This window comes from Hyla sarda, chromosome 2, assembly GCF_029499605.1.
Source record: "Hyla sarda isolate aHylSar1 chromosome 2, aHylSar1.hap1, whole genome shotgun sequence".
NCBI classification, from domain to species: Eukaryota; Metazoa; Chordata; class Amphibia; order Anura; family Hylidae; genus Hyla; species Hyla sarda.
This window is the reverse complement of record NC_079190.1, coordinates 72,416,829-72,561,007: the sequence shown is the minus strand read 5'-3', so window position 1 is coordinate 72,561,007 and position 144,179 is coordinate 72,416,829. Positions and strand designations below refer to the sequence as shown.

At 42.7% G+C, this 144,179-nt stretch overlaps 3 protein-coding genes and 1 long non-coding RNA gene across 5 annotated transcripts in view; 2 read left to right on the top strand and 2 right to left on the bottom strand.

The window, feature by feature from the left end:
- Window positions 1–33,049, top strand: part of SETDB2 (SET domain bifurcated histone lysine methyltransferase 2) — a 228,918-nt gene extending 195,869 nt beyond the window's left edge. The window contains exons 29-34 of the mRNA XM_056560069.1: window positions 5,892–5,929; window positions 8,099–8,162; window positions 16,427–16,488; window positions 19,861–19,906; window positions 24,272–24,386; window positions 28,059–33,049. Of these exons, the coding sequence (XP_056416044.1) occupies window positions 5,892–5,929; window positions 8,099–8,162; window positions 16,427–16,488; window positions 19,861–19,906; window positions 24,272–24,386; window positions 28,059–28,494 (761 nt within the window). The 3' untranslated portion in view covers window positions 28,495–33,049. The remainder of the gene's footprint in view (window positions 1–5,891; window positions 5,930–8,098; window positions 8,163–16,426; window positions 16,489–19,860; window positions 19,907–24,271; window positions 24,387–28,058) is intronic.
- An 18,426-nt stretch (window positions 33,050–51,475) lies between these two features.
- On the bottom strand, window positions 51,476–83,479 carry RCBTB1 (RCC1 and BTB domain containing protein 1). The gene is made up of 12 exons (XM_056562059.1): window positions 83,279–83,479; window positions 78,604–78,771; window positions 77,023–77,173; window positions 74,111–74,277; window positions 71,685–71,843; window positions 63,372–63,479; window positions 61,652–61,791; window positions 58,236–58,426; window positions 57,989–58,115; window positions 56,575–56,726; window positions 55,667–55,797; window positions 51,476–51,645 (listed from the first exon to the last, which is right to left on the bottom strand). The coding sequence occupies exons 1-12, from the start codon at window positions 83,444–83,446 to the stop codon at window positions 51,505–51,507; spliced, it is 1,803 nt and encodes a 600-aa protein (XP_056418034.1). The 5' UTR covers window positions 83,447–83,479; the 3' UTR covers window positions 51,476–51,504.
- LOC130358600 (uncharacterized) lies at window positions 83,475–139,861 on the top strand. Of its 2 annotated transcripts, XR_008889583.1 has the most exons (7): window positions 83,475–83,604; window positions 108,032–108,077; window positions 113,529–113,643; window positions 117,050–117,121; window positions 119,296–119,413; window positions 124,118–124,214; window positions 138,628–139,861. It is a non-coding gene; the product is annotated as an uncharacterized LOC130358600 (long non-coding RNA). The 2 variants fall into 2 exon arrangements; XR_008889584.1 differs by lacking the exon at window positions 113,529–113,643.
- Window positions 114,525–123,199, bottom strand: ARL11 (ADP ribosylation factor like GTPase 11). Its single transcript, XM_056562062.1, has 2 exons — window positions 123,063–123,199; window positions 114,525–116,338 (listed from the first exon to the last, which is right to left on the bottom strand). Exon 2 carries the CDS (start codon window positions 116,327–116,329, stop codon window positions 115,787–115,789), a length of 543 nt encoding a protein of 180 aa, XP_056418037.1. The 5' UTR covers window positions 116,330–116,338; window positions 123,063–123,199; the 3' UTR covers window positions 114,525–115,786.
- Window positions 139,862–144,179: the final 4,318 nt, after the last annotated feature.

The following is a 144,179-nucleotide window of genomic DNA, read 5'->3' as shown; positions in this document are numbered from 1 at the left end:
CCTTAAGGGTACCACTCTGTGGGTCGGATGCTGAGCACCCGGTCCACAGAGTGTAAGGAGGTGAGGAGTGATGTACAGCATCACTACTCACCTCCCCCTGCTATAGTAAACAGGGGGCATAGTGTACCCGTGTATACTATACAGGAGCCGGGAATCCTGTCACCAGACTGACAGGACTCCCTGCTCCTATAGCCCCTTTGGGCGGTATACAGAATATACAGCTATCTATAGATAGCTGTATATAGTGTATACCGAACAGGAGGTCCACTTACCTCCCTCATTTCAGTCACCGCCAGTCCGTGTAGCTCCGCTCCTGTCTGGGCATGCTGGGAGTTGTAGTTTTGCACCAATTAGAGGCTCACTGTTTAGGTAAACATTGCATTATGGGCACTCTCCCCTCCAGAGAGCGCAAAAAATGTCCTAACCAAATTTTTTGTGTGTTTTTTTTCTTCTCGTTTCAGATCCGTGTATACAGAGGATTAAGACGGATTCGATGGATGAACTTGATTTTTTTTATTTTAATAAAATGGTTAACGGAGGGCTGTGGGGGAGTGTTTTTTAAAATAAAATCATTTTTCCAATGTGTTGTGTCTTTTTTTAATTGAATATTCAGGCTTAGTAATGGAGGCTGTCTAATAGACGGAATCCATTACTAAGCTGGGGGTTAGTGTTAGCTTCAAAAACAGCTGCCGCTAACCCCCAATTATTACGCCGGTACCCACCGCCACAGGGGTGTCGGGAAGAGCCGGTACCAACAGACCCGGAGCGCCAAAAATGGCACTTCTGGGCCTAGGTGGTAACAGGCTGGTGTTATTTAGGCTGGGAAGGGCCAGTAACAATGGTCCTTGCCCACCATGGTACCGTCAGACTGTTGCTGCTTTGTTGGTATCTGGCTGATACTGAATATACAGGGAACCCTATGCGTTTTTGTTTTTTTTCATAAATAAATTTTTTTTTTTTTTAAACACATAGGGTTGTTACTGGCCCTCCCCAGCCTAAATAACACCAGCCTGTTACCGCCTAGGCCCAGGAGCGCCATTTTTGACGCTCCGGGCCTGTTGGTACCGGCTCTTCCCGACACCCCTGTGGCGGTGGGTACCGGGGTAATAATTGGGGGTTAGCGCCAGCTGTTTTTGGGGCTAACGCTAAGCCCCGGCTTAGTAATTGATTTCGTCTATTAGACAGCCTCCATTACTAAGCCTGAATATTCAATTAAAAAAAGACAAAACACATTGGAAAAAACTATATTATTTAAAAAAAACACTCCCCCACAGCCCTCGTTAACCATTTTATTAAAATAAAAAAAATCAAGTTCATCCGTCGTAATCCATCGAATCCGTCTTAATCCTCTGCATACATGGATCTGAAACGAGAAGGGAAAAAAAAAAAAACACAAAAAAGATGGGTTAGGACATTTTTTGCGCTCTCTGCAGGGGAGAGTGCCCATAATGCAATGTCTACCTAAACAGTGAGCCTCCAATTGGTGCAAAACTACAACTCCCAGCATGCCCAGACAGCCTTTGGCTGTCTGGGCATGCTGGGAGTTGTAGTTTAGCAACAGCTGGAGTCTCCCTGTCTGGGTAGACACTGGCAGAAGGGTCTGTTCCCATTATCCAAAACGGACAATGTGAACAGAGCTTCAGACTTACTAGGCTGAATCCCGTCTGTAGCTCCGCCCTCTAATTACGTCATCACTAGGGGGTGGAGGTACACTGACCCGCGGGACTTCTTTGTCTTCTGTATACACTATATACAGCTATCTATAGATAGCTGTATATATTCTGTACTGTCCAAAGGGTTAACCTACACTGTCCAGCAGTGTAAGATAACTCTTTCCTTGCCGGGCTGGCTTAGCGCACAGCTCACTGTAAGTTCTTGCTGGGCAGTATATATACAATGTATATATACTGCTTAGCATCAGCTATTCTCCTGGCTCTGTAGCCTTGAGAACAGCTGATCCCCACAGTCACTTCAGGACGATCGCAGCGGGTGTCAGGAGAAGTGACATCCGCTGTGATCTGTCCCTTACTGCAGGTACTACTACTCCCAACATGGAGCACACTATGCTCCATGCTGGGAGCAGTAGTACCTGCATTAATAGACAGAAGTTGCACTCGCTGCGATCTGACGTATATATACACCTGTTCCTATTTCCCACAGAGTTGTGATTGGCTGGAACCATCTGGCCAATCGCAGCTCTCTGCGGGAAATATGAATAGGTGTATATATACAGCAGTGCAGGGGACCATAGAAGAGCGGCTGCCGCATCTATACATTATACAGGAAGATCGCAAGGGACCCCGGCAATCTTTCAATTAGTACAGGTAACTACTACTCCCATCATGGAACAGTGTGTTCTATGCTGGGAGTAGTAGTACTACCTAAAAAATGTTTTAAAAAAAAAGTAAAAACACACACACACACTACATTTTTATTATTGTCGGCTACATTTTTAGTGCCCTAGCCGCCCACATAAATTGATCCCTGTTTAAAAATTCATTAAAATTTTGTTATAAAAAAGATACATTTCGTTAAATGCAATTTTTTCCATCACTACTGTATCTTTTTTATTATCATTTTTTAATGGTACCCTACGAAATTTTAATAAAAAAGGTATTTCCATCACTTTTTTGGATCGCTAAGGTCCAAAAGAGAATAAAAACCGCCTGAAAAAAAGTCAAAAGTTAAAACCCACATGGCGTTTTTCTTGGTTTTTTTTCCAAGATTTTCCTGAAAAAACACCAGAGTCTTGACAAGAGGACGTTTTTTAAAAACTGCCAAGGAGCACACAAAAAAAGGATTAAAAAAACACCAAACTGAAAAACGCCAAGTGAATCTGGCATTTTGCAGTTCCCTATTGACTTGCAGCTAACATCTGGCCGCAGCGTTTTTTCACAAAAAAAAGTGGAAACCTAGCCTTAAAGGGTACCTCTCATCAAATAACCTTTTAATATATTTTAGATTAATGAATGTTGAATAACTTTCCAATAGCATGTTAATGAAAAATATGCTTCTTTCTATTGTATTTTTCCCGATCAGTCCTGTCAGCAAGCATTTCTGACTCATGCTGTAGTCTTAAACACTCAGAGCTGCCAGCCTGCTTTGTTCACAGCCAAACAGGCTGTGAACAAAGCATGCTGGCAACTCTGAGTGTTCTCCTTTGTGAACAAAGCAGACTGGCAGCTCATAGTGTTTAGGACTCCAGCATGAGTCTGAAATGCTTGCTGCCAGGACTGGTAGGGAGACCCCTAGTGGTCATTTCTTCAAAGTGGAAAATTAAATAGAAAGAAGCATATTTTTTAATAACATGCAATTGTAAAGTTATTCTGCATACATTAATCTATAATATATCAAAAGTTTTTTTGATGAGAGGTACCCTTTAAAAAAAAAAAAAAAAAAAAACTCACTTTCCTTCTGTGCACCAGTGGTGGCTTCGGTGGTCCCAAACTGTGCCCCTCTTCCGCTCAGAAATTGTGACACCCTGGCCCAGAGTGATGTCAGAATGTGGAGTGTCACACTGCCCCTCAGCCAATCACTGACCAAGGCAGGACATCCTTAAAAATAAAGACTCCCACTGGGTAACCCCTTTAAGTCTGGGAAATGTTTATTCCCCTATTAAAGTACAAGGGGGATATTTATCAAAACCCGTGCAAAAGAAAAGTTCCCCATAGCAACCAATCCAATAGCTTCTTTCATTTTGCAGACACTTTAAGAATAAAAGAGGCGATATGATTGGTTGCTATGGGCAACTGGGCATCTTTTTCTCTTGACAGGTTTTCATAAATCTCCCTCAGAGTCTGAACATACAGATGTGTAATATAGATATGTAATATTTAAAATCCATATTTTGTCTGTATTTGATACATATTTGTATCTGTTATATGGGAGAAAAGTTTGCTCACAATATTGATAATAATGTGCTCAGCCTATAGGAAAACATAAAAAGCCTACTACCGTATATACTCGAGTATAAGCCGACCCGAGTATAAGCCGAGACCCCTAATTTCAACCCAAAATCCCAGGAAAAGTTATTGACTCGAGTATAAGCCTAGGGTGGGAAATACATCATCCCCCCCTGTCATCATCCAGACCAGTCATTAACATCCTCATCATCATCCCCTTTTCATCATCCCACACATCCCCCCTTCATCATCCCCTAATCCCACACATCCCCCCTTCATCATCCCCTTATCATCCCACACATCCCCCCTTCATCATCCCCTTGTCATCATCCCACACATCCCCCCTTCATCATCCCCTTGTCATCATCCCACACATCCCCCCCTTCATCATCCCCTTGTCATCATCCCAAACATCCCCCCCTTCATCATCCCCTTGTCATCATCCCACACATCCCCCCTTCATCATCCCCTTGTCATCATCCCACACATCCCCCCTTCATCATCCTCTTGTCATCATCCCACCCCCCCCCTTCATCATCCTCTTCTCATCATTCGCCCTCAGTGGTCTTCAACCTGCGGACCTCCAGAGGTTTCAAAACTACAACTCCCAGCAAGCCCGGGCAGCCATCGGCTGTCCGGGCTTGCTGGGAGTTGTAGTTTTGAAACCTCCGGAGGTCCGCAGGTTGAAAACCACTGCGGCCTTCGACATCATCCAGCCCCCTCTCACCCCCCTTTAGTTCTGAGTACTCACCTCCGCTCGGCGCTGGTCCGGTCCTGCAGGACTGTCCGGTGAGGAGGTGGTCCGGTGGGATAGTGGTTCCGGGCTGCTATCTTCACCGGGGGCGCCTCTTCTCCGCGCTTCCGGCCCAGAATAGTCACGTTGCCTTGACAATGACGCAGAAGTACGTTGGCAATGAACGCACCTCTGCGTCGTTGTCAAGGCAACGTGACTATTCTGAGGCCGGGCCCGAAGCGCTTAGAAGAGGCCTCCCCGGTGAAGATAGCAGCCCGGAACCACTATCCCACCGGACCACCTCCTCTCCGGACAGCCCTGCAGGACCGGACCAGCGCCGAGCGGAGGTGAGTACTCAGAACTAAAGGGGGGTGAGAGGGGGCTGGATGATGTCGAAGGCCGCAGTGGTCTTCAACCTGCGGACCTCCGGAGGTTTCAAAACTACAACTCCCAGCAAGCCCGGACAGCCGATGGCTGCCCGGGCTTGCTGGGAGTTGTAGTTTTGAAACCTCTGGAGGTCCCCAGGTTGAAGACCACTGCGGGTGGGGGAGTTCACTCGAGTATAAGCCAAGGGGGGTGTTTTCAGCACAAAAAATCGTGCTGAAAAACTCGGCTTATACTCGAGTATATACGGTATATCAACCTTTTTCGCTTCCCCCACCGCCGCCGTTCCTCCAGAGCTGGTCCTGTTGTATAGCACTTCTTCTGTTTGGGGTTGGTGGGTGGACTGTCCCAGGCAATACCAGTGCCGAAGCCAAACAAAAGAAAAGCTGTGCAACATGCTCTCTGGGAGAAAATGGCGTCAGGGAGATCGAAGAAAGAATATCTTTTTTTTATGTACTGTAGCAGCTATTTAATGTGAACTCAAATAGAAAAAAAGACATGGTCGCACATCTACATATTGCATTTTGATCTAATTGCTTCTCAGCATAAATTCCAAAACTAACAGGTTGTTAGTATACATTTTGATCAAAAGGTACAAGCCCACTCGCCACTTCACGGCCACTGGTTGCGCAGAATGTATCATAAGTATGGCACTTCTGCCAAGTTGCTGTTTGGGTTCTCATTTTTCTATGCAGGTAAAGTTCTTGATTTCTTTATTCTACCAACCACTGCACATAGCGAGATGGAAATGTATTAATATTTTGTTTAAATGCTTTGTACAGTTGTTTTGTAAGTGCATATATGTTTGTCATTTTATAAAAATTGTAAATACTTTCAAATTTAATAATTTTTTTTATTTGCTTTTATTTCAGGGAATCTTGCTAAACAGTTGAAAAGTATTGTTCCACAGGTAACTTTTACACTGTTAGGGTATGTTCACATGGGATATAAAGAACCTGTGCATAAACCATCTGAAAAAGCCTCCAAATCAGCTTGAGATTCAGCATGGTTGTAACAGGCAGTTTATAAAAGTACAGGAATTTTTGGTAACTTTTAAAGTTTTTTTTTTTTTCAAGTTCCGATTGACTTCAATGGGAGTTTTCAAGTGGAACAGCTGTAAAAAAAAAGTTACATCACTCTTTTTTTAGCTCTGGTTTTCAGCTTCATTTTCAGGCTGTTAAGAATACTCCCCATTAATGTCAATGGGAGTGGAAAACCACACAATATTTTAAGAATAGCTCATCTGTATTTAGATGTGATAAGGTGCCAGCGCCAAAGACACCAACTGATGAATAAAGAGATGTAAAGAGATTTATGTATTGAATGAATCAACCCCCACCGATCAAACATTGATCAAAGTTGGTGGGGGAGAGATGGACCCCACTGATTAATACTGATGCCTTATCCTTGGGATAAGACATTAATATTTCAATGGGCACTGTCATCTCCCAGCCTGCCAACGGGATTCCTAAGATATTTGTAAATTACTTTATTCATCAAAAAGGAATCTTATCAGAGAAAAACTGATCAAAAGTCTTTGCCACTAGGTGTCCTACTTCTCTACAATTTGTTGTCCACTGCCTACCTTTAGGGGAAATCTGTCTCTGGTGCGAGCTAGAGCAGGACAAATTACAGGAAGTGGGTGGGGCTTAGCATATGCTTTGCAGAAGAGAGCCAGAGAAAGTATTGGCTGTGTACCTGCAAGCTGAGCCAGTCTGCCTGCTGAGGATGATCCACACATTCCTCAATGGTAAATAAAGGCTTAATTCTCGTCCCTCACCACCCATAAAGCTCTGGACAGCCGTTCCTTGTGTAAATACCAATGTATCTACTGTTGTATGTCCAAAGTCCTGCATTGTGATCTCCTCCCTTGAGCTTGTCAGCAGCAACAATAGCAGCTCAGTACTTAGTGTAACCCTTTTCTTGCTGTGATCCTGCTGCTCTCTTTCCTTTCTTCTCACATAGCAGCTTGCAAACCCAGTGCATATATATATATATAGTACTGTACTATGTAAATCATAGCACAGCCTGTTTAGCATACATTAACCAGCACTGTGTCATAGAATAGCATAATAGAATAAATACAGAGCTGTTATTGGCCCCAGTAAGGGATAGGAATTAACTGTATGAGTACTACTGGCAAAACATCACAGCTTTGGTGTTGCCCCCTAAAATGTAAAGAATGAAAAATAGATGTGCACCATAGAGGGAACTCTCAGGGGTTCTATAACTGCATAAAACTCCAAGAAGAAAGTGGCACTACAAAAGATTCCAAAAATGGTGTCTTTATTAACCCAGCAGGTACAAAGCAACATTTCAGCCTTACCATGAGGCCTTTCTCAGGGTTTTTGAGTTGAAACCGATTGGAGCTGAGCACTCACCTGTGACTACAAGTCATTTCCCACAGTGCCAGCTTTCACCCTCTCTTTTTTTCATATATATATATATATATATATATATATATATATATATATATATGTATATAACCAAATCATGCAGGTTTAAAAAAAAATAATAATAATCTTTCGAAAGGTTGGGTATGCTTTAAAGTCTCAGAAATTCACTTAAAAGCTCAGGTCACATGACTTAAGTTGTTCAGCCTGGGGTGTCCCATCTCAGCTGCCGACAGACTGAGCGGACATGTAGCACTAGCTAAGCTCCACCCCCACAACCCTGTGTTCCATCCAGTTCTAGCTGTTTCTAGAGATAGACTTACCCTAACAATAGGCAGTGGACAGCAGATTGCAGGAAAAGTAGACTCCTAAATCACCATTTAAACAAAGTGATTTACAAATATGTTAGAAATCACATAGGCTATCACATGGAGGAAAGTTGTTTAAAACGACAGTGCCTATTAATATAATGTGCTTGCAGCCTGAAACTTAGTGCAACTTTTTTAACTGAAGGTAACAACTGACATTGTAAAATCATTGTTTCCTTGACAGAGTTATCCATAGCCTTTAAGTTCTATCACTCTTTTCTTCATAGCGGTTATGTGCAGTTAATCTAATGTACATTGCTGGAATTTCTGTTTATGTATTTATTCATATTTAACTAATACCAGTGTTTCATCTTGTAGATACAAAGTACAATTGGTTCTCAAAAAAGAAACATGACCAAGGATGCAGAACAAAGAAGACATGGTAAATAATTTTGAGGTCAATTCCAAAAATAGAATTTCTATGACATTCTCTCAAAATAATCATGTAGCTTTATTACAGTATTTATATTGTTGATTTTTATGGTTTTGGACGATAATGTAAAATAGAATGTATAACACAGAGGCTTCGCTGAAGTTGTCTTGTCCAAGGCCTGCAGCAGGTCGCTGTAGATCTAGCCTCTGTCAAACAGCTTTCTCTAGCCAGACATTTCTTTTGTAGCAGAAATACAGTATAAGGCTAGGACTCCACTGAGATTTTTGCCCTGCGATTTTTGTGACATAAAAACGCCAGAAAAAACGCCACAGTTTTTCCCTGCATTTTGGCGTTTTTTTCTGGCGTTTTTACCTTTGTGTGGAATTTGCCGTTTTTGGCCCCTTTTGCGTTTTTTTTTTACAAAATATTTGGGTACCAAAAAAAAAAAAGACGCAGTAGGGATGTAAAAATGTATTTAACTAAATGTTTATTTTTTATAACAAAATTTAAATAATTTTTTTTATAAAGTGTGTGTGTTTAACTTTTTTTTCTCTTTTTTGTTCACATTTTTTATGTAGTACTACTACTCCCAGCATGGAACAAGACTGTTCCATGATGGGAGTAGTAGTACCTGTACTATAGACATATCACCTCGGGTGTCAGTCTGACACCCGATGCGATCGTCCATAATATAGCAGTGATGTGGCTCTATACAGCGCTCACATCTCTGCTCTATTCACATCACTCATTCATATTTTCCACCCAGAGCTGTGATTGGCCGGAATGTTTCAGCCAATCACAGCTCTGAGGAAAAGATGAATGAATGAGTGGCCGGCCCGGAGTACAGTGCAGAGCAGGGATGTGAGCGATGTATACAGCCGCTCTGCATCTCTGCTATAGAAAGGACGATCACATCGGGTGTCAGTAGTGACACCCGCTGTGATGTGTCCTTTAGCAGGCACTACTACTCCCAACATGGAGCACACTCTGCTCCATGCTGGGAGCTGTAGTACCTGCATTAATAGACAGATCGCAGCGAGTGTAATTTCTGACACTCGCTGCGATCTGTCTATTAATGCAGGTACTACAGCTCCCAGCGTGGGGCAGAGTGTAGTCCATGTTGGGAGTAGTAGTACTTGTAGTTAAGGAAAGATCACTGCGGGTATCACTCCTGACACCCGCTGTGATCCTCCTGTATAATGTATAGATGCAGCGGCCGGCGCTCTCCTATGGTCCCCTGCATGCCGTATATATACACATTCTGATTTCTCACAGAGAGTTGTGATTGGTTGGAACCATCTGGCCAATCACAGCTCTCTGCGGGAAATATGAATATGTGTATATATACGGCAGGGGACCATAGAAGAGCAGCCGCCGCATCTATACATTATACAGGAGGATCGCAATGGGCGATCTGTCAATAGGTACAGGTAACTACTACTCCCATCGTGGAACAGTGTGTTCCATGCTGGGAGTAGTAGTACTACCTAAAAAAAAGTGAAAAACACACACAAACACACTACATTTTTATTATTGTCGGCTACATTTTTAGCGCTTTACCCGCTCACATAAATTGATCCCTGTTTAAAAATGAATAAACATTTCGTAATAAAAAAGATACATTTCGCTAGGTACAATTTTTTCCATCACTACTGTATCTTTTTTATTAATTTTTTTTATGGTACCCTACAAAATTTTTATATAAAAGGTATCTCCATAATTTTTTGGGATCGCTAAAGTCCAAAAAAGAATAAAAACCGCCTCCAAAGACGCAAAATTTAAAACCAACATGGCGTTTTTCTTGGCGTTTTTGCTCTCCCATAGATTTCTATGGGATGTAAACACTACGATTTCAGGGCAAAAAATGCCAAACTAGGTTTTGGCAGGCGTTTTGAAAATCCAGCCTCTGAGCCCGAAATTGCTGAAAAATGCCAAAAGGATTAAAAAAACGCCAAACTGAAAAACGCCAAGTGAATCTGGCATTTTGCAGTTTACCATTGACATGCAGCTAACATCTGGACGTGGCGTTTTTTTCACTGAAAAAACGCAGTGCGGGAAAATTGGCGTTTATGACAGCGTTTTTGTAAAAAAAAACCTCAGTGGAGTTCCAGCCTAAGGGTACGTTCACACGGGCGGATTTATTTGCTGGTTTCTTGCTGCATATTTGAAAGGGGGTGGGCACTTTTCCACGGCGGAATTTCCGCTGCAGAAAATCCGCCGCAGACCCTACTAACTTCAATAGGGCTTGCAGTGGATTTTCCGCAGCGTAAATTCTGCAGCGGACAGCCAAGGAGAGCCGGCACCCTTTCATTTGCAAAAAAAAGAGTCCAAAAAAAGGGGGATCACCCTGTGATCAGGTGTAATACATTTGAGGTCCATGCCTTGTACAGTCAGGGGTCCCTTGGGAGACCCCAGGGCTTCCTGACTATGTTCCCTGTTAGGCTGTACTATTGGTACATAGGCTAATAATAAAATAAATAAATAATTAATGATAATAATAATAAAAACATAGCTTGTATTCATTAAGCTATATGGTGTCCCAGTACAGGATATGGTCCTTCTGTACCGTAAGGGTGAGAAGTGTGTCATGCCAAGGGACCCCAGTAGCCAAGGCATTGGGCAGAAAGCCTCCGGCAACCCAATCCGCCAGTGTTATGTCTTAGTCATATGTATAAAGTGTTACATGTATAGTCATAGTCAAATGTCATAATATGCATAGTCCTATTCATTGTCAAATAGAAGGTTAATAGGTCATGTTCCTAACATAGTCCTAAGTATGTTACTAAGTGTACTTATCCTTATTCACCAGTAATCCTATGGTTGCTCAGTTATACAATTTGTCAGAGCACGTATGGACATTGATAGAGATTCTCTTGCATTCTCAGCCTGGATATGGACGTTAATTGCAATGCCCCAGGAGTGCATGCAGCCCCATGTCCATTTCGCTCCCCAGCCTTCCAGGACAGATTTAGAGGGTGACTTTACTCAAGTGGGGGGGGGGGGGTTGTGGTGTCCCAGTACGGGATATGGACCTCTCACAATATTGAGAAAGGAAGAGAAATTGAAGCACCAATCTTAATTTGCAAAAAAAGAGTCCAAAAAAGGGGGATCACCCTGTGATTAGGTGTAATACATTTGAGGTCCATGCCTTGTACAGTCCAGGGTCCTTTGGGAGACCCCAGGGCTTCCTGACTATGTTCATTGTTAATCTGTACTATTGGTACTCAGGCTAATAATAAAAAATAATAATAATGAAAACATAGCTTGTACTCATTAAGCTATGTGGTCTCCCAGTACAGGATATGGTCCTTCTGTCCCATCAGGTCGAGTCCCTGTCTGTCCCCGGGGCTCTCCTGTAGTGTCTCCCCCGTGTGTATATAAGTTTCACATAATGAGTAAAGGACCTTTATTGTTTGTCACATGATTATATTTGTACCACATGACTGTGTTTAAGTCACATGATTATTACCCAGGGAACCCAATGACCAGGTGACTTCCCAAGTAACCTATGGGCTCCTTGCACAGCCCCCCTATGTAAGATAGGGAGGAGCTGCAATCGCTCTCTTTCATCTCTCTTGTTCCTGAGGTCCAGCACAGTCAAGACGTCTTACAGAGTGTGTCCAGCACTTCTGGAGGCCTCAACCTAAATTGCAGCTACAAGTCAGTAAGTCGTCTATCATCTGTCATCATCCTCAGTCAATTCAGGTCAATTGTAGTCAGCGTTGGCTGCACTTATAGTCTGTCAAATCACTGCAAGTCCCAGCAAGCTGCAAGGTTCCCCGTGTTTTGTCTAACAAAAAAGGATATGACCACTGAGATGCAAAGAGGAAAAACTTAAAGAATGAATCCTGTCTCTGAAAGGTTAAAAGAAGCACTCAGGAAATTCTCTGCTTAAACAGTCCAGCTTAGGCTATAATTAGAGAATAACGAAGAGGTTCTTGCATATGACAATTGTCATTCTGCCTACATTTCCCATGAATCCTTTAGCTTTGCAAAGAGAGGAGGTGGTTCAATTGGCCAAATAAGACCAACTTAATCACCCGGCTAGACTCCAGCAACCAGAAGTCTATAGCGGAGATGCATAAGGTGGTTGGTGTCGGTCCACACCATGTGCAGTTTTGGTGCGTTTTGCATCGCATTATGGCAGTTTCTGCTGTGATTTTTCAAAATCGCTGTGAAAACAGACTGGTGACCACATGACCAAATCAGAGTCATTAAACACATAGATGCAGCTGCACTGGAATAAAGCAAATGGCGATGTATGACTAGTGATTGTGAGTGTGTAGGATATGGGCAAAATAGAAAATACCTGGAGGGCTTTGTTATACTATGCGTATATGATTCTTCCAAAATTCGATCAGTGATCCCTCTATGTGCAAATGTAAGTACTCACACAAATCACTCCAACTCCACAGATTCACTCCGCACAGCAGATATCTCCAAGGTAATATTTCCTGAAATATTACCTGTACAACAAGCCACACCAGAGAGGCAGCGGGATATTAGGGAGGTAAACAAGTGGCTCAGAAGCTGGTGTAGGAAGGAGGGGTTTGGGTTCATGGAGAACTGGACCAACATCTTTGTCAGATACCGGCTCTACAGTAGGGGTGGGCTGCACCTCATTGGGGAGGGTGCAGCTGTGCTTGGGGTGAAGATGGCTAGAAGGGTAGAGGAGTGTTTAAACTAGGGACTGGGGGGAGGGAACCTACAACATAGAGGGGAAAGATAGTGTAGATAGAGAGGGGGACTTATTAATGTACCTGGGGTGGAGCGGAGTGAGGGGTTAGAATTGTTAATAGGAATAGGCTTCGTAGGAAAAAACAAACATACACCATTGAATTGCATGTTGACTAATGCCAGAAGTCTGACCCATAAAACTGACGAACTGGAGTTGATAATGTCTGAGGAGAATTATGACATAGTGGGTATAACAGAGACTTGGTTGGACGATAGCTGTGACTGGGCGGTCAACATACAGTGTTATAGTCTATTCAGGAAGGATCGGACAAAACAGAAAGGGGGGGGGGGAGTTTGTCTTTATGTAAAGGCGTCTGAAGGCCGCTCTGCGGGAGGATATATGGGAGGGAAATGATAATATGGAGTCATTATGGGTAGAAATATATGGAGATAAAAATAAAAAAATTCTAATAGGGGTTTGCTATAATGCACCAAACATAATGGAAGAGGAAGAAGATCAATTACTGAGGCAAATAAACAAGGCAGCAAATCAGAATGAGGTGATAATAATGGGGGACTTTATCCTGATATAAACTGGGAGACCGACCTGTGAATCTCATAAAGGAAACAGGTTTCTGACTATAGCTAAAGACAATTATCTGTCCCAAATGGTGCAGGGCCCGACCAGAGGGGGCGCCCTACTGGACTTAATATTAACAAACAGACCTGACAGAGTAACTAATGTGCAGGTAGAAGGACACCTAGGAAATAGTGATCATAATATAATACATTATAACTTGTTCTGCAATAAAGGAACCTCGCGATGGGCCACAAAAACAATGAACTTTAGGAAGGCAAAATTTGACCAATTTAGAGAAGCCCTTAAAATGGAATAATGTCATCAAAAACAAGAATACTGACACTAAATGGGAGAGTGAAGAATATTTTAAATTCTCACTGTAAGATGTATATATGCCTCATGGGAATAAAATGGTCAGAAATAAAAGTAAACCAATATGGATGAATAAAAATGTTAAGGGGGCAATAAATGACAAAAATAAAGCATTTAAACTACTAAAACAGGACGGCAGTGAAGAAGCATTAAAAAGCTATAGAGAAAAATGTAAATTATGTAAAAAAAACAAAAAACTGATAAAAGCCGCAAAAATAGAGACAGAAAGACTCATTGCCAAAGAGTAAAACTAACCCCAAAATGTTCTTTAACTATATAAATAGCAAAAAGGTCAAAAATGAAAGTGTAGGCCTTTTAAAAAATGATGAGGAAGAAATTAGAGACAGGGATCAGGAAAAAGCAAATATATTATTTTGGAGTATCTTGACAAAAATAATGTATGACTCCATATCAGCATGGCTTTATGGAGGGATCGGTCCTGTCAAACTAACCTGATCAGTTTTTATGAGGAGGTGAGCTCCAGACTGGACCAGGGGCAATCGCTGGATGTCATATATCTGGATTTTTCCAATCTATTTGATACAGCGCCACATAAAAGATAGGTGCCTAAAATGAGAAGGATTGGGCTGGGGAAGAATGTGTGTAAGTGGGTAAGTAACTGGCTCAGTGATAGGAAACAGAGGGTGGTTATTTATGGTACTTATTCTGATTGGGTGACTGTTACTAGTGGGATACCACAGGGGTCAGTCTTGGGTCCTATTCTATTTAATACATTCATTAACCCCTTAAGGACTGAGCATTTTTCCACTTTTGTTTTTTGTGCGACAAAATTGAAGAAAAAATACAATTTTGTAATTTTTGGTGGCTTCCGTTTTTATGCAGTACAGTTTTCGGTAAAAGTGACACCTTTATTCTGTAGGTCCATACGATTGAAATGATACCCTACTTATAAAGGTTTGATTTTGTAAAATCATAACTACATGCACGAAAATTAATACGTTTAAAATTGTCCTCTTCTGACCCCTATAACTTATTTTTCCTCGTACGGGGCGGTATTTGGGCTCATGTTTTGCGCCGTGATCTGAAGTTTTTAGCAGTACCATTTTTGTATTGATCGGACTTTTTAAATTGCTTGTTATTCGTTTTTTCATGATATAAAAAGTGACCTTTTGGAATTTTTTTGCGCGTACGCAATTGATCGTGCAGTTTAACAATATATTTTCATAGTTCGGACATTTACGCACATGGCAATACCAGATGTTTGTTTTTATTATGGGTACATATTTTTTATATGGAATTTAGGAAAAGGGGGGTGATTTAAACTTTTAATAAAAGAACAGGGATAATGGATGTTTTTTTTTACTTTTTATTCAACTTTTTATATATATATATATTTTTTTTTTAACACTTTTAGTCCCCTTAGGGGACTTTTAGGAGGAATCATTAGATTCCTCATACAGATCAATGTGGTTTCATAGAACCACATTGATCTGTTCACACTGCGCTCAATTGATAAAGCCTGGTCCTGTCAGGCTTTATCATTCTCAGAGCCATAGCAACCACAGGAGGAGAGGTAATCCCTGAAGGGTTAGCAGCCGGCCGTGGCATGTCAGCTATTAACGCAGGCCCCCAGCTACAGGAATCAGCTGGGGACTAGCCGGTATGACGCGGGCTCGAGTCAGGAGCCCGTGCCATACAACGGTTGCAGTCTCACCAGTTGGTACTTAGACCTTGTAGAGGGGTTGAATAGTAAAGTAGCAATCTTTGCAGATGATACTAAATTCTGTAAAGTGATCAACACAATAGAGGACAGTGCACTGTTAAAAATGGATCTTGATAGGTTGCAGGTTTGGGCTGGGAAGTGGCAGATGAGGTTCAACACTGATAAATGTACGGTAATGCACATGGGGAAGAAAAATCCAGGCTGGGATTATGTATTAAAATGGGAGCACACTTTGAACGACTGACGTGGAAAAGGACTTAGGAGTCTTAGTTAACAGTAAATTTAGCTGTAGTGACCAGTGTCGGGCAGCTGCTGCCAAGGCAAATAAAATCATGGGGTGCATCAATAGGGGCCCACGACAAGGAAATAATTCTACCGCTGTACAAATCACTAGTCATACCACACATAGAATACGGTGTACAGTACTGGGCACCAGTGTACAAGAAAGATATAGTGGAGCTGGAGAGGGTTCAAAGACGGGCAACCAGGGTAATACGGGGAATGGGAGGACTACAATACCCAGGACTGTATCTATAACAATGGTGCATCCTCTACGTCTTGAGGAAAGAAGGTTTCTACACCAGCACAGATGGGGGTTCTTTACTGTAAGAGCAGTGAGACTATGGAACTCTCTGCCAGTGGAGGTGGTCATGGTGAACTCTGTAAAAGAGTTCAAAAGGGGCCTGGATACATTTTTGGAGAATAACAACATTACAGGTTATTGATTCTAGATCTATAGGGACAGAAAGTTGATCCAGGAATTTATTCTGATATTTGGAGTCGGGAAGGAATTTTTACCTCTAGTATGAGTGTTTTTTGCCTTCCTCTGAATCAACTCAGTAGGGACTCATTAGTGATATAGGTTGAACTTGATGGACTCTGGTCTTTTTTCAACCTTATGAACTATTACTATATTACCATTGCTTATACTAATGGATAATATATTTTTTACATTTACAGGTCACAGCATCTCTGAAGGATCACCTAACTCCAGTACTAATAACAAACCAGAAACCACAAATGTATGTTTGTTTGTGTTTTTTATGTAAATAGGAAGTAGTAACCACTATTGTGTATTATTAGCAGCTCTAATATATATTTATCATTGTACCGTGTTTCCCCGAAAATACACCCTACCCCGAAAATAAGCCCTAGCTGGAGCCGGCCGGCTTCTTACATGATAGTGGGCTCAGCCCATCATCGGCAGAGGCGGGACATCGCTGCTGCCGGTGATTGGCTGAAGGCTCTGTGACGTTCCCATCCCCAGGAAGCAGCAAGAACAGCGGAGGGACCATAAGGTCGGTTCCTTAGCAATGGGGGAACGGAGAACGAAGGTAAGTTAAAGTTTGTTTTTTAATATTTGCAGTTCGGGCACAGGAATACAAAGTACAGCGCAGCGGCTGATAATTATTTGGCGGGGGGGGGGGGGGGGAGAGAAGCAGCACTCGCGGGTGACATACGGTACGATTAGTCCCCCGATGTGGGGTGCAGCGCTGGGCTGATAAACCGGTGGGGGGGGACATTGGGGGGCAATGGATGTTGTTCAATGTACACTGTAAATAAATAAACCCTACCCTGAAAATAAGCCCTAGTGTGTTTTTTGTGACTAAAATTAATATAAGACCCAGTCTTATTTTTGGAGAAACACGGAAGGTGTAAGCATTTTTCTACACTTTTTTTGTGTGCTGGTAATGTGTAGGAGCACCAAATTGATTAAATGGTCACAGAGCATTTGATAAATTTTGTGCAGGTCACATTTTCTGAAATTTCTCTCTTCACATACACCAAAAAGCTAAGCTAAGTCTGGGCTGACTTTCCAGTGGCTTTGCTTCTTTTCACAAAAAGGCGCAGTTCATAAAACCCTTCCATATCATGTGTATTGTCAAAATCAGTGGATTGCAACTCAAAATCAGCAGAAATGTGTAAGCCAAAAGGTGCTTTAAAAAAAAAAAAAAAAAAAAAAAAAAAAAAGGCACAAACCCTGCTTGCGCCTTTTCTAGACAAAAAAAAAAAAACAGTCTAAAGACAATGATAAATGTCGGCGTGTGTGTGTGTGTGTGTGTGCACTAGCTGAGTATCCGGCGTTGCCCGGTTTTTCCTTCCTAATCCTTGATGGGGAGGAAAATAAACAAAGGGGGAAGCTTTTGACTTCATATGCCGTCCTCATATACTGTTGTCATATCCCGACCTCCTATCCCGACCCGTAATATGTGTACCAAGTATTGAAATATCTCCAGCCATACGGAAGTTATGTGGGAACAAACATTTCCCATAGATTTGCATGGGACTTTAAACAAAAAACCCGACCCTCACAAATGGGGGTAGTTAAGGGTTAAATTAACTATCCTATATTTTAAGTGGACATATAAGTATCATGTGACCAAGTATTATCGAAATATCTCCAGCCATTTGGAAGTTATGCAGTAACATATATTTCCCATTGACTTGTATGAAACTTTAAACATAAACCCCGCCCCTGGCAAATGGGGGTGAGTAAGGGTTAAATCACCTATCCTATGTTTGTTGTTGACATATAAGTAACATGTATGCCAAGTTTCATGTTAATATCTTTAGCCGTTTGGACGTGATGCTGGAACATACACACACACACGTTGAGTTATATATATAATATATATATATATATATATAATATATATAATATATATAATATATATAATATATATAATATAATATATATAATATATATAATATATATAAATATAAATATATATATATATATAAATATAAATATATATATATATATAAATATAAATATATATATATATATAAATATAAATATATATATATATATAAATATATATATATATATATATATATAAATATATATATATATATATATATATATATATATATATATATATATATATATATATATATATATATATATATATATATATATTAGCTGAATACCCGGTGTTGCCCGGTTTTTCCTTCCTAATCCTTGTTGGGGAGGAAAATAAACAGAGGAGGAAGCTTTTGACTTCATATCCCGTCCTCATATATTGTTGTCATATCCAAACCCCATATCCCGTCCTCATATCCCGACCTCCTATCCCATCATCATATCTCAACCTCATATCCCATCCTCATATCCCGACCTCCTATCCCATCATCATATCTCAACCTCATATCCCATCCTCACATCTCGTCCTCATATTCCAATCTCCTATCCCGTCCTCATATCTCGTCATCCTATCCCGACCTCCTCTCTCGACCTCCTATCTCGACCTCCTATCCCGTCCTCATATCTCGACCTCTTATCCAGACCTCCTATCTCGACCTGCAAATCTATGGAAATGTATGTTCCCACATAACTTCCATACGGCTGGAGATATTTCAGTAATACCTGGTACACATCATTTTACTTATATGTCAAATAAAAATATATGATCGTTAAATTAACCCTTACCTACACCCTTATATAAAAGATGGGTTTTTGTTTCAAGTCCCATGCAAGTATATGGGACTTCCAGTACCTTACTCCACAAACTCCGCATCGCCTGGTGAATGTGCCAGTCCGGCTTGCAAGCCACACCCCATCTCACAAAGACACGTCCACTGTTTAGGCCCCACCCTTTTATTATCTACCCTTTTTGTGCATCGGTCTGGCTTGCAAATTACGCCCAGTCCCACAAAGCCACATCCCCTTCTATTTTCAGCTTACAATATCTTCATCACAAATCAGTCCCACCTGAGGACAGGATATGAGGATGGGACATAAGGATGGGATATCAGGACAGCATATGAGGTTGGGACATGAGGACGGCATGTGAGGTCTGGATATGGGGTCTGACTATGAGGACAGGATATGAGGTCAGGACAGGATGCCGGGATAGGAGTACAGGATGAGGTCGAGAAAGGAGGTCGGGATATGAGGACGGGATATGATGACAATATATGAGGATGGATATGAAGTCAAAAGCTTCCTCTGTTGATTTTGTTCCCCAACAAGGATTAGGAAGGAAAAACTGGGCAACGCTGGGTACTCAGCTAGTGTGTATATATATATATATGTCCAAAAAGAGCAGTACTATTGCATAAGTACCAGTAGGGCTAGTGGTGCATGCTGACATACGGGCTTCGGTCACAAGCTCCAAGAACATCCACAGTAGAAAAGTCTGCAGCACACAAAATGCATTAAAAAAAAGTGTTTATTCCATCTCCAGCATAGTTACAGAGTGCTACGTTTCAGCGGTCTCACACCACCTTTCTCAAGCATTATATATATATATATATATATATATATATATACACACATACATACACACATATATATATATATATATATATATATATATATATATAAAAAAGGTATAGAATATGAACATCAACAAGCAGATTTACTTACTAACTCTCGTATTCTATACTTTCAGCCTGCAAATTATCTGCCTAAACCTCTGAAGAATCAGGAAATATCAGGTATTTCTTGTCGTGGATACTTTTGTCTAGCAATTTCTTCCTACATTTTCTGCTTTTGCTAAGTTCTTTTGTCATTCTCACACTGAATTAGTTCTACTTGTGATATCATAATGGCTTACGGTACATGAAACTTGTAATGGTACAGCAGTGTACCTCACAGAAAAACAGTTATGATGTCACAGCATCCTATCTGACTAAAACCAACTTGTGATGTCACCATAGCAGCCCATATGACAAACAGATTTTGTGATGTCACAACAGTTACCTGATTGAAAACTACTTGTGGTGTCACTGTTTATCACCCGACAGTAAATCAGGGCCAATGTTTCTAAGAGTGGAGTGTTGTTTTCTTTGTGGGTTTTAATTTCCAACAAGTATTTTTCCACAGTATTTACTAAGGTTTTCCTACGTTTTGCATTTTTTCCCTACATTTTGCTTTTATTTATTTTATTTTTTTTTTTACACATGCTCTGAGCTGTGAGGTTTTCCAGATCTCGAATCCAGCAAATATTCTGTGGAAACCTTAGTAAATATGTTGGGATTTCTTGAAAATGTCAGGAACATGCCACTTTTTTTGGTAACCACGCCCCCTTTCCATTGCATTTTACCAGGGTTTTCTGAGTAAAATGGAAAGTTGGCCAGGTTTTTTAATTATTTTGGTGCAAATTCTGGCACGCAACCTGACAAAACAGGTTGGGTTTACAATAGTAAATCAGGGCCATTGTGTAAAGTCCCAGTAAGTTAGAATATATAAATGATCTCGGCACACAGATCCCAACAATGATAACATCTGATATGTCTCTATGATATGCCCTCAATTGCTTGAGTTATGAGCTATACTTTAAGTTCATTCTGCTTAAAGTGTACCTGTCCTTGCGGCATGTCAGGTTGTGATTGGCAGGGGTCTGAGTTACCTATGTTTCATACACAGTATGTAGAACACCTGATTGAAAAGGATACCAATTATGCAAATTTTCAGTGAAAGATGGGACTCTGGGATAGGGCTTATGCCTAAAGAGTACCTATCATGATCTAAACTCTCCCTAATCCCCTAACCCCCCAAACCCCCCCCCCATCTGTCCCTGACTGTCACTGTCACTATCCCTGTGTTTCTTTTCTTTCAAAACCCCCTCTTTCTACCTGATTTATTGTCTTCTTGGCTGCTCATTCAGCCATCCTAGTGTGAGGGAGGAAGAAGGCGTGGCCCAGCATAGAGGCTGTGAACACTGCAACCAGCAGCTCTGAATCTTCTCTCTGTTTACAACTGCATGTGCAGAGAGAAGACAGATCGGAGCTCAGATAGTAAAATGAATTAGGGCATGCAGTAAGGCATGCAGTAAGGAATTAGGGCATGCAGAGTCAGGAGTATGCTCTGCTGTGCTATGAGCACAGTCCTGGCTCCTGCCTGTCTGAAAGGCAGGGAGCAGTGATGAGCTTGTCTGTGTCCCGGCCAAAGTCTGAGATTTAGGACTCCAGCACGAGTCTGAAAGCTATAAAAAAAAAAAAAGGGTTTGCGTCCAGTACTGGTAGGAAGACCCCTAGTGGGGATTTTTTCAAAGTGGAAAATTAAATAGAAAGAAGCATTTTTTAATAACATGCAATTGGAAAGTTACTTTGCATACATTAATCTATAATATATCAAAAGTTTTTTTGATGAAAAGGTACCCTTTAATATTGGGTAAATCTGTGATGCTGCAGCACTGATATTTCACACTTCACTTCTATCTATAGTACCTATTTCCACCACGTGTCTCCCTATAGAACATTCCACTGTTTACATACTGCTGTTAAAATTGCATACAAAGTACCTCCCTGACTTTTTGCCGGTCAGAATCGGCTTTGTCAAGGGTTGTGGTGCACCTTTTAACACAGTATTTTATGTCTAAAAGATAGGGAAATTTTAATTGTAAATAAAAAAAATTTGTTTTATTTTGGGGGGGTCCCTAAGTTTCAAAACGGAACCAGTCACCTAGTGGGCTAAGTCCATGAGGAGTTTTGTGATTGGTGAACAATAACCCTGGGATCTCTAGAAAAAACTTTTTGGTTCAGACATAATCGAGACACTCCATAGACTTACATTAAAGGGGTTATCCACCATAAGGGGATTTTAGTATGTACCTGGCAGGCAGTAATGGACATGCATAGGAAGGATCTGTGCTTGTCTTGGGCTAAATGGCTATGCTGTGAGATTACCATAACACTGTGGCTAGCTTTCTGTGAAATTGTATTTCCTGTTTTCAGTTTGCCTACAAATCCCATGATACCATGTTCCTCCTTCCCACACATCAGCTACCCCACCCATTGAAACATAAATGAGCTGCAGACCTGTGGTCTTCAATCCGGGTGCCTACAGCTGTTGCATTAGTTGCAGATTGCTCTCTCCACCCATTGAAGCAGACAGGCTCCCTGTCATCAGCTGACTAGTGAGTCAGGTCTCGACCGCATTGCAAGCTGGGAAAAACCAGAGACAGCAGTCATTTTGTATGCTGTTATTGGTGGGGGTCTGAACACTCAGACCTCCACAAATCGCTGGAACGTGTCAAAAGTTTTTACAAGTGACAGTTCTGATTTAAAAAAGTCAATTTTGAGAAGAAATTTTATGATTTTTCTATAAATACATATCATAAGCAAATTATTTTCCCCAGTATTACAAGGAAACCATTTTTACTTTAATTTTAGCAGCGACAGATCAAAATCTGGTGATCCCCTTCTGCTCTGGAAGGTACCAACGGGGGGAAACTGATTCTATACAGCATTTTGGCGTCTTGTGCTTAGATCTTGCCAGGATTCAGAATCAGCAAATCAATTTGCCTGTTTTATATGTTTTCCAGTCGCTGGTACATAGAATACAATGGAAGAATTGCCAATGACCAAAAGTAAATCACAACCCTGGTGAATTAATTTACCAATGGATGCCAAGGGCAGTGAAATAAAATAAAAAAATATTTCCTTACCTCCCACCTGGAACCTGTACATTATTTCATACAGAATATTATTCATCAGCCACGTAATAGGATTTTCATGTGTATTGTGCAGCTCAGCTAAATGACAAGGACACAGCTGCTTGTAAAGTGTTAATCTGATATAGACATTACTTTTGAAGAGATCATCTTCTTAAAGGAGAACTCCAGCAAAAATTAACCCAACCGCTGGGACCCCTCACGATCTCCAGAATGGGACCTAGCATCCATTCACTTCTTTGGGAGTGCCGCCATCAGCGCCACCATATAAATGAATGGAGCATGTGCCGCCTACCGGTAGACAACATGTGCTCCTCACTGAGAGAGCCGGGGTTCTGTCCCAGGTTTGCGGGAGGTCCCAGCGATCCTGTGGCTAGGGGATAAATTAATTTTTTGCTGGAGTTATCCATCCAGTTAATTTGCTAGAAGATAACACAGCAGTCTTGTAAGAGGTTAAGCTGCTAAAGGGAGACACTGCTGCTTGTAAAGGTTTAGGGGGAGATTTATCAAAACCTGTCCAGAGGAAAAGATTCCCAGTTGCCCATAGCAACCAATCAGCTCGCTTCTTTCATTTTTAACAAGGCCTCCTTAAAATGAAAGAAGCAATCTGATTGGTTGCTATTGGCAAAAGGGCAACTTTTCCTTTGCATGGGTTTTGATAAATCTCCCCCTTAATATAAGTCTCTCACTACATACATACAGCCAGTCTGCAGCGTTCACAGTACACTGAAAGCTGTGGCAGGTTTTAACAACGTTTCTGCTGCTTCTGATCTTCTCTTCCTGCTCCATACATTGTTGAGTACATAAGAACATTAGGAATATAGCAGCATAGATCCCCATCTGTTCACAAGCAGTTAACAAGTAACCTTGGCACTGCTCACTTAGTATATACAGACAATAAATGCAGCTCCAGTAGCTTGTCTTTTGACCTTATCGGTGCTCATAATATAGACATCAGTTATGATCCAACAGAGAAAAACAGAATGGAGCACTCACCCAGTCAGTAGCTTACAACAACTTCCTTATTTCAGAGGTATAACTCTCTCCTGCATGTTTGTTATACCGCTGAAGTTAACATACAGACCCCGCTACCCACAGTAGACTCTTCCAGTATAGAAGAGGTCTCCTAGAGCCATTAAAATAGTGAGACCTCACTGCTGCCAACTCCAGCACAATGCCAGTCTCTTTGTTGCAGCTCTTTATTCCTAAATTGGAGAGGAAATGCTTTTTATCTTCCCTATATGTACTATGCTCAGTCTAGCCCCTGCAGTGAGGTAAGATGGTGTAGAGAATACATAGAGTAGACTCAGGATCTGAGCCCACTCCATATTTACTGTGTTTTACAGCTGACACTATGCTACAATGGTTGGAATAAGAGATAATATTGGATTTAATATTTTGACAGGTGAGCCAATTGAAAAGGATAATCTGATGTGTCAGAAAAGTAGTGAATCCAATACCTTAAAGAGAAAACTAACCCAGGATTTTGAGGAGCTCCTGCCACACAAGAAACGCTATCAGTAAGTATGACTTATATACCATTTGTCCTCTGTGACAGCACAACTAGGAAGATTTCCCCTTAACCCTTATAAGAACAAAAAAGAGAACCCTGTGACTGGTGACAAGAACCAGGTCTCTACATGGCTCTAGACTATAGTTCAGTCGCATCCCAGGAGGATCATACACAGACTATTGTACATTCATTTAGACACCAATGGCGATGTCTCTTCTGGGGACACAGCTAAATGAAGTTGATATGACCCTTCTCCACAGTATTAGGGTGATAAGGAGACAATTCAGTAGTCCAGATTTGATTTGAAGAGTGTTTAGGCTTTAGGGTAGGGTCACACACAGCATATTTCACATTGTGCAGCACGAAATGTACTTTGTAATCTCCTATGAGCTGACACAAAGGGCTTTACGGTGGTAGCCCTCTGTGCACACAGAGATGCCGCGGGGAAACCCTGTGTGTCTGCTCATAGGAGAATATGCAGTGTATTTCCCGCTGTGCAGCGTGAAATATGCTGCAAATACGCTTTGTGTGACCCTACCATTAAAAGGGCATTTCGGCACATGGATAAAAATTATGTAGGGAAGGCAAGTTTGCCATTTTTTCCTATTTGTATTCAGAGCCTCTGCCCTAGTCATGCCACACCTTTGTGCTGCAATTCATATATGTTGTTTTAGAGGATGTTTTACACAGTACAATACTTTAGAAGGAAAGTGGGATACTGATCGACTAGGTTTGGAATGTGCTATGTGAGCAGGAATTAAAGAGCAGCTGCACAGCAAGTTAGCACTGAACTGTTGCTGGAGCCAACGCTGCAGATTAAAAGGACAGGGAGATTAGCAGCAACACATCAAGGAAAGGGTTACACTCAGCACCGAAACTACAACTGCTGAGATGAGAAGAAAGCCTTGATATACATTCAGTGGCAGCGCTGTAGAATGGACACAGCTTGCAGGCATACAGCCTCTCATCCAGTTTTTTTTTGTTGGCAACCCAATATAATTTTTGCTTTTTTCATATCTTTAAAAGCAAAACAGAAGTGAAAGAAGAGTAAAAACAGAATGTTAGACATCTTTTCTAATTAAAAAATAAAATATTGCATTGAAATAAGTATTTAGGCCTTTTATCGGACCAGAGAATTTCTCAAAGACTGAGTCCTTAAGTTGCTTTTTTTTTTTTTTTTTTTTTTTTTTTTTGAAAACTCTAGGTGGACTTTCATGTGTCTTTTCCTGAGAAGAGGCTTCTTTATGGTCACTCTACCATGAAGCCCAGACTGGTGGAGTGCTGCAGTCATGATTTACCTTATGGAAGTTTCTCCTATAAGCAAACAGGCTCTTTGGAGCTCAGCCAGAGTAACCATTAACCCCTTCCCTCTTTGGCTATTTTTCATTTTTGCAATTTTTTTTTTTTCCTCTTCACCTTCTAAAAATCATAACACTTCATTTTCCACCTACAGACCCAAATGATGGCTTGTTCTTTGCACCAACAATTTTACTTTGTAATACCATTAATAATTTAACCACAATCTATGGCCAGACCAGAAAAAAAAAATTTTTGTGGGGCAAAATTGAAGAAAAAAACAAAACGACATTTTGATTTTTTTTTTGCAGCTTTCCTTTCTACGCAGTGCAGTTTTCAGTAAAATTGACACCTTATTTGTATTCTGGAGGTCCATACAGTCGCAAGGATACCCAATTTATATAGGTTTGATTTTATTTTACTGCAAAAAAAATAAAAATAAATTACAATTACATACACCAAAATTTGTATGTTCAAAATGGTCATCTTCTGACTCCCTATAACTTTATTTTTCTGCATACGGGGCGGTTTGAGGGAACATTTTTGTTTTGATCGGACTTTTTGATTGTTTTATACATTTATTTAGGGTATACAAAATGACCAAAAATATGCAATTTTGGACTTTGGAATTTTTTTTTTTTTTTTTGCATATACGCCATTGACTGTGTGGTTTAATTAACGTTATATTTTTATAGTTCGGACACTTACGCATGCGAGAATACCACGTGTTTGTTTATTTTTGTTTACATTTTTTTTAAATGGGAAAAGGGGGGTGATTCAAACTTTTATTAGGGAAGGGGTTAAATCACATTAACTTTTTTATTTTTTACTTTTTTTTGCAATGTTATAGCCCCCTTAGGTGACTATAACATGCAATACTTTGATTGCAGACACTTATCAATGCTATGCCAAAGCATAGCATTGATCAGTGTTCTCGTCGCTCCACTGCTCCTGCTTACCTTTCAGGCATGGAGCAATAGAGCGATGATCGGACTGCGAGGAAGAAGGTTAGAGACCTTCCCCCCCCGTCCTCTCAGCTGATCGGGATGCCGCGGTTTAGCCGCAGCAGTCCATATTAGCCCACTGAGCTAACTGGCAAGGGAATTAACCGCTTTTAGAAGCCGCAATCAACTTTGATTGCGGCGTCTAAAGGGTTAATGCCCGATCGGCAATGTCCCGCATTAGCCGTGGGTCCCTGTTACCTGTCGTTAACAAAAACTTTTTATATAATGTAGATAATTCCATTATATTTGATTGCAGCGTCTAAAGAGTTAATGCTGGACATCAGCCCGATCGGCGATGTCCGGCAATAGCCGTGGGTCCCTGTTGCTGATAGCCACCGGGTATGATGCGCGCTCACCTGCTGAGCGCGCGTCATACCTCGGGAGCCCGCAGTGGATGTACATTTACATCCATTTGCGGCAAGGGGTTAAAGTGTACCTGTCGTTAACAAAAACTTTTTCTATAATGTAGATAATGCCATTATTATATATATGTATATTTGTAATATACATTGGTTAAAAAATGTGTATATTTTTGGGTGAAAAAAATGCTTTCCTACAGGTATTGCATGTGTGTCTCTGAGGAGTCTAAATACAGGAAGTGAAGGCAGGGCTCTGTGCAGGCTCCTGGCTTGTCAATCAGCCTGCTGTGTGAGCCAGGGGAATGTCACAGAGCCTTAGTGCACAGAGCCCCGCTTGTCCTCGCACAATTTCTATATTTGGACTCCTCATAGAGACATACAGACAATAGCTGCAGGGGCAAAAATATACACATTTTTTACCCAATGTGTATTACGATTATACATATAAAAGTATTATCTACATTATATAAAAGGTTTTTGTTGATGACAGGTACACTTTAAGTACTTGGTCTTGGCCCTTCTCCCCCAATTATTTAGTTGGTGTCCTGGTTATTCCAAACTCCTTTCATTTATGGAGGTTACTGTGCTCTTGGGGACATCATTCATTTTTGTACCTTTCTACAGGTTTGTGTTTCTACACAATCCTGACTGAGTTCTACAGCCAGTTCTTTCCTGCTCATGGCTTGGTTTTTGCTCTGATATGCATTGATATGCTCTGATATGCATGAGACCTTATATAGATAGGGCTGTCTCCACATCATGTCTAATCGGCTGAATTTACTACAGATGACTCCAATCAAGATGTGGAAACATCTCAAAAGATGGTCAAGAAAAATGGGAGGCCTTACAGTTATGTAAGATAAGACTTATGATACATTAGCTCTTGTGCATGAGTAGAATTTGGAAGCCATTCTAGGTAGAAAGGAGGGACATGGCAACGTAAACATTTTTACATTGGACTCCAAACTGAATTACTTGAAATAACTCATTCTTTTTTTTTTTTTTTTTTTTAACCATTAGACCTGAAGAAAATTTATCTGAACAGCTGGAGATCTCTGAGGAACAAAATAAAAATAATTTCGGAGAACTTGCAACATCAGAATCAGTAGAGTCAGAATGTGCATCAGAACACCTGTCTGGGCCTTCAAGTATGACCACACCATTTAAAAGACAGTTTGGATCCCACCGCAGAAGTAAAAAACGGTCAGGTTACCAACATGGAAGATTTAAGGATCTGGATGATATTGATGGATTTGGCCATGCCGTTGCAGGCCAGTGTCGGAAACTGCCACATGACAGACAAGCCAGATATATGTCATATGTCTTCGCTTCTGCAGAATTTTTTCGTAAATGCCCAAACCTGCCTGAACTCACAGTTTTAATAACCAGCCTCCAGATTGCTTTGGAGACTTCTCAGACTTCAACAATATATAATCCTTCTGGTTCATCAGTTTAAAGAGTACCTGTCATCAAACCATATTTTCTAAACTAACTCAGATTATATTCCCTAACTACTCCTACTACCCTCCGGCCCTTAAATTTTTTTCCCAAGCTTTAAAAAGCTCTGTATCACACCTTTCCCCTTGCTCACATTGTGTGAGCTCCCGGCAGGAGAAAGTGGGCATTCCCAGCAGATGCGAATCACTGAAGGCTGCAAGAGCTGTGCCTCCCCATGCCCCGCACGCATTTCCTTTTTAAAAAAAAACATTTTTATAAATTTTCAATGCAATGAAACAACAAACAAATAAACAGTTCCGGTAGACCCCCCCACACCCCAATACATTAATTCCAAAGGGACTGAAGTACATGTTGTGAAATGAGCATAAGTGCGCAAGGGAAGGGCAGGCCCACCCAGAACACCACCACATGAAGACCACATAACAGACAAGACCATTCACACACACGCATCCACACATACCTTAGAAGCTCCCAAAGTCCAACAGACCACCTCAAGACTGAGAGGCACCCCGAACTGGAGGATCAGTAGAAACATCCAGCATTAACCATGGCACCCAAACCTTATCACATTTTTTCGGGCATTTTCGACTGACATAAAGGGCATGATATAAAGGCACATACTTATTCACTAAGGCTATCCACCGGGAAAGAGGGGGGGGGAGGACACATCCTTCCAGGCCATCACTATAATCTTACATGCACAGAACAAAAGAAAGCAGACCAAAATGCGTTTGTAAGAGCCTGTCTCTAACCCATTAATAACGGCTAGCAAACACACCTCTGGCGTCAAAACAAAGGGGAAGTCTAAGTGATCTGATAGGAATGTCATTACCCCTCTCCAAAAGGGAACCACACATGAGCAAGTCCAAACCGCATGCAAAAAGGTGCCCCGGTCCTTCCCACATCTAAAACAGACCTCTGATTCCGAGACCCCCATCCGATGAAGTCTAACAGGAGTATAATAGAGACGAAGGGCAAACCTAGATTGAATGAGCATATCCCAAACACTAACTACCGTAGGGTAATACGTCTTATCAACCTCTTTCCACATATCCTCAGTAAGACTGGGAATATCCTCAACCCACTTCAGCTGCACCACCGTAAACGGGTCAGGACCCATTGATTGTAGTAGAGCATAACTCTGGGTGAGGGGCCTAGTCAGGTCCGCGGTCCCCAGGAGCAACTCCAGCTCATTAAAAACAGGGGTGACCTCCAGGGAACCAAACTGCACAGAGACCACATGTCACAACTGGAGATACCGGAAGTGGGCATCCTGAGGGACATGAAACAGTTCTCTAACCTCAGCAAATGAAGGAAAGACAGTCATCTCCAAACAGGTGCATGGCAAATTTGATTCTCTGGGAGCTCCTGAATCCGGCTGCCTCCAACCCCAGGTGTTCCAAATGTGGATTACCCCACAGGGGTGCCCTCAGAGAGACCACCAGTTGAGGGAAGCACCCAGAGACCACTGACCAGACCGCGGCCACAGTCTTAAGCGGGGTCAGTAAAGAGACAGAGGGAACATACCTGTATAATGTATTAGTCAGTGTCTCATAGGAACCCAGGAGAGCCCCTGCCAGGGCCGTGCAGGCATTGGACAGGTCCAGGTCAATCCACCAGGCTGTGTACACCAGCTGTTAGACTAGAAAATAGTTATGCATGTTAGGGGCGACTAATCTCCCCCACCCCCGCTGCTTCGGTGCCTGTAGCAGAGCCTGTCCCAACCTCGGAGGTTTGTTCTGCCAGTAGAAGGATCTGAGAGCCTTGGGAGGAATAATAGGTGACAAATGGAAAAGGTACAGGATCTTGGGGAGAAAGATCATTTTGAAAATGTTAACCCGACCCACCAAGGACAGGGGCAAGGAGTCCCACGCCTGCAATCGCGTAAGCGTAGTATTAAGTAGCCGCACGCATTTCCTGAGTTTGGTCTCCTGCCATGCCGGGAGGAGACCAAACTAACTTTGACTTGCGCAGGGATCAAAACAGAGCAACCTAGTGGCCGTTTTTTCAATCACATTAAAAACATATAAAGGTTGAGAATTTTAACAGCAAGTAAATAGCAAAGTGTCTTATAAATACATAAGGGAAAATATATTAAAAGTTTTGTTTGGTGACAGGTACTCTTTAATTCATCTGTAAATATAAAAATGTACATGACTTTTACAGCATAAACTATAACAAGTAATCATTCAAAAACCAATAACATGTAAAACAGTACCTGATGTGCAAGTGAGTATATCAGTTATAATAAAGTGTAGGCCAGTTTCCTTAACCATTAGCTTAGGAGCAACAGATAACTATGTGGCCCTCTGCATTCGGCATTCCAATATTTTTTTTCTTATCCATCAAATACAAACAGATCACATGCCTGAACAGTACAATAAAAATCACATGCATACATTATAGCACAGTAAAAGCATGGACATTACAATATACATTACACACTGCACCACACCAACTTCTACCATGCAAAAATCTATTTTTGCCCCCATTGACTTCCTTGCCACCTTTTCAGCTTTCTTAAACACCATAAAACTGATGAACTATTAAAGTGTACCTGTTGTAAACAAAAACTTTATATAATGTAGATAACATATGTATATTTGTAATATACATTGATTAAAAAATGTGTATATTTTTGGGTAAAAAAAAATGCTGTCTCTGTGCATGTTTGTCTCTGTGAGGAGTCCAAATACAGGAAGTGAGGGCAGGACAAGCAGGGCTCTGTGTAGACTCCTGGCTTGTCAATCATCCTCATGTGTGAGCCTATAGCATGTCACAAAACCTCAACCGCCCTGCTTGTCCTCAGTGTACAGAGCCCTGCTTGTCCACTCTCCCTTCCTGTATTTGGACTCCTCATAGAGACACACAGGCAAAAGCTGCAGGGACAAAAATATAAAAAAAATTTAACCAATGTATATTACAAAATGTGCATATAATGGTATCGCTTCTTTGCGAGTGTAGTATCTGTTCTTATCAGTTTCATGCCCGTGGAGAGTCACACCGGTGTGGGGCTGTTGGGGATGGGTGCTGCATGGAGGGAGCAGGTGTACCGGGGCGTTTAGGGGCTGGTGCCACGTAACCAGCTCAATGGCTGCCCTGATGTGACCTGTTGCCTCCAGGTCTCGCCATGAGGTTGGGCGGTGTGGAGCCGAGGTACTTCTGTGCCTCGGGGAGTGGTGACCCTGAGGTGTCGAAACTCACTGGGTGTTAAAGTTCACTGAGTGAACGCACTGCACCATACTCTTCACCTTTGGCACTCACCCTTGGTATCCCGGCCTTCTAGCTAGGCTCAAGGAAATTTTTATAGATCCGGACGGATGACCGGGCAGTATATCTGCACTCATTCACTTATTTTTGTATGTCACTGTGCCAGTTTGCGTGTTTTTGTTTGTACACAAGATTGTCAGGATGCGGTAGCCCTTCTGGGTGTCCCTTCTGGCGGTCTAGGGGAGGTGTGTGTGGCCATTAGGTTCCTCATCTCCCTACAACCCCTGGGCATCTTTGCTTTGGTCAAGATGCCATCAGTATACAGCTCCTCGGCTGATACCTTAGTTAACGCCTAGGTTGAAGTCAGGAGCATTTTCGGCCCCTTAGTAGCTTCGGCGAAAAGGGGCATCGAACCTGGATCCTTGCAGGAGCATTTTGGCCCGGAGGTGAATGGTAGGTTTGTTGGGGGGGGGCTCTCTCCTGTTGGAGAAGGGCTTAGCAATAGACCGCATCATTTGTGCACTTTTTTTAGTGTGACAAGTTTTCACTTTTTCTTGCACTTTGGGTGATAGAGAGCACTTGCCTCGGCTCTTAAAAAATATAATGGTATTATCTACATTATATAAAAAGTTTTTGTTGATGACAGGTACACTTTAAATTCATTTATTTTGACAAGGTCAGATATTTCAGATAGCTGTCAGCTGAACACTTGGTTCTACCAAACATGCAAGTATTCTTAATAGGTAGAAATGGAAAAAGACCCTGCCAGACACCTAAAGGTAAATTATTAGTGAGAGAAGAAAAGCTTTAGGAAAAGAAGAAATTGTAGTCCAGCGCAGCAGCTTATCTGCTGCGCTGGACTACCATTCCTTCTTTTCCTTATCATATCGTGGGGGTCCACACCTGTCCTTAATGTGGCTGGCCACACCGGGTGAGCTGACTTCTCCCTTTTCCTCATGCAAGAAAAGCTTAAGGCATGTTGATGTCTAATAAACCCGATCATTCTCTCCCCCAACATCTGCCATTAGAAGACGTTGGAAGTTTCCCGTACATATTAGTTGGTCATCCAACACTGCCAGAATCTGCAGGCTCCGCTGACAGTCTCAAGGTCAACCAGCCATATAACTTTTATTTTGCCACTGCCTATTAGAGAAAAGTATTGATTCCTATATGTATATTTTGCTATTGGTTAAAAAAATTAATAAATTATAAGCATTGCATGACACTATTACACAATTATTTTGCACAGTATTGCATAGCATTATGTATGTTTAATATTTTGCCTTTTTTGCCTTTTTTATAAAATGTGGTTGGTTTAATTCTGCTTCCTATAAATATATATTTTTAGAAAGAAATACTAATGTGTATTATTGGATAAGTGGTCTGCATGACTGTCCTTAACCCCTTGCCACAAATGGACCTTCATTAACATCCATCTTCGGCTCCTGAGTTATGACCCGTGCTCAGCAGGTGAGCGCGCATCATACCCGGTGGGTCCCGGTTGCTCGCCGCGCCTAAAACTAAAGTAAACATTGCCAGTTAGTTCAGTGGTGCTGTTCGGGACCGCCACGGTGAAATCACGGCGTCCCGAACAGCTTGCAGGACCCAAGGAGGATCCCTACCTGCTTCCTCGCTGTCCGAGCGCCAAATGACTGCTCCGTGCCCGAGATCCAGGCAGGAGCAATCAAACGGCAGAAACACTGATCTATGCTATGGCATAGCATTGAACAGTATGAGAGATCAATGTAATCCATGTTATAGTAACATAGTTCATGAGGTTGAAAAAAGACCAGAGTTGATCCAGAGGAAGGCAAAAAAAAAAAAAAACTCATACTAGAGGAAAAGATTCCTTCCCGACTCCAAATATGGCAGTCAGAATAAATCCCTGGATCAACGTTCTGTCTAGAGATGAGCGAACTTACAGTAAATTCGATTCGTCACAAACTTCTCGGCTCGGCAGTTGATGACTTATCCTGCGTAAATTAGTTCAGCCTTCAGGTGCTCCAGTGGGCTGGAAAAGGTGGATACATTCCTAGGAAAGAGTCTCCTAGGACTGTATCCACCTTTTCCAGCCCACCGGAGCACCTGAAAGCTGAACTAATTTATGCAGGAAAAGCATCAACTGCCGAGCCGAGAAGTTTGTGACGAATCAAATTTACTATAAGTTCGCTCATCTCTAGTTCTGTCCCTATAAATCTAGTATACATAACCATCTATGTTATTACTCTCCAAAAATGCATCCAGACCCGTTTTGAACTCTTTTACAGAGTTCACCATGACCACTTCCTCCGGGAGAGAATTCCACAGTCTCACTGCTCTTACAGTAAAGAACCCCCATCTGTGCTGGTGTAGAAACCTTCTTTCCTCTAAACGTAGAGAATATATAGTCCCCTATGGTAAATAAAAAGTAAATAAAGATCACTTAACCCCTCCTCCTAATAAAAGTTTAAATCACCCCCCATTTTCACATAAAAAAAAGTGTAAATAAAAATAAACATATGTGGTATCGCCGTGTACGTAAATGTCCAAACAATAAAAAAATATATATATATAGTTAAAGCGCACAATCAATGGCGTATGAGCAATAGAATTCCAAAGTTCAAAATAGTGTATTTTGGTCACTTATAAAAAAATTAAAAAAATGAAAAAGCATTCTAAAAGTCCGATCAATACAAAAAATGGTACCGCTAAAAACTTCAGATCACGGCGCAAATGAGCCCTCATACCACCCTATACGCAGAAAAATAAAAAAGTTATAGTGGTCAGAAGATGACAATTTTAAACAAATGTTTGTGCATGTAGTTATGATTTTTTCCAGAAGTAATACAAAATCAAACCTATACAAGTAGGGTATCATTTTAATCTTATGGACCTACAGAATAAAGATAAGGTGTCATTTTTACCGAAAAAAGTATTGCGTAAATCGGAAGCCCCCAAAAATTAAAGTGGCGTTTTTTCTTCAATTTTGTCGCGTAGTGATTCTTTTTCCCGTTTCTCCGTAGATTTTTGGGTAAAATGACTGATGTAATTACAAAATAGAATTGGTGGTGCAAAAAAAAATAAAAAAATAAGCCATCATATGGATTTTTAGCTGCAAAATTGAAAGGGTTATAATTTTTAAAAATGTAAGGAGGAAAAAACGAAAGTGCAAAAACGAAAAACGCTTGGTCCTTAAGGGGTTAAAAAACATGCCCATCCTAACCATATTGAAAAATGGTTTTAAAATTAAAAACGTAAGTTTTTTTTTTTTAGTTATTTTTATAGGAAATAAAATATGTATTTCAAAATAACAAGGTGATCTGCTTATATTAATGAGTAATTTCAACTAATTTTAGGAGTGTGTTTTCTATGCCACTTTTTTTTCACAGAGGTGATGTGCGCCTTTTTTAAAGGGTTTGCGCCAAAGTCGCATTTTCATAAATTCCTGACCACTGCAAAATATTTATATATATATATATATATATATATATATATATATATATATATATATATATATATATATATTTATTACAATAAAAATACATAATTGTACTGGATCCTTGAAGTAAAAAGGACAGTAAATCCAGTACCTGTACCTGGATATATAGGGATTGGATAGTGGATACATATTATCAGTGGATAGTGGTTGCGTTTTTAGCAAGTTAATAAAAGTTAAGTTTTATGGTGGAGGCAATAAGAGGTTGCGAGTGCCTGGTGGGAACAATTGTTATTGTTCCTAAAGCAATAGGCTCTCTGAAGGGTTCTCTCCATGCGGCAATCTATTGCTATGTCCACCTTGCATGGCTCCACCCACAAAGTTGAATCATTTTCAGAAATAGTATAGAGCATTCAAAATCTTTTAGCCAAAGGTTTCTCAGGGTTCTTAAGCCCTTAAGGACTCAGCTCATTTGGGCCTTAAGGACTCAGACAATTTTATTTTTACGTTCTCGTTTTTTCCTCCTCGCCTTTAAAAAGTCATAACTTTTATATTTTCATCCACAGACTAGTATGAGGGCTTGTTTTTTGCGCGACCAGTTGTCCATTGTAATGCCATCACTCACTTTACCAAAAAATGTATGGCGCAAACAAAAAAAAAATACTACTTTTGTGGGAAAATTAAAAAGAAAACCGCAATTTTGCAAATTTTGGAAGTTTTCGTTTTCATGCCGTACAATTTATGGTAAAAAATTAGATGTGTTCTTTATTCTTTGGGTCAATATGATTAAAATTATACCCATGATAACATACTTTTCTATTACTGTTGCGCTTAAAAATAAATCTCAAACTGTTTAACCAAAATTAGTACGTTTAAAATCCCCCTATTTTGAAGACCTATAACTTTTTCATTTTTCCGTATAAGCGGCGGTATGAGGGCTCATTTTTTGTGCCATGATCTGTACTTTTTATTGATACCATATTTGCTTATATAAAACTTAACTTTTTTAATAAATTTTTTTAGGAGTAAAATGTTCTAAAAAAAAGCAGCTATTTTAGCCTTTTTTTTACGTTCACCGTACGGTATCATTAACATTTTATTTTAATAGTGGGGATATTTACGCACACGGCGATACCAAATATGTATATATAAATATATATATTATATATATATATATATTTTTTTTTTTTTTTTTTTTTTTTTTTTCTTAATATTTTTACACTTTTTGGGGGTGAAACAGGGAAAATGGGACAGTTTACGTTTTTATTGGGGAGGGGGTTTTTCTAATATTTTTTTTTACTTTTATTTTTACACTTTAACCCCTTCATGACCCAGCCCATTTTCACCTTCATGACCTGGGCATTTTTTGAAAATCTGACCACTGTCACTTTAAACATTAATAACTTTGGAATGCTTTTACTTATTCTGATTCCGAGATTGTTTTTTCGTGACATATTCTACTTTATGTTATTGGTAAAATTTCACTGATATTTGCATCCTTTCTTGGTAAAAAATCTAAAAATTTCATGAAAATTTTGAAAATTTAGCATTTTTCTAACTTTGAAAGTCTCTGCTTGAAAGGAAAATGGATATTCCAAATAAATGACATATTGATTCACATATACAATATGTCTACTTTGTGTTTGCATAAAAAAATTGACAAGTTTTTACATTTGGAAGACACCAGAGGGCTTCAAAGTTCCGCAGCAATTTTTCAATTTTTCTCAAGATTTTAAAAATCTGAATTTTTCAGGGCCCAGTTCAGGTTGGAAGTGGATTTTAAGGGTCTTCATATCAGAAATACCCCATAAATGACCCCATTATAAAAACTGCACCCCCCAAAGTATTCAAAATGACATTAAGTGTTTTAACCCTTTAGGTGTTTCACAGGAATAGCAGCAAAGTGAAGGAGAAAATTCTAAATCTTCATTTTTTACACTCGCATTTTCTTGTAGACCCAATTTTTGAATTTTTACAAGGGGTAAAAGGAGAGAAATCACCCTAAAATTTGTAACCCAATTTCTCTCGGGTAAGGAAATACCTCATATGCGTATGTAAAGTGTTCGGCGGGCGCAGTAGAGGGCTCAGAAGGGAAGGAGCGACAATGGGATTTTGGAGAGTGAGTTTTTCTGAAAGGGTTTTTGGGGGGCATGTCCCATTTAGTAAGCCCCTATGGTGCCAGAACAGTGGACCCCCCCCACATGTGACCCCATTTTGGAAACTATACCCCTCATGGAATTTAATAAGGGGTGCAGTGAGCATTTACACCCCACTGGCATTTGACAGATATTTGAAACAGTGGACTGTGCAAATCAAAAAATTTTATTTTTTATTTTCACAGACCACTGTTCCAAAAATCTGTCATACACCAGTGGGGTGTAAATGCTCACTGCACCCCTTATTACATTCCGTGAGGGGTGTAGTTTCCAAAATGGGGTCACATATGGATATTTATTGTTTTGCGTTTGTCAGAACTGCTGTAACAATCAGCCACCCCTGTGCAAATCGCCTCAAATGTACATGGTGCACTCTCCCTTCTGGGCCTTGTTGTGCGCCCCCAGAGCACTTTGCGCCCACATATGGGGTATCTCCGTACTCACGAGAAATTGCGTTACAAATTTAGAGGGTCTTTTTTCCCTTTTACCTCTTGTGAAAATGAAAAGTATAGGGCAACACCAGCATGTCAGTGTAAAAAATTTCTTTTTTTACACTAACATGCTGGTGTAGACTCCAACTTCACCTTTTCATAAGGGGTTAAAGAAGAAAAAGCCCCCCAAAATTTGTAAGGCAATTTCTCCCGAGTACGGCGATACCCCATATGTGTCCCAAAACTGTTGCCCTGAAATACGACAGGGCTCCAAAGTGAGAGAGCGCGATGCGCATTTGAGGCCTGAATTAGGGATTTGCATAGGGGTGGACATAGGGGTATTCTATGCCAATGATTCCCAAACAGGGTGCCTCCAGCTGTTGCACAACTCCCAGCATGCCTGGACAGTCAATGGCTGTCCGGCAATACTGGGAGTTATTTTGCAACAGCTGGAGGCTCCGTTTTGGAAACAGTAGCGTACCAGACGTTTTTCATTTTTTTTGGGGAGGGGGGCTGTGTAGGGGTATGTGTATATGTAGTGTTTTTTACTTTTTATTTTAGGTTAGTGTTAGTGTAGTGTAGTGTAGTGTTTTTAGGGTACAGTCACATGGGCAGAGGTTCACAGCAAGTTTGCCGCTGGAAGTTTGAGCTGCAGCGCAAAATTTGCGCCATCTCAAACTTGCAGCACTCACTGTAAACCTCCGCCCATGTGAGTGTACCCTGTACATTCACATTGGGGGGAGGGGGCAAACATCCAGCTGTTGCAAACTCCGAGCATGCCCTTTGGCTGTCCGTGCATGCTGGGAGTTGTAGTTTTGCAACAGCTGGAGGAACACTGGTTTGTAAACACTAAGTTAAGTAATAAACTTTCAAGTGTTTTGCAACCAAACTTAGTGTTTCCAAACCAGTGTGCCTCCAGCTGTTGCAAAACTACAACTCCCAGCATGCATGGTCTGTCAGTGCATGCTGGGAGTTATAGTTTTGCAACAATTGCAACAGCTGGAGGCACTGAGGTAGGAAACGGACAATGTTTCCCTACTAGTGTGCCTCCAGTTGTTGCAAAACTACAACTCCCAGCATGCCCAGACTGCCCAGGCATGCTGGAAGTTGTAGTTCGGCAATATCTTAAGGATCAGATGTTGCCGAACTACAACTTCCAGTATGCTTGGGCAGTCTGGGCATGCTGGGAGTTGTAGTTTTGCAACATCTGAAGGTCCACAGTTTGGAGACCACTGTATAATGGTCTCCAATCTGTGCTCTTCCAGATGTTAGAGAACTACAACTCCCAGCATGCCTGGACAGACTGAGCATGCTGAGATTTGTAGTTTTGCAACATCTGGAAGAGCACAGATTGGAGACCATTATACAGTGGTCTCCAAACTGAGGACCTCCAGATGTTACAAAACTACAACTCCCAGCATGCCCAGAAAGCCAAAGGCTGTCTGGGCATGCTGGGAGTTGCAGTTTTGAAACTCTCAGAGGCAGCAGTGAGATCGCTTTACGGCGATCTCACTGCTGCCAATGAAGATGCCGCACTGCTGCTGCAAACTCACCGCCGGGACGCAGCACAGCCGGGACCGCATGGAGGACGCCGTGACCGCCGGGACCGGGACACTGCATGGCCGGGTAAGTGACGCCGGGGGACGGGTCAGGGACACTTAGCAGAGCGGCGTGTGTCCCGATCCCCGTGATCGGGACTCACACACCGCGCTGCTAAGTATTTTCATAGCGAAACGCTTTGACCAGCTGATAGCAGCAATCGCTGGGGAGGGGGGGGGGGGGTGTGTTAGATGAAACCCCCCATGGTCGCATGGTAAGATGGCTGGCTATCAGTGATAGCCACCATCTTTACGGGCGCTGCGGGATGCCGCGAGTAGCGGCAGTAATGTTCATGACGTACCTGTATGTCATGGGTCGGGAACACCTTGCCACCCATGACGTACAGGTATGTCATAGGTCGGGAAGGGGTTAATTGCAATCATTCGATTGCTAATACTGTTCAGTGCTATGCATAGGACATAGCACTGATCAGTATTATCGGTGATCTTCTGCTCTGGTCTGCTCAATCTCAGACCAGACCAGACGACCCTGGGAGACAGCCGGAGCCAGGTGAGGGGACCTCCGTCTGCCATGCTGGATGATTGGATCGCTGCGGGCGATCCAATCATCCATTCAAAGTACCGCACTGCCGCAATCTGTATTGATCACGGCATCTGAGGGGTTAATGGCAGACATCCGCACGATCGCGAATGTCCGCGGTTATGCATAGGATGTAAATGTACTTCCTGGTGCGTTAAGTACCAGCTCACCAGGACGTACATTTACGTCCTGAAGGGGTTAAAGAGGTTATCCAGCAAACGTAAAACAGACCTAATTTATTTAAAAGAAAACGCTCCCTGTCTGTCTCCAGGTTGGGCGTGGTTCTGCAGCTCAGCTCCACTGAAATGAATGGAGGTAATACCACACAAAACCTGGAGACCGACAGGGAGCAGTCCTTGAAAGAAATTAGGTGTGTTTTTTGATTCCTTGGATAACCCCTGTAAATTCTCTATCCATTAGAGATTTCTTGGTGTCATCCACTGAGAAAGCCCTGGGCCCCTTAACCTGTTTAGGAAAAAAAAATGCTTGCGGCGTACCACCACTGTAGGTGTCCGCAGCACCTTTAGCTGCGTGACCCGGGCCCTACAGGGTCACTGTGGTCTGCCCCCAGCCTTTTTTGGGGCACAGATTTTTTTTTTGGGCCAACTGTGTGGCCGGACCCTCTTCCGTATAAAACAGCGGCTGGCCACCATTAGCTAATCGCCCACCCACCGCTGATCAGTTTCGTAATACTGATCACTGTTTTTTTGTGGTGCAGGTGATTTTTAGGGGTTATAGCGGCTATTTTCTTTTTTGCACCTATAGGTGGGTCCATGTCACCAGCAGCAGGCCAGTGCTGTGCGGATGGACCATACCTGTGTGTGCGTCCATCCCTGATCACTGACCGTGATTTATCACTGATCAGCGTTTTTCTGTTAGGTGGTGGGTTAGGGTAGAGTAGGTAGTCAAGCACTACACCCCACACAGCACATAGACCGATTAGAGTAGGGAAATTGCCTGCAGGGTGTTATAAGCACAGGAGGACCCCACATTTTTATTATCTTCCTCCCCTCCTCATCTAGTTCTGATGATGGGCATCCAAGGTGTGCGGACAGAAAAAGGAAGAAACCAATGTGGTACTCAGCAGAAGTGACCAAAATCATTTAAAAAACTAAAGCTAGCATTTACCGTATTTTTTGCCATATAAGACGCTCCGGCATATAAGACGCACCCAATTTTAAAGGAGGAAAATCTAGAAAAAAAAGATTCTGAACCAAATACTGTAGTAAAATATTTTATATCAGTATAGTTCCCTCACAATAGTTGGCAGTTCAGTTCCCCCACAATAGTTGGCAGTTCAGTTCCCCCACAATGGTAGGCAGCTCCTCCTCCCCCCCACAATGGTTGGCAGTATAGTTCCCCCACAATGGTAGGCAGCTCCTCCTCCCCCCCACAATGGTTGGCAGTATAGTTCCCCCACAATAGTTGGCAGTATAGTTCCCCCACAATGGTTGGCAGTATAGTTCCCCCACAATGGTTGGCAGTATAGTTCCCCCACAATGGTTGGCAGTATAGTTCCCCCACAATGGTAGGCACTGGCAGCTCCCCCACAATAGTTGGCAGTATAGTTCCCCCACAATGGTAGGCAGCTCCCCTGCCTCCACAATGGTTGGCAGTATAGTTCCCCCACAATGGTAGGCAGCCCCCCCCCCCCCCACAGACATACAGCTTCCAGCCATATACAGTGTATGGCTGGAGGCTGTATGTCTGTACTGCTGCCCCCACAGTGTTCCGGTCACCGCTCCTCTGGCCCGGTGTCACAATCTACTGCTATGGCCTATGGACCATAGCAGTAGGTTCCGGGACCGGAGGAGCGGTGACCGGAACGGTGAAGATAACACACCGCCGGTCACTCACCAGGCCCCGGTCGGCGCGCGTCTTCCTCCGGTCCTCCTGCGCCTCTTTGGTTGTACGCACGGGACGTCACTGAGGTCCCGTGCGTACAACCATAGAGAGGCGGAGGATCGCAGGAAGACTGCAGGAGGGCACGCATCGGCCGGGGAATGGTTAGTGACCCGCGGACATCCTTATGTCCCGAAAAGATTTTTCGGGACATAGGGATGTCCGGCATAGGAAAACCTATGATTTTTTCTGCCTGGGCCGGCTCCTGTGTGCGGCTGCAGGCGGGGGCCGGCCAGAGCATGTAAAGACTAATACTGTATACTAAAAACCAGGGGGCCTCCAGCTGTTGTGAAACTACAACTACCAGCATGCCCAGACAGCCTTTGAGGCACCCTGGTTTTTAGTATACAGTTATTAGTAATTCACCTGCCCGGCGCCCGGAACTGTATGTTCCAGGCGTAGGGCAATAAACATAGCCGGTGTGAGGTGAAAAATTCACCGGCGGTCATGAGGCTGCTGCGAGTGGGGAGCGGGTAGTCAGCGCTGTACCGCACCGCCGCAGCCTCTGTACTTACCGCTGACTTCCCGCTCTCGGCCGCAGCAGCCTCGGGCGTATATTCGCCGTATAAGACGCACCAACTTTTCCCCCCACGTTTTGGGGAAGAAAAAGTGCGTCTTATACGGCGAAAAATACGGTAGTAACTATTCAAAAAAACAGAGCAATGAAGATTGGGAAATCTACAAGATTAGGTAGAAAGAGGACAAGCAAGTTATAAGAACTTCTAAAGCGCAGGCAGAAAGGCAGAATAAAAACTAGCTCAGTCTGAAAAAAGGGATAAGACAGATATATAAATGAAAAAAGGAAATTAACACAAGGAATACCTAAATTAAAAACAAAGGAAGGAAGGTATGTAGAAGAGAATAAAGGGCTAGCCGACTGCCTTAATGAATGTTCAGTTTTTACAGAAGGAAAAGGACCTCAATTAGGGAGGAAGACTAATGAATCATGTGTCTTTTCAGAGAAAGAGGTTCTACGTTTGCGGTCTAAAGTTAAGACATAAGTCACAGGGGCCTGAAGGGATACAGCCAAAATTATTAAAAAAGAGCTTAGCGTGAACTAGTAAAACAGTTAACAGATTTATGTAACCAATCTCTGGCAACAGGAGTCGTCCCGGAAGATTGTAAATTAGCATATATCGTGCCCATTCAAAAGAAAGGTAGTAGGGAGGAATCAAGCAACTATAGGCCAGTAAGTCTGACATGAATACTGGGGAAATTTAATGGAAACCCTACTAAAGTATAGGATTGTGGAACATCTAAAATCCCATGGATTGCAAGATGAAAAACAACATGGGTTTACTTCAGGGAGATCATGTCAAACAAATCTTATTGATTTTTTTTGATTGGGTGACTAAAATAATAGATGGCGGAGGGGCAGTAGACATCACATATCTAGATTTTAAGTAAGGCTTTTGACATTGTCCCAAGCAGTGTGCACAGAAGAAAAAAATAAAAATAAAAACTTCCAAGCTAAAATTTGACATCAGTCACGGTTCCAGGCTTTTTACAGGCCACAGGCATACAGCTGCCTACGGTTTATACAAGTTTAGTAATTGCAAGACTCATTGCTCAGTCACAGATTTGAACTGTATACACATTTATTTTTATAACAGATTAACCCTCTGTTATCCCACTAGGGGGCTGTTCACATCACCATTTAAACTTGCGCTTAGAATATATAAAAAGAGTTGCCAACACATACTGCAGTGTACTGGCAGTGGTCTAGTTCACTTTAATGGCCTAAACGTAGTCAACTAGTTACTAAGTTTTAGTCCATTCCCTGCATATATATGTTTACTTTGCAGTACTGTAAAGCACAGCAGACCACACTTTTTAGTCACACTAAGTAAACATATACATGCAGAAAATGAACTAGACACTAGCCCTTGACTATGTTTAACCTGTGTAGAAGTACCCTAAAAAAAGGAGGAGGGAGGAGAGTAATATTGACCCCACTGTTAAGGGGGGGGGGTGGAGTCAGAGACCCTATAAAATGGCCGCACACCTTGAGCATATGTCAAATACGCATATAACCTCATGCAGAGGCAAGATGGAAGTGGATCCCTTGCAAGCCCAGAGGTCCCAGGAAGTATCCAATGGAAATCCATTGAATGAACAGTGAATAAATTGACCTTTGGAATAGGTGCCCAGGAAGGAAATCTCACAACCAAGTCAGGGATGTGAATTAAAATTAGCTTGTCTATTAAATAGCAACCCCTTCTTCAGATTACTAAAGTGCTTTTCTATTATTGTACTGCTTAAAAATAAAGTCAAGCATTGTTTTTAAATTTTATTCTGACCCCTATAAAACTTTATTAATTTTCCCTATATGGGGCTGTATGAGGGCAAATTTTTTGCACCATGATCTGTAGTGTTCATCACTACCACTTTTGCACATTAAATATACTTTTTGATCAATTTTATATTCAATTTATTCTGGACATTATTTATGTGGACATTAGCATTTTACATTTAAGCTGTTCCCGTATGGGATCATAAACATTATATTTTAAATAGTTCGGATATTTTCACGTGCAGTAATACCAATTTTTTTTTTTTTTAAATAAGGCGGGAATGATTTAAATCTATTAGGAGAGGGGCTTGTGTGTTTTCCAAATAAAATAAAACATTTTAGTTTACTTTCACTTTAGGTCCCCCCTAGGGAAGTTTTACATGCATGGAATCTTCGGATTGCTTACACTGAGTAATGCTTCACTGTTGTATAGCATTACTCTGTGTCATTGGTGATCTGCTAGTAGAGCCTGGCTCAGCAGACTAGAGCCGGGACCCACCCGGAGCAGGTGAGAGGACCTCCGACAGGTGAGCAAACTGATTTGACCTCCATATACATGTTGCGGGGTAGCCAATCGGTTTAGGGGGACAGTGATGATCGCGGTGCTTAAGTGTCATGATTACTGCACTTAAGGGGTTAATGAAATAACAGCAAGAACGCAGTTCTCTGTCATTGACTGTAAGTGTGCGGCTGCTGACAGCTCCTGCACTCGCTCCATAGCTGGTCTGCTGCTCAGGATGTAAATGTACTATCTGGTGCATTAAGTACCCGGGCAAAAAGACGTATATATCTAATGGGGGAGATTTATTAAAACCAGTGCAGAGGATAAGTTCACCAGTTGCCCATAGCAACCAATCAAATTTCTTTGTTTAAAAAGGCCTCTGAAAAATGCCCATTGAAAAAAAAAAAAAAAGTGCTTTTTTCAACTGCTAGTTTCCTCTGCCCAGGTCTTTATAAATCTCCCCCAATGTTCTTAACCCCTTAAGGACCAACACAAGTAAACCTGTACGCCCCTGAAAGACCAGGCCTGTTTTTTCAATTTGGGGATGTCAAAACATTACCAGAGATATTCTCTAATAAATTTAGCCAATCGTGATAATTCTGACTTTTTTTGGCACAAGTTGTCCTTCATGTACGTAGTAAAAGTAAGCCTATATCATTTGTAGGTTGCATATATTTATACTTACTGACCAAATAGTTTATGAAACTTATACTTTCAGATGTCTACTATATTTTGACAGCATTTTTTAGTTTTTAATTAACATTTTAAATTAATTAACTTGAAATTTTGAAAATTTTATTTTGAAAAAATGTACAATTTTTTATGTGCTATGCAAGGTTTGCAGAAATTTGAAGGTGGTAGAACATAGGAACACCTCCCCCCCCCCCCCCCCCCCAAATGACCACATTTTAAAAACTAGACCCCTCAAGGTATTCGCTAGGGGGTACAGTGAGTCATTTTAACACCATAGTTTTTTGGCAGGAATTATTGCAAAGTCAGTGTTAAAAATACAAAATTTGCATTTTTTCACAAATGCATCATTTGTGGGGCATATTTTTTGTACATCACTTCTGATATTGCAAGAAATACACCCTTTATTTTATTAAGCTGCTCGGCCCGTGTTTGGAAATACCCCCCGCTTAAGCCATATTTGGTTCCTTGGCCGCGTGGTAGGACCCAGAAGGAGAAGAGCGCCATTTGGCTTTCAGCATTTTAGGCTGCACTTCATGCCTGCAAAAGGGTTTTAGCTGCCAGAACCATACAAAACCCCCACAAGGGACCCCCATTTTGGAAACTACACCCTCTAAAGTATTCATCTAGACCAAAAGTGAGTACTTTTGAGTGGCTGGAATGGATACAAAGTCAGTGGAAAAATCTTAATTTTCTTTTTTTCACAAATGCATTATTTGTGGGACATATTTTTTGTACATTGCATCTGAAAAGTAGAAAATGCGCCTTATATTTTATTACGCTGTTCGTCCCGTGTTTGGTAATACCCCCGCTTAGACCATATTTGGTTGCATGGCCACATGGTGGGACCCAAAAGGAGAGGAGCACCATTTGGCATTCAGGATATCATTGTACAAATTATGGGCCGCACTTCATCTTGCAAAGCATTCCAGCTGTCAGAACAATACCGCACCCTCAGAAGTGACCCCATTTTCAAAACTACACCCCCTAAAGTATTCACCTAGGGCAAAAGTGAGTACATTGAGCCCTTACCGTGTGGCTAGAATTATTTCAAAGTCAGTGGGAAAAAATAGCAATTCGCTTTTTTCCCCACAAATTCTGTATTTGTGGGACATAATTTTGGTACGTCGCTTTTGAAATGGAGGAAATACACCCCATATTTTATCACCCTGTTCGTCCCGGGCTGGGCAGTACCCCTACTTAGGCCATATCTGGTTGCCTAACTGCCTGGTAGGGCCAAGAAGGAGATGAGCCCCCTTTGGCTTTCAGGGCATCATTGTATGAATAGTCCTCATTCATACTGCGTTTCTGCAGTATAGGTGTCCGTTATGTCAAAAAAGGGATCCAATGTATATTGTAATAGTCTCATTCATAAATGAATGGAGCTGCTACAGTATACGTCAGCATCACCCTTTTTGACATGATGCTGACAGATACCCTCTTACACTGCAGAGACACAATATGAACGGGACGCAGTGTAGGGTCACATACAGCACATTCACACCGCGGATGCCCCCCAGCATTCACAAGGGCGAGATCACTGCTGTGGCTAGATCAGTGTGTCCGCTCAGGACTGCCAGAGGGAAATCTGCCGCTATGAGTGGACTCACAAAGATACCCAGCCGCAGCAGGGAGCTCATTATTGTGACTGTTGGCGGGCATGTAATATGCTGCGGATGTGCGCCGTGTGATCCTACACACACTTTTTTTTTCCATTATATTTATTTAATAAATGTATTTTTATTTTTTCACTTTATTTACCCCTTTTTTTTTACTTTGTTTTTTTTTATTTTCTTTATATTTTTTTCACGCTTTGGAATACTTAGTATTCCAAAGCATTGCAGATATAGGCTGCCTCTGGCACGTCCTGACAGGCAATACTGCGTTTCTGCAGTGTAAGAGGGTATCCGTCAGCATCACGTCAAAAAAGGGTGATGCTGATGTATACTGTAGCAGCTCCATTCATTTCTGAATGAGACTATTACAGCTATTTCAATACTACAACTCCCAGCATGCCCTGACAGCCAATAGATGTCAGGGCAAGCTGGGAGTTGTAGTTTAAACAGCTGGAGGCACCCTGTGTAGATGAACTAAGGGCGGAAGTCCCCCCCAGCAGGCATCAGTGACGTGGTGCCTGCTGGGGAAGTCTGCCTGGTAGTGAGCACACTGCCAGGCAGACAAAAAGCATTTTTAATATAGTAAAAATAAAAATTAAAAGCAGGGAGGGTGTTAGGGATAGATTGGCAATAGGCAGGGACAGAAAAAAAAAAATATATATAGGATGGTGGGAGCTACCCTTTAAAGGGGTACTCCGGTGCTTAGACATCTTATCCCCTATCCAAAGGATAGGGGATAAGATGCCTGATCGCGGGAGTCCCGCAATCATGCACGTGGGACACCGTTAGTAATCAGTCCCCGGAGCCTGTTCGCTCCGGGTCTGATTACGGTCGACCGCAGAGCTGGCTGACCCCTCCCGTAGGCTTGCATTGAGGGGTGGAGCGTGACGTCACACGCTGCCGGCTCTGCGGTCGACCATAATCAGACCTGGAGTGAACACGCTCCGGGGACTGATTACTAACGGGGTGCCGCGTGGGGATAAGATGTCTAAGCACCGGAGTACCCCTTTTAGGGGTTATCATTCTGATAATACACTAACAAAAACCTCCTTATGTCCCTATCATCCTGATAACACAAAAAATCTCATGTAATTACCTTACTACTGGGGTGACACACTAACAAACCTCTTCCTCATGTAATTACATTACCACTGGGATGACACTAAACAAACCTCCTCATGTAATTACCTTACTGGAGTGACATGTGACCTCTCCTCCAGCTTAGCCCCGCCTCCTCCACAGCATCATACAGGTCCTTCAGCCAGGTTCTCTCCTTTTCCTCCACAGCTAAGCTCCGCCCCCAACATGTGATTGTGACATCATCACAGGTCCTATATCTCCAGCATCTAGCAGTCCGGGCCAGGGGAGGAAACGGAGGGAGGGTAAGAACAGAAGTCGGTCCTGCAGGACTAATGTAACAGGAACGACGTTCCTCCTGTGGAAAAAGCAAAGGAACGACGTTCCTGCAGGACTCGAGCCCTGGTTGTAGTCAATGGAGAATATTTAGGGCAAGGTCTTATTACCAGTGGGGTACCTCTGTTCTTTGACCTCTACATTGAAGACTTTTAAACCATACGTGATCAGCAAAGATTTCACCAAGAAGCCTTTTGAACCTTCACAGCACATACATTTTTTCCAGAACAATAAAGGTCAATGAACCAAGAAGAGGGAGCACATCTGAAAATGAGGACTTTGATTATGGGCACTTCTCCCCCTTAGTAGGTAATGGTAGGCTTAGACGTGAAGTTCCATATAAAAGAAGGTTTATTGCAACACAAAGGTTTCAAGTCCTTGTGCCGGACTCTTCATGCCTGATGAAGAGTCCGGCACAAGGACTCGAAACCTTTGTGTTGCAATAAACCTTCTTTTATATGGAACTCCACGTTTAAGCCTACCATTACCTACTAAGGGGGAAAAGCGCCAGTAATCCAAGTCCTCATTTTCAGATGTGCTCCCTCTTCTTGGTTCACATTGACCTTTATTGTTCTGCTTAGCAACCAGTTTGCTCAGAGGGGGCCACGGAGCTGCTGACCTCACCGAGATTATACTACACTACAGGCGGATACAGGTGCCGTACCCTGAGTGCGACTATCTCCGGTAAGCACAACCGCTGAATTGGGGGCTTACCGTACTAAAACGTCTTACACTAGGAGCGCACCTCCTTTTTTTCTCTCTTCTATACATACATTTTTTCCAGGCATTATGGGGGAGAATCAAAACATGTGCAAAAGAAAAGTTTCCCATAGCAACCAGATCGCTTCTTTCATTTTAATTGTTAAAAAATTAAAGATGCGAGGGGATTGGTTGCTATGGGCAACTTTTCCTCTGGACACGTTTTAATAAATCTCCCCTACAAGCTGTAGTCCCTGTAGTGTGGCCTCTTAAGCTCTGACATTTGGACAGAAAGTACTGCATGCTGTAGTCCCCCTCTAGACATCCTTTATCTCTTATGTCTCGTGTGATGCTGTTATATGGAGATGAAAAGGTAGAATTATAACTTACTGATAATTCATCTTTCATGAGTCATCACAAAAGCATGCGTTAATCCCTTTGATGTATATGTATATACTTATTTGTAACCACAGGCTACTTTCACTATGCAGTCATCTTCCTGCCCTTTGACACCCGTTATTCAGCAATAACTGATCATGAATTAACAGATCAAATAACTGATCACAACGGATTATAATGGATTTTATCCAACTAATTTTAACCCATTTTTGACTACCTGGTTTAGAGGCTTTACTGCGCATGCCGAGTAGCCAAATTATTGGCAAGTTCAAATTCTAACTCTGCTCCCCCACATGCACACAGTTAAAATGAAGCATAGTTTTTTTTTTTTGGGGATACTTCAGCTGAGAAATTATTAAACAGTAATATTTTGTGACCCTTAAGTAGGAGATCCGTAGTAAGCTTGATATACGCCCATTAGAATAGGTGATTTTTCTGCACCGTGGGAGACTCCATTCTGGTGCCTCAGGCGTCGAAAGCGATGAACTCTCGACCACACAATGCACTTGAATGGCTAGTGCTTGAGGCTGTTTTCTGGCCAAGCTCCAGTTTAGAAAGCTATGCTGGATGAGATCCGCTATGGGTACGATCAGGGTACATTTAAAAATGTTTTTTTTTCATTTTAGCAAGTTATGCTAGGCTACAAGATAGCAAACTTGCAAATTGGTTGGGAGTATGATCACTGGGACCCCCAATTCACTGAAAGCAGTAAAATTGTAGCCCTGAATAATGGAGCAGGCCACACGTGTGGCCACTGCTCCATTCATTCTTTATGGGCCGTCCATACTTTGCCGAGCACATTAATGGCTACAATTTTACTGCATTCTAGGGATTGGTGGGGGTCCCAGTGGTCAGATTACCACCAATCCACACATTACCCCCCATCCTGTGGATAGGATATAACTTGCTGAAATAAGAGAAAGCCTTTACATTTTTTGTGTAAATACACCAATACACCAAGTCATTACACAAATAATTGATCATTTATTATACAAGGCAGTGGAAAAGGCCCTTTACAGCCCCGGGCACATTTTTATCCTAACGTTTTCTTAAGGGAAAGTTGTGTGACAGAACACATAAAAAGCTAACAAAAACAACTGATAGAATAGAAATTTTAAAACTAAGTGCAATAATCAAAGGGAACATTAAAAATGGCAATTTCTCAGATCTGTCTGATCAATATCATTGTGTTTTTTTCTATTATACATCAGCATTATTTTTTGCCTTTTCTCGCATCCATTTTCTAACCATGGACAGATCTAGCTGAGCTTATGTAAGTGCCAATAGCATCATAAAAAGCTGTGTGGTGTTCCCCTATAGTGGCTTTTAAGATATGCAATACAATCTAGACCAGTGTTTTCCAACAAGCGAGCCTCCAGCTGTTAGAAAACTACAATTCTCAGCATGCCCGGACAGCCTTTGGCTGAGTTGTAGTTTTGCAACTAGAGAGGAATGAACTTACAGTAAATTTGATTCTTCACGAACTTCTCGGCTCGGCGGTTGCTGACTTTATCCTGCATAAATTAGTTCAGCTTTCAGGTGCTCCCGTGGGCAGGAAAAGGTGGATACAATCCTAGGAGACTCTTTCCTAGGACTGTATCCACCTTTTCCAGCCCACCGGAGCACCTGAAGGCTGAACTAATTTATGCAGGAAAAGTCATCAACTGCTGAGCCGAGAAGTTTGTGATGAATCGACTTTACTGTAAGTTCGCTCCTCTCTACTTGCAACATCTGTGGGCACACTGGTTGGCAAACACTGGTCTAGACAATCAAAGTGCAAATAAAGACAAAGTATTGTAAAAGAGTAAAATACTGTCTCCGTAGATTGGATCAATGTCAGGGCAATATTCATTGTAATCCTATGCTCTATGCACTTAACCCCATCACACATGCAGCCTGTGCCACATTCAGCAGGTACTTTGTACAAAATTTTATATTGCTAACATACATTTCTACACAGAAATATAAAGGAAGCTGTACAAAGACCGAAAATGATAGTTTTAGTCTGTTCCTTTAAATAGATAACATTTGTGCTAATTAATTATTGTTGATACGGTTAGATTAATGCCCAACACTGGGTTAAAAAAAAAAAAAAAAAAAAAAAAAAAAAAAAACACCCCCCTTCCTTACAGAAACAGTGACATCAGTTCTTAAATCCTCCACATTGGCCGGCTTTCATGATGAAGTCCTTGAGCAGCATGCCATCCATCTGCCAAAACGCCATGGTCTGCGTCACTCCGGTTAGATGGTTGACACAAAATTTAAAGCAAAAATCTTCCAAATCCTGAAGGAGAAAAAAAAAAAAATGTTTTTTTTAATGAAATTGGAATGAACTGTAATCCTTTGGAACTTTTAGTCTCCGTAATCGTGCTCCAATGCTGCAGGAAGCCATGGCAACCTGGATGAATGGCGCGCTGATAACCCTAAACAATGCTGTTCCATAAAAACAACATTCATCAGTGTTTGCAATATAAAGATTGCAAGAAATAGTCTAAAAATGATGAAAAAGTTAAAGGAAAAACGGTCACCTGTTCACCCACACTAAACCTAATACACTGGGTTATAGTGCGGGTGAACGGGAGACCAATGGGGGGGCTCTCTGACTAATATACAGTGAAGCCCCCGACCTACGATGGCCCCGACATACGATCATTTAAACATACGATCACTCTCAGAGGCCATCGCATGTTGAAGGCAGCATCAACATATGATGCTTTTGTATGTCGGGGCCATCGCATAAACGGCTATCCGGCAGCGCAGACTGCTTCAGCTGCCACCGGATAGCCGTTTACGGTGCCCTGTGTGGTCCGCTGACTATCACTTACCTGTCCTCGGGGCTCCGGAGCGTCCTCTTCGGGATCCCCTGCATCGTCGGCGCTCTCCATCGTCGTCATCACGTCGCTGCGCACGCCGTCCCGTCATCCAATAGGAGCGGCGTGCGTAGCGACGTGATGCCGGCGATAGAGCGAGGATGCCGGGAAAGCAGAGGCCTTGCCGGAGCATCGGAGACACCTCGGGGACGCGGCGATGGAAGGAGACATCCAGGGCAGCGGTGACGGTCCGGAGCAGCGGGGACAGGTGAGTATAACCTCCAATACCAGTGGTCTTCAACCTGCTGACCTCCAGATGTTGCAAAACTTCAACTCCCAGCATGCCCGGACAGCCGTTGGCTGTCCGGGCATGCTGGGTGTTGTAGTTTTGCAACATCTGGGAGGTCCGCAGGTTGAAGACCACTTTCCTATACTTTACATTGCACGGATCCCTCAACATACGATGGTTTCAACAAACGATGGTCTATTTGGAACGGATTAAGATTGTATGTTGAGGGACCCCTGTACATACCTGCAGTCCAGCTCCCGGTCCCTCCAAATATCAGCTTCCATCTACAGTGAATTGCGTGCTGGAGGAGAGTCCGCAGGCTGAATTTGCATATTCATGGTCTCTGGTCACGCGAGCACTCAGTAGGCACAAGCGCTCACATGACCAGCAACCATGAATATTCAAATTCACCCGGCGGACTGTCCTCCTGCGCAATTCACTGCAGAAAGAAGAAGAGGATCTTCAGAGGGATAGGGAGCCGGACTGCAGGTATGTATATGCGTCAGAGCCCGCATCGCTCTCCTGTTCACCCGCACTATAACCGTGTATTTATCGTGTGTGGGTGAACGGGGACTGTTTTCCTTTAATAAACGAATTAACCCCTTAAAATGTTAAATCATCCCTTTTGAAAATAAGTTAACTTAAACAAAAATAAACATACATATCTGGCGTTGCTGCATGCGAAAGTGTGAACAAATCAAGAATTGCATATTTTATTAACTTCATATACCAGAAAAAAAAAGCGAACAAAAAGTCCATAAAAAAATAAAAAAAAATTAATAAAACATAAATACCAGATGAAAAGTTAAATGAAGCTTTATTTTTTTTTAATTCGTAAAAACAAAACTAATATATATTTGGTATCATTATTAATGGATGGACCTCCAGAATAAAGATAACGGCCCGGATTTTATCAAACTGTGGGAGAAAAACTGGAGAGATGTTGCTCATAACCAATCACAGCTTAGCTTTCACTTACCAGAGCTTGTTAGGATATGAACGCTGAGCTGTGATTGGTTGTTATGATAAACATCTCTCCTTTCTTCGCTCACACACTGATGAATCAGGGCCATTATCTTTATTCTGTAAGTCCATATGATTAAAGTTATACCTAACATAGGTTTTTTAACTAATAGATCTAAAACTAAATATATATATAATATTTTTATAAAACAGGGCCAATGTGTCATTTTTTACTGAGAAGTAGACTGCCCGGCCACTGGGTCATTCCCCCTGTGGGCTTGGTGTTGAGGAGGCAGTGGCTGTCACCCGGCGCTACGTCAGTGTTCATTTAGGGACCCAATCTGACTAGGTGGCCTTGACAGGACGAGTGGGCTTGTAAATTTTTTTTTATTAAAATGTATACTAACAACCTGTTCATTTTTGAAATTATGCTGAAGAGCAAATCGATCAAAATACAAATGGTGGATGTGCGGCTATGTTTGTTGCTCTATTGTTGTACATTTGTAGTCTCTCCCCTCTTTTATAGCCAGCACTCCACTTCACCCAATCTGCCCAGGTGTTTTTAGTTGGCAGGAGACTGCATCAGGGTATCCTGCAGGCACTCACAGCCCTCTGGCAGAGAGCACATGGTAGGTGTTCACACTGGTGTGGTGCTTTGTGGTGGCCATTGTTGCTGTGGTGCTTTGTGGGGTGGCCCAGAGCCGGGGGGCTTGGCCGGGCTGCCTTGCCACTGGTCATTCCCCGTGGGATTTGTGTCACAGCAGCAGTGGTCGCTGTCCGGTGCTACGCCAGTGCTAGTTTAGGGACCCACTCTTATCAGACGGCCTTGCCGCAGTGACTAGACTTGACCGTTTTGATTAAAAGGTACACTAACAACCTACTGTTTTTTAAATGATGCTGAGAAGCTATTAAGTCATAGTTGAAGTTGTGGATGTGGAGCTATATTTTTTTTCTATTTGGGAATTACTTTGGCTCTAGCTGAAGATCAGTACCATGTGACTCAACCTGTTGCATAAATGGTACTGTAAGATTTTAACAATCATTCACATGATGTGACTAAAGCAGATCAGACTGTTCTCAAATAAGAAACTTGCATGCACTACGTTTTCAGTGTTGTAACAAGTGGCACTCTGCTTTATGGTGTAATTTGTAGTCCAAGTATATTCCGTACATTATACTGTATGGCAAAAGCTGCCAGGTTGAGATGCCTCAGAATACAAAGGACTTCAGTGCATTACACCACACAAGCAAATTCTGCTGATATCAGGATTTATCAGCCAAGGCACCTCTACAATGCTTTGCCTACAGAGCAAGAGTCACTGTTACAGCCATGTTGTAAAAAAAAAAAGAAAAGTTCAAGTACCGTATTTTTCGTCCTATAGGACACACCGGCGTATAAGACGCACCCTATTTTTAGGTGCAAAATCTAAAAAATCAAAGATTTTGAACTCAATAGTGGTCTTCAACCTGCGGACCTCCAGATGTTGCAAAACTACAACTCCCAGCATGCCCGGACAGCCAAGAGTTTTAGTTTTGCAACATCTGGAGGTCCGCAAATTGAAGACCACTGCATAGGAGGTAATACTCACATGTCCCCGCCGCTCCGGACCAGTCGCCGTGTCCCCGTTGCTCCGGAACGTCTCTGCTGCCGGCCGGGTATCCTCGCTCTCCATCGCCGTCATCACGCACGCAGAGGCACGTATGCGACGACGTGATGACGAGGAAGGAGAGCGCCGGCCATAAAGGGGATCCCTGAACGGAGAAGACACCGAGGAGGCAGGTAAGGTCCCTCCCGGTGTCCTGTAAGCACTAACTCGACTATTCAGTCGGGCTGTTCGGGACCGCCGCAGTGAAATCGCGGCGGTCCCGAACAGCCCGACTCAACAGCCGGGTTAGTGTCACTTTCCCTTCAGACGCGGCGGTCAGCTTTGATCGCCGTGTCTGAAGGGTTAATACAGGGCATCACCGCGATCGGTGATGTCCTGTATTAGCCGCGGGTCCCGGCCGTTGATGGCCGCAGGGACCGCCGCGATAGGAGTGTATTCGCCGTATAAGACGCACTGACTTTTTCCCCCCAGTTTTGGGGAAGAAAAAGTGCGTCTTATATGGCGAAAAATACGGTAGTTAAGATCTTGATGAGAAGGGAAAAAAATAAAATAAATTAAAGTATTGTAGTAGTCCCTATAATATCTGTTTAGTAAGCCCTTATGGTTGCAGTCCATACAGGTGGCTGGAGGATTTACCTTTGCCTCATACCGGACAGCAGCGGAGTGTAATAGAAAGGCATTTTCCACAGTTATCCCCCTCTTGATAATATGCTGACACAATTTCTTTAATCTGTTTTCACAGTAGGATGTTGCAAGATCTAGAAGTCCTGGATGTAGAAAAACAAAAACTTAAGTTGACAACACAATGAACCAAGCAACAGCCAAAAGTATATAAAAAACTGCACAAGTGTGGTCGGCGTTGCTTTATCTGACCGTTCACCATTGCCAGGGTTTACAAATTTGCTCAATTTTAAACAATTGTAACAACTGGCAAGTATTCTTTTCGATAGCTCATGCCAACCTAAGTCATGTATGACTAAGAGCTTGACGCTTGAAACGCGCAACTTCCCTTTTGTTCCTGTTTATGTCCTACAAATAAACGGATTTTATTTGCATCAAGAGCTGGATCCTATCTGGTTTTCCAATCTAGATTGGAGGTGTGATCTGTATTAATAATATTCAACACCAGCCTTCAGAGCGCTGTCATTTTCCCAAAGAGGGGTGTATAATGCTGCGTCATTCCTTCAGAAAATTACACAGAAAGCTGAAACTATAGTATAACCAGTCACATTCAATAGTTTTCTTTCACTGAGCTGTATAACTCTGGCCAGGTAACACTACAACCATGTAGCCATGAAGACCTCTATTGCACACATTCAGGGCAAATCCCAAAATAAACCGATGTAGACAGTTTAGGCAAGTTTCTGCTATTATAAAAAGCAATATACACAGGTAAATGTCAGGAAGAATTTATAGCGTTATAGCACAATTCTAATAAATGCCCAACCCCACATGTATAAGACACTTGATCGTGACCATTTCTGAGATGAACTCCAGAAGCATAGCAGATGTCAGTGCTTATGTGCTGTAACCCATTTTGATACCTATAGCATCTTCTGGTGGCAGGTCCACAGTATCTGTATACAAGTACTGTAAGAAGGCATGGTATACTGGGTAGGTAAACTGGTCAATTTCTATGATTTCCTTGGAGTTTTCATTCCAGTGAGACTGGAACATTGTGCGGAAGTGTTCACATCTGTAAGCAGAAAAGCATTGTTCCACACACTAAAATAATACAGCCAGAAGACCTTAATCCCAGTGTCTCTGAAGAGCATTTACAGACAATAAGGATTAAGCTACATGGCGACTATTACAAGGTAGTAAAAGCATCAAGCTAAAACCACAGCATGGCATTTATAGAAGTTTAGAAGGATAAGTCTATCGTATGAAAAACAAATAAAAAATCATAGAAAATCACACATTATGCCCGAGCTTAACAGTGACAGATTAAGTAGACTAGAAACAAATTATTGGGGAGGATTTACTATTGCAAAAGTAAGAATTCTCATTTAAATTTATCCCAAAAAACTGGAGTATAGCAACCCACATTTATTATGTGTTTCAAACACTTGCAGCTCACTTAAAGGGGTATTCCGGGCAAAAACATCTTATCCCCCATCGAAAGGATAGGGGATAAGATGTCTGATCGCGGGGGGCCCGCCGCTGGGACCCCCGGCGATCTCCCTGCAGCAGCCCACATTCTATGCTTAGCTGCGTCTGACGTTTCGGAAACCTCCGGGCTTCCGAGACGGGGATGTTACGTCATGCCACGCCCCCTCCATTCATGTCTATGGGGGGGGGGGGGGCGCGTAACGCCCGCAACGCCCCCTGCCATAGAAATGAATGGAGGGGGCAGTTTCCGAAACTGCAGACGCAGCTACGCATAGAATGCGGGCTGCTGCAGGGAGATTTCGGGGGTCCCAGCGATTAGACATCTTATCCCCTATCCTTTCAATAGGGGATAAGATGTTTTATGCCCCTCTAAAGGCAGTTTGGTCTAATGGGAAAAGGGGATGGATTTAGAAAGGAGTGCAGCTTACATGGTTTTAAGAACAAAAATAAATAAATAAATTTAAAAAAAAACATCAGGTAATAGAAGATTCTAAGGGCCCATAATGGAAAGACAACCTTCTTGATGGCGCTCAGAGCGCCATCAAGAAGGTTGTCTATTACGGGCCCTTAGAGACTCCTATTGCCTGCACTTCTGTCTGGTCCATGCTGGCAATTGGTAAGTAGTAAATCACACCAATACTTCTGTCTATTGTACAGCAGGCTTCACAGGGAGCGCACCCCCCCCCCCCCATATAAACAATAAGTAAATAAATCAGACCGTAAGACTGAACCACTGTACAATACTATAACCTTGCATAGAATACTTGAAAAATGTTGCATTAGCAGCTACATGTACAGAGATTTACTGCTAAAAATATACCTTGTTATCCCTACATAAAAAGGTACCTTATTTTTAAGACTGCCTTGTGGACATGGATATCTTTTCCATCCACTCGGAATTTCAAGTCTGCCGTTTCTTCGCTATCAAACTCTCTCTTTAGTGACTCGGCAACTGTTAGAAAGTCTTCGGGTTCTAGATTGAACATGGAGCGGAAGGCTGATCATTTATCCCCCAATGAACACGGCTCTTATTCTAGAACACACATGGCGGCAGTGTAAATCTGGTTTTAGTGATATAGCGCCCATGACTTACCTACAGAAAGCACGCGCCACATGACTGGTGGGTTGGAGAAACAAGCAAAGACATCATCTGTACAAGTAAAGTTTGTGAGATGGGGAGCAAGAATAATCTGGCCCCGACATGGGCCCCACATGTAAACTTGTCCGCTCTGTGACTTGGCAGCAGATGTATGAGATGAGTGACAGGCTGCAATCTCCACTATTCTGCAAAAATATGGACAGATTCATTTTTTATCAAAAAGTTGTTTCATGGTGTAACAAAATAAGCACACAGGTAAGTTACCAAAACTATTCAGATTTGTAACAGTTGCATTAAAGGGGTTATCCAAGTAAAAAAAAAATGTTTATATATCAACTGGCTCGAGAAAGTTAAACAGATTTGTAAATTACTTCTATTAAAAAATCTTAATCCTTTCACTACTTATGAGCTTCTGAAATTAAGGTTGTTCTTTTCTGTCTAAGAGCTCACTGATGACACGTGTCTCGGGAAACGCCCAGTTTAGAAGCAAATCCCCATAGCAAACCTCTTCTAAACTGGGCGGTTCCCGAAACACGTGTCATCAGAGAGCACTTAGACAGAAAAGAACAACCTTAACTTCAGAAGCTCATAAGTACTGAAAGGATTAAGATTTTTTTTAATAGAATTTACAAATATGTTTAACTTTCTGGAGCCGGTTGATATATAAAAAAAAAAAAGTTTTTTCCTGGAATACCCCTTTAAGGTGGCCATAAATGTTAAATAATTGGCAGAAAATGCTTTCGTTACCTCTTCTGACTTCCCAGTACACATGAATGTTTGGCACAGCTAAATGTTCTATTACTCTATGGGGAGAGGTAAGCCGCAGCTAGACTGCACTGATGGCAGCTTCTCACAATAAAGGGTCATGGCAGTAAGAAAAAATTTATGTCGACCTCTCCCTCCACAGGGGTCTGTCAGTAGAGAGTCAGAGGCCACCATAATCAGCTGGCCGAACCTAAGTGGGGTGAAGAGTTTGGGCAATTTTAGTACAAATGGCTTTCAGTGTATAGCCAATGAAAGCCATGTATTGAAATAAATTGTTATTTAGCTGACTAAGTTATCCGTCCACTTTTAGGCCCTGTTCACACTACAGAGAGTTCACGCTGGTTATCCACTAGGATACTCAGTGCGGATTCAACCTTGCAGAACCCGCTCATTGAGCTCAGTTAACATGGCGAAAGTTCTGCAATGAAAATTCCGATGAGAAATTGGATTAGTTTGGAAGATTGAGCAGGTTTGATATTTTGGCAGAATCCACCAGAGAAGTCCCCGTTGTCAATGGGATTGTTCTCATGTCTGCAGAAAGTTGCCGCAAATATAAGTGCCAATTCAGGATGATTTCTGCTCCATGCACAAGACTGCAGAACCTGGAATTCAGACTGCAGAACCTGGAATTTTCCTTGCTGAATTTCCTCAGTGTGAACATACCCTTACAGTCATATTTACACTAGGGCTGGGCGGTATACCGGTTCAAACCGGATACCGTTTTTTTTCCTCGCACGATATAAATTTTTGCCCATACCGGCATACCGGTCGGGGCCCTCCCCCCACCCTCCGAATGAATTACTTCTGACGCGGCCGCGGGATGTGCAGGAGCCGGAGCCACTGAGCTCACGTGTGGTGCACATCCCCGCTCCCCCTGCAGCTGCCGCTGGCTCTCAGTGATCAGAGCCAGAGAAAAGCGCAGAAACTTCATCCCCTGGCTTTGATGTTTCCCTCAGCCCCGAGCCTGCTCCCTGCTCAGCCCCCCTCTCCCCTTCCTGCAGGCTGTTTCAGTTTATTATGCCCGTCCCCAGGTGCGGGCTCTGCAGGGCCTCTTTCTCCCTGCAAGCGCCAAATGTGACTGGCAGGCACAGGGCATCTGATCTTCATCCCCGCTCTGTTCTCTGATCCTCGAGCGGGGACCGGGATCAGAAGCTCTGCAGCGCCCGTACATTCAGCGCTTGTAGGGGGAGAAGGCTCTGCTGATTCTCACATTCCCGTCCCTGCTCGGGGATCAGAGAACGGAGCGGGGACGAAGATCAGAAGCGCTACATCTGCACATTCAGCGCTTGCAGGGGGAGAAAGCTCTGTAGCGGCCGCAGCTGGGGACCGGGATTATAAACTGTGCAGCGGCGAAAATGTAAGTGAATAGCCGTCAGCGCGCCCATGGGTGAAATCATGATAGCGCTGCGGCTGACAGTTAACCCCTTCCCCGCCATGAGGGCCGTGCGCATGGTCCCTATGGCGGGGAAGGGGTTAACTGTCAGCCGCTGCACTTATACACTGTTTCCCCCATGGTATCAAGGTAATACCGTGATACCGCCATAACTTGAAAAAATACCGTGATACACATATTAGGTCATACCGCCCAGCACTAATTTACACAACAATACAGGAGTGTATACATGTGCACAAGTGCGACCCATGCAGGAGAACCACAGATGGAGCTGCTATACCAATTGAAAAACAAAAACAAAAGCAAGAATATGAAGTAATATACAGGTGTATAAAGGTTTTTATATTTTTATAACTATGCACTATACAGTTTAGGAGATATCAGCAAGATAATACCCCTTTAAAGAGAACTGTTCAGTAATTATCTATCTTTTAGTAGTCTTCAACCTGCGGTCCTCCAGATGTTGCAAAACTACAACTCCCAGCATGCCCGGACAGCCAACGGCTGTCCGGGCATGCTGGGAGTTGTAGTTTTGCAACATCTGGAGGTCTGCAGGTTGAAGACCACTGATCTATATCATTAGCATAACAGGACTGTTCAGCATTCTCATTTTAGCAACATTAGGGCAGGGCCACAAGGGGTGCATCCGCAGCCTATTGCACGCTGCAGATACGCTGACGGCAGTCAAATGAGGGAATGCAGAGCGAGCTTCAGGCTGTGGCCAGGTAGTTGTAGACATCCGCCACTACGAGCAGACACACAGAGCTAACCTGCTGCAGAAAGGCTCACTGCAGTCCTTCTTGTGACTGCCGTCCGCACATCCAGTGTGAAATGCACTGCGGATATGCTCCATGTGACCCTACCCTAAAAGTCCAAATCTGGTCTACTCCGACCATGCTGCAAAATTTCCCTTTTATTTGGAAAGGACTACTGTTTAGGGCCGGGGGAACGATTCTATGAAGTGACTGAAGAAAAATGGAACTTTGTCCTCAGATCTGGCCAAACTTATGGGTAACCAAATTTACCAGTTTCTCTTTGCTGCTCTATGGAACATAAACCATACATCTGTATCTCTCAAATCACATGTTTTCCTGCAATATATTTTGATCTCCTAGCGCCAGAAGGTTCTTGAAGGGATGGTTCCTTCAAAAAGATGATGTTGGTTTTTGTACAGTGTTGATGGATTGGGGGGGCAAAAAACCCTGCTGTACATCTCACCACTTGCCTTGCGGTAAAAGAAAATATACTATACCTTTCAGTTGTCTCAACTATAACAGGAGAAAGCTGGTTGCTTTTGTTGCCAATACCCAGCTGGCCATTCGTGTTGGCTCCCCAGGAGTAGAGATAGCCTTGATCGGTCAGTCCCATGGTATGGCTGTAGCCACATACAACCTGCAAACAATATGGACACCATTACAAAAGCTAATGCTGCCTTTGTAGAGCTACTAGGGAGCTGCTTACCTCTTACAATTGCACTGTTTGTACTGTTAGTCAGTGACCCCCCGACTTATGATGGCCTCGACATATGATCATTTCAACATATGATGGCCTCTCAGAGCCCATCGTATGTTGAAGGCAGCCTCGACATATGATGCTGCTGTGTGTCGGGGCCATCGTACAAACCGCTATCTGACAGCGCTGACAACTTCAGCAACTGACAGATAGTTGTTTGATGTGCCCCGTGTGCCCCGTTCTGCCTCCTGTTACTCACATGCTGTCCTGCTAACTCACGCAGGCTTCCACTGTGAGCTCCGTGTAAGCCCCCCCCCCCCCCCCCAGTGCAGCCATAGCCAATAGCCTGCAGCATCTTGCTGCAGGCATCCAATGAGCTGCTGGTTGCCCTCCCCTTCCTTTCCTATAGAGCTGTAGTCGGCAGGATCGTAATGGAGGACATTCTGTGCCCCCTGAAGGTATTTAAAGAACTGTACAGTACTGTATGCGATGTCACACATCACATACAATACATATACACACTATACACCCCATACATCAATGTTTCCCTATCAGTGTGCCTCCAGCTGTTGCAAAACTATAACTCTCAGCATGCCCAGACAGTCAATGGCTGTACATGCATGCTGGGAGTTGTAGTTGTGCAACAGCTGGAGACACCCTGGTTTGTTAAACACTCCCCATACACTCCACATACAATGGTCATCCCAGAACCAATTAGTTTCCCATAGAGATATGTATTCAACATACAATGGTTCCAAGGACCCAGAACCAATTACCATTTTTACATAGACATATGTACTCGACATATGATGGTTTCAACATATGATGGTTCTCCTGGAACCAATTAATATCATATGTTGAGGGACCACTGTATTGTAAAAAAAAAATATATATTTAGCATTGCAGAAAATGTGCTTAAGTACTTTATAATAAAGGTTTATGGGCAGATTTTAACATGCCATATACATAGTGTATATATTCATATCAAGGCAGACCAAAAAAAAAATAATGCGATAGGAAGCTAAATAAAGTGGACATCACTTATCTGTAGAGATGAGCGAACTTACAGTAAATTCGATTAATCACGAACTTCTCAGCTCGGCAGTTGATGACTTATCCTGCATAAATTAGTTCAGCTTTCAGGTGCTCCGGTGGGCTGGAAAAGGTGGATACATTCCTAGGAAAGAGTCTCCTTGGACTGTATCCACCTTTTCCAGCCCACCGGAGCACCTGAAAGCTGAACTAATTTATGCCGGATAAGTCATCAACTGCCGAGCCGAGAAGTTCGTGACGAATCGAATTTACTGTAAGTTCGCTCATCTCTACTTATCTGCTACAATGGTCACAAAGTTGCCAAAACAAATCTATAGAATATCACAATAGTGCTTCATTTCTGTATTTTGATACACATTCTAGAATTTACAGTTCCACAACAATGCATCCATACAGGCACATGTGAATACTGCCTTGAACTTCCGTATTGACCTTATGGCATTAATACATAAGCGTTCGAGCCTCACCTGAACTATACACACTTGCTGAACAAACACAACTTTACAGGGAATTAATTGATTTCCAGTGCCTCCAACTCCAAGCTGACCAGTTCCATTATATCCCCAGCCATAAACCTAGGGGGAAAATACAATAGATTTGTTAATGTATCTGGTAATACATTTCTTTACAACACTGACTAAGTTTATTGATCTATTAATTGTTCTTTATCCTGACTTTCTGTACAGAGCTGTAACAAGGCAAATGTAAATATGAGGATTTTCTGTTAGATTAAACCAATTCTGTTAGACAACTTTAAGTCATGCGCCAACAAACCTTCATAAGGGTAGGCACTGGTGCAACACTAACGAGTGTTGGTAATTCAGCCTGCTCCGCCTAGAGAGCTCTTTTTTGTTATGAATAACATCGTATATCTTAGGAAAATGGAGTATACAGCAGTTTTAGCTTTAATGCTGTACAGCCATGCTGAGAGGCAGTGTGTCCCACATGACACTGGGCTACATAGTTTTAAAATTAATACGTTTTAAATTAATAGGCTCCAAAGAAAGTCAGTCAACAAAAAATTATGTTTAGCCCTAGCATAAGGCTGTAAGGTATATGAGGCCCAATCAATATACTTCGGGTAGGAATACACGTTGCACAGACTTCAGATTTTCTGCAGTAGAAAATGTGCATAGACAGAAATGGATCCAGCTGGAAAGGGGGAAGTATAACACCTTTCTTGATCTTTGCCCTTCCAGTAGGAACCACTTCTGTCTTTGGCACATTTTCTGCTGCAAAATATCTGCAGCATATTTGCAACATGAGTTCCTAACCTCCAGACTGTGTGATCAACAGAGGTGATTGGGAAGCAGACAGAGTAAGGGAGTTATGCAATTGGTGCTGACTTATGGAGGTTGTGCAAATGGCATATCCCCGCTGTTTATGTAACTCCAAGCTGTTTTTCGCTTCCCCACCACATCAGGTGGCATCAAACAGGCCAGAGGGGGCTGGGAAGCCCACAACACGTTCTATAATTTTGCGCTATTTTCACGATCTTTTCATTTTTCTTGCACACTTGCAGTGGATAGCTAGCGTATGAACTTTTCACTTTTTATGCACTAGTGGTTCCTTTCATTAGCACAAATTCATGAAGTGCCACAATAAATTTTATGCAGCAACTGGGAACACCACACATTTGCACAGCAGGTTTTGCATTGCACCAAAAATGTGCACAAAATTATAAATTCCCCTTCCCAAAACTTAATTCAATCTTTCAAATTTAATGTAGCCTACTTTACATTAACCTTCTCTGGAGAGTAAAAATTGCTGTCCACCTAGAAAAGGCTTGAGAAGAGCCGAGTAATAACTGCAGCAGAGATAAGCAGTGACACAGAAAGATCGACTCAAAGCTATCCTGGCACTGTACAAAATTTTTTATGCTCACCGTAAAATCTCTCTGGGAGGATCCATTGGGGACACAGACCGTGGTATATCTTGCTGCCACTAGGAGGCTGAAACTTGGCATACAAGAAGAAAGTCAGCCCCTCTTGCAGGATGTACCTGACCCTGAGCTAATCAGTTTAGTCCCAAAGCAATAGGAGAGGACCAACAAAGAAACCAGCAGTTGTCCGAGGGACCTAGACAAAATAACTGAAAACAGAAAACCGAATCATGCAAATGGGTGGGTGCTGTGTCCACCAATGGATCCTCCGAGATTTTACGGTAAGCATAAAAAAAAATATATATATATATATATATATATACGGTACTTCTCTGTCAGCTCCATTGGGGACACAGACCATGGGATGTACCAAAGCAGTCCCCTGGGTGGAAAAAATACCCAAACCAGAAATCAGGCAGAAGACTGAGCCACTGCCGCCTGCAACACCTTGCGACCCAAACCATCATCAGCGGATGCAAAAGTATGCACCTGGTAGAATTTAGTGAACGTGTAAGGACGACCAGGTGGCTGCCTTACCGACTTGTAAGGCTGAAGCCCTGATGCGCAGCGCCCAAGAACGGAACGCGTGGAATGCACAGTAACCCGAAAAGGTTACTTTTTACAGTACGATTCCAAATTGGCAGAACTGATCCACCACGAAATGGTCTCATTGGAAGCCCCTTGCAACAACCCTCCGGAATCACAAAGGAGTCAACCTGCCAGAAAGAGGTGGTGACGGAAAGATAAATCCAGACAGCTTGAACAACATCCAGCCAATGGAGGTAACGCTTCGAGTTGGATGGTACCGGACAAAACGAAGGAAGAATGACCTCCTTGTTCACCTGAAATTAGGAAACTACCTTGGGCAAAAAGGAGGGAGGAGGCCGAAAAACAACCTTGTCCTAAAGAAGGACCAAGAAAGGATGGAGGCAAGGATGAGGAAGGCGACCTTCCAAGAAAGGATGCGAAGAGAAGTTTTCCGGAAAGGTTCAAACAGAGCCTCCCTCAAAATGCCAAGCACCAGGTTGAAATCCAAGGAGGGGTAGGAGACCTGTATGGCGCAGCCAAATGGGCCATGCCCTGCAGGAGGTTGCGGACGCGAGAGTTGGAAGTCAACGGCCGTTGTAACAATATAAAGAGCAGACACTTGACCCTTAGAACTGAGCGCAAATCGCTGATCCAGACCGGATTGCAAGAAAGCGCGAAAGGAAAAAATAACTGGAGAAACGGACTGTGTCTCGCACCACCGGTAAATCCTAGTGGAAGAAGGCTTACGAGTCCGAAGCACAGTGCGAATCACCCTGGTGGAAAACCCCCGAACTCTCAAAACCACGGTTTCAACCACCACGCCATCAAATGCAGCGACAGTAAATTGGGATGGCAGAGAGGACCCTGGGAGAGCAGATCAGGACGAACTGGAAGACGCAGTGTTAAGTTGGCATACCACACACGTCTGGGCCAGTCCGGAGCCCCCAGAATGGCAGGAACGCCCTCCACATTGAGTTTCCTCAGAAACCTGGGCAGGAAAAAAAGGTAAGGAAGGCAAGCAGAAAGACGATCACGAGCGCATCCACCGCCAGAGGGTCGTGGGACTTCGCGACAAAGCAAGGAACCTGTCTGTTGTGGCTAGACACAAAGATCTAAGCAACCCCCTCCGGAGAGACCACTCCCCTGGATCCTCAGAGGAGTGGCTGAGAAAGTCCGCTTCCCAATTCTCCACTTCTGCAATGTGGATCGCAGATATGAAGGGAACTCTGGTCTTGGCCAAGAGCAGAGTCCTGAAAACTGCCTCCATCGCTGAGCGACTATACGTGCCGCCCTGGCGATTGATCTATACGCCACTGCCATGTTGTCTGACTGGACTCGAACAGGATGACCCAAAGAAGGAGACAAAATGTCTGGAAGCTCCAGAAGAATGATTGTGAGATGAGCCTCCTGAAAGAACCAGAGACCCTGGACAGAGATGCAGAAACACCTCCCCAATCCAGGAGACTCATTGGTTGTGACTACCTGCCAGAGGAGGAAGAGAAACGACCACCCCTGGAGAAGGAGGGGGAGAGTGAAGCCACCACAGAAGAGACCAAACGGAGGTGGGCAGAAAAATCCAGAGTGGACGGCGACTTGTCCCACTGGGCCAAGATGGCCAGCTGGAGAGCAACACCAGAACAGGACGAAAGAAACTGCCTCCATGGCCACCACCATCCGGCCCAGAATCTCCATGCAGAAGCAAATTAGAACAGGAGAGGGGCGCCGTAGACGACAGACACCCTCAGATAAGGAGCGCTGCTTGTCCAGCGGAAGGCTAACTCTGGCAGCCGCTGTGTCAAAACGGAGACTCCGAATGATAAGGGACCGAGGGGGAAGAAAGGTTTGACTTCTCCCAGTTGATCACCCATTCTAAGGTGGACAAAGTCTGCACCGTGAGATGAAGGCTCTCCAGGTTTTGGGAACAGGATGGAGCTTTGATCAAAAGATCTTCCAGGTAAGGGAGGACCAAGATCCTCCGAGCCCGAAGGATGGCAATCACCACCACCATGACCTGGTGAAAACCCTGGGAGCCGTGGCCAGGAAAAAAGGCAGAGCCACAGACTGGAAATGGCCCGCAGGGACAGCAAAGCAGAGAAACCGCTGATAGGCCGGGAAAATGGGGATGTGCAGATAAGCGTCCCGGATATCCATGGAGGAAAAACTCCCCCTGATCCATGGACACAACCACTGAGCGAAGGGACTCCTTGCGGAAATGGCGCAGGAGCAAGTGGCGGTTGAGCAGTTTGAGATCCAGATTGGGGCGGGCAGATCCCCCTTAGGGACAAAAAGATTGGAGTAGAACCTCGAAAAATGCTCCCCGGGAGAAACTGGGACAATCACTCCTTGAGCGAGGGTAGGTGAAGCGACCTGAAAAGCCATCGCCAAAGAAGGGGAACTAGGAGGGCGGAACCGGAAGAAATGATCCCGGGGAAACGAAGCAAACTATCCAGTAACCATATGTCCTGAACCTGCACTAGCCAAACGTCCCGGAAAAGAGACTCCCTCCCACCAGGTAAAAGGACATGGCTGGGGGTGTCCCTTTAGGAGGCCTACAGTTACCGGACTTGGCAGCGAAACCGCCAGAACAGTTGTCTGACTTCCAGGAAGGACACACCTTGAAGGAGGGAGTTTTGTGCGATTGTGAGGAAGCCTGCTTGAAAGGATGACCTGAGGCAAAGGACTGAAAGGAAGCAGACTTCGGATGGGGATCGGAGCGGCGAGGCTTGTTCTGCAGCAGCAGAGAGCTTTTACTTCCAGTAGCTTCGGATAGGATCTTGTCCAGATGCTTCCCAGCCGAGTACCGGAGAAGGGCAACTCAATTTTTCAAAGCAGCATCTGCATCACACACTGTCAGCCACATGGAGCGACGAATCGCCACCAAGTTACTTGATGCAAAAACCATACATCGGGCGGACTCCAGAGCTGCCAAACAGAGGAAGTCCTCTGAGAGAGTTGACAAGCGAGGTCCGCCAAGTCCTCCCCAAGGGGCACCTGACGAAGCTGAGAAGCCCAAACAGAAACAGCCCGACACTCAGGCGGATGCAAAGGTGGGGAGCAAGGACAAACCTGCCGCTTCAAAGGCAAACTTTGCCAGGTTCTCGATCTTGTCTGCCAGAGCCTTAAAGGACGCTGTGTCCACTAGAGGCAGAGTAGTAGATTTGGACAGATAAGAAACCGGAGGATCTACTGCAGGCAGCATTGTCCACTTGGAGACCAGATCATGAAAGAAAGGAAACTGCGCTTCAATCTTGTTCCCCTGAAATTGCTTGTACAGATGCTTCCAAGCCGCAAGGCATCAAATTCCGCGTGAGAACAGAAAACCTTGGGGGGACGAGAGCGGCAAAAAGAAACATCAGGATCAGAAGTTTTTGGGTACCCCAGATTAAAGGTGTCCCTGATGACTGACACCAGGCTGTCCCATCATATCAGACACGGCAGAATGATCCTCTTGATCCGAGGTGGAATCCGACACTTCATCCGCCACTTCCCTGGGAGAACGGGAGCGTGTGGAAGTAGCCTTAGGCTGAGGTGTAAACCTGGAACAGTGAGTCGGAGACCTGAAATGGTTACCAGGGGAGCAGCACCTAGAGCAGAGGTGCTGCCAACAAGCTGGGGAAGATGAGTGTGATCAACGGGAGAAGGGTCCGTCCGGAGAACACGAAGAGCCAGATGAAAGCACTTTAGGGTGCTTGTGTGAGCGTTCGGAGTGGGGTCAGGAGACTGAGTGGGACTCCCTGGGGAGCGTGCACAGGGAAGACCACTCCAAGGCAGAGACCATGAATCTGGAGACTCTAGCCAGGTCAGAAATAGACTGGGAAAGGGAATAGACCCACTCTGGAGATGGGGCCGAAACTGCTCGTTCCAGGGCAACATCCTGGAGAAGCAGGCACAGGAGGTATGGTGCTTGTGGTAGAGCAGGCAGAAGAGGTAGATTCAGTGGAACCACCAGACATTTTGGTCTTGCAGCCCACGCAAGAGTAGTAAGTGACTAGGGCCGCGGCCACCTGTCTGGGGGAAGGTTCGGGTCTGGGGTCGGACACAGGTGAAGGTAATCAGCAAAGAAAATTGAGCAACCTCACCCAGGTCCTGTGTCCAGTGGCTGGAGCTGGGAAGCAGGCTGTAGCTGTGCTGTCCCGGCCGGAGCTGAAGAAGCAGGTAGCAGCTGAATCTGCATGCAAGCAGGCAGAGGAGGAGGGGGAGGTGCCAGCTGCACTGACCCAGGAGGAGGGTGGCTTCAGTACCAGGACAATTTCCTATTTGAGCAGGAGAGGGAGGCACCCAGAAATTGACCCCCCAAAGTTATTGGCCGCAGAAGAGAGGAGGGCGGGAGCCCCGCCAGCATGCCTGTAACATGGAGTGGGCGGAGCTAAGTCCCGGCGCAGACCGCAGCCTCAATATACTTCACCGCGCGACCTGCCCAAGAAGCGGATGAAAACTAAAGAAAGGAGCTTGCTGGGTGACCGCAGACCAGCTGACATGGACTGCGACCAGGCACTGGAGCGCAAAGCGGACAACTAGGCTGCTGGGCAGAAGTAACTCCCGCCTGTTAAGAAGCTAAATAAAGTAAGCAGTGCCGGGGGGAGGGGTTTCCCTGCTACCCCCGACATGTGCAGAGAGGGAGAGAGCCTGGTGTCTGTTCCATTACCCCATAGAGATAAAAATACAGCTTTCACCTCCAGGGAAAATCCCTCTGGGGACCCAGGTAAGAGGGACCCTGGAAAAGGCAGGGAAGAGGTGCTGAAGGGGGTGGTGGTAGGGGGGAGGACATACTCACCCTATTCTGCACACTCACCTAAGAGGTCTTCGGCCAGCTATGGTCACCTGCATCATGTCAGGCTGAAACAGCGGGACGAGCAGGGAAGGTACGGGGACCCGGACCCAAGGTACAACCCCAGGCACTTGCAGGAAGATGTAACAGGTAGCGCCATGCTCCTGAACCCCCACCTAAAAATAAGGAAAAATAAAGGAGAAAAAAAAAAAAAAAAACTACATGCAGGCCCTAGCTATAAAATAAAAAAAAATAAAAAAGATCAGGTCTGGAGCACTCCAGACCTGTGTCTGCCTCCTACTGACACTAAGCTAAAATTGATCTGATTAGCTCAGGGTCAGTAGGCGGGGTATATCCTGCCAGGAGGGGCCGACTTTTTGCATTTCTAGTGGCAGCAAGATATACTCACGGTTTCTGTGTCCCCCAATGGAGCCAACCAAGAAAATGCCAGATTACATGAGAGGATGACTGTAGCTTTTAGGCAGAGAATGGTTAGCATACTCTAAGGCCATGTTCACAGATGCAGAATTCCAATGCGTATTATGCTGCACAGTACAAACATCTGGAGACACCTGGCACGGAAACTCTGATTTCTGTGTCTGCAGAAAGATTGAACCTGTCCATTCTTTCTGCGGACTCTGCACTGAATGCATTGCCATCTATGAGATGGCCCATTCCCGTGTAGTCTTAGTGACTCCAGAAATTCAGCATAGAGATTTTCCGTGCGGACATTCTGGACGTGTGAACATAGCCTAATGGTTGGCACCTAGACGAGGGCAGAGAAGGCGCATAGAGGCTTCAGAGTCCTTAAAATGCACAGATTTTTTTTGGGGGGGGGGGGGGGGGGAACTTCTAGCATCAAATAGTGACAGTAAAGTCCTGATGATTGAGGACTCATCACTGCATTCAAGGGACAAGTGTAATCCACTTTGCTTGGGTCACCTCAAATCAGAGAAGAGTGATATGGATTCATACAAAGCTCAAGTTTATATACTTAAAATATACCTCCAGGCATCAATGAACTTGAATTCGGCACTGGCATAGCTTTCCAATCACCCATTCTCCCCATCACACACATTATGAGAAGGGGCTTCCTGCACCATGTCCACCACACCTATCTGCAGTACCAGTGTAATGTAATTTTATGATTTTTGTGATTTTATGATTCCAATTCCAGTCTTGCACTGAAGATGGGTGCTATAAAGGCAGAGCAAGGAGGTCTGTTTCATAATGTAAATGAGGAAACTATTTCCTTGCAGAATTTAAAATCAAAGCCATTTAGAAAAATTACTATGGTGGACACTGCTGAAGAAAGCAATGGAGGTACACAGATTCTAAAGGGTATATTTCCACAGCAGACTTGGCATACGTTACCATTTTTTCCTCTAGCAATTCAAAACAGCTAAGAAACTTAATTTAAGTGCAGAACCCCTATGGTTCTACCGACCGAGGAACAGCACAGCCCACTTGACATGGTAACCTGTTTAACTCCCTAAAAATCTAAGCTACATAACCACGCTGGCAGATTGTTCGAGTGCTTCCTTTTGACTGCTCACATGACCTGCTTCATGCCACCTTTATAGAATAGTCCCCATCACTCACCTGCCCATTGTCTGTTATCGCCATAGAACATGTTGGTCCAGCAGCAACTGCAATAACTGCCTTGGTGTGTAACTGGGCAGACACCTTGCGAGGTACTGGCTGATTCGCTGTGGTCCCAGAACCAATTTGTCCACAGTTATTGTATCCCCAGGCAAATACCTAATCGGTAAACAAAGTTTAACAGCATAAATACAGGTTGAATGCACAAAGCCCTAGCACAATCTACCACAGAAAACAGAAAAATAACACTTCATTTTTGAGTGCCACCATGAGTAGTAAGATGACTTACAGCTACTAGTGAAGGTGTGGGCAGCAAAGTATAAAACAAATACAGCTTTCCAGTCCCATACAAGAGTGCAAATGCAAGCTGTGCTAGAGGCAGGGCCACCACCCGGAACTTTGGGGTCATAAACAGTTGAGGCAGCCCCCCCTTCATAACAAAAGCTGTAATAAGGACCTGTCAGTGGGCCCCTTTATATAATTTATTTGGCTTGGGCCCCTGACAACGGTACGGCGCTGTTGACAGCCCTGGCTAGAGGAGTTGTGGCGGTCACACTAAAAAAGGATCCGTATGGTTTATAGAATCAATTTTAATGCCACACTGGGGAATTCAGAATCTTTTAGTCAAAGCAAAGACCCAGCATACAGAAGTGGGCAAGAGTGTTAGTACCCTTCCATGAAAGGAATAATACCCCACAATACTACATGAAAGAACAGGCAAAAATATAAATACAAACTTACTGGAAATTAAACAAATCAGACATTACTTTTACATATTTAATCATTACTTGCATCAGTTTCAACCTGTCAATTTCCGAGAGCATTGTGTGTATTTCTGTCTTTAATGGAAGGGTACCACTGTCCATATCTGAGTGCGATGCATAAAAGATTTGTATAATTCATTTCCCCTGGGGTGGTGCTGCAAGGAAACTTAACACTTCCTGGGTACTCTGGTCCTCAGATTGTCGTGGACAGGTATGATCCAAAGTAGACAACAGATTTAAGGTAACTAAAGCCAGGACTTCTTTAACCCCTTAAGGACTCAGGGTTTTTCCGTTTTGCACTTTCGTTTTTTCCTCCTTACCTTTTAAAAATCATAACCCTTTCAATTTTCCACCTAAAAATCCATATTATGGCTTATTTTTTGCGTCACCAATTCTACTTTGCAGTGACATTAGTCATTTTACCCAAAAATGCACGGCGAAACGGGAAAAAAAATCATTGTGCGACAAAATCGAAAAAAAAAACGCCATTTTGTAACTTTTGGGGGCTTTCGTTTCTACGCAGTGCATATTTCGGTAAAAATTACACCTTATTATTCTGTAGGTCCATACGGTTAAAATGATACCCTACTTATATAGGTTTGATTTTGTCGCACTTCTGGAAAAAATCATAACTACATGCAGGAAAATTTATACGTTTAAAAATGTCATCTTCTGACCCCTATAACTTTTTTATTTTTCCACGTACAGGGCGGTATGAGGACTCATTTTTTGCGCCGTGATCTGAAGTTTTTATCGGTATGATTTTTGTTTTGATCGGACTTTTTGATCACTTTTTATTCATTTTTTAATGGTATAAAAAGTGACCAAAATAAGCTTTTTTGGACTTTGGAATTTTTTTGCGCGTACGCCATTGACCGTACGGCTTAATTAATGATATATTTTTATAGTTCGGACATTTACGCACGCGGCGATACCACATATGTTTATTTTTTATTTTTTTTACACGGTTTTATTTTTTTTATGGGAAAAGGGGGGTGATTCAAACTTTTATTAGGGAAGGGGTTAAATGAACTTTATTAACACTTTTTTTTTTAATTTTTTTGCAGTGTTATAGGTCCCATAGGGACCTATAACACTGCACACACTGATCTCCTATGCTGATCACTGGCGTGCATTAACACACCTGTGATCAGCATTATCGGCGCTTGACTGCTCCTGCCTGGATCTCAGGCACGGAGCAGTCATTCGTCGATCGGACACCGGGGAGGCAGGTAAGAGCCCTCCCGGTGTCCGATCAGCTGTTCGGGACGCCGCGATTTCACCGCGGCGGTCCCGAACAGCCCGACTGAGCAGCCGGGTCACTTTCACTTTAGAAGCGGCGGTCAGCTTTGACCGCCGCTTCTAAAGGGTTAATACCGCACATCGCCGCGATCGGCGATGTGTGGTATTAGCCGCGGGTCCCGGCCGTTGATTAGCGCCGGGACCTACGCGATATGATGCGGGATCGCGGCGCGATCCCGCTTCATATCGCGGGAGCCGGCGCAGGACGTAAATATACGTCCTGCGTCGTTAAGGGGTTAATGTTCCCAACAACCTAGCAGTGTGCTGTTCACCAAATCACCCACAACAAAGCCAATGCTAAACTGAAGTCATGTGAATATTGGTTCAGTGTGTAGTCAGAATTTTGACATCCATCTTTACCTCTCCTTCTGAAGTTAAAACCATAGAGTGATGGGAGCCACAAGCCACTTGTGTCACCTTCTTTGTCAGGACATCAACACAGATCTGAACAGGAACTGTACCTTGGACAGTGTTACCATTCCCAAGCTGGTTGTAGCCATTGTGCCCCCAAGCAAAAAGCTCACCATCTGCCAGTAAAAGGGATAAAGTTAATAATACTGTTAAACATGAGACATTAGTAGAAAAGTCGAATAGTTATACGGTTGGACAAAGCCAAGTGGTGCAACTGCAGTTACTATCGAGAGGATGGAGGCAAGCAGGCATGTGCTGCGATGAAATGGGGATGGCTTGTGTTAAAGGGGTATTCCTAGTTTATACATCTTATCCCCTATCCAAAGCATGGGGGATGTTTGCCTCAGAGACGAGGACGTGATGTCACAGCCACACCCCCTAGTGATTTCACGCCACCTCCATTCATGTCTATGGGAGGAGGCATGACGTCACGTCCCCGTCTCAGAGGTAGCGCCCGGCACAGCATGCCGGGGGCTGCACAGAGATCGCAGGGGGTCCCCAGCGGCGGGACCCCTGTGAATATACATCTTATCCCCCATCCTTTGGATAGGGGATAAGATTTAAAAACTAGAATACCCCTTTAAGAATAAGAACAGCATTACTATATTGGAAAAAGGTCGATAATGCTGTGATTGTTGGGATTAGGTAAATCAGTCTACTGTAAATGACATTTAAAATCAAATTTATAAAAACTTCAAGGGGTTCCGGAAATTGCTTGCCTATTCTAAGGTGTCAACACCTAGCACCCCATCGTATCAGCTGTTTGGGCAAGCTGCAGCACCCTGATATTCACAATGTATATCAGCCAAAAGCCTTTGCCCTGAACTGTGTAGTGGTCACTGAAACCAATAGGAGCTGAGCTGCAGTGCCCTGCGGCACCACTACAAAGTATACCGAGCCAAGCATTCTGGTGGATGTACACTACGTATATGCAGGAGTCACAGCTCACCCCAGTTAACTCATTGGCAGGGGTGCCGTGTGTGATCCAAATCTGGGAATAGATCATCAATATCTCAAACTGGACAACCTTTAGGTAATACCAGTTGATATTTTTGCAACTATTCATGTCAAAACAATCCGATGAAGCATGTAAAAACAGGCAGACATCAATTTTAACACTCTTCTAACAGTGCCATAACATCCTGCTACACTGTATATGCAAGAAGGATCTGTGGCTCCAATATGGCACCTCCCAGACATGTTTTTTGTTCCAAAACAATGGTTGCAATAGTTGAACTTACTGTGAAGCTACGGAACCTGATATAAAAGGTTGTCCGGATTTAATAACTAGTTTAGTTTATCTAGCTTTAATACCTAGCACAGATGATCAAACAATCCATGGCGGTGCCAAGAACATCATAAACCATACGTAATCAAAAAGGTTGCAGTACACACAGGGGCACCGCAGCCTCTTCATTCAGCCCACACGGGCACCGCAGCCTCTTCAGCCCACACGGGCACCGCAGCCTCTTCATTCAGCCCACACGGGCACCGCAGCCTCTTCATTCAGCCCACACGGGCACCGCAGCCTCTTCATTCAGCCCACACGGGCACCGCAGCCTCTTCATTTAGCCCACACGGGCACCGCAGCCTCTTCAATCACCAGAAAGACACGAGTGCTGAGTGCATTGAAGTGAATGAGAGCTAAGGTACAGTAACCTAACAGCCACCACACAATGTACAGAAGACAAAAACCCCAGTTGCCCCAGGGGAAAATTTCCCAGTTGCAGATATGACAGTCAGAATAAATCCCTGGATTATTGTTCTGTCCCTATAAATCTAGTATCCATAACCTCTAATGTCTCTCCAGAAACTCATCCAGGCCCCTTCCTGACCCTTTTATTGAGTTCACCATGACCATTTCCTCTGGCAGAGCGTTCCATACTCTCACTGCTCTTACAGTAAAGAACCCCAACCTATACTGGTGTAGAGAATGCTCCCAGTCCTGGGTATAAATAGATCATGAGATCTCGGTCCTGCTCCCTGATATACTTATACATAGTCATTAGGTCTCCCCTAAACTATCTTATCTAAACTAAATAACCCTAATTCTGATAACCTTTCTTTCTGATCTCAAATCCTTGAAATCCCTCTAGCCTAGGAAGGTTTTTTTTTTTTGTGTTTTTTTTAACAAGAATTTGACTGGATCACATCAAGTTGGGCACAGGGGTCTTTGGCAGCATTCTAAAAAAAAAATTCACACTGCAACAACTCAGACAGAAGCATTTGCAATAGGTGCTGACGTGCAGCTTAACTTTCACTCTTCCAGGTGAGACATCAGGAGTAGAGATGAGCGAATTTACAGTAAATTCGATTCGTCACGAACTTCTCGGCTCGGCAGTTGATTACATCCTGCATAAATTAGTTCAGCTTTCAGGTGCTCCGGTGGGCTGGAAAAGGAAAGAGTCTCCTAGGACTGTATCCACCTTTTCCAGCTCACGGGAGCACCTGAAAGCTGAACTAATTTATGCAGGATAAGTCATCAACTGCTGAGCCGAGAAGTTTGTGGCGAATCGAATTTACTGTAAATTCGCTCATCTATAATCAGGAGCAGCCACCTATACCCATCAGCTGTTGCTAGGTGGCTGCCATATTCCCCTAGAACAGTGATCTCAAACTGGGGTCCCTCCAGATGTTGCAAAACTTCAATTCCCAGCATGCCCGGACAGCAAACGGCTGTCCGGGCATGCTGGGAGTTGAAGTTTTGCAACATCTGGAGGGCCACCAGTTTAAGACCACTGTTCTAATACAGAGTTTGCAGGTCACAATTCCAGCAAACTGCTATTGCTAATGTCAGCCTAAGATGTTATCTGCAGTGTGTTAAAGAAAAGCAGGTTCAATATTAAATTACTATACCGTACCTTCAGTACAGACCAGCACGTGTGGTCCACTGCCATAACTAATGCCAGTTATCTTCTTGCCACAAAGGACATCAAGTCTTCTCGGGGTCATCGTACTCTGATTATCCCCAGTTCCCAGACAATTACTGCAATTCTGCCCAAATGCAAATACCTGGAAAGCAGATTAGTAATGTGTTATGTAGTCTAAAGTATACTGTACACTAGTCACAAATATTATTGGGCAACTACACTACAATGTTATGTGCATAAAAACGAACACCCATCGCCTATAATGGATCCAAAGTATGGGGTGTGTTCTTTGGAATACATTGACGACATTTTTTGCCCACTGTGTAGAAGAATGCTGAATAGTCAACTATAGGTCCACATTGTATACAGAATATGTAAGCAGAATATGTGGGGACATAATGTTTCTCCCTATACGTATAAGATAAGCATGTAGGGACTCTATGTTTAAAGGGGTACTCCGGTGGAAAACTTTTTTTTTTTAAATCAACAGGTGCAAAAACAGTTAAATAGGATTAATTTACAAATCTGTTTAAAAACCTTAATCCTTGCTCCACAGGAAGTTCTTTTCTTTTAGAATTTATTTTCCTTGCGACCACAGTGCTCTCTGCTGACACCTCTGTCCATGTCAGGAACTGTCCAGAGTAGGTGAGGTTTGCTATGGGGATTTTCTCCTGCTCTGGACAGTTCCTGACATGGACAGAGGTGTCAGCAGAGAGCACTGTGGTCACACAGAAAAGAAATTCTAAATGAAAAGAACTTCCTGTGGAGCATACAGCAGCTAAGTACTGGAAGGAGAGAATATTTTAAATAGAAGTAATTTACAAATCTGTTTAACTTTTTGGCACCAGTTGATTTAAATTTTCTCTTTTTCCCCACCGGAGAACCCCTTTAAGGTATAGGGTCCATTATGTGCCAATGTTACTGCAGGTTTTTAAATTGGTGCTTTGAAAAAAGTGATACGACAGGTGGAAGTATAAAGTGGTAATTTATCATTTGTTTTACACAAAATTTTCCACAACTCATTTGTACAGTTTTTCAGGTGGGGTTTTGTTGCTTAATTTAAGAAATTGCACACCCAGCATAAATTGTGCATTTTTTTTTTTAAAAGGATGCCCAATAGGGGAAAAGACACCTAAATGCCCCACATCCAATTCCAATAGGGCGTAGAGTATACTTAATAAAATTAATAATAAAAATAAATAAAAATATGCAGATAAATGCAACCAATCTGTGCACACTAAGCTATGCCCCCTGGGTGCAAAAATACTAAAACTGCAAATAAATCAGATAAATACAGCGCAGCTTTCAAAGCCAGAAAACCACTCAAATCATGCAAAAGAAAAAAAGTTGTGCAAACCTAATAAATGCCCCCACAATGTTCACAATAATCATTGAGGAGAATAATTCTAAACATGGAGGTAGTTCTAAATCAATAGTTTGGTTGCCATATTACACATCTTGCAGGTTGTACAGACTTCTTTGCCCTATTATACATGACTATAACTACAACAAATCTCCACTGTTATGGAAAACAAAAGTGGCTGTAAAATGGCCAAGGCTGAAATGTCTTACCTCATCGCTGTCGGTGGTGTAGATGACTTCATTTGCACATGTACCAAACACACACGCTTGTCGGATAGATGCCACCTCTTGGGGTGATAGCAAAGTGAACAACGGCCACTTTCCAAAATCCACCATATTTACACTGGACTTCACATCCGTTGTAAGAAATTTGAGCAACTAGAGTTGAAATTAGACCAAGAATTGCATTAGATGACTACATGAGGTGTCAGGTCTCCTACATGATGCTCATCCTTCCAGCAGGACCCTCAACCAAATTTCCACTACAAAACTTCTAAAATCTGAACTAAGCAGCAGAATTCCATTGAAATTAATGGGTGGCTTCTGCAAGCAGATTCTGGTCAGAATTTCTATGATGTGACAAACAGAGAAAGAATGAGAGGGCACTCACCAGGTCAGTGCGCCAAAGTTTATTCTTGTAGATTCAGTGCATAAAAACACGCCAACAAGACGAGGTCAGACGCCTGGATGGCGCTGCAATTGCAGCGCCATCCAGGTGTCTGACCTCGTCTTGCTGGCGTGTTTTTATGCACTGAATCTACAAGAATAAACTTTGGCGCACGGATCTGGTGAGTGCACTCTCATTCTTTCTGTTGATTGCCACATTGCTTACCTGCATATTCGTTTTTGAGATTGAGCACCACCAATACCGATCCACCTGGTTCATCCTCGCATACAACTTGACTGCCCATACACACCATATCAGAAGCAGGTTGTGCCGACCGCTGTCTTTTTTACTAACATTTCTATGATGTGGACTGGCCTTAGAGCAACTGGTGGCCCGAGTCCAGATGTTGCAAAACTTCAACTCCCAGCATTACCGACAGCCATTAGCTGCAGCAAATGGCTGTCTGGGCATATCCGGGAATGCTGGGAGTTGCAACCTCTGGAGTGCCACCATTTTGAGATTTATTTGCTAAATGGAACCGAGCAGATCTGTGCTACACCACACAGGAGGATCTACAGTGTTTCCCAATTGGTGTGCCTCTAGCTGTTGAAAAACTACAACTCCCAGCATGCTCTGGATACAGGGAGACATGCGACGCGTTTCAGTCACATGTAGCAACCTGAGGCCATGTTCACACGTCAGAATGTCTGCACGGAAAATCTCTGCTGACATTCTGCAAACTGTGGACACTGATATAAAAATGGTGCTAGGACCGCATAGGAACGCGCTGTCTCAGATGGCTATGCATTCCGTGCGGAGTCCGAAGAAAGAATTAACGTGTTCTTTCTTTCTGTGGACACGGAAATCTGAATTTCCATGTCGGAAACATCTGGAACGAAATTCCGCTGTGTGATTATGGCCTTAGTCATACTAAAAAACGAGTCCCATTTGTCTCGCTATGTCCAGTTTGCTTAGGACTACTGAATAAAACGACAGGATGTCATCTGAAAAAAGTCCTATGGTGCTGAATTCATTATCTGTGGACACAGAAAACACTGGGTGAGCTGAGGTCCGGTATGTAACCTCCTGTGTAATTTATATACTTGTACCATCATATGTTGTGTAAATATTGGTGGCATACTAGTTAAAGCGTACCCGTCTGATCCAACAAAATTATTATTATTTTTTTAAATATATCACTCAGTACCTAATCCTGACCATGTACATCAAATTTTTATGTGTCTAGCACCTTTATTTATATTTTTATTACTTTTAATTTAGATCACTAGTCTGAATTCCTCTCAAAGGGAGGGGGCGTGGCCTCACTGTGCAGGTCTCCGCCCCCTCCCTCAGTATGCTGTCTGCTCACATCTCCCCTAGCATTAGCAAAACTACAACTCCCAGCTTGTCCTCACTGACAGTAGCGGGACACAAGCTGACAGTGGGAGGATTTTTCCTCAAGTTCTGAGCCCTGCGCTCACAGCTGTCAATCAAGGAAGTGTGTCCATGACATAGGTGATGATGCATGGACACAGCAGGACTAGTATGTGTCCAAGCAGGCAGGGGGGCAGTTGCTTGACAGGCTTTTTCAGTATGAAATACAGAAAATGTTCTAATGAAAGCAATTGCAAAACCCATTGGTTTTATATACTTTACAACTTATCAATAGTTTTTGTATCTGACAGTGTCCAATTAAGGTAAACATCTGCGGCATCCCATATAACGTATTTGTAGAATCATAAGTAATGTAAATATTTGTAGAATCCTATGTAACGTATATGTAGAATCATAAGTAATGTAAATATTTGTAGAATCCCATATAATGTATTTGTAGAATCATAAGTAATGTAAATATTTGTAGAATCCCATGTAATGTATTTGTAGAATCATTTGTAATTGAAATAGTTGTAGAATGAGACTATGTAATGTAAACACTAAGGGGGAGATTTATCATTGCTTTTAGATCATTTTTTTAATCTATGTTTTGGCGCAGTTCAGGCGCAAGCAGCATATTTTGAGACTTTAATGCGCCTTTTGATATAGACAGTTTCACTCTTTTTGCCTACCCGTAGAACTCTTTCTTTTTGACCATGCAGTGGTCACGTATTTATCATTTGGGACTTTTGTCAAAAGTTGCTGTTTTGTGCGCAAAGATACTTTTTTAGGCGCAAAGCTACACCACCTACCAGTAGGCGTGAGAATCACTTCTACCTTCTGCAATTCAACCTTTAACCCCTTGTGGACAACAGCATCCCACTCCCCTTCTATGACATGCGCTCAGGTCATAGCTGGGTGGTTCTGGCCGCTATCTGCCACCAGGACCCATCTCTAATGCCAGACGTCACCGATCATGGTGATGCCCGGCTTTAACCCCTTACACAACACAATCTAATTTGATTGTAGCTTCTAAAATACAAGTAAAAATATCCCAGCAGCTCTGTGAAAGTAAGAAAAAACACCTAACCAGCCAAATTCAGGACCCAGGAAAGTGTCTACTTCCCTTCCTCATAAGTGTCTAGAAAAATTGTATGCGGTAGAGCTTTTCCCACCACAGCAAAGCTGCGCAAAATTCATCATCCTGCTGCACCTTCTTGATAAATAGGATCCACGCTAGTCAAACCCATCACCCAAATAAACATGGGAAATAGCTCTACTGTAGACATTCTTTGATAAATCTGGGCCTTAATGTCTCCTATGTAAACACTTTGGCGGAGAGTTATGAAAACCTGTGGACAGGCAAAGTTGACCAGTTGCCCATAGCAACCAATCAGCTTGCTTCTTTAATTCTTAACAAGGCCTGTGAAAAATTAAAGAAGCGATCTGATTGGTTGCTATGGGCAACTGGGCAACTTTACCTCTGGACAGGTTTTGATAAATCTCTCCTTTGTGTATCCTATGTAATGTAAACACTTAGTATCCTATGTAAATATTTGTAGCATCTTATTTAATGTAAGTGTCCCCAGCAGTCCCAGATGACACACACTACCGTGACCAGCCCCAGATGACGCCACCGTGACCAGCCCCAGATGACGCCACCGTGACCAGCCCCAGATGACCCTACCGTGACCAGCCCCAGATGACGCCACCGTGACCAGCCCCAGATGACCCTACCGTGACCAGCCCCAGATGACCCTACCGTGACCAGCCCCAGATGACCCTACCGTGACCAGCCCCAGATGACCCTACCGTGACCAGCCCCAGATGACCCTACCGTGACCAGCCCCAGATGACCCTACCGTGACCAGCCCCAGATGACCCTACCGTGACCAGCCCCAGATGACCCTACCGTGACCAGCCCCAGATGACCCTACCGTGACCAGTCCCAGATGACCCTACCGTGACCAGTCCCAGATGACCCTACCGTGACCAGTCCCAGATGACCCTACCGTGACCAGTCCCAGATGACACTACCGTGACCAGTCCCAGATGACACTACCGTGACCAGTCCCAGATGACACTACCGTGACCAGTCCCAGATGACACTACCGTGACCAGTCCCAGATGACACTACCGTGACCAGTCCCAGATGACACTACCGTGACCAGTCCCAGATGACACTACCGTGACCAGTCCCAGATGACACTACCGTGACCAGTCCCAGATGACACTACCGTGACCAGTCCCAGATGACACTACCGTGACCAGTCCCAGATGACACTACCGTGACCAGTCCCAGATGACACTACCGTGACCAGTCCCAGATGACACTACCGTGACCAGTCCCAGATGACACTACCGTGACCAGTCCCAGATGACACTACCGTGAGCAGTCCCAGATGACACTACCGTGAGCAGTCCCAGATGACACTACCGTGAGCAGTCCCAGATGACACTACCGTGAGCAGTCCCAGATGACACTACCGTGAGCAGTCCTGTCTGAGTCCCCATTCCTTCCTCCTACATCTATACATAATGTAGAGCCTTCATATATCACTGCTAACTCACCATATAAAGATGGAAGAACTAAAAGTGAAAGTGCAACCAATAGAACAGTGTTTCACAAACAGGGTGCCCCCCGCTGTTGCAAAACTACAACTCCCAGCATGCCCGGACAGCCAAAGGGAGTTGTAGTTTTTCAACAGCTGGAGGCACCCTAGTTTGGAACCACCACAATAGGCTGACAGGGAACAATTAGCTACTTATACATTTTCCTACACAATATAACCTCTTGCATTCTAAAAGAGGAAACAGAAGAACCCTGTAGTACTACAAGTCCCAGCTGCCCGGTATCCTTTATACCCCCTACAGAGAAGCGGATTGTAGCAGACATGCCATTACCGCATGCACCGGGGAGGAAGGCGCGGGCACGGTTTCCTGCTCAGGATAGATCACGCATCTCGCCGGCCGCCACCGGCAGACTCTGAGCACCGGGTGCGGGGAGCGGAGCACCTGATTGGACAGGCTACGGCGGATCACCAATCTAGAGCGGGGCGGGGCGAATGCCATGTCACGTGACGCCGTGCCCAGTCCTTATCAGAGAAAAGCGGAAGGCTGGAGCGCGGTGGGTTAAATAACGCTCGCTGATTGGTGCGCGGCTCGCAGGAGGTATCTGATTGGTGGAGATGGTCCCGCCTCCTGCTATATAAGGCGTGTGGCGGTGTGAGGTGAGATTTCCGAACGCATGCACCTCACAGCGGCAGCGTGTTCTCTGTGCATCTGTTTTAGTAGAGGAGGTGAAAAGGTGGTGTTAATGGTGCGGGACAGTGGTCTCCGAACTGTGGCCCCCTTGGATGTTGGAAAACTACAACTCTCCACATTCCCTGAGAGTTGTAGTTTTGCAAAAACCTGAAGGGAATGGTTTGGAGACCAGACCACTGGTGTAAGAGATGATACAGATTTTTTTGTAGTTATTATTGAAAAGGGAACTGGAGACAAGGGGTGTAATCCTCCCTGCAGTGACTTTTCTAATTTTTAGGGACTCCCCATTTGGAGGTCTCTAGGGGGATGCAAGATGTTGCAGAATGTAGTGGTCTCAGAAGCTGAGTTCAGCCCATACATGGCCCTGTGATGTGGTGGTTATAGGAGATCTCCGGCGAAGATTAACTTATCCCCTATGTACAGGATGAGGGATAAGCAGCTGATCACGGGGGTCCGACTGGGACCGGTGCTCAGTGAGAAGTGTGTGTTGCAACTAGCATAAGATCCATTCATTTCTATGGGAGCGCCGAAAAGACCCGAGTACAGCACTCGGGCATCATCTGTGTTCCCATAGAAATTAATGGAGCACGTGCTGTCTACTGGTATGGAGATCGTGGGGGTTCTCAGCAGTTGGACCCCCATCATCAGCTACTTATCCCCTATCCTGTGTATAGGGGAGAAGATAATTTTTGTCGGAGTTCCTTCTCAGACACCCTGCAATGCTGTTATGGGGTGCCACTTAGTTGCCAGCAGGGGGCCTTGTGAAGGCCTTTGTGAAACCCTTTTTTCTAATTTAGGAAGAGTATAATATATTAGCAAAATGACAACATATTGCAATATATTAGTGTACTAAACAAGCAATAGTCTTAAAGCAGAAAAAAGGCTATAACATTTCCCCAACTTAAATTGTTACTGTCGTTAGAAATAACTTTTTTTTTCATTTAATACTTCCTTAAAACAGCATTTTCATAATATACTTTGACTGCTAAAGATGTGAAAAAATGGTTTAAAAGAAACGGCCACTAGGGGTCTGTCTCTTTAGTTTAGCAAACAAACCCTGGTAACCAAGACTTCTTGGTCCAGGACCATTTTTTTGAGGGGAGGAAGGAGGAGGGGTGTGGTTCTCCCTACTCTACTCCCTGCTGTGCCTCTTTGCAGTGTATCAGCCAGCTTTCACCAATGTGAGACCGCTTGCAGTCTCTTCAGAAGAGGAGATTTTCCATGCACACTGACAAGCAGTACCAGGTTAATTATTTAATATGCAAAATGATTTCTCTTTTTCTTAACTTTCTTTGTGTATTTTCACCATATAGGGTCCACATGGCTGCTTTAGAGTTATACAGAGCATGCATTTTAGGCACAAAGCTTTGCAAATGTAAAAATGGTTGTGAAGGCCTCATAGCGGGAGAGGGAGGGTGGAGGAAAGGAGCTCATCATGCTCCTGGAGAAATGCCCCCAGCCTCCAAGAGAAGTGCAAAAAGACTCCGCACACTAATGCATAGATCAAATGGTACTTTACATATTAACACATGCATATTATGCATACAGGTCTTAGGGCACATTACTACACTGACGAGCATTTTTTTATATATATTTTTTTTTTTACTAATGACAGTAACGCATTAAATGCAATAAATCTAAAAACAAAAAAATACCAAATGCCACAATTGCTTGTTTTTTTGGAGTTTTTTTGTTGTCACCTTACATCCCAGAAAACAAAAGTGAGAAAAAAAAAGACCTATTTTTCCACAAATTGTACTGATAAAAACTGTAGCTCACAGACCAAAAGTCGAGCTGCTTACCTTCCTGTACCAAACCCTCAGAAGTTGCAGCAGCATGGAGAACATTATAAAGCATACTTGCTCAGTATAAACTGTAATTCCAGCACTTTATGTGAGTATCTTGCTATGATGCCCTCGTGCAACTTATCCCTAAAGTATGGATTTCTTCTTACTCCTCTCAGCTTAGAACTAAATAGAGCTGGTTGCTCCAAGCTGTTCTGGAATGTTTACAACTAGAGATGAGCGAACTTACAGTAAATTTGATTCGTCACAAACTTCTCGGCTCGGCAGTTGATGACTTATCCTGCATAAATTAGTTCAGCTTTCAGGTGCTCCGGTGGGCTGGAAAAGTGGATACAGTCCTAGGAGACTTTCCTAGGAATGTATCCACCTTTTCCAGCCCACCGGAGCACCTGAATGCTGAACTAATTCACGCAGGATAAGTCATCAACTGCCGAGCCGAGAAGTTTGTGACGAATCGAATTTACTGTAAGTTCGCTCATCTCTATTTACAACCTTTCACAGGTACAGGGAGAGAGGCTGATACTTCATTCCTCTCATCTGACATCTGACTTAACTTCCTCTTTATATCAGTAGAGAGACTAGACCATGTCAAACTCCTCCCATCTCTCTGGAATGTTCCTAGCAGTGTGTGTGAAAACTAATACAGAACATAAAATGATTTGATTTACACAGAATGTCCACCACTTTAACCTGTTGGGGACGAAGGGCGATTTGCAGCAATTCCGGGCCAATTGGGTGTCTGATCACCCGGAAAATCAGGGAGATTGGTGCTGTCCAAGACAGCACCAATCACCCTGAAGTATGGGAGTGAGGTGGAAGGGGTGCCACTTCCTCCTATCCCCTGCGATTGGCTGGTCAGGACTGATTGACCAATCTCAGGGCAGGGGCGAGGGGGTGGTGAAAGTTAAGATCCCCTGCTCTGCACACCCATGGGAGTCCGGGCAGAGCGGGGAAACGTGGCAGTGCAGCAGTGAAGATTCTAAGTGATCTTTAACCCCGTAAGGATCGGGGGTTTTCCGTTTTTGCATTTTCGTTTTTTGCTCCTTGCCTTTAAAAAATCATAACTCTTTCAATTTTGCACCTAAAAATCCATATGATGGCTTATTTTGTGCGCCACCAATTCTACTTTGCAAAGACGTCAGTCATTTTGGCCAAAAATCTACGGTGAAACGGAAAAAAAATCATTGTGCGACAAAATTGAAAAAAAAACGCAGTTTTGTAACTTTTGGGGCTTACGTTTCTACGTAGTACATTTTTCGGTAAAAATTACACCTTATCTTTATTCTGTAGGTCCATACGATACCCTACTTATATAGGTTTGATTTTGTCATACTTCTGGAAAAAATCATAACTACATGCAGGAAAATTAATACGTTTAAAATTGTCATCTTCTGACCCCTATAACTTTTTTATTTTTCCGTGTATGGCATGAGGGCTCATTTTTTGCGCCGTGATCTGAAGTTTTTAACGGTACCATTTTTGCATTGATAGGACTTATTGATCGCTTTTTATTCATTTTTAAATTGACCGAGCAGTTTAATTATTGATCTATTTTTATAATTCGGACATTTCCGCACGCGGTGATACCATATGTTTATTTAAATTTTTATTTACACTGTTTTTTTTTTTTTTTTTTGGAAAAGGGGGGTGATTCAAACTTTTAATAAGGGAGGAGTTAAATGATCTTTATTCACTTTTTTTTTTCACTTTTTTTTTGCAGTGTTATAGGTCCCATAGGGACCTATAACACTGCACACATTGATCTTCATCATTGATCACTGGTTTCTCATAAGAAACCAGTGATCAATGATTCTGCCGCATGACTGCTCATGCCTGGATCTCAGGCACTGAGCAGTCATTCGGCGATCGGACAGCGAGGAGGCAGGTAGGGGCCCTCCCGCTGTCCTGTCAGCTGTTCGGGATGCCGCGATTAGCCGCGGCTATCCCGAACAGCCCGACTGAGCTAGCCGGCAACTTTCACTTTCACTTTTAGCCGCGCGGCTCAGCTCTGAGCGCGCGGCTAAAGAGTTAATAGTGCACGGCGCCGCGATCGGCGCTGCGCGCTATTAGAGGCGGGTCCCGGCTTCACTATGACGCCGGGCCCGCCGTGATATGACGCGGGGTTACTGTGTAACCCCAGGTTATATCAGGAGAGCAGGACCAAGGACGTCCCGGTACATCCTTGGTCCTTAAGGGGTTAAACTGTCATCCTCTAGAGGTTGCAAAACTACAACTCCCAACATTCAGTGGTCCTCAAACTGTGCTCCTCCAAATGTTGCAAAACTACAATTCTCAGCATACCCAGACAGTCCAGGCATCTGGTCCTTCAGATGTTGCCGAACTACAACTCCCAGCATGCCTGGACATGCTAAGAGTTGTAGTATTGCAGCATTTGGAGGGCCACAGTTTGGAGACCATTACACAGTGGTTTCCAAACTGTGCCCTTCCAGCTGTTGCATAACTACAAATCTAAGCATGGCCTTGGGCAGTCAGTGCATGCTGGGAGTTGTAGTTTTGCAACATCTGGAGGGTAACAGCTTGGAGACCACTGTGCAGTGGTCTCCAAACTGTGCCCCTCCAGATGTTGCAAAACTACAATTCCCAGCATGCCCAGACAGTCAGGCATGCTTGGCGTTGTAGTTCTGCAACATCTGGCCCTTCAGATGTTGCCGAACTACAACTCCCAGCATGCCTGGTCAGTCTGGGCATGCTGGGAATTGCAGAATTGCAACATCTGGAGGGGCACAGTTTGGAGACTACTACAGTGTGGTTTCCAAATTGTGCCCTACCAGCTGTTGCATAACTACAACTGTCAGCATGCCCTTTGGCCGTCAGTGCATGCTGGGAGTTGTAGTTTTGCAAAAAAAAAAAAAGTGCAGGGTACATTCAGCTGGGCGGGGATTTTACAGTGAGTTTACCACTCCGAGTCTGAGCTGCAGAAAATTTCCTGCCATAGCTCAATCTCCCAGTGGGAAACTCATTGTGAACCTCCACCCATGTGAATGTACCGCAAAAACACTTCACTACACAACATTAAGAGTAAAACACAACATATACACACACAGTCTGTCCCCCCTGTCCTCCAATAAAAATGAAAAACATCACACATGGCACCGTTTCCAAAACACCCTGGGAAACACTGTCATAGGGTATTTTTGGTGAATCCATGTCTGCCCCTATGCAAATCTCTAATTTAGGCCTCAAATGAGCATGGCGCTCTCTCACTGTGGGGCCCTGTGTATTTCAAGGCAACAGTTTAGTGCCACATATGGGATACCCATTTTTGAAACTATACCCCTCAAGGAACGTAATAAGGGGTGCAGTGAGCCTTAACACCCCACAGGTGTTCGACGAACTTTCGTTAAATGGGACGTGAAAATGAAAAATTGCTGGTGTTACCCCACATTTTGAATTTTCACAAGGGGTAATAATAAAAAAAAAAGCCCCCCAAAATTTGCAACCCCATTTCTTCTGGGTAAGGAAATACCCCAAATGTTGATGTAAAGTGCTCTATGGGCGCACTACAATGCTCAGAAGAGAAGGAGCAACATTTTTTTTTTTTTGGAGAGAGAATTTGGATGGAATTGAAGGCCATGTGCGTTTACAAAGAGCCCATGCTGCCAGAACAATGGACCCACCACATGTGACCCCATTTTGGAAACTACACCCCTCACGTAATGTAATAAGGGGTGCAGTGAGCATTTACACCCCTCCTGTGTCTGACAGATTTTTTGAACAGTGGTCTTTGAAAATAAAAAATTTAACTTTATTTGCACAGCCCACTGTTCCAAAGATCTGTCAAATGCCAGTGGGGTGTAAATGCTCACTGCACCCCTTATTACATTCTGTGAGGGGTGTAGTTCCCGAAATGGGGTAACATGTGGGGGGGGGGGGGGTGGTTCAGTTGTTCTGGCACCATGGGGGCTTTGTAAATCCATATGGCCTCCCACTTCCATTCCAACCAAATACTCTCTCCAAAAGCACAATGGCGCTCCTTCTCTTCTGACTCCTGTAATGCCCCCGCAGAGCACTTTACACCTACATATGGAGTATTTATATACTCAGAAGAAAAAGCCCCCCCAAAATTTGTAACCCCATTTTTTCTATTACCCCTTGTGAAAATGAAAAATGTGGGGGTAACACCAGCATTTTAGTGAAAAAAATGTAAAGTCCAAATTTAGCGAAAATTCATTAAACGCCTGTACCCCTTGTTACATTCCATGAGGGGTGTATTTTCCCAAATAGTGTACAATGTGTTATTTTTATTTATTTTTTGTTCTGGCACCATGGGGCTTCCTAAATGCGACATGCCCCCCCCCCCCCCCCCAAAAAAAATATTTCAGCAAAATTCGCTCTCCAAAAGCCCAATGTCACTCCTTCCCTTCAGAGCCTTCTTGTGCGCCCACAGAGCACTTTACATACACACAGGAGGTATTTCCTTACTCAAGAGAAATTGGATTACAAATTTTGGGGGGCTTTTTCTCTTTTTACCCCTTGAAAAATGAAAAAAAAAATGGGTCTAAAATAACATGTTAACGTGATAACATGTCATTTTGAATACTTTGACGGGTGCAGTTTTCATATTGGGTCCATTATGGGCGAATTTTAACATAAAAAAACTCAAATTCATTTAAAAACTGGCCTAATTGGAAAATTGCTTCTATACTTTGAAGCCCTCTAATGTCTTCAAAAAGTTAAAATATGTCAACTTTATGATGCCAACATAAAGTAGAAATATTGTATATGTGAATCAATATATAACTTATTTGGTATGACCATTTTCCTTACAAGCAGAGAGTTTCAAAGTTAGAAAAATGCAAAACTTTCCGGAAATTTTAGAATTTTTCACCAAGAAATGATGCAAGTATAGATAAAAATTTACCACTGACATAAAGTAGAATATGTCATGAAAAAACAGTCTCAGAATCAAATTCATAAGTAAAAGCACCCCAGAGTTATTAATGCATAAAGTGACAGAGGTCAGACTTGCAAAAAATGCTCCCGTCCTTAGGGTCAATATGGGCTCTGTCCCCCAAGGGGTTAACCCTGGTAGTTAAGGACCAAGAACGTACACGTACGTCCGTGTGAATTTCGGTCCCCACCGCGCACCAGGCGGGGAACGGACCGGGGTGACTGCTGATATCTATCAGCAGACACCCCATGCAAATGCCCAGGGGGGGTCATCAGATCCCCCCCCATGTCAGCGATCGCCGCAAATCGACGATGAATTAACACCGGCAATTTGCGCCGATTCCGGGTAAAAAAGGGTCTAGGGTGACCCGAAAAATAACGGGGATTGGGGTTGTCCAAGACAACCACGATCCCCCTGAAGGGATAGGAGTGAGGTGGCATGGGTGCCACCCCTCCTTTCCCTGCAATTGGTTGTCTAGAAGCGACTACCAATAGCAGATCGGGGATGGGGGGGGGGTTCACTTTCGGTTTCCCCGTTCTGCCCACCCACAATAGGGGGCAGAACGGGGAAACCGAAGGGGACTGGCGCCAAAGTCCACCTACCCATCGGCGGCGGCAGCAGGCAGCTATCTGCAGCAGAAGAGGACGGCGATGCGGCTCCCTGGATCCTACGGAAATTGGTGAGTTGCCTAGCAACGTCTGGAGGGCTACAGTTTGAGACCACTATACAGCCCTGTCGTATTTCAAGGAAACAGTTTAGGGCCACATATGGGGTATTTCCGTACTCAGGAGAAATTGCACTACAAATTTTGGGGGGCTTTTTCTCCTTTTACCCCTTATGAAAAGGAAAAGTTGGGGGCTACACCAGCCTGTTAGTGTAAAAAAATTTTACACTAAAATGCTGGTGTGGCCCCATACTTTTTATTTTCACAAGCGGTAAAAGGAAAAAAATACCCCCAAAATTAGTAACACAATTTCTCCTGAGTACGGAAATACCCCATATGTGGGCATAAAATGCTCTGCGGGCGCACAACAGGGCTCAGAAGTGTGAGCGTGCCATGTACATTTGAGGTCTAAATTGGTGATTTGCACAGGGGTGGCTGATTTTACAGCGGTTCTGACATAAACACGAAAAAATAAATACCCACATGTGACCCCATTTTGGAAACTACACCCCTCACGGAATTTAACAAGGGGTATAGTGAGCCTTAACACCCCACAGGTGTTTGCCGAATTTTCATTAAAGTTGGATGGAAAAATGAAAAAAAAAATTGTTTCACTAAAAGGCTGGTGTTACCCTAAAGTTTTCATTTTCACAAGGGAAAATAGCCTCCCAAAATTTGTAACCCCATTTCTTCTGAGTAAGAACATACCCCATGTGTGGATATAAAGTGCTCTGCGGGTACACTACAATGCTCAGAAGAGAAGGAGAGCAATTGGGCTTTTGAAGAGAAAATATGTCCGGAATTGAAGGCTACGTGTGTTTTTAAGCCCCTATAGTGCCAGAACAATGGACCCCACCACATGTGACCCCGTTTTGGAAACTACACCCCTCATGTAATGTAATAAGGGGTGCAGTGAGCATTTACGCCCCACAGATGTCTGACTGACAGATCTTTGGAACAGTGGGCTGAGTAAATGGAAAAAAAATGTTTCATTTTCACGGACCACTGTTCCAAAAATCTGTCAGACATCTGTGGGGCGTAAATGCTCACTGCACCCCTTATTACATTACATGAGGGGTTTATTTTCCAAAATGGGGTCACATGTGGGGGGGGGGTCCACTGTGCTGGCATCACGGGGGGCTTTGTAAACACACATGGCCCCTGACTTCAATTCCAAGCAAATTCTCTTTCCAAAAGCTCAATGGCGCTCCTCCTCTTCTGAGCATTGTAGTGCGCCAGCAGAGCCCTTGGCGTCTTTCCATACTCCATACTCAGAAGAAATGGGATTACAAATTTTGGGAGTAATTTTCTCCTATTACCCCTTGTAAAAATTAAAAGTTTGGGGAAAAACCAGCATTTTAGGGAAAATGTTTTTTTTCATTTACACATCCAACTTTAACAAAAAGTTGTCAAACACCTGTGGCGTGTTAAGGCTCCCTGTACCCCTTGTTTCATTCCTTGAGGGGTGTAGTTTCCAAAATAGTATGCCATGTGGTTTTTAGTGCTGTTCTGGCACCATAGGGGCTTCCTAAATGCGACATGCCCCCCAAAAACCATTTCAGCTAAATTTGCTTTCCAAAAGCCAAATGTGACTCCTTCTCTTCTGAGCATTGTAGTTCGCCGCAGAGCATTTTATGTCCTAACATGGGGTATTTCCATACTCAGAAGAGATGAGGTTACAAATTTTGGGAGGGGCATTTTCGCCCATTACCCTTTGTAAAAATTGTAAATTTGAGGGGGAAAATGCACTTTGGTGAAACTTTTTTTTTTTAATTTACACATCAGACTTTAACGAAAAGTCGTCAATCACCTGTGGGGTGTTAAGGCTCACTGGACCCCTTGTTATGTGCCTTGAGGGGTGTAGTTTCCAAAATAGTATGCCATGTGGGGGGGTTTCTGCTGTTCTGGCACCATAGGGGCTTCCTAAATGTGACATGCCCCCCAAAAACCATTTCAGAAAAACTCACTCTCCAAAATCCCATTGTCGCTCCTTCCCTTCTGAGCCCTCTACTGCGACCGCCGAACACTTGACATACACATATGAGGTATTTCCTTAATCAAAAGAAATTGGATTACAAATTTTGAGAGGATTTTTCTCCTTTTACCCCTTGTAAAAATTCTAAAACTGTGTCTACAAGAACATGCGAGTGTAAAAAATGAAGATTTTGAATTTTCTCCTTCACTTTGCTGCTATTCCTGTGAAACACCTAAAGGGTTAACACACTTACTGAATGTAATTTTGAATACTTTGAGGGGTGCAGTTTTTATAATGGGGTCTTTTATGGGATATTTCTAATATGTAGGCCCTTCAAATCCACTTCAAACCTTAACTGGTCCATGAAAAATTCCGATTTAGAAAATTTTGTGAAAAATTGGAAAATTGCTGCTGAACTTTGAAGCCCTCTGATGTCTTCCAAAAGTAAAAACATGTCAACTTTATTATGCAAACATAAAGGAGACATATTGTATATGTGAATCAATGTGAATCAATATATAATTTATTTGGGATGTCCATTTTCCTTATAAGCAGAGAGCTTCAAAGTTAGAAAAATTCAAAATTTTCAAATTTTTCATAAAATTTTGGAATTTTTCACCAAGAATGATGCAAGTATCGACAAAATTTTACCACTAACATAAAGTAGCATATGTCACGAAAAAAACTATCTCGGAATCAGAATGAAAGGTAAAAGCATCCCAGAGTTATTAATGCTTAAAGTGACAGTGGTCAGATGTGCAAAAATTGCTCTTGTCCTACAGTGAAAATTGGCCTGGTCCTTAAGGGGTTAAACCTCCATAAAAAAAAAAATTTTTAACTAACACAAGTGTATGCACATGCCATGTGTAAAATGGCACATGGTCACCTAGGGATCCGGGCCAAGTGTACTGAATTGCCCATCAGTGAGTAAGCGCCTGTTCCCGACAAGCCCCATCTGTTTTCTCCGAGCAGTGCCCGATGGTGGAACCACTTCAGACAGACTCTTTAGCGGCCTATTGCAGGGTACGGGTTTGCCAAAGTGTAGGTATGCTACTGGTATTAATGCAGACATGATGTGACAGATCATGTGACACTGTGCACACAGTGTGATTGCGTTGCCTCCTGTTCCGGACGAGCCCCATCTGATTTTCCTGGGCCCTCGAGCAGTGCCTGATGGGGGGAACCGTTTCAGACAGTGGCATACCTACTCTTTTGTGGCCTGTTGCAGGGTATGGGTTCACCAAAGTGTAGGTGTGACATGATGTGAAAGATCATGATGTGCACCCTTCTAGCTGAGGGATGTGGGTATCGAGAGCCTGTACGCCCGCATCCCTCATGATGCTGGTGTACAGGCTGTACATACGATGTTGCAGCTCTCAGGGAAGACATCAGTTTTTTGTGGATTTCGTATGCGATGCCTTAAGATTCATGTTAACGCATAACACCTTTTGTTTTGAAGCTGAGTGGTACAGGCAATTAACTGGCACCACAATGGGCAGTTCCACTTCTTGCTCATATGCAAATTCATACTTGGCAGCCTTCGAGAGCAAATATGTTTACAGTACATTTAACCCTTATGTGAAGAACATTAAGGCGTATATCAGGTATGTCGATGACATACTCATAGTTTGGGAAGGTGAAGAAAAGGAATTTAATGAGTTTGTCACCTATCTAAACAGAGAGAATCTCATGAACTTGACATTCACTAGTCAGTTCGGAGGTAACTGCCTAGAATTTTTGGACCTCCTGCTGTATGTGAAGGGGAGTGACCTATACACTAAAAGACCCAGGAAGAATATAGCCAAGAATTCTATGTTACAGTACGGAAGCTTTACCCTACACATGTTAAATATGGCATTCCCTTTAGCCAGTGATTCCATATACCAAGAACAGGCTCAAGTATTGGTGTCGAGGTTATGCAGGAGGGAATACCCTCAACAAGTGGTAAATTGAGCTTTACATAAAGTAAATGCTAAGGAGAGAGATGACCTGCTAGTGGCTAGTGGAAAGAATTAAGGGGTCAAAGTCGGAGGACAAAATATTTGTATTCGCATTCAAAAATAGCTCTATGAATACTAGAATCACATCTGTCATAAATCAGAACTGGCATTTGAACATGATCTTGTGTGGCAAGAGGTGGCATCAAGGGGTCCTATTGTCACCTACAGGAGGAATGTCTCCTTGGGTGAAATGTTGAATCACAAAACTATGTGAAGAAAAGGAAAAAAGAAAGGAAACAAAGGGGGCGCTATCTAAGTGCCGTAAATGATGGTGATCGCAACGGATGTAAAATTGCGCATACAGGAATTAAGGAGCCAAATGAAAGTGTATATTGGCACACTCACCTTCTAGTGTTGTGCAAGCTCAGGCACAACACTGATGTGGGATTTCTGAGTGCTTGCACTCTAAACGTTCTCCTCTGGGCTGCCGAGCATCTGTCCCGATACTCCGTGGTGTCTGTCTGGTAGATAGTGGTGTGGATGCTGGATAACCTCGGCAAGGTGCTTGTCCAGTCCTGGTGAAAATGGTGATGCTTCTCTGGGGCGCCTCCGGATGCGTGGATGTTTCAAGTCCCGACCCAGGTGAGGGTTGGAGAAGGAGGAAGGTGCGGGAGTAATTGAAAGTTTTAAAAAGCTTTATTCAGGCGACGCGTTTCGCAAGGGGTCCCTTGCTTCATCAGGTCATAGACAAAAGGGGTACAGACAGTCTTTATATACAGTGTATACTTAAAAAAGTGCGGGAGTTTGAGACAGGTGTGGTACGTCACCTGGATGCCGGATGTGACGTGCCGGCTGAGAACGGGAGCATTCATTCATAGAATGTACTATTTGTATACAATGTACCGAGTGTAAATTTGTGATTGGATGCAGAGAGAGCTGCTGGGTGTGTCGTATTTAGCTTGAAGGATGTTGCCGATGTGTTAGTAAGTAAGATTTGTAAGTTGCATTTGTAAGTGTTTGTAGAAAACTGTAATTTAGTTAGCTCGAGGACTATTGAAAGTGTCTGTAGACTGCGGGACGCTGGGAAATGCTTTACTATTATATTATAATACAATATAATATTGCAAATTTATTATTCTGTAGATTATGTTTGTGCATGAGGCAGAATTGGTATAGCGATTATACTAAATAAAGATACCAGATAATTACTGGTGTATTGGTGTGTAGAAAGGGTTATTTTATTTATTTTACACTATAAGTTATGCTGCTGCATACTATGAAATTGTGCCTGTCGTGTGGGGCAGTATGTACATTATGATAGTAATCTTTATGATATAGCTTGCTGGAAGATTCTGATATGACCATGTTTATGAAAAGGGTTTTTATTTATATATACTTATTACCGCTTGTTGTGATGTCATAGTGCGTTTTTTGGTCATTGTCAAATATATTGGGTATGCAGAAAATGCTGGTATCGGCCTATTTGATAGTTGGTAATTGATAATTAATAATTGGTACACTTTTGGCTGTCTATAGATGGGTACAAAGGTACAAGGAGAGGAGATAACTTAAATGGGGAGTATATGGATGTAAGATAGATGTGAGGTGATTGGTAGTTATTGCTGCACTGTGGTGAGATCTCACAATTATGTGTCTGGTATGTTGAGACCACAGTATTCTACTCCCTTTGTCACAGGTGGTGAACATGTTATTGACAGTTCGCAGAATAATATACATGTATACACCAAATAAATGAATGATACATAGATATAAACACATGGGTAGGTAAAAACATATGTAACATACACATGTGGAACGAATGGAGGTAACCTATTGAGATACACTCTAAAATTGGACATGATAGTAAAAACAAGGGTAAAATTATTATAGTGTATATAAAAATACTAAGATGTATGTATAAATGTTTAAAAGGACACGGATTGAAATGCGTCATTTATGTAGTAACTTAATGTAAATGTGCTTAAGAAAAAATGGGGGTAGGCCCTGAGGATGTTGAATGTATTGGATATAATCTTCGGAACCTGTGGTTATTTAATGTATAAGTTCCATTGCTTCATTCAGGCCTCTTGGGGCTAAAGTGCCAAGGCGAAATATCCAGAACATCTCTCGTTTCGATAGTTCTTCAAATCTGTTGTGGACAGTATCTTCAATGTGATCTATTGGATAGATACAGATCGGATTTTTGGTCAGAGGGTGTTTTTCCCGACAGTGACGGGAGACACTATGTAGGGCATATCCTTTTTTAATATTTGTTCTATGGTTATTTAACCTAAGGTGTAATTCTTGTGTCGTGCGACCCACGTATTGTTGTCCACAGCAGCATTTGATTACCTAGATCACATAGTTAGAGCAACAGTTCAAACAGTGTTTTATGGTGAATATTTCACCAGAGGTAAAGCTCATGTGTGTTTTTATGTCTGCTTTAAGGGTGTTGCAGCACAGGCACCGTTTTTTGTGACACCTATATACCCCATATTCATTTCTTGGATCTTTGTTCTTATTGGTCCGTTTATTTTGCTGTCTTAATTTGCTTGGTGCTAAGATGGATTTCAGGGTTGGTGCCCTCCTAAAGGTGACATTCGGTGCTATTGGTATAGTTTATTTAAGAATCTGATCGGTTTGTAGGATATGCCAAAGTCTCTTCAGTATGGATTTAATGTGGCCATGTGCATGATTATATGTAGTGATAAAATTTAATCTAATTGGTTCTTTTTCCGTATCTGATGATTTGTTTCTTGCAATTAGACATTCCTCTTTGGATAGTTGATTTGCCTTATTGAATGCCTCCTTAATCAATTTGTTTGGATATCCTTTTGCTTGAAATCGTTTTGTTAGAAGTGATGCTTGTTGGTGGAATGTACGTGTTTGAGTGCAATTTTTCCGGATCCTTTTGAACTGGCTAAATGGAATATTTGTCTTCCATTTTTTGAAATGTGCACTATTAAAAGAGAGGTAGCTATTTGCGTCTACTCTTTTGAAATATGTAGCGGTATGGATACTGGATTGGTCATTTAAAATTAAGAGATCCAGATATTCTATTTTTTCCGATGATGATTGTGCAGTGAGAGTGAGTCCCCAAGGATTGCTGTTGATGTTTTCCAAGAATTCAGGAATATATTCTTGCGGTCCCTTCCAGACTAGGAAGAGGTCATCAATATACCCCCTTTATGTGATGACGTAGTCCTTGAACAATTTTTGCAAAGTAATGAAGAGGTCTTCAAATCTACCCATCGCAAGATTGGCATAGGACGGTGCCACCCTAGTCCCCATTGCAGTACCGCGTATCTGATGATAGGTGGCACCGTCATAGTGTAAGAAATTGTTTGTTAGAATCGTTTCCAAACAGTTTAACAGAAACCTTTTTTGGGGTTCTGGTATGGAAGTGTCTTCTTGAAATATATCATTGATACAAGATAAACCAATATGATGTTGGATGTTGCTGTATAAGGCAGCAACATCCATGGTGATGAACATACATTCATTATTCCATTCAATATCTTGTAGTGTTAGGATGAGATCATCAGAATTCTTGAGATAACTGGGTAGTGACTGTACATATTTTTGTAGAATGAGGTCTAAAAACTGTGAAATATTGGATGTAGAGCTGTTAATACCTGAAATTATGGGACGTCCTGGTGGATGAGTGGAATTTTTGTGTACTTTTGGAAGGTGGTAATAATATGGTTGTGATGGATTGGTAATGATTAAAAACTTTTTTTCTTCTTTTGTAATGATCCCTTCTTTGTAGGCTTCCTCTACAGTATTGATGATCCTCTTTTGTAATACTGGGTAAGGGTTTTCTTGAGTTCTTCTATAATAATTGGGATCTCCCAAAATGTTCATGGCTTCTTGGTGGTAGTCATTGTAATTTTGCACGACAATGCTACCACCCTTGTCTGCGGATCTTATTACTATCTCAGGATTATTTTTCAGCGCATTCAGGGCTTGTCTTTCTTTTTTTGATAGCAATCCTTCTTTGGTATCTGGTGGATTGGTAGGTAGAGTTTTCAGGTCATTGGCTACTAAATCATGAAATGTCTTGATTAAATGACCCTGTTTGTAGACTGGGTAGAATTTAGATTTGTTTTTTATGGCGGGATGTACGCCAGGCAGGTGATTTTTATATGCATCTGGGGTTTGTATAGAGGTATTATCCATTGTCTCTTTTAGACGATCTTGTATTTGGAAGTGTCTGTGTAGAGTCAATTTGCGGGTGAAATGATGCAGGTCCAGAAACAGGGTGAAATCATCTGGTTTATGGACTGGACAGAAGGACAATCCCTTGTTTAAGAGATTAGTCTCATATGTCGTCAGTGTATGATTGGATAAATTGAAAATCTTCATGCCTGTGTTGGTGGAGTCATCAGATTTATTAGATTTATTAGGGGTTATTGTAATTTTCTCTCTTTTCTTTCTTTTGTTGTTTCCTCCTCGTTTTCCCCGTCTGTGTTTTTTCTTTTTGTTTGTTTCTTCGGTGTGAAGAACTGTTCCATGGTTTTTTAATTGGCTTTGGGTTTTACAGTTGTCCCTAAAAAAAACCCTTGTGATGTTGAAGCCTCACATGGTTTTAGGAATGGGACCGATGCTACCATTCCTAGGCCTGAATTGTCTACAATGGTGATGTTTTCCACTAAGGTAAGAATAGTTGGTGTGTTTGCTAAACTGATATTGGGATCCGATCTTGAGGGGGTTAACTCGTGTGTAGTGAGGATCGACAGTTCATCTTCTAATGCTTTCTCTCTAGTTGGAGATGGTGAGAGTTGTAAAGCCAAAAGTGTACCAATTATTAATTATCAATTACCAACTATCAAATAGGCCGATACCAGCATTTTCTGCATACCCAATATATTTGACAATGACCAAAAAACGCACTATGACATCACAACAAGCGGTAATAAGTATATATAAATAAAAACCCTTTTCATAAACATGGTCATATCAGAATCTTCCAGCAAGCTATATCATAAAGATTACTATCATAATGTACATACTGCCCCACACGACAGGCACAATTTCATAGTATGCAGCAGCATAACTTATAGTGTAAAATAAATAAAATAACCCTTTCTACACACCAATACACCAGTAATTATCTGGTATCTTTATTTAGTATAATCGATATACCAATTCTGCCTCATGCAGAAACATAATCTACAGAATAATAAATTCACAATATTATATTGTATTATAATATAATAGTAAAGCATTTCCCAGCGTCCCGCAGTCTACAGACACTTTCAATAGTCCTCGAGCTAACTAAATTACAGTTTTCTACAAACACAAATGCAACTTACAAATCTTACTTACTAACACATCGGCAACATCCTTCAAGCTAAATACGACACACCCAGTAGCTCTCTCTGCATCCAATCACAAAGTTACACTCGGTACATTGTATACAAATAGTACATTCTATGAATGAATGCTCCCGTTCTCAGCCGGCACGTCACATCCGGCATCCAGGTGACGTACCACACCTGTCACAAACTCCCGCACTTTTTTAAGTATACACTGTATATAAAGACTGTCTGTACCCCTTTTGTCTATGACCTGATGAAGCAAGGGACCCCTTGCGAAACGCGTCATCTGAATAAAGCTTTTTAAAACTTTCAATTACTCCCGCACCTTCCTCCTTCTCCAACCCTCACCTGGGTCGGGAGTTGAAACATCCACGCATCCGGAGGCGCCCCAGAGAAGCATCACCATTTTCACCAGGACTGGGCAAGCACCTTGCCGAGGTTATCCAGCATCCACACGACGAATCACAAAACTAATAAGATGAAGAATTGCAAAATGAATTTGAAATCCCACATGAACTGGTTAACCCAATTATCCCCTATAGGCAATAGGAGATGTAGCAATTGTCCAGAATGTAAGCATAATATTTGCACTAATGCTGGAAGTTAAGGGGGTGTCTACTATACTGTAAAGGAACTAATCACATGCCACACCTCCTATGCCGTGTAGTTTATTCTATGTAGATTCTACATAGGAAAAACCATTAGACAGCTACGCATCAGAATTAATGAGCATTTACATTCCATTCAGACTGAATCCGGAGCTCTTCGGCTGATCGAGAACATAAGAGAAGTATATAAGGGAGACATCAGTAGCTTCAAATTTGGTGGTCTGGAAGTGGTTAAAACACAAAGAGCTGGTTATGACAAGAACAGCCTGTTATTGAGAGCCGAAACATATTGGATCATGTGCACTGATGCGCTTGGTCCTATCGGTTGAATGATTGGCTAGATATGTCACCACTTTTGTGAACCCTGCAATGTCAATCTGCTTTCTTACCGATTTGATGCTCCTTTGGTCCATGAGCTTAGTTTAGCTTTGCTTTTTATTTTTTGTGTCCCATCTCACTTCCCATCCTTGGCTTGATCACATGATGGTGGATTTTCTTTATCACGTGCACAGCGCTATGATGCATACGAGGCTGGAAGAAGCGCACACAGCTCAAAACCACCAGCAGTCGCCTCTGAGTGCCCTGCAGCAAGTCCAGAAGCAGGTTCGCCGATAACTCCATGTCGGAGAAGGAAGTCTGATGTTTAACGGTGAGTGTGGGTAACCGTTTTGGTTTGTACTAGAGAGAGTTCCTGAGACAATAGGTTCTGTCTGTGGAAAGTGTCCAGTAGATCCTTCGACTCAGCAACACGAGTTGGGCAAACTAGGATCTCTTTGTCCAGAAAGGTATAATGGCTATTTCTGAGGCATGATCCTGTCTCATCTTCATTATTACCCATGGTATCATTGAAGTTGGTGGGAATATGTATGCCAGGTTGAAGGTCCATGAGATGGACATTGCATCCACTACAAAGGGTTATCTCTGGATGCAGAGACCACTCCCCTGGAACTGTTAGGCTGCAACTCAGTCGATCTGCCAATACATTCCGTGTTCCCTTTATGTGGACAGCACATAAACTTGTTGCCCTGTTTCTGTCCACATCATGACCTTGCCTACTTCTATGAGTAGGGGTTCCGATCTGGTACCTCCCTGCTTGTTGATGTAGAATACAGATGCTATATTGTCGGTCTAGACTTTGAGCACATTATCAACCAGGAATGGAGGAAAATGGCAAAAGGCTTTGTATAATGCCCTCAGTTCTTTTAGGTTTGAGGTTAGAACTTGTTCTCTGGGACTCCAATTTCCACGAGCTGTCTTTTGAAGAATATGAGCTTCTCAACCGATAGCAAAGCCAAGCTAGGGAGTGACAAGTAGAGGGGGACAGAGATATACATTTGTCCAGAACTATCAAACGTCTGTTCCAGTTCTGTAGGACTTCCCTCTGAAGGGGTCTAAAGTCCCAAATGGTCCAAGGAACTATGTCTGCCACAGACAACAGTAGTCCTAGATACCGCATATGCTTCCTGAGAAACATGACAAGCAACTTGCAGAATCCTTTAGTGCTTGGCTATATGGTGCTTTGTGGCCTAAGGCAGAAACAGTTTCTTCTGAACGTAGTCAATGGTAAATCCTGAAGAGTTCTTTGTTGTGGCTGGTGTGAGATCTGACTTCTCTTCATTGACTATCCAGGCAACTTGGTCTAGCAGATTTAGAGTGATCCTGATATGTTGTAACAACAGATCTCTGGACTGTGTGAGAATCAGTGGTCCATGTATGGGATTATTCATACACCCTGGACTCTTAGGACCGTAACCACAGATGAAACCACCTTTGTGATAACAAATGGGGTGGTACTTATGCCAATGGGCAGTTTCAAAGCCAAAAACACTGGGAAATAAACTGCCCTTACTCTTTCTGAAGGGGGCAAGTTCCAAAGCTACAAGAGCTATAAGATCCTGAATAGCAGTCTCCAACATTTCTGGTTTTGAGATCCAGGGGATAGCAAGGTTAGGCATTTCTTGAGTGGAAGGCTTTTGAAAGAAAAAAGGGACGCAACCAAAGGGCCCATCTTCCTGCTGTAGAAAGCTCCATAGATCTTGAGGCAATTTGGCATGCTGAGAGAAAGCATCTAACATGTAGTCCATAGCCAGACTGACCTTCTTGAAATGAATGAGAAATTCATCTCTAGAGACTCGTTGGTTAAGCCACATCCTCATAGACTGAATTGGCACATGCTGCAGAAGAGTAAGATCTCTTCAGTGCTATCTCGATACGCCTTTCCATGGGGTCCTTTAGATTGATTAACCCACTCTTGAGACTTTAGAGATTGGATAGGAAGACTTAAATCTTTTGGCCAAAACCGGAACCTTCTGTGGATTCTTTTACCTTCATTTCATTAGGTCCCTGGTAACCTCTTTACATAGGATGCCCTTGGCCCTTTAGAAGTGAATGGAGCTTACCCTTGTTCTCCAGACAATCCCTCGGTTTGCACCAACTTTATAATTTTCATTTTTTTTCCATAGGTAATAAAGCCCCACTGTCATGAGATGACATCTAAAGAGATAGAAGAAATTCTATAAAAAGAGTATATGCACATATATCTAGTGTAAGCACTGTCCTGTATCACTACAGCTGCCTGCAAGCTCAGGATTGAATGGCCGCCATTTTGGTGCCAAAATGAAAGCCTTATACGACCATCAATAACCCCCCGCCCCTCTGTAAAGAAAAAGAAGTAACCAGAAACATTATTATTTTAAGCAAAAGAAAGGCTAAACCCACACAGAAAAACTTAATGTAAACAATAAATTAGGACTTTAATAACGGATACCCCATTATTGGTGCTAAGGAACAACAGGGAATTCTCAGGTTCTTATATTTTGTGCACAGTGTACAGCATTGACCACAGAAGGTCTGAACTATAAAGACAGTATTAATGTAATAGGAATAATGAAGAAATAGTGATCTTAGGAGCTGACACGCCACATATATAATTTATAGCATTTTCCTTATCTCTTATTGTGTTTTGTATGAAGTTAGTGGATTTATAGATGCTTGATCTTACGTGTTTATACTACACATACGGTATATAATGCACATAGATTAAATATATAAGCAAATGCCAAGTGTGTTTTAGCCATGCATGCATAGAACCATGCTCTGTGGCCAGCAGCTCAGGTCATGGTAAGTCCACCTGGGTAAGATATTACAGTATGTCTTGATGCATAGGTAAGTCAGCAAGGTCACCAGATGTTCATTGTGATTGTTTTCTGTGCAGAACATTCAGGATGCTACACTTCCGCATCCTGCTTCCTCTGGTGATCACATGTTAAATGTTGGTTGAATATGTGAATAAAAGCTATTGTCTGAGAGGACACGCATTAGTTCCCTGTTTATAAAACAAGATAACAGTAAACCTTACATATATAACTCTGCATTTGTAAAGTCTTCAGACCCTTTCACTTTTTTTTACATTTTGTTGTATTGTGGCCTTGTGCTAAAAAAATAATAATCATGTTTTCCTTCATCATTCTGCCCTCACTACTCCATAATGACAAAAGGAGAACAAAATGTTACAAATCTTTGCTAATTTATTTAAAAGGAAAGACGAAATATTGCATGAACATACAATCTCACATAAGTGACCCCACACATTTTTTAAAATATTTTATTATATCTTTTCATGTGACAACACTGGAGAAATGACCCTCTGCTACAATGTAAAGTAGTGAGTGCACAGTCTGTATAACAGTGTTTAATCAAGTTGAGTGAACTTATAGCTATTTGTTTTGCCACTAACCTGGGGGCTTGGCCATTGATGACTTTAGTCTGCATGATTTAGTTCAGCTTGTCAAGTGCTCCAGTTACCTGGAAATGGTGAATAAAGTCCTAGGAGACCTGCATGCAGTAATTTTTCCGTCACGATGTCCCGTCACTGTATAACGCCCGTAATGAATTACGGGCATATACGGGTGCAAACGGGCAGTTACAAAACCCCATAGGCTGCAATGCAATTTAGTCACGGCCGTCAGGGGTTTGTAACGGCCGGGTTTTGCAGCTGTAGTGACGGAACATGTGACGGAAGTTTGTAAACGGAAAAATTCATAGTGTGAAAGCAGCCTTAGTTATCTTTGTATAAGCACTGTTAGGGATTTTTTTCTGATAAAGTGCAGCACAGGTTAATATTAGAAATGAAGCAGAGGTATGTATACTTACATAAAAGTTTAAATCACCCCCCTTTTCTCATTTTTCAAATAATAAAATAAAAATAAAACCTAAACATGTGGTATTGCCGCATGTGTAAATGTCTGAACTATTAAAATATAATGTTAATTAAACCACACTGTCAAAGGCGCAAGCATAAAAAAGTCCAAAGTCCAGAAATGCGTATTTTTGGTCACTTCATATGCTAGAAAATTGTTTATAAAACGATCAAAAGGTGCCATCAAAATAAAAATGGTCCAGATAAAAACTTCAGATCATGGCGCAAAAAATGAGCCCTCATACATCTATATATACAGAAAAATAAAAAATAAAGTTATAGGGGTTGGAAGTGGACAATTTTAAACATACTAAAATAGGTGCATGTAGTTATAATTTTTTAAGTAGTAAAATAAAATAAAACTTACATAAATTGGGTATCCATGTAGCTGTATAGACCTACAGAATAAAAGTAAGGTGTCATTTGTACTGATAAGTGCACTTAGTAGAATCCTAAGCCCCCAAAATTTACAAAATAGCATTTTTTTTTTCAATTTTGCCCCACAAATATTTTTTTTTCTGGTTTCGCTGTAGATTTTGTATTGTAGTGATTGATCGTATTACAAAGTGAAATTGATGGTGTAAAAGACAAGCCCTCATATGCGTCTGTAGGTGGAAAATTTAAAGTGTTATGATTTTTAGAAGGTGAGGAGTAAAAAAACAAAAGTGCAAAAATGAAAAAATGGCCGAGAGGGGGAGGGGTTAAATCTACTATATAGCCTGATCATGTAGACATAGCAGATGGAGCTGGGAGGGATCTAAGAGCTAGTAGGAGGTGATCTGGTAGATGATAATATCATCCTGTAGTCTACAGGAAATGAGACTCAGAACTGACATCCTGATCTGACAAATTAAGCACTGGAAGCTTTAGAAAGATAGACTGGTGATCACATGACCAAGTTATTGTAACTGCTGCTTTTGGTCACATCACATCATTACAAAGTGCAATTGGTCACGCAAAAATAGTGCCCTCATATGCAGGTAGCCTTAGGAGCAGTTATTTTTTTTTTTTTTACTATTTTCTGCACATGTAATGTTTCCACCCCTAGACACCAAACATCATGGCCAAGTTAGAAATGTTTATTTCATATGAGTTCAGCCTTAGTGTGTGTACATATCTAACACTAAACATTTCGTATTTGCTTGAAAGGGCCCAAGATGAGGTTATAACATTGCATCATGTGCAATAAAGAACACAAGTTTTTATTTCATTGTGGAGTACTGAGGTGTTTTCAGTTATAGACAGTAATTGTGACATCATTGTGACGTATATAAATATATTTATAGCCATCTCCTGTATGTAGCATGAACATGAGCATTATTGTGTATTATAATTTGATGGTACTATATGATCACAGCTCATGTCTTCATATCACGTGACTACATTGGCTGCTGGTAGATGACTAATAGTAAGAGCTAGGACATTAAAATGAGTTGATGGACATAAAAATAGTAATATAAAAGCTCACAATATTACAGCTATGATTAACATGCCTTATTTTTACATGGTGTTTCCTATACATTGCTATGTCATTTTACCTAAGCACTGTGTTCCAAATTCATTGTAATCTTATGCTTCACAAAACCAGAAGACTGCGAAGAAAAGGAACATAAAAATCACCTGTGTGAAATTGGCACCCCATGTTCGCAAAATATGAATATAAATACACCATTCTTTTGTGCTGTGTTTATGCCGCAAAAATGAACATTTGTGCTGGTTTGGTTCCTGAGATATTGCGTGTTAGATTTTTATGAAGCCCTGCCCACTTTCCACCCCATGTTCTTAAATTTAAAAAACAAATACACCATTCGTTTGAGCTGCATTTGTGCTGGTTTGTGCTGCAAAAATTAATGTTTCTGCCGCTTTGGTTTCAACATATTGTGCATTAGATTTGCTGAAACCCCACCCACTTTCCACCCCATGCTCTTAAATTTTAAAAACAAATACATAATTTGTTTTTGCTGATTTGTGCCGCTTTGGTTTCCAAGATATTGCGTGTAAGACTTGCTGATACCCCATCTAGGCAAGGATTAATCCCTCAACGACCAAGGACGTATATTTACGTCCTTGGCCGGCTCCTGCGATATAATGCGGGGTCACGCGGTGACTCCGTGTCATATCGGGTCATTCCCGGCATGTATCTGAAGCCGCGACCCGGGTTTCATAGCTTGCGGCAGTGATCGCTGTGCCGCTCGCTATTAACCCTTTAGACACGGCGTTCAAAGTTGGTCAGAACAGTCACCTTCCAGGGTAGAGATCTCTAGAACAGGTATAGCGGGAGAACGCTCCGGCCGGTAGCGTCTCAACCAGCTTCCGTACTCGTGGCAAATAGCTTGGTGATGTGAGCGGCTAGTAGTGACGTCACTAAGGGGGCACAGAGAGTCCACAAAGTAATCGACGCGTTTCAAAAACACTCGGGTTTCCTTCGTCGGGATACACGATGTGGGTAAGTGGCCGATATTTATAGGAGGACTTCAGGTCCGCTTCCTCCTATAAATATCGGCCACTTACTCACATCGTGTATCCCGACGAAGGAAAGCCGAGTGTTTTCGAAACGCGTCGATATCTTTGTGGACTCTCTGTGCCCCCTTAGTGACGTCACTACTAGCTGCTCACATCACCGAGCTATTTGCCACGAGGACGGAAGCCGGTTGAGACGCTACCGGCCGGAGTGTTCTCCCGCTATACCTGTTCTAGAGATCTCTACCCTGGAAGGTGACCGTTCTGACCATCTACAGACTCCAGGTACTCAATCATATCAGGAAGCTATATCATATCTCTGTTAAGGAAGTGTAGATACCATTGCATTACATTGTGCAGCGCTGGAGCAACCCACTAACGGGACCACTGCCATATTATTCATTTAACATTTCCGGGTATCTAACTAGTATATATTATACCATTCACTTATTGCACCATTTCATTATCATTTTCCTCTATTCATTTTTTCAAACCTCATCCATATTTCAGAAACCTGTACTTTGGTCCATTAAGATGAAGCACTACTAATCCTAAGGTAGGACATTACCTCTGTTTTTTTATCTATTGTCATTCTTCTCAGCTATTTCCCAGCACATGCTCCTATTATATTTAGATTTGTAAATTACTTCTATTAAAAAATCTTAATCCTTTCAGTACTTATGAGCTGATGAAGTTGAGTTGTTCTTTTCTGTCTAAGTGCTCTCTGATGACACGTGTCTCGGGAACCGCCCAGTTTAGAAGCAAATCCCCATAGCAAACCTATTCTACTCTGTGCAGTTCCCGAGACAAGCATAGATGTCATCAGAGAGCACTGTTGCCAGACAGAAAACAACAACTCAACTTCAGCAGCTGATAATTATTGAAATGATTAAGATTTTTTAATAGAAGTAATTTACAAATCTGTTTAACTTTCTGGAGCCAGTTGATATAAAAAATAAGTTTTTTTTCCTGGAATACCCCTTTAACATCCGACAGATGCTTGACAAATTTCCGCTAAAGTTGGACTTGAAAATGAAAAATTAGATTTTTTTACTAAAATGCTGGTGTTACCCCAAATTTTTCATTTTCACAAGGGGTAATTGGAGAAAAAGCCTCCCATAATTTGTAACCCCATTTCCTCTGAGTATGGAAATACCCCATATGTGGATGTAAAGTGCTCTGCGGGCGAGCTACAATGCTCAGAAGAGAAGGAGCGACATTGGGCTTTTGGTGAGAGAATTTGGTTGGAATAGAAGTGGGAGGCCATGAACAGTGGACCCCCCCCCCCCCCACATGTGACCCCATTTTGGAAACTACACCCCTCACAGAATTTAATAAGGGGTGCAGTGAGCATTTACACCCCTTTGGCGTTTGACAGATGTTTGGAGCAGTGGGCTGTGCAAATGAAAAATTAAATTTTTCATTTTTACGGGTAATAAGGGGTAATGTCTGTCAGACACCAGTGGGGTGTAAATGCTCACTTTACCCCTTATTACATTATGTGAGGGTTTTAGTTTCCAAAATGGGGTCACATGTGGGGGGGGTTCCACTGTTCTGGCACTATGGGGGGGGGGGGGCTTTGTAAACACACATGGCCTTCAATTTCAGACACATTCTCTCTCCAAAAGCCAAATGGCGCTCCTTCTCTTCTGAGCATTGTAGTTCGCCCGCAGAGCACTTTACATCCACATATCGGGTATGTTCTTACTTAGAAATTGAGCTTAAAATTTTTGGGGGCTTTTTTCCTATTCTCCCTTGTGAAAATGAAAAATGTAGGGTAACACCAGCATTTTAGTGAAATTTTTTTTTTTTCATTTTCACATCTAACTTTAACGAAAATCCGTTAAACACCTGTGGGGTGTTAAGGCTCAATATACTCCTTTTTACATTCCGTGAGGGGTGTAGTTTCGAAAATGGGGTCACATCCGGGTATTTATTGTTTTGTGTTTATGTCAGAACCGCTGTAAAATCAGCCACCCCTGTGCAAATCACCAATTTAGACCTCAAATGTACATGGCACGGTCTCACTCCTGAGCCTTGTTGTGTGCCCGCAGAGCACTTTACGCCCACATATGGGGTAGTTCTGTACTGAAATTGCGATACAAATGTTGGGGGTCTTTTTTTCCTTTTACCGCTTGTGAAAATTAAAAGTATGGGGCAACACCAGCATGTTAGTGTAAAAATGAAAATTTTTTACACTATCATGCTGGTGTGGACCCCAACTTTACCTTTTCATAAGGGGTAAAAGGTGAAAAAGCCCCCCAAAATTTGTAATGCAATTTCTCCCAAGTACGGAGATACCCCATATGTGGCCCTAAACTGTTTCCTTGAAATACAACAGGGCTCCAAAGCAAGAGAGCGCCATGCGCATTTGAGGCCTAAATTGGGGATTTGAACCCGCCACAAAAATACCCTAAGGCAGTGTTTCCCAAATGGGGTGTCTCCAGCTGTTGCAAAACTCCCAGCATGCCTTGACAGTCAGTGGCTGTCCGGCAATACTGGGAGTTGTTGTTTTTCAACAGCTGGAGGCTCCGTTTTGGAAACAGTGCCGTACAAGACATTTTTTTTTATTGGAGGGGGGGGGGGACTGTGTAGGGGTATGTGTATATGTAGTGTTTTACTTTTTATTTTGCGTAAGTGAAGTGTAGTGTTTTTAGGATACATTCACACGGGCGGGTTTACAGTGAGTCTCTCGCTGGGAGTTTGAGCTGCGACGGAAAATTTGCTGCATCTCAAACTTGGAGCATAAAACTCTCTGTAAACCCGCCCATGTGAATGTACCCTGTACATTGGTTCCTATGGGCAACTGGTGAACTTTTCCTCGGCACAGGTTTTATGCTGAAGAAAATGTATCTTCCCCAATGTTCACTTCATTTCCTGAACGTATACTGTGCGGTCTCTAAAGCACAGCACAACACACTTTTGAGCCCCATACAGACACAGTATACATTTGGGAAATTAAATAGAAGTGTATGATGGCTTCTAATAAAGGGGATAATAGAAAATAGGAACGTTTAACAGTTTAAAGGAAAATGGTCACCTGTTCACTGGCACTATAACCTGATACACCGCGCTGGTCACGTGAGCTCTCGTACCTACTGAGCGCTCACGTGACTGGTGCTTATGAATATTTAAATCTAGAGGACGGGCCCGCCTCAAAATGCAAGTCAGCGCTGGAAGAGGGGGACCTTTGGAGGATCGGGCTCTGGACTGCAGGTAGGTTCAGCAGTCCGAGACCCTGCATCGGTCTCCTGTGACCATTTTCCTTTAAAACAAATGCCCATCTATTTGCTGCTATTTAATGGATACAGGACCCACATTGGGAATGGGACTGAACATAACCATAGTTAGAATACATTCAATCTATTAAAGTTATTGGGCCCATTAGGAAGACAAGCGAGAGAAAGGGGAACATTTATTGTAAAAACATATACCAGGCCTTAGTGACAGTCAACCCGAAGAGTTTTGAGTATTCCAAGAAGGTGCTGACCGCAGAATGAGCTCCTCACTTGGTCTGATTGAAAGACTCTCTCCTCATCCCAACACTGGTTCTTAAAGGAAAACTGTCAGCAAGTTTACCCACACTAAACCCAATATGCTGGGTTATAGTGTGGGTGAAAAGGAGTTCATACAGGGGTCCCTTTCTTTTATTTGGCCCATCAGCCACCGAGTTATGCCCCTTTAAAGTACCCCCTCTGGCCATTTGCACTGAAGTTTCTATGCCCGCCCCCTTATTTGAATATTAATTTTCTTCAACTACACGTCCTAGTGACATGGAGTAACACATCCCCGGGGCGCAGTGCTCTGTTTTCAGAGCGCATACGCATAAAGATTTTACCCAGCTCTCACATCCTGATGACGTGAGAGCTCTGCGTACTGCTTTGGGCAGTGCCACTGTGCATGCGCCGGACCCTCGCTACACCCGGGTCAGTCGTGAGGCTTCAGTATCGACGTACACACAGCATCATGCTCATGCGCTTTGCACACAGAGCGCTGCACTCAGGGGATATGTGACTCCACGTCACTAGGACGTGTAGTTGAAGATAATGAATATTCAAATAAGGGGTCGGGCATAGAAACTTCAGTGCAGATGGCCAGCGGGGGTCCCACCTTGAAAGCGTCCCCATAGACGGCAAAGCATTTCTGGGTTGATCTTTTGGGAGATCTGCTCAGAAATGCATTGACATCTATGGGGACGGCAATGCAGTCCGCACAGTCCTAGTGCCGCCAGCTTGATCTCCAGCAGAAATTCCACAGTGTGAACCCAGCCTAAGGGTCTATTTACACTGCAGAATTTCCGCTTGCAGAATTCCGCCTTAAATTAAAGCGCATAGACTTCTATGATATTCTGCACTCCCATTCACACTTCTGAATTTCAGCAAGCGGAAATTCAGAAGTGTGAATGGGAGTGCAGAATCCCAAGTCTATGGGCTTTAATTTGAGGCTGAATTGAAGTGGGAATTCTGCTGTGTGAATAGACCCTAAGGCCGGGTTCACACTACAGAATTTCCGGCACGGGATTTAGCAGAAACCCAATGCTGGGTTTACATGGGATTCCGCTGCACATTGCACACTGCAGAGTTTTTGAGGCGGACTTTCCGCCCAGAAAATCAAAATTTCGAAAGCTTCCGCCAAAACATTGAACCTGTTCAATGTTCTGGTGGACTTCCGCTGCACAGACATTGCCATCTATAGGAACGGCAATGTCTGCGCGGTCCTAGCGCCAACTGATTCCGTCTGGAGCTTTACAAGTGTGAACCCAGCCTAAGAGGGCCCCATCAACCTTGTGCTACTGGTGTTGTTGTGTGAAGCAAATTAACCTTAAGGTCTACTTACCCACCGTAGCCTGGATGTGACTGCTACCCCTGCACCTGCTATATCTACAGCCCTGGCATAGAGAGAACTAGGTAAATGGCTATAATGACAACAGGAGTTCTTGAGCAGAAAATAATCCTTATCAGGAAATTCCATTGTCCGCATTGGCATGTAGGAAAGAAAAAACGACCATCTCTGGCGCTGGTCTACTGAAGATGATAGGACTAGGACATCTGGTATTCTTATTTTAAAAGGGTTTATTACATACCTCAGTGCGTTGCCTGCAACAACCAGACATCTGATATATGTTTGATACCACATAGGATAATTCCTAATTCTCTTGTTTTTACTTTTTTGTTTTTATTTTGTATGCACCAAACTTCTCATACGCATTACCTGCGCACTTGCAGATGCTGTTCATGAATCCCATAATGAACGTAACCTTTTATTTCAACATTCTGAGTGCATTTAAACCTGGCTGTTCACACTGTTATTATACACCTTGCCTGACAAAAGGTCCGGTACGGACCAGAAACGCGTTGCTTGTGTAACTATGTAATAAACACTTTTAAAATAAGAATACCAGATGTCCTAGTCCTATCATCTTCAGTAGACCAGCGCCAGAGATTGTTTTTCTTTCCTACATGCTACTTACCACTGGGAGAACAAGCCTGATTCCAGAAGACCATGGCTGCAGGTCTGGATATTGTGTAAAGCGTACTGAGGTGTTGTGCTCTTAGCGCAACTCTACTTGGTGAGTAACACTCTAAACCACCACTAGTACCCTCCACATGAACGTACTTCACTAGGGGCGCAATTCCCCTTCTTTTTTTCTGTTTTCTTTCCCTGATTGTCCTCATTGGGGCTTTGATTCCACAAGGCATGGATCTGCCTCAAATTACTTGTGCGCCATAGTTTTTGCATGGAGAAGTAGAGGAAAGTCTGAATGAATGAATGACAGAATCAATGAATGAATGACAGAATGTAATTATACAGAGATAGAGGACATGGTTTAATCTTTTTTCAGAGGTGCAAAATTAACAGCAACATTATGACATAAAAACTCACACACATTTACATAAATATAAAATACAGTTTATTAAAACATAGTGAAATTATGCAGGCTCATGATATGTGTTGGTACAAACATTTTTATGTGCTTTTAAATTTGCCTGTTCTTCCCTATTCTTAGGTTCCACAATATAATCTTTATGCCTAGAAAACAAATAAAACCAGCCATGCACATGTTAATTGTGTAGCCCAAAAATCTATTGACCAGCCGTTGCAACCTTGGCCCCTGAAATTAGGTAGGAGTAGAATGATGATGCAACTACCCCATAAGAAATCTGAATAAAAGCTGTAATTTACAAGGTTCGTTTTGGCAACTTAGTAAAATCACTACTGTATAAACATCTTAGTATATTTATTTCAGCGATCAACAACTGGAGCACAGGGGACAGTATGTGTCATTGGGTGCTCCCCTTTGGCCCCAGGTGCTCTTTTTCCATTTTTTGTATTTTGGAACTTTCTTTTTCCCATAGGTTGGAAAAGATACAGTGTATACAATACAATGAATTAAATAAATTATCACATTATCAATATAATATAACTATCAATATGCCATAAACTCCCCCCCACCCCCCCAAATATGTCAGATAAATTGGATGCTCCCTTGCAGGAAACAAGGGTCCTGGCTACCTTGTTGGCAGTAGAGGATTCTGCATATGCAAATTCAACCTACCTTGTAGTCAATTAAAGGGGTACTCTGGTGGAAAACTTTTTTTTTTTTTTTTTTAAATCAACTGGTGCCAGAAAGTTAAACAGATTTGTTAATTACTTCTATTAAAAAATCTTAATCCTTCCAGTACTTTTTAGGGGCTGTATACTACAGAGGAAATGCTTTTCATTTTGAATTTCTCTTCTGTCACGACTACAGTGCTCTCTGCTGACTTCTGCTTTCCATTTTAGGAACTGTCCAGAGCAGCATATGTTTGCTATGGGGATTTTCTCCTGCTCTGGACAGTTCCTAAAATGGACAGCAGAGGTCAGCAGAGAGCACTGTGGTCGTGACAGAAGAGAAATCTAAAAAGAAAAGCATTTCCTCTGTAGTATACAGCCGCTAATAAGTACTGGAAGGATTAAGATTTTTTAATAGAAGTAATTTACAAATCTGTTTAACTTTCTGGCATCAGTTGATTTAAAAAAAAAAAAAGTTTTCCACCGGAGTACCCCTTTAAGCATTTGGAAATAAGGGTAGGTTCACACTGTGAATGAGCCTTTCCGAGGCACGTTTACATTGCTAACCTGTGAAAATGGGATGACTATGTATACATGGACAGGCATGAGCCCCAACAACTTCAATGGCCTGAATGTAGTCAGCTAGTGACTACACTCGGGTCATTTCTGAGCATACACATGGATTGCTGCACTTTTAAGTCCAAGACAAAACACGTGCATGTTCAGAAAATTACCTGAATGTAGTCTCTAGCTGACTACGTTCAAGTCAGTGAATTAAGAAGGGTACATTACCGTCCATGTTTATATACTTGATATCACATTTTGACAGGTTGCCAACATATTTGTGCCTTGGAGTGCCTTGTGGAGTGAACAAGCCCTATTCAAAGTATAGGGGATAAGATGTCTAATCGTGGGGGTCCCGCCATTGAGGACTCCAACGGTCTCCGCTTCGGCACCCCTGTCATTCGATGCACAGAGCAAACTCCGCTCCATACCCAATGACTGGCGAACACAGGTATCACGCCCCCTCCATTCATGTTTATGGGAGGAGGCATGACGGCTATGTACTAGCTGGCATGTCCCTTCCCATAGACATGAATAGAGGGGGCGGAGCATGACATCACGAACGCGGAAGCTCCAAGCTTCTGTGTTCTGGCCGCCGCCCCTGCCGGCCTGGATGTCGCGGGGGTCCTTTGGATAGAGGATAAGAAGTTTTCAGTGGAGTACCCCTTTAAGGACGTTCACTCAGTTGTCCTTGTATTCCCCAGAGTGACCACATACGTAAAGCATACTCTTTGCTGCAAATTGGCTAAACAGACACTGGACCTAGTGTAGAGTCAAATGTTAAGTGTGAAGCCCTCATGATGCGCTAGGTTGACCACCTCTTATCTGTATAGTTGCACTCAAAGCAATGACATACAGATGTAAATAAATAAACATAAATGCATTCATCTTTTAATAAGATATTTAAATAATTAAATCCTGAATAAATGAAACAATCTAACCTGTAAACAATATACAGTGAAACCAAAATTGCATAGAAAATGATTCTTTCAAACAATAAAGCCAGTGTACATAGTATATGATGGAATTTGATACAAAACATCGTGTCTGCATAAAGAGGTGGTCTTCTCAAAGAGGTGGACTATTGGAGCGGTTTCACTGCAGTTCATTTTGAATTTAGATCAAGGACCAAAAATTGAAAACATGAAATTATGGGTCTCGTGCCTTCTTTAGTAGACGCAACACTGAATGCACCATCTCGGACAATCCTTCCCCAGTGTATGCGCTGCATGCTTGTATTTCCCACGCTCTATCATCGTAATTTTCTAGTTTTAGAATATTCACAAGTTCCTTGGTGGACAGAGCCTGAGGTAAATCCTGTTTGTTGGCCAAAATCAGGAAAGGAACTCCGGTCATATTTTCATTGTTCAATATGGTCAACAGCTCGGCCGTAGCCTCCTGTATCTTGAATTTATCACTACTGTCTACCACAAAGATGAGGATGTCCGTATCTTCTAGGTACTCTTTCCAGTTTGAGCGCAGTTTGTCTTGACCTCCAACGTCCCACACGGTTATAAAGACATTCCTGGCAATTTCTAGGGATTCCACGTTAAATCCAACAGTGGGAAAGGTCTCTACGGTTTGATTCATTTTAAGTTTATAAAGAATGGTGGATTTTCCAGAAAAGTCAAGACCCAACATTACCACCCGGGATTGCTTCTTGTGCACGGGTTTAGAATTTTGTGCTCCCATGTTGAGGTTCTGAAACAAAGCAAAAATTCATAAAATGATCTAGGTGAAAATAATCGTACATGGTACCTGTCATTAGTAATAACAAAATTATATGTTATAGATAAGCCTGTTTGAATTGCTTTTCTAATTTGCTTCTTAATACAATTTTGTAACTTTATGTGTTAAATTAACCTCTAAAAGTTTAGCCACCAAGGGTCCTCTTTCTGGTCCTGTTCATGACAGGTACTCTTTAAAGGAAAAAAGACAACCTCTTTTTGTATACCCTATCACGGCAAATTGATATCTTTGAAGAAGGTCATTTTTCAAGTAATTTCTGTTGTGTCTTTTTTTGGCAGACATGCACATTATCAGATTCTCTCAAGATGTGTGATAAATAATGCGCCAAGTCCACCAAGACTAACAAAATGACTTCAAAATGAATTTCCTTTCTGTCTGACACAGTGCTCTCTGCTGACACCTCTGTCCATTTTAGGAACTGTCCGGAGCAGGAGAGGTATGCTATGGGGATTTGCTCCTACTCTGGACAGTCCCTGACATGGACAGAGGTGTCAGTAGAGAGCACTGTGGTCAGACAGGAAAAAAAATTCCAAAAGAAAAGAACTTCTTCTGTAATATACAGCAGCTGATAAGTACTGGAAGGATTAAGATTTTTAAATAGAAGTAATTTACAAATCTGTTTAACTTTCTGGCACCAGTTGATTTAAAAAACATGTTTTCCAGGAGAGTACCCCTTTAATGACCACTGCATGTAAAGAGGCCTGCAAAGATAAGTATTCAGAAATTACTTATATTGTAAGCTAAAAAAAAAAAATACGCAAACAAAACCAATATTGCTAAAAAAAACAAAAAACAAAAAAAAAAAACAATACAAAAGCATGCAAAATAGACCACAATTGAGTAAAAATAGATTCATAAATCTCTCTCTTGGATTTTAGATGCACTGGGGCACAATGGTTGTATAGGTGGACTTATCATTGAAAAACAACATTAGGCTCCTTTCACACCACTGTATAGCATCCGCCATACATAGCCTTCCATGTTAAAATAAAAAAGTATACCGTACGCTTTTTTCTATTTTTTTTTTTTTTACTGGATCCTGCTCTATGTCATAATGCGGCAGTCTGTGATATTCCCGAACAAACCCGAAAAAAACCCACCGGGATGTAGGCCAAATCCACACTTTACTAACCTCCGTCGGGTGATTGGGGTTTATAGATCAGTTTGCTATATTTGCCAGAAGATTTTCTGAAGCATACAGCAAAATGACTCAAACGTCGTGTGAAAAGAGCCGTACTATGGTCGATGACTAGTAGCTCAAAGGGTTAATTAAAATGAAGTATGTGCCAATCCCTTGTAGGCAGAGTGGGATGATGGCAATTCTCTTTATCAGTTTGGAGTCTTTCCAGGTGTAGCCTAGCACTTCCTAGCACTTCACTTCTAGGTTTTCATCATCAAACAGCAGTATCATGAGTCACGGCCACCGCAGGACTGTGCACACCTGCAGAATAGTGGAGAGTTTTGTTACTGAGATCGAGGCATTATGTATGTGGGGTGTGGGTGAAATTAGGTTGTAAAGCAGCTTTCAACTGAGTAATATTTAACTTTATCACGTATCACTTTATTGTGACTGACTAACTTGTAAACTTGCTTTGCCCATGTTGCTATTCGATGCCATATTTGATATGACCCGTTGAAATATAAGGTCTCCTGTGTTTGCCCTTTTGCCCCAGCACTGCCTGAACAGGTGTTGTCGTTTTCTCAGTATATCTATTGTATGTACCGTATTTTTCGCCCTATAGGACGCACCGGCGTATAAGACGCACCCAATTTATAGGTGCAAAATCTAAAAAAATAAAGATTTTGAACCCAATAGTGGTCTTCAACCTGCGGACCTCCAGATGTTGCAAAACGACAACTCCCAGCATGCCCGGACAGCCGTTGGCTGTCCGGGCACGCTGGAAGTTGTAGTTTTGCAACATCTGGAGGTCCGCAGATTGAAGACCACTGCATAGGAGGTAATACTCACGTGTCCCCGCCGCTCCGGACCCGTCACCGCTGCCCTGGATGTCGCTCCATCGCTGTCGCCGTGTCCCCGTTGCTCCGGAACGTCTCTGCTGCCGGCCGGGTATCCTCGCTCTCCGTCGCCGCCATCACGTCGTTAGGCACGCCGACGCACGTACGCGACAACGTGACGACGAGGAAGGAGAGCGCCGGCCATACAGGGGATCCCTGAACGGAGAAGACACCGAGGAGGCAGGTAAGGTCCCTCCCAGTGTCCTGTAAGCACTAACCCGGCTATTCAGTCGGGCTGTTAGGGACCGCCGCGGTGAAATCGCGGCGGTCCCGAACAGCCCGACTGAACAGCCTGGTTAGTGTCACTTTCCCTTCAGACGCGGCGGTCAGCTTTGATCGCCGCGTCTGAAGGGTTAATACAGGGCATCACCACGATCGGTGATGTCCTGTATTAGCCGCAGGGACCGCCGCAATAGGGGTGTATTCGCCGTATAAGACGCACCGACTTTTTCCCCCCAGTTTTGGGGAAGAAAAAGTGCGTCTTATACGGCGAAAAAAACGGTATATTCTGACATGTTTCCCACGTGATCTGGGTTTCGGGATCCAGATCTGACCTTCATGTAGTCTGTATTTTCCCTTTGTTCATTCGGCTTCTCTCCAGGTACTCTGGCTTCCCTCATACTCCATAGACATCCTCACAGGTTTATTTGGGATTTGGATTCTGGGCCCCAATAGGGACAGGGAATGAAATGAGCTATGACAGTGCTCTGGAATATGTTGGCCCTATAGATATAAGTAAAATGATCAACTATGATCAATGTGTAATGGCACATGCAGTGTTTTTGCCACCATGCATGTCTCTTTATATATCACCGATCTATATAACCGATCATTACTGTTGTATTCTGTAGCTGTGCGATTTCTATCCAATCTGACCTCTCTTCTTATTCTAGGGCATGTGAACATTGTGCAGCGCTGTGCCGTAGCTCTCTCTGAGCCATCGGCAATGCTGGGTGGGGTCCCTGAAGCTCCCATTGTCTTAATTAGGAGCATCAACATGTAAATGTCACGGTATGTGCACTAATTGTATTCATTTATTGTGTGCTGCTCTCTAGCCTGCGCTGTGTTGCAGTACATTGTATGTGTGTTTATGACGATTGCTAATAAATGCTACATAGCAGGTGAGCTCCACCGGGGACTCACCAAAAATGGTGGACATCAGTGATCACGCTTATGTCCACCAATAACCCTAAAGATGCCATGATCAATCCTGATTGTGGAATCTATAGTAAAACTGAGGTTTCTGTGGGTTTATCACACCCCGAGGTGCAATTGCGGGGGTCTGATAAGCTCAAATGGCTGTGGGAGGTCTCTTACCTCCCTCCGGCGTTTAGGATGGCAGAGCTTCTTGTGCAGCCTGGAGAGTCAGGTTGTACAAGAATATGGTCAATAGTACTCATCAATGTTATAACAATCTAATGATTGCTGTTAGTAGTGAAAAATAAATATCAAGCAAATGTTTTAAAATATATAACAGCCCCCCCCCCCCCCAATAAAATATAAATCACACCCTTTTCCCATTAAAAAACGTAATTTTTAAAAATAAAAATTAGAAACACCTCATATCTGGTATCGCCACATGCGTAAATGTTCGATCTATTTAAATATAAGGTTTATTATGCCGCACAGTGAACAGTGTAAATGTAAAAAAGAACCAAACACCAGAATTGCTGATTTTTGGCGATCAAAAAGTTATCAAAACAAAAATGGTACTGATGAAAACTACAGATCACAGCACAAAAATTAGCCCTCATACAGCCCCTTATAGGAAAAATGAGAAAGTTATAGGAGTCAGAATAGGGCAGTTTTAAACATACGTATTTTGTTAAAAAAGTTCATTTAAAAAAAAAAAAGTAGTACAATAATAGTAAAGCATATGAACGTGAGTATCTTTTTAATCGTATTGACCCAAAGAATAGAGACAACAAGGTAATGCTACTGTAAAAGGGTACTGCGTAAAAAAAACAAAACCCCAAATTAGCTAAATTGCAGTTTTCTTTTTAATTTCCCCACACTGTACATTTTATGGTAAAATGAAAAGTGTCATTCCAAAGTACAATTGGTTGCGCAAAAAACACCTCATATGTGTCTGTAGATGGGAAAAAAAGTTATGTCTCATAGAAGACGAGAAGGAAAAAACAAAAATGCAAAAATGAAATTGTCTGTGTCCTTAAAGGGGTACTCCGGTGGAAATTTTTTTTTTTTTTTTTTAAATCAACTGGTGCAAGAAAGTTAAACAGATTTGTAAATTACTTCTATTAAAAAATCTTATTCCTACCAGTACTTATTAGCTGCTGAATACTACAGAGGAAATTATTTTCTTTTTGGAACACAGTGTTCTCTGCTGACATCTCTGTCCATTTTAGGAACTGTCCAGAGCAGCATATGTTTTCTATGGGGATTTTCTCCTACTCTGGACAGTTCTTAAAATGGACAGAGATATCAGCAGAGAGCACTGTGCTTGTGATGTCAGCAGAGAGCTCTGGGTTCCAAAAAGAATAGAATTTCCTCTGTAGTATTCAGCAGCTAATAAGTACTGGAAGGAATAAGATTTATAGAAGTAATTTACAAATCGGTTTAACTTTCTGGCACCAGTTGATAAAAAAAAAAAATGAATAAGTTTTCCACCAGAGTACCCCTTTAAGGCCAAATTGGTTTGTGTCCTTCAAAATGGTTTCTCTGCAAAAAAAACAAAAAACAAACCACGGTTATAAGCCATGTGAGAGTATCCTGTTAATGTGCTGTTTACTGGTTTATCACAGTGGTTCTTGTTTAGTTCCTCAGGGCACCTAGGTGTATATTGTGAGTAAAAACACTACAGTAATGCCTCCACTCCCATCTAATTTTTCTTCTCGCATGTCAAAAATCAATCACAAAGTGTTATGTATGGTTCAGAGTAAAGAGCCATTGGACTGGATTAAGAAGAAAAGCTCTGGAGTATGCCCGTGGTGGCTCAGAGGTTAACACTAATACGTTGCAGTGCGCTGGTCCTAGGTTTGCATCTGGCATAGGACAACATCTTTAGGCTTAGTATGTTCTCCTTGTGTTTAAGGGGGTTTCCTTCTACTCACAATAAACAATCTGATTGGTTAATTTAAAGTTTAACTCTTAGCCTCAATAACACCTAATCCTTAAAGGCTCCACTAGTGAGACAGACTGTGAACAGTGTATTAGCACTAAATCCTTCTAAAGGTATTCATACACATGGTTTGGCCCAACAGCTATCTTTCCCGATCCCTTCATACACATAAACGTTCGGCTTGGCCAAACATTCATGTATATGGAGAGACTGAGGCTGGGTTCACACTACGTTTTTGCCATACTGTTTTCAATCCGTTTTTCTAAAGAAAACCGTATGGCAAAAAAAAGGATGGAACAGTATGGAAAAAAGTAAACCGTATGCGTTTTTAAACAGTATACTGTTTTTAAAAGTGCATACAGTTCCGTCAGTTTTTATAAAAAAAAAAAACATACGTTTTTGAAAATTCTGTCCATTTTTAATGGGAGGGGTCTTGGATGCGGACTTTAGGATTCAAATGCGCATGTGCAAAGTAAAAACGTATACGTTTTTTACCGTATGGAACCGTATACATGTGCGTTTCCCATTGACGTCCATATTAAAAAGAACGTATGCGGTTGCAGTACGGTTTTTAAACCGGAGACAAAATTGTGGTCAACCACGGTTTTGACTCCGGTTTAAAAACCGTACTGCAACCGCATACGTTTTTTTTAAACATGGACATCAATGGGAAACGCACATGTATACAGTTCCATACGGGAAAAACGTATACGTTTTTACTTTGCACATGCGCATTTGAATCCTAAAGTCCCCACCCAAGACCCCTCCCATTAAAAATGGACAACATTTTCAAAAACGTATGTTTTTTTTTTTTTTTTTTTTATAAAAACTGACAGAACTGTATGTACTTTTAAAAACAGTATACTGTTTAAAAACGCATACGGTTTACTTTTTTCCATACTGTTCCATCCATTTTTTTGCCATACGGTTTTCTCTAGAAAAACGGATTGAAAACAGTATGGCAAAAACGTAGTGTGAACCCAGCCTGACAGACTTCTCTGGCAGCAGCATATTTCTTAGAGAGTTTAAACCCAACAAGCCCCATCCTTCTCTCTCCTGACATCACGTGTCAAAGGAGAACAGGAGGCACTGAGTAAGACTACACTAACTAAAAGCAATTTACTACAGTAGACAGCACATTAGTGAATAAAAAGAACAAATATAAACCGCACAACCTCAGATAAAAACAAAGTAGTAAGTAGGGTGATACAAATGAGCAGTGAGGTTTTTATGATGATTGTATAGAACTGTACAATGATAGTCCATTCACTACTGACAACCTAACACACAGAAATAAGCAACCACAATTATAGTCAGTTACTAACATTAAGCAAATATAACTAGATTGAATTCAAATTACACAAAACAAAAATCATTCAACTTCTATAAATCTATGATAAAAGTTACATAAGTCATAATAATTAAATAAATAGGTATATAAAACCCAGTATACAGTTAGGACAAACCAACAAGCATGGTCCTAGAAGTTCAGATTAAGGGTTAAAGTTTTATACTGCTTGACGTCTATCTCCTTAATAAATAACACTAGAGACCATTAACATACTATAGATAATATCTTACTGTAATTCCGGTGTCTGGCTCTTTACTGGTATCAGAGGAACATCTTGCGTCTTCTCATTATTCCTTTCAGTCGGACTCCAGAAATGAGAATTTGTATTTCATCACAAAGCAGAAGTTCTCCAACTGTAGGATAAGGCACTAGACTCCGGAACTAAGTTCTCCTCCTCATCCAATAAAAACTTGTGGTGACTATGAGATTTGCATATTGTGTCATAGGCATTAGACTCGTGTGTCACACTTCTCCAAACAGGTTTTTAAAATGAAATAACAATGACTTGGAAAGTCAAACAGTCTCTGGGTAGAAGGTGACAGGCATGGCCCTGTTTGGTTTGTCAGTCAGGGTAGCTAAGGAGCCAAAGTCAAACTCGTATCTTTATTATTGTATTTTTGACACATTCCTGACAGCCAGTTCCCTGGTTCAGAACTAGCATATTGTATAGGAAACAGCATTAGCTTGTGACAATAATTATAGGAATGGTGTGGTATCTGTAATGTTCTTGTAGTTGTAGTCATTATAGAGGGTTTTCTATGAGCAAAATGTTTAAAAAAAAAAGTCAGGGTGCCCTCAAAATAAAATAAAAATTAAGAATGCCGATCCCTTGCTGTTGGACAGGGCCCAGGTCTGCAATACTGACTGCATCTTAGTGATGTGCCAACAAGTATGAAATGTCTGCTCAACCAGTAAATGGCTGAGACTGGTCAATGCAATGGCCTGTGATTGGGCGAATGTCCTGCATGTCTGGGAATGTCCTGCATGTCAACAGGTCACACGAAAGTGGTGAGCAGAGAAGACCATGCACTGTCAGAACAGCAACCAATAGGACACCTGGCAGGTGAGTATGCTTTATTCTTTCTGTATGAAGTGGCCACAGTGGTTGTGGCGGTGCTTGGTACTTTACTGAAATAATATGGAGTTACACTGATCGTATAATGGGAATAAACTTCATAACACTTCTACCCAACCTTTTAGCAAAATGGTAAAATAATGTATGTATGACACTTTACCAACTTGTATTCCTGTTGTGTTATTCATCCATTTTTTGTACACCTGTTAGCTCTTGGTTATTAGGGCTGCCATATACGTCAGATTTACTGGGCTTGCAGGAAGAGGTGCCAACAGCAGCTTGAGCCTAGATAACTCTAAAGTCCTAGGTAAGTCCAAAGCAATGTAGTGGTGTAAATTGTGGCATTACGCTCTTTCTCACAATACTAATAGGAGGAAACAAGAGTTTTCCTTTGGAGGGAATATTGTGGCACCACAGTGTGTGTATGGCCTAACCACATGAGGTGCCAGTGGAGACTACAGTAGGCCTGTGAGTAGCATAGGCCTGGCTCTATCCAAGAGCGTACCAGTGGGCTGAATGTAGAGCGATACCTTGAGTGTGAGAAGCTGCACAGCCCGAGGGTTATCACCTAGGATAAGCTGGTGAGCTGATAGGAAGTATCAGGTGAACTGGTAGAACTTGGGAGCCACTGCTGGTAGTGCAGGATGAAGAGAAACCATCCTTTCACACTACCGCTAGTAGTGGGCCCGTTAGAAGATAGCGGGAGAATTTTGTTGCTTGCGACATCTTTACTCCCGCTATCTTCCAGTGGAATAATGGCCGCAATAATGGACATCAGAGAACCCCTGTGAATTGGATCCTCTGTGCCCGTTATGCCTCCCGTTGGGCTCCGTCACACTAATGGCCGTTAAAGGCAAAAAAACAAAAGAGAGCCTAAATGGCCATTTGTGGGGGAGCCAAGCGGCAGTGTGAAAGTAGCAGAGAATAGTCTGCAGAGAATAGCAAGCAGAGAATAGGCTGGTGGAAACTGGAGTAATTGTGACAAGAATGCTGGGCTTGGGTGAAAAATCTGTGTGAAGTTATTGTTACAACAGTTCTGCTATGTAACCGCTGCTACAAGCTACAGTGCAGCTCTCTATAGAAAGAGAATACCCCTCTTCTGTAAAGAACTTGTTACTCTCTGGTCAGAAACTATACTCCTGGTGCACAGGATTGGGCAATATGCAGTGTGCTCATTCACAGCTATGGATGCTTGGATAATCCATAAGAAATAGTGTCCTAGGGGGAGATTTATCAGAGCCTGTGCAGGTTTCACTTCTGTTTCAGATCACTTCTTTCATTTTTAAAAAGCCTCTGAAAAATAAAAGAAGCACTCTGATTGGTTGCTATGGGCAACTGGTCAACTTTTGCAGGTTTTGATAAAGCTTCCCCTTTTGATAACAAGGACCCACAGAGGTGCGAGATCTGTATCCGCTAAAATCCTCAATCATACTGCGACAAATGTGTTTTGTAACCATAAAATGGGTGCTATCACTGTTGTGAAGAAATTGAAGCTATGTGTTCTACCGCAAAGTTCTTCCTCTTTTTTTTTAGTAGAGGAGCAACCTCTAAGGCCGGTTTCACATGGAAGAATTTCTGCACTGAATTCTGCATGGATTTATAGCCAATTCACTTTAATTAAATTCCTGTGGTGGAAATTCTGCTGTATGAAAGGGACGGTGGAATCCCATTGAAGTGTATTGGCTATAAATTCTATGCAGAAATTCTTCCGTATGATACCAGCCTTACATGCTGCAGTAACAGACCCAGACACAATCATTTTGAGGACCAGCATGCAGCACCATTACACTGTGCCCCTAGATTCACTTGCTTGATCACTAGTTACCTGGTTACTACCAAAGATCCCTCTGGGATAATGACGTGAGAGGTTCCCTCCTGGAAAGTCTGAGGTCAAGAAAGAATAATCCCACAGGTTCTGCTATCCGATTAAAGGGGTACTCAGGTACTTTTTTGATCAACTGGTGCCATAAAGTTAAACAGATTTGTAAATTACTTTTAAAAATCCTAATCCTTCCAGTACTTACCAGCTGCTGTATGCTCCACAGGAAGTTGTTTTCTCTGTCCATGTCAGGAATTGTCCAGAGCAGGAGAGGTTTGCTATGAGGATTTGCTCCTGCTCTGGACAGTTCCTGACATGGACAGAGGTGTCAGCAGAGAGCACTGTGGTCAGAAAAGAACTACACAACTTCCACTGTGTCATGGGGACATAGCTCTGCACAGCCCCGCTCCTGTCATGGGGATGCAGATCTGCACAGCTGCATTCCTGTCATGGGGATGCAGATCTGCACATCCCTGCTCCTGTCATGGGGATGTAGATCTGCACAGCCCCGCTCCTGTCAGGGGGACGTAGATCTGCACAGCCCGCTCCTGTCATGGGGACGTAGATCTGCACAGCCCCGCTCCTGTCATGGGGACGTAGATCTGCACAGCCCCGCTCCTGTCATGGGGACATAGATCTGCACAGCCCCGCTCCTGTCATGGGGACGTAGATCTGCACAGCCCCGCTCCTGTCATGGGGACATAGATCTGCACAGCTGCATTCCTGTCATGGGGATGTAGATCTGCACAGCCCCGCTCCTGTCATGGAGACGTAGATCTGCACAGCCCCGCTCCTGTCATGGAGACGTAGATCTGCACAGCCCCGCTCCTGTCATGGGGATGTAGATTTGCACAACCCCGCTCCTGTCATGTTGACATAGATCTGCACAGCCGCATTCCTGTCATGGGGATGTAGATTTGCACAACCCCGCTCCTGTCATGTTGACATAGATCTGCACAGCCGCATTCCTGTCATGGGGATGTAGATCTGCACAGCCCCGCTCCTGTCATGGGGACATAGATCTGCACAGCCGCGTTCCTGTCATTGGGATGTAGATCTGCACAGCCCCGCTCCTGTCATGGGGATGTAGATCTGCACAGCCCCGCTCCTGTCATGGGGACGTAGATCTGCACAGCCCCGCTCCTGTCATGGGGACGTAGATCTGCACAGCCCCGCTCCTGTCATGGGGACGTAGATCTGCACAGCCCCGCTCCTGTCATGGGGACGTAGATCTACACAGCCCCGCTCCTGTCAGGGGGGACGTAGATCTGCACAGCCCCGCTCCTGTCATGGGGACGTAGATCTGCACAGCCGCGTTCCTGTCATGGGCACCAATTGAAAAAGCCCAAAGGAGGGTGAGGGGTCCTCCAATTATACTCCCCTCTAAGGAAAAGCCCCCATAAAATTTAACTTTTATTAGTATTATTAAAATATAATCCCTAGTTGTGAGATAAAAACAGTATCCACAACAGTGCAGAAATACCAAGGCTCAAGTGTAATTCCAGACATACAGTCTGTGTAATAGAGAAATGAATGGTGCTGCAGTACACTAAAAGAGAGCACTATTGTGGTGTGCAATTAAAACATGAACTGTACGGCCACCCTCGACATGTTTCGCTGTGGCTACAGCATTGTCAAGAGGATCATGTTGCTAGGCCCACGCCCCTCTTGACATTACACCACACCCCTCATTGCAAGTCTATGGAGGAGGCGTGTTGACCCCCGCAGCCAGCACCCAGTGTTCGAAACACAATGTTGCGAACGCTGGGGCAGAGAACAGTCCCCCTCCCACATCAGGTTGGCAGTATAGTTCCCCCTACATTAGGTTGGCAGTATAGTTCCCCCTACATTAGGTTGGCAGTATAGTTCCCCCTACATTAGGTTGGCAGTATAGTTCCCCCTACATTAGGTTTGCAGTATAGTTTCCCACATTAGGTTGGCAGTATAGTTCCCCCCACAATAGGTGCAGTATAGTTCCCCACATTAGGTTGGCAGTATAGTTCCCCCCACATTACACGCAGTATAGTTCCCTCCACATTAGGTGTAGTATAGTTCCCCACATTAGGTGCAGTATAGTTCCCCACATTAGGTTGGCAGTATAGTTCCCCCCACATTAGGTAGGCAGTATAGCTCCCCCACATTAGGTGCAGTATAGTTCCCTCACATTAGGTGCAGTACAGTTCCCCCCACATTAGGTGCAGTATAGTTCCCCCACGCTGGGGCAGAGAACAGCCCCCCCCCCCCCACATTAGGTTGGCAGTATAGTCCCCCTACATTAGGTTGGCAGTATAGTCCCCCTACATTAGGTTGGCAGTATAGTTCCCCCTACATTAGGTTGGCAGTATAGTTCCCCCTACATTAGGTTTGCAGTATAGTTCCCCCTACATTAGGTTTGCAGTATAGTTCCCCCCACATTAGGTGCAGTATAGTTTCCCACATTAGATTGGCAGTATAGTTCCCCCCACAATAGGTGCAGTATAGTTCCCCACATTAGGTTGGCAGTATAGTTCCCCCCACATTACATGCAGTATAGTTCCCCTCACATTAGGTGTATTATAGTTCCCCACATTAGGTGCAGTATAGTTCCCCCTACATTAGGTTTGCAGTATAGTTCCCCCTACATTAGGTTTGCAGTATAGTTCCCCCCACATTAGGTGCAGTATAGTTTCCCACATTAGATTGGCAGTAGAGTTCCCCCCACAATAGGTGCAGTATAGTTCCCCACATTAGGTTGGCAGTATAGTTCCCCCCACATTACATGCAGTATAGTTCCCCCCACATTAGGTGTATTATAGTTCCCCACATTAGGTGCAGTATAGTTCCCCCTACATTCGGTTTGCAGTATAGTTCCCCCCACATTAGGTGCAGTATAGTTTACCACATTAGGTTGGCAGTATAGTTCCCCCCACAATAGGTGCAGTATAGTTCCCCACATTAGGTTGGCAGTATAGTTCCCCCCACATTACATGCAGTATAGTTCCCCCCACATTAGGTGTAGTATAGTTCTCCACATTAGGTGCAGTATAGTTCCCCACATTAGGTTGGCAGTATAGTTCCCCCCACATTAGGTAGGCAGTATAGCTCCCCCACATTAGGTGCAGTATAGTTCCCTCACATTAGGTGCAGTACAGTTCCCCCCACATTAGGTGCAGTATAGTTCCCCAACATTAGGTGCAGTATAGTTCCCCCACATTAGGTGCAGTATAGTTCCCCACATTAGGTGTAGTATAGTTCCCCCACATTAGGTGCAGTATAGTTCCCCCACATTAGGTACAGTATAGTCCCCCACATTAGGTGCAGTATAGTTCCCCACATTAGGTGCAGTATAGTTCCCCCACATTAGGTACCGTATAGTCCCCCACATTAGGTACAGTATAGTCCCCCACATTAGGTGCAGTATAGTTCCCCCACATTAGGTGCAGTATAGTCCCCCACATTAGGTGCAGTATAGTCCCCCCACAGACATACAGGCTCCAGCCATATACAGTGTATGGCTGGAGGCTGTATGCCTGTGTACTGCCCCACTTCAGTGCTCCGACCACCGCTCCTCCGGTCCGGCCATAGAGCAGTAGGTCCCGGGACTGGAGGAGCGGTGGTCGGAGCACCAAAGCTGACGTGCCACTGGTCACTTACCATGCTGGCCAGCGCACATCCTGTTCGCTGCTCCGCTCCTCCACGCTCCTCTCCAATGGGCGCATGCACAGGACGTCAGTGACGTCCCGGCGTGTGCTACTTCCCGGCGGGGGGGGGGGGGGGATGTTGTTAGAGCGTGATTGTGGTGAGGTGAGAACTCCAAAGCTGCAAATGAGTTTATTTAAAAAAAATGTCAGACATTCTGGGGCCCTCTTGTTTGACTGGGTGCCTGGGGCCCGGAGAACAAGCTCCAAGTGCACCATTGTTAATCTGGCCCTGCCTAACAGTGGCACATATTCTGTCCCCCTAATCCCCTGATCTCTGAGCATACTTTTCTTACTTACAGTATGCAGGCCGGGGGGACGGGATCTCCGGGCCCCGATGTGATGATGTGATGTCATTGCGCCGGCCTGCAGTGGATCACGTCCCCGCAGCTCACACGCTGTGTACTCACAGCGTGTGACAGCCAAGGTTAGTGAATGGTGGAGCGGGAGCTTACAGCTTCGGCTCCACCATGCGAAGGGGCGGGGGGCAGCAATCTCAGGGGGGGCAATTGCCCCGTTGCCCCCCCCCCCCTGGATCTGCCACTGGCCCCAACGTACAATTCGGAAGTACTACATTATTACAGGGGGTGGCTTTGCCAATAGTTGGGAAAGTATATATATATATATATGCTAAGAAAACCAGCTGGAGGGCCTGGTGAGTGTGTCTCATGAATGCTGCTACTCTTGCCCATCAACTTCTGGAGTCAGAGTCATGTGATTTAAATAATCAAAACAGTTTTAGTGTTTATTTGTTTATTTTTAGTCATTGACACATTCACAATTACCCAAATATATCAATCTATCATTTTATGTCGCAGACATAAAGTAACCAATCCCAGCTTATCTTTTATTTTACCAGAAATAACAACTGAGCTGTGATTGGTTGCTATCTGTCCGTGACACAGATCAGACACTTTTTTTTTTTTCAGACAGATTGATATTTCTGGGCCAATATGTGTTTTTTTATTTTAAGATTATATTTGTTACTTCCGTTTCTATAAGCCGATCTCTATGTGATCTGAAGACCGTGATATCATGTCATGAATGTCTCATGTACTAGCAGTTCCTGTTTTATTGTGTTGTAACTGCTTTCTAAAAGGAAATTAGTACAATTATGGCTTCCCACGTCTGCCTATAAAAAGGTGTGTATAAATATGACGCTGTACATCAATGCCTCCCTGCACGTGACACAATCACACCAGAAACAAGCCTATATTATCATTCCACTGAAACAGCAAACTTTATAGTGTCATGTAACTGAGCACAATCCCATAATGTCGTTATTATATATTTCCTCAACCATTTAAGTGTTATATATGACATGACATCCATAAGAATAATACTGCTCTATAATTTACAAACTAACATCAAAGGTTTTGAGACAGTAACAGGAATAGTGGTCGGGGATTACTATATTTCCCCAAGGTATTTGTTGTATGTAAATGCCAGATTATAGGGAGCTCATATCTCATCCAGGGAAAGCTGGGGAAAGTATGGAAAATTCAGAAATACTTAAAGGGGTACTTCGCCCCTAGACATCCTATCCCCTATCCAAAGGATAGGGGATAAGATGTCTGATCACAGGGGACACACCGCTGGGGACCCCCACAATCTCTCCTGCAGCAGTGGCCACCACACCCCCCTCCCATAGGCTTGCATTAAGAGGGCAGGGCATGATGGCACGAAGGGGAGGGGCCGTGATGTCACGATACTCCGTCCCCTGTATCGTCATCAGCACGGAGCGATCTTCACTCCTTGCAGTTGATGACAAGTGGGTGCTGCAGGAGAGATTGCGGGGGTCTGCAGTGGCGGGACCCCCGCGATCAGACATCTTATGGGGCCGAGCACCCCTTTAAATCCATGGCGGGGCTTAGCTTCCTAGGGACTTTGGTAAGTTCTGTTACCAGGCCTGGTTTTTGTAGGAGATGAAAGGCAGGTTTGGTAGTGGGGCCTTTGATTCCCCTTCTTGGACACTCCAGATTTTTCCAGACTAGCCCAGATCAGCACAGGTGCTGAAGACAGCTCATCAATGGGCTTTAAAACTAGGGGATTGTGAGTCTGAAAGTGAGGCTGTAAGGAACCTGCACCAAAAAAACATACCTTCTAATCTAGGAGTAGTTTTCTTAACCCCTTAAGGACACATGACGTACTGGAATGTCATGTGACGTCATGGCCCCACATCATAGTGGGTCGGGCCCGGCCTCTAACAATGGCCGGGACCCGTGGCTAATAGCGTGCGGCATTGATCGCGCGCTATTAACCCTTTAGACGTGGCGTTCAAAGTTTAACGCCGCATCTAAAGTGAAAGTGAAAGTATGCCGTGGCATCCCGAACAGCTTACAGGACAGCAGGAGGGTCATTACCTGCCTCCTCGCTGTCCGATCGCCGAATGACTGCTCAGTGCCTGAGATCCAGGCATGAGCAGTCAAGCGGCAGAATCATCGATCACTGGTTTCTTATGAGAAACCAGTGATCAATGTAAATGATCAGTGTGTGCAGTGTTATAGGTCCCTATGGGACCTATAACACTGCAAAAAGAAAGTGGAAAAAAAAAGTGAATAAAGATCATTTCACCCCTCCCCTATTAAAAATTTGAATCACCCCCCTTTTCCCATAAAAAAAAAAAGTGTAAATAAAAATAAACATATATGGTATCGCCGCGTGCGGAAATGTCCGAATTATAAAAATATATGGTTAATTAAACCACACGGTCAATGGCGTACGTGCAAAAAAATTCCAAAGTCCAAAATAGTGCATTTTTGGTCGCTTTTTATATCAATAAAAAATGAATAAAAAGATCAATGCAAAAATGGTACCGCTAAAAACTTCAGATCACGGCGCAAAAAAGGAGCCCTCATACCGCCCCATACGCGGAAAAATTAAAAAGTTATAGGGGTCAGAAATTACAATTTTAAACATATTAATTTTCCTGCATGAAGTTATGATTTTTTTCCAGAAGTACGACAAAATCTAAACTATATAAGTAGGGTATCATTTTAATTGTATGAACCTACAGAATAAAAATAAGGTGTCCTTTTTACCGAAAAATGTACTACGTAGAAACGGAAGCCCCCAAAAGTTACAAAACAGCGTTTTTTTTTCAATTTTGTCTCACAATGATTTTTTTTTTTTCCGTTTCACCGTAGATTTTTGGGCAAAATGACTGACGCCATTACAAAGTAGAATTGGTGGCGCAAAAAATAAGCCCTCATATGGATTTTTAGGTGCAAAATTGAAAGAGTTATGATTTTATAAAGGCAAGGAGCAAAAAACGAGAATGCAAAAACAGAAAAAAACCCCGGTCCTCAAGGGATTAATATTTGGAGGGCCAGATCTAAATAGTAAAAAATTTGAATAAAACTGCTCCCAGTACTTTAACTTGGGGTATACCACTTATAACTGGAAACCATTTACTCACTGGGAAAGGGGCTTGAGTCAGTTTTAAATTCAAATACAAACCAAATTCTAAACCTATTGGGGGAGATTTATCACAACCTATCAACTTTTCCTCTACAAAGGTTTTGATAAATTTCCCCCTCTAAGGACCTTCATACAGATCAATTACAGTCATGGCCGTAAATGTTGGCACCCTTGAATTATTTTTAGAAACTGAAGTATTTCTCACAGAAAAGGATTACAGTAACATGTTTTGCTATACACATGTTTATTCCCTTTGTGTGTATTGGAACAAAACAAAAAAAGGGAGGAAAAAAAGCAAATTGGACATAATGTCACACCAAACTCCAAAAATGGACTGGACAAAATTATTGTCACCCTTAACTTAATATTTGGTTGCATACCCTTTGGAAAAAATAACTGAAATCAGTCGCTTCCTATAACCATTAATAAGCTACTTTCACCTCTCAGCCGGAATGTTGGACCACTCTTCCTTTGCAAACTGCTCCAGGTGTCTCTTTTTGGAAGGGCGCCTTTTCCCAACAGCAATTTTAAGATCTCTCCACAGGCGTTCAATGGGATTTAGATCTGGACTCATTGCTGGCCAATTCAGAACTCTCCAGGGCTTTTTTGCCATCCATTTCTGGGTGTTTTTTGACGTATGTTTGGGGTCATTGTCCTGCTGGAAGACCCAAGATTTCATACACAAACCCAGCTTTCTGACACTGGGCTGTACAGTGTGACCCAAAATCCGTTTATAATCCTCAGATTTCATGATGCCTTGCACACATTCAAGGCACCCAGTGCCAGAGGCAGCAAAACCAACCCAAAAAATCATTGAACCTCCACCATACTTCATTGTTGGTACTGTGTTCTTTTCTTTGTAGGCCTCATTCCATTTTCGGTAAACAGTAGAATGAGGTGCTTTACCAAAAAGCTCCATCTTTGTCTCATCTGTCCACAAGACGTTTTCCCAGAAGGATTTTGGCTTGCTCAAGTTCATTTTAGCAAAATGTAGTCTTGCTTTTTTATGTCTCTGTGTCAGCAGTGGGGTCCTCCTGGGTCTCCTGCCATAGTGTTTCATTTAAATATCAACGGATAGTTCGTGCTGACACTGATGCTGCCTGAGCCTGCAGGACAGCTTGAATATCTTTGGAACTTGTTTGGGGCTGCTTATCCACTATCAGGACTATCCTGCGTTGACACTTTCATCAATTTTTTCTCTTCTGTCCACGCCCAGGGAGATTAGCTACAGTGTCATGGGTTGCAAACTTCTTGATAATGTTGCGCACTGTGGACAAAGGCAAATCTAGATCTCTGGAGATGGACTTGTAACCTTGAGATTGTTGATATTTTTCCACAATTTTGGTTTTCATGTCCTCAGACAGTTCTCTTCTCCTTTTTCTGTTGTCCATGCTTAGTGTGGTACACACAGACACACAATAAAAAGACTAAGTGAACTTCTCTCCTTTTTATCTACTTTCAGGTGTGATTTTTATATTGCCCACACCTGTTACTTGTCCCAGGGGAGTTTAAAGGAGCATCATATGCTTGAAACAATCTTATTTTTCCACAATTTTAAAAGGGCGCTAATCATTTTGTCCAGACCATTTTTAGAGTTTGGTGTGACAATATGTCCAATTTGCATTTTTTTCTCCCTATTTTGGTTTAGTTCCAATACACACAAAGGGAATAAACATATGTAGTGTATTGCAAAACATGTGTTACTGCAATTCTTTTCTGTTAGATTTCAAAAAATTTCAGGGGTGCCAACATTTGCGGCCATAACTGTATGTCAAGCTGTCCTGGTTTTTATGGCAACAAAATAGCCCTAAACCGTCGTACCATTGTATTGGAATGTTGTGATTAGTTCTAACCAAAATAACATTTCTAAACTTTCAATTTTTGACTCATCTGACCACAGAACACACTTCCTTAATGGCCATCAAGGTTCTCAGAAAGCAGCGTCATCTCAATATGGTTCCCCCTCAGCATTCACATGCCATACCTATTGTCATCATCCTTGCTGCGACAAGCAGTTGGATACAGCTGCAACCACTGTTAAAGGGGTACTCCACCCCTAGACATCACTAGTTTTAGTGCAGCATAAATATTCTTCTACACATTTGCGCTGCGGTATATCCACAGTATATCTGAACTGTGTGACAATACTAATTCAGTATGATGTATATGGGCTGCGAAGAGTTGGAGCTGAGCAAGGCAGCAGCTATAAGGTTTCTGTACAACATATATGTTTGCATAGTGGGCAGTGCGATTGTACCTTGGTTTTTTGTAACTACCTTGAGCCTTATGAGAAATGACCTTTACTCAGACTTACAGCAAAGCTGTTATTTCAGAGCTTGTCAGCCTGAGTCACTCCCTAAGGCTGCAAATGTATGAGCAATAAATCTATCATATTCTAAAAAGCCATTGGAGGACTAGAGCTTGAGTACATAGTATATATAGTTCTGGCATCAGATTATCATGGATAGTGGTGCAGCACAAATAAAGAGTGTCATACTGTCACATGCTACCAAGTGAAAGATCAACACAGCTGTCTACCTGTAGTCCTGAACTATTATTATAAATATTGATCATATTTAGATAGGGTGATAAATAGAATATCTAGTTTGGCTATTTACACATACTGTTTCCAGAGTGACCAATAATATTGTTTTCAGGCTACTTTTGTGTCTCGAAGCTTTAAAATCAGGTTTTCTAGAAACAACAGCACTTGTGTCCATGGGCCGTGGGCCCATATCCGTGGGCATTGCACATTTTTCTCATGTTAAGGTACCTATACACATAGGATAGCTGTTGACCAATGCTCAGCTCAGCCAAGACAACTGTTCTGAATGGAAAATGGAAGGGTAAGATCTAGCCCGACTCCTTTGGCATTTTCATAGAATGGGGCAGATGAACTCCAACATCCCACCTTTTTTCCCCTCAATGTATTAGAAGGCAAAGTAACTTAGGCTACACAGCAGTGGACAAGAATAAAACTAAGACCCTTTTAACTTCTGGAAAGTAGAAATACTGTCCAGCATCTAAATATGTGTGAATAACAAGGATCAAAGGTGCAAAATTCTTCCAACGTGTTTCAGGCCCATAGGCTTAAACTCATGGTAACTTGTGGCTTTGGCTGCATTAATAACATAGTGACTAAGCTATCATCAAAAATACAACATTGTTGATCTGTATGATATGACCATTCATTCAAGCCAATACACTTATTTATTTTAAAGATTCTTGAACTGTTATACAGTATTTAAAATATTCAATTAAAATATTAAATTAAACCATGATATTCTCAAAGTTCACAACTTACAGTTATTTTACATCGCTCTATAAGTGCTTTAGGTAGTGTATACATGACAAAGATTCAGGAAAATATTACCCCCAATAATATACAGTACAGACCAAAAGTTTGGACGCACCTTCTCATTCAAAGAGTTTTCTTTATTTTCATGACTATGAAAATTGTAGATTCACACTGAAGGCATCAAAACTATGAATTAACACATGTGGAATTATAGACATAACAAAAAAGTGTGAAACAACTGAAAATATGTCATATTCTAGGTGTAAAGTGTCCCTAAGTGCAGTCACAAAAAACATCAAGAGCTACTAAGAAACTGGCTCACATGTGGACCGCCCCAGGAAAGGAAGACCAAGAGTCACCTCTGCTGTGGAGGATAAGTTCATCCGAGTCACCAGCCTCAGAAATCGCAGGTTAACAGCAGCTCAGATTAGAGACCAGGTCACTGCCACACAGAGTTCTAGCAGCAGACACATCTCTAGAACAACTGTTAAGAAGAGACTGTGTGAATCAGGCCTTCATGGTAGAATATCTGCTAAGGACAGGCAACAAGCAGAAGAGACTTGTTTGGGCTAAAGAACACAAGGAATGGACATTAGACCAGTGGAAATCTGTGCTTTGGTCTGATGAGTCCAAATTTGAGATCTTTGGTTCCAACCACCGTGTCTTTGTGCGACGCGGAAAAGGTGAACGGATGGACTCTACATGCCTGGTTCCCACCGTGAAGCATGGAGGAGATGGTGTGGGGGTGCTTTGCTGGTGACACTGTTGGGTATTTATTCAAAATTGAAGGCACACTGAACCAGCATGGCTACCACATTATCTTGCAGCGGCATGCTATTCCATCCGGTTTGCGTTTAGTTGGACCATCATTTATTTTTAAACAGGACAATGACCCCAAACACACCTCCAGGCTGTGTAAGGGCTATTTGACCAAGAAGGAGAGTTATGGGGTGCTGCGCCAGATGACCTGGTCTCCACAGTCACCAGACCTGAACCCAATGAAGGCAAAAGGGCCAACAAGTGATAAGCATCTCTGGGAACTCCTTCAAGACTGTTGGAAGACCATTTCAGGTGACTACTCCTTGAAGCTCAACAAGAGAATGAGTGTGCAAAGCAGTAATCAAAGCAAAAGGTGGCTACTTTGAAGAACCTAGAATATGGCATATTTTCAGTTGTTTCACACTTTTTTGATATGTCTATAATTCCACATGTGTTAATTCATAGTTTTGATGCCTTCAGTGTGAATCTACAATTTTCATAGTCATGAAAACTCTTTGAATGAGAAGGTGTGTCCAAACTTTTGGTCTGTACTGTACATCGCATCCAGGTATTGTTCCAAATGTAAGGAAAATAAATATATCCAATCATTCAAATATTACGATAAACTAAAAGAAAATACTATATTGATGATGTTATATAATTATAATACATAAATAATTCCAGTAATAATAATAACAGAACATGTATGAACACATAGTAAATGCTAGAGGTATTTTAGGCTTCTGAGTCAAAGTATTTACATGAAGGCGCAGGGAACGCCGGCACGTCAGGACGTGTGGTCACCTGACTGCATGACGGACCAGGCTGCTTGTCACTGCGCCTGGTCAGAGATGGGGGGCGGCTGGAGCCCCTGAAGATTGGGGGGACTCTGGGTGAAAGGACCTGCGGCAAGGACCTTACCTGATGCCACATGACCCCTCACATGATCTCCCACATGATTCTGCTGACGTCAAACACGATAGTTTGCGCCATACAGTGAAGGTAAAAGCTGAGAGAGAGGGCAGCTGCGTCAGCCTGGCGGGCATCCGGTCACCTCAGAAGGGAAGTAGCCGAGGACATGCATGCAGAGGGACAGGTAATAAAGGAGGATAGACAGTAATGGTCCCGGAGGAAAAATGATATCTAGAACCGCCATGAATGTGACAGTAAGTTAGAGTACCGGGTACCTGGATCCTTTGCTGCTATTAGTGTTGGAGAAGAGATTGTTTTTAAATGGTCACTACCTCTGCATATTAACTAGCTGAGGCATAATTGAATATTGTTTTTTTTTCCTTTTTTTTTTTTAACTTGACTCTGTTACGCCTGGAAATCAATTGTGGTGAATGTGACAGTAAGTTAGAGTGCCGGGAACCTGGATCCTTTGCTGCTATCAGTGTTGGATAAGAGACTGCTTTTAAAGGGTCACTACCTCTGCATATTGACTGCATATTAACTAGCTGAGGCAAAATGGAACACTGTTTTTTTTTTCTATTTAAACTTGACTCTGTCATGCCTGAAAATAAACTGATTTTTAAATTAAAAATTAACTAATTAGTTATGATCAAATAATAAGACGCTCAGATTGGAGGAGATGGTGCAATTTTGATCGAGACATACTGCATTAAATATATAGTATTAGGAGATATGGAATATATAAAATCATAATGTTATGGTCTTGGACTAAAAAGGTTAAAGAATAAAAGTATTAGATGATTGTAACGTAATTTTGTTTCCCTCCCTCCTCTAGATGTAGTGGGCGAAAGATAATTTCAGGAGATCTTCATTTCACCGTTTATATGCTATTCTCTGGAGAAGGGGAAAATCATCTGTTGAATAGCCACATGGTCTAAGGTTGGATAAATCCAGATTATAATTCCCTTTAGACTTACAGTATATCTATATATATTAATTTGTCATAGGGTGAAGGAACCTGTGCCACTAGAAATCTCTTCTCATCTGTCTTGCTGATGAGTGGACTGATTGCCTGAAACTGGTTGTATAATTTGGAAAGTTTTGGAAATGCCTCCTAAACCTAAAGATCATAGGAGATCGGGCAATAATACCTCGCCTAAGGCACCGCCCACATCAGCCAGAATTGACAAATATATGAAATCTCAAACTATTGCAAAAACTCGAAATGTGAAAGATCTGTCCCCTAAAGGAAGAGGATCGAGATTTGATATTTTAAAGGAGGTGGGAGTAATGGAGGATATGGAGAGTAAAGGGGATCAGAACATAACATTGCATAATACCATGAAGGAGATACAAGCTTGTAATATGTCAATAAAAGAGTTAACTACTTAACTACACATCTAGGCAAGCTTACAACAGAAATGCCAGTAATGAGAGATGAGATGGCGAATATCAGACACAGAATTACATACACAGAGAAGGAGGTCCTGGGTGTACAGGCTGATATATCAGCAATGCAGAAGAAGATTGAAGAATTGGGTAAACAAAATCTGCTCTTCCAGACAAAAATCTACGATATTGAAGATCGATCGCGTAGAGGGAATCTTCCTATATTGGGAATTCCCAAGGGGCCTGAAGTGAAAAATCCTATCCAATTCTGTATCAAATGGTTGAAGGAAACCTTCTCCAATATGGTACTGTCTCCTAACCTCTCCATTGAGAGAGCCCACAGGGTACCCTCACAGAGACTACCACCTGGGAATGCCCCAAGGACTACGTTTATTAAATTGTTGTCGGTGGCAGATAGAGATTTAATATTAAGAGCGGCTAGAGGGATGAAAGATTTAGAATATAATGGTTCTAATACTGCCATTTATCCAGATTTTTCTAAAAATACGCAAAGATCCAGGAGGACTTTTAGAGATGTGAAAAGAAGACTTTTTAATGCTAAAATTCAATACTCTTTATTGTTTCCTGCTAAACTAAGGGTGGTGTTTAAAGAAAAAAACCTTCTTCTTTCAGGATGCAGTGGAGGCAATGAAATGGGCCGGGACGGGTTAGTGGAGGCAATGAAATGGGCCGGGACGGGTTGAGGGTTGGGCACATGGATTAACAGGTGACAGTAAGAGCACCGAGCAATCCAGGTTCAGAGTGTGTGAGTGTGTGTGTGTGTGTGTGTGTGTGTGTGTGGGGGGGGGGGGTGTTAGGGGTGGGCCAGTCTCAGTAGGCTTTTGGGGTAAATGGGGGCCCTCCTTTTTTTTTTTTCTTTCTCCTCTCTCAAGGTCAAGGTAGATTGTAGTGGCAAATATGTCTTTATTCATTGTAGGGTCAGTCAACGTGAATTAAATTTGGCATTTATTTATATACCTCCATCCTTCTCTGTCCAAGGTCTCAGGGCCTTTTTTGTTTTTATTAATAAATTAGAGGAGATACCCTTGATTATAAATGGGGAACTCAATTCAGTTTTTGACCCTGGGCTGGACAGGACAGGGGGGACAGTTGGGAAAAGCCCCAAGATGACACTGTTAGCGAGATATGTAGAGGAACTGGGTTGGTGTGATACTTGGAGAAAATTATATCCAGGGAGAACGGTCTATGGCCCTCATTTACTATTGCGATCCCGTTTTGTCGGGTTGTGCGCCAGATTCTGGCGCATTGCCCCAGAAATTCTGTCTGCGCCAAATTTTGCACCAGAATTTGTGCCTCAATTGAAAAAAAACACAGTAACTCTCCATTTTGCTAAGAAATCCCAAAAAAGGGACATGGTCGCCAGTAAAAGAAAAAAAAAAATGGGGCGGGGTCACCAAAAAGGGGCATGTTCCTGACATTTTCACAAAAAAGCAACATATTTAATAAGGTTTCCACAGAATATGTGGTGGATTTGAGCTGAAGATCAGAGCATGTGTAAAAAAAAAAGCAAAGTGTAGGGAAAGTGGAAAATGTAGGGAAACCTTAGTAAATACTGTGGAAAAAAAATTGTAGGGAATTAAAACCCACAAAGAAACCTACACAACACTCTTAGTAAATAAGGGCCAATACATGTTATAGTAAAACCCATATGACAGCATCCAGATTGGACCATTGTATAACTAAGAAATTAGCATCAACTTTGGTGAAAGGGATAAAATATGGTAAAAAGTCAGTTTCCGATCATACCCCCATGAGCGTCACACTGGCAGTGGAACGGAGTAGGACTCCACCCAGATTTAGATTGCATCCCCACTGGTGAACTGTCTGGCAAAGGGCTGATTATACAGAATCAGAGATTATACCCTTTTGGAATAGGAATAAAGGTACAACGGAGGTTGGTTATGCTTGGAACACCTTGAAAGCCTATATAAGAGGTATCCTAATTAAATACATTTCACAAAAGAAAAAGAGTTTTTATAAGATAGAATTGATTTGAAAGAGAAAATAAATGAAGCGGAGAAGGACTATTATATCAACCCAAATAAAGATACATTTAATATCTTAGATTATGCAGTATCTTAGATTAAGCAAATAAAAACCTGACAGAATAACTATTAAATATAGCACAACAAAAAAAACTTTTTTGATGGGTTTAGGAATTTTATTGGGAGGGGAAAGCCATCCAAACTATTGGCCAGGGTAGTACAAACACAGAAAAATATGAAACCTATAGAGGTGATACAGCTGGAACCTGGGGAGACGACAAATGATCAGCAAAATATTTTGACCGAATTTGTAGTACACTTCCAGATTCGATGTCTGAGGCAACCATAATTTTATTATTAAAAAAAGATAAAAACCCAAAGAAGGTCGAATCATACAGATTGATTTCATTAATAAACTCTGATACTAAAATATTTTCCAAATTACTGATAACAAGTCTGGTGAAGGGTTATTCCCAAGAAAGTCCACGAGGATCAAATGGGTTTTATAGGAGGGAGACACATGAGCGTGGGTCTGGAGCGGATATTGGCAGCTATACAACAAAAGGGGGGAGGGGCCCCACCCTTTCCTATCATTAGACGCGGTTAAAGCATTTGATAGGGTAGAGTGGGGTTTCCTTTGGAAAGTTATGGAGAAGTTTGGATTTGGGGAGGTATACATGAAGTGGATTAAACTACTCTATGCCCAACCTTGTGTGAGAATTAGTATACAGGGATCTCTATCAGACAAGTTTTTTTTTATAACAAAAGGAACTAGGCAGGGGTGCCCTTTGTCACCCATGCTGTATGCTCTTTATATAGAGCCCTTGGCGTTCACTATAAGACAGAATGATAGGATAAGGGGATTTGGTTTAGAGGGCATAGAAAATAAAATATCTTTATATGCGGATGACATGCTTCTGTTTATACGAAATCCACGGGAAAGAATAGAAGAAATAAATTTTTTTTTAAAGAATATAATAAACTGTCCGGACTACAGATCAATACAATAATACAGGAATTTAGGTGCTCTACTATGGTAGATGTAAACAATGACATTGGCTAACCCTCAACACTGATGTTAAAATTGAGATATTAATCAGTAAGTCCTTATATGAAAGACATACCTGAGCCCGCACACCAACCCCAAGGTTTCTCAAGTGGCACGGGACCTAAAACTAAACCTACCTGTGCCATATGGGCAAAACCCGGGGACAGTGGGCAATTACAGCGGCATTAGGTACGACTCACAGCCCTCTCCCAGGTTACCTCCAGTGTGGCTAAGCACACATACAATGGGAGGAGGGAGGCAGACTATAAGCCCCACCCAAGTTGGCTGATTTGTTGCAGGCCTCACAGGTGAACTTTAATGCTTTAATGCTGCCTATAATAGTGATTAAGGCACATTAAATGTGGAGGTTATATACCTCCAAGTATAAGATTTAAACAACAACAAAGATATAGTCTCAAATGGCAGACGGTGCTTAACCCCAAATGCAGTTGTGCATTTTTGCAGGGGAAGCAGATCCTGCGCTTGTGGTCTGTTGCTAGGGGCGATCCCCAGCATAAAAATGCATACAAAGGGGATGCCTGCAGCAGACTGGCAAAAAAAATCGGCTTACCTGAAATTAAACCGAGAGGGAATAGATATTAGAATAGTATCTAAATTGAAACCAAAGAAGATCCTGGGGATCAAGGTTTCAGAGGATATAGGTGATTTCTCTGAATTGAATTTAAAGTGGTATTCCAGGATTTTTTTTCTTTATTTGACTATGCTACAGGCCTGTAAAGTTAGTGTAGTTCATAATATAGTGTCTGTACCTGTATGTGATGGTTTTCTCACAATTCTTATGTGATTTTTCACCCCAATATTTATTTATAACAGTATACAAAATGACTGTTGTCTCAGATTTTTCCCAGGTTGCAATGCAGCCGAGACCTGACTCACTAGTCAGCTGATGACAGGGAGCCTGTCTGCTTCAATGGGTGGAGCGATCAATTTGCAACTAATGCAACAGCTGTAGGAACCCTGATTGAAAACCACAGGTCTTTTGAATGGATGCAGCTCATTTATGTTTAAATGGGTGGGGTTTGCGGGAGGGAGGAAAATGGAATTGTGGGATTTGTAGTCAAAAAAAGAAAAGTCAAACAGGAAATACTAGTTCACAAAGATAGCCACAGTGTTATGGTAATCTCACAACATAGCCATTTAGCCCCAAGACAAGGGCAGATCCTTCCTAAGCATGTCCATTACTGTCTGCCAGGTACGTTCTAAACTCACCTTATGGTGGATAACCCCTTTAATTGAAATCCGGAACTGAATGCCCCTGTCCATATCAGATAGAATCGCCCTGGTGAAGATGACTTTTCTTCCCCAAATTATGTTTATTTTATTTGCTTCCCCTGTTTGGATCCCTAGATATTGGTTCTCGAAATTAGAAAGACTTGTGAATAAATTTATCTGGGGACAAAAACGCACCAGACTCAAGCACTCTGTTATGTCATCCCTGCAGGAACAAGCAGGGATGGGATTACTACATTTTTTCATTTACTTCCTCTCGAAGCTGATGGAGAGGATTAAAAATTGGAATAAAAATCGTCTAATGAGAAGTATAAATATACAAGGGGTGAGGGGTGATGAATCACTTTTGTGAATTTAGAAGCAGGTAGAATAGGAGGTGGTGGGAGGAGTTATCTTTCAAAAATTGTTAAATCTAGCATGGAAAGAAGTAAAAAAATATGGCATTTAAACAGTAGTATAATATCTCATCTTTGGGAGAATAAAAAATTAGAAGGATTTATACACATACTGGATACAAAATTTTGGGTGACACAAGTTACATATAAAATAATGCACTTAATAAAGCAGGGAAAATCCTCTAATTTGAGGAAATTAAAGAGAAATATGGAATAGGAGAAGAACACAAGATACGTTATTATCAAATGTTTTGTGCTTTTATGTGCACAAAAAATAAAAAGATATTTTAAATTGATA

Excerpts from the sequence above, each read along its gene's own strand:
- RCBTB1 (XM_056562059.1), bottom strand. The coding sequence starts at position 83,446 with ATGGCATTCGCCCCGCCCCGCTCTAGATTGGTGATCCGCCGTAGCCTG. Across the intron at positions 58,116-58,235 it reads GTGGCGCGTGCTTTCTGTAG|AACCCGAAGACTTTCTAACA; the intron begins GTAAGTCATGGG and ends TGTTCAATCTAG. Across the intron at positions 51,646-55,666 it reads CTGTCCGGTATGAGGCAAAG|GATTTGGAAGATTTTTGCTT; the intron begins GTAAATCCTCCA and ends TTTCTCCTTCAG.
- ARL11 (XM_056562062.1), bottom strand. The coding sequence starts at position 116,329 with ATGGGAGCACAAAATTCTAAACCCGTGCACAAGAAGCAATCCCGGGTG.